This window comes from Equus asinus, chromosome 14 (genome assembly GCF_041296235.1).
Source record: "Equus asinus isolate D_3611 breed Donkey chromosome 14, EquAss-T2T_v2, whole genome shotgun sequence".
NCBI classification, from domain to species: domain Eukaryota; kingdom Metazoa; phylum Chordata; class Mammalia; order Perissodactyla; family Equidae; genus Equus; species Equus asinus.
The window spans coordinates 25,704,404-25,826,444 of NC_091803.1; the positions used below are offsets into that span (position 1 = coordinate 25,704,404).

Sequence of the window (122,041 nt, forward strand, 5' to 3'; positions counted from 1 at the left end):
GTAATGGAGCAGCATTGTAGAGTATGGAGTTGGAGGTGGAGAGCCAACCAGAAATTGAAATCACCTAAAGCCAGGTGGTTAGCATCAAAGGGGAGGGTGAGATTGAAGAGGGATGGATGTAACAAGCTGTGGGGTTTCTGTGACCAGATGAATTGTGAGCAGTAGGAGTCAAGAATGAGAGATTGTCCTGACTGGGGATACATAGATGATAGGGCTGTTATCAAGAAATATCTGGAGTAGTGTTTGCGTTCAAGAGTACAAGAATAGCAGGTCTGCAGGGTGGGCCTGTAATGAGGTTGGTTTTACAAATGTTGAGTTTGAGGTACGTTTGGGACATAAGGGAATTGGAGATTAAGTTTGGGGTGCATTTTAATTAGACTGTAGGCTAAGCTGCTATGATGAAGAAACTCCAAAACAATGATTTAGACAAAAGAGTTTGCTTTTCATCTGACAGTCCTGAGGTAGGTGAGTGGTCCAGGCTTGGGGTTAAGCAATTGTGTTCCACAAGATCCTCTAGGGACCCAGGATCTCACTGTCTTATTGCTCCACCATCCCGCTAGATGGTGGTTCTCATCTACGTGGTTAAAGCTGGCTCACCAGCGCCGCATCCTTGTTTAAGCCCATAGGAAGAGGAAGTAGAGGGCCTGCAAATTGCACTGATCCCATTGGCTAGAACTTAGTGTCCCATATTCTTACCACCTTGTGGGGAAGACTAAAATGCCTCTAGCTGGATGGTTTTGTGTTCGTTTAAACTTGGGGAGTTCTATTACTAAAAGAGAGAAGGGGAGAATGGACACTGGGGGACAAGTATTAGTCTGTCACGGAAGGAAAAGAACAAAAGATTTTGAAGTGAGTGGCTTATAAATAGTTGTCAGAAGTATGGTAGTGGATAGTGTTTATCATTGTCAGCATTATTGACTGCTTACATGCTGGATACTTTACATGCCTTATTTAATCTTACTCTTGTCATATCTTATAGATGGGGAAACTGAGGCACAAAGACATTAAGATTTTCTCAAGATCACATGACTAGGAAGCGAGGGAGGGAGATGCACAACAAGGCAGCCTGACTTCAAGCTTTGTGGGCCACATATGATCTGTCACATACACCTTTTCTTTTTAACAACTTTGAAAAAGGTAAAATCCATTCTTGAGTGATCCTACAGAAATGATCCACAGATCAGATTTGTCCTGATCCCTGCCCTAGATAGAAAGTGATTAGTGTCCCCTGGAATCTTGAGATAACATTACTGACAGAGGCCTAGAATACGTTGGGCATGGTTTTGCCTCAGCTCTAGCCTTTTGGAGGGAGGCAAAAGCAGTGATCTCTCTCACTGTACATCCTTCAGTTTGTGAAAAGCTCAAATGCACAAGTTTTTCTCAAAAAATTTTCCGAAGTGTTTTGAAAAAATAACAGTAGCTATTGTAAACAAAGCAAAAAACCTCAGATTCACAGTTTTCAAAAGAAATTTCAAAGTGCAAGTTTGGGCACATCTTAGATGAAATGTAGCAGTTTTTGTAAAACCAAACTCGGATGCATAAATTTTTAAAAGTGTCTTCCCAACCAAATTTAAGCAAATTTAGATGAAAAATGATAGTGTTCTGAAAACAAAACTGAAAGTCACTTCCCAACATGAGTTTGAGCATATCTAGCTAACCCCCAAAATTATTGTACAGATGAGCTTAGATTCCAGAGTTCACAAAATTAACTACTCAACGTGAGTTAATTGTAGAAATCTAGGTGAAACAGTAGTCTCTTAGGAAAACAAGATCAGACTCAAGACTTATCAAAACTAACTTCCTGGCAGGAGGATGGTAAACAATTTTTGTTACAAAGAAACTCCAAAAGATCATCTCAAAAATATGTTCAAGCAGGGGCTGGCCCTGTGGCTGAGTGGTTACGTTTGCGTGTGCTCCGCTTCAGTGGCCCAGGGTTTTCGAGGTTCAGATCATGGGTGTGGACCTGGCACCACTCATTGGGCTTTGCTGAGGTGGTATCCCACATAGACAACTAGAATATACAGCTAGGTCCTGGAGGGCTTGGGAAGAAGAAGAAGAAGAAAAAGATTGGCTACGGATGTTCGCTCAGGTGTCAATCTAAAAATTATATGTATGTTCAAGCAAATCTGAATGAAATATGAAGCAGTTTTTGTGAAAGTTAAGCTCAGATTCATAATGTTTCAAAACTAACTTCCTTACCATGAATTTGAGCAAATATGGGTGCGCCCGCTGTTTTTGTGAAAGCAAACTCCCAATTCATAAATTCTCAAATGTAACGTCTCAGCATTAGTTTGAGCAAATTTAAATGGGAAAAAAACCCACACTAGTTTTGGCTCTTGTGAAATCATGTGAAAGCACAGATTCATGAGTTCTCAGAAGTTGCTGCCTAGCTTCTGATGCTGGTCAAGATTTAAGCTCACTACAGCCTATCTCCCACTGATTACAAATTACGAAAAGAGTTACCTGAAGACTGAAAAAGGGTTAGGGAGAGGAGTCAAAGAAGAGCAATCCATACAGGGGTGAGTTTCCTGGTGTTTTTCCTTTTTCATGGCTTTTGACTCAGGTCAGGCTGCAAAAAACCCAAAAGAAGCCTTTTTTTTTTTTGAGGAAGATTAGCCCTGAGCTAACTACTGCCAATCCTCTTCTTTTTGCTGAGGAAGACTGGCCCTGAGCTAACATCCGTGCCCATCTTCCTCTACTTTATATGTGGGATGCCTACCACAGCATGGCTTGCCAAGCGGTGCCATATCCACATCCAGGATCCAAACCGGTGAACCCCAGGCTGCCAAAGTGGAACGTGCGAACTTAACCGCTGTGCCACCAGGCTGGCCCTCAAAAGAAGCGTTTTTAGCTCTGGCCAAAGCACCAGGAAAAGGGAGCCTGTAAGCTGCAGGACATAAAAGGAAATCCCACTTCTTCCCACCTGCAGCCCCCTGGCTTTGCCCCAAGGGGAAGTGAAAGTTGCATGGCTGCATCAGTTTGCCTCTGGCAGCTAAAAAACTCTTCTTGGCAGATGAACCAGGAAAAGGGGACACTATGAGGAAGGGGAATCACCTTTTCTTTTGGCTTCCTGTTTTTGCTCAAGGCTAGCCCTGTCATAGAGCTCTAACTGTACTGGTGGCACAGGCAGCTGAAACTTCTAAAGAAACCTGTCTTTCTGACCAGAGGTGAAATTGCCTGCTGACACAAAAATATTCATGAGGGGATTTTTAATCTAGAGGCAGCAAGGAAGCCCCTTAAGGAAGTCTCACCCACTAAGCACTGTCTACACAGGTGCACAAAAGCTCTCCAGGCTGGCACAAGCGCCCATAGTGCCCCCACAACTTCCAGCAGACATGGTAGGATCAAAAACTGCTCCTGGGGCCAGCCCAGTGGCGCAGCGGTTAAGTGCACATGTTCCACTTTGGCGGCCCGGGGTTCACAGGTTTGGGTCCCAGGTGCAGACATGGCACCGATTGGCAAGCATGCTGTGGCAGCATCCCACATATAAAGTAGAGGAAGATGGGCATGGATGTTAGCTCAGGGCCAGTCTTCCTCAGCAAAAAGAGGAGGATTGGCAGCAGATGTTAGCTCAGAGCTAATCTTCCTCAAACAAAAACAAAAAAAACTCTGCTACTGCCTCCCCCTAGCAGTAGCAGGTGGAATCTGCAACCTAATATTACCACAAATGTGTACAAAAGGTTAGTTCATCAAACACCATGAGAAACTACAGCAACAGTTCAGACCAGAAGGAAAATGACAATTCTCCAGAAACCAACCCTGAAGGCACAGAAATGTACAATCTAAATGACAGAGAATTAAAAATAGCTGTCATGAAGTAACTCAATGAGTTACAAGAAAACTCAGTTCAATGAGCTCAGGAATAAAATTAATGAGAAGAAGGACGACTTCACCAGAGAAATTGAAACTATAAAAAAAAAAAAACAAGCAGAAGTTCTGGATCTGAAGAACACAATGAAATAAAAAATAATCTAGAATCCTTAAAAAATAGCACTGATGTTATGGAGGAAAGAATTAGTGAGTTAGAGGGTAGAAACTGGAGGAGGAGAGAGAGCTAAGATTTTTTAAAAATGAAGGAATTCTTCGAGAAATATCCAACAATTAGAAAAAGCAACATAAGGATCATAGGTGTTCTAGAGGGAGAAGAGTGGGAGAAAGCAGCAGAGAGCTTGTTCAAAGAAATAATAGCTGAGAATTCCCAAACCTGGGGAAGGAATGGGATTTACAAATATATGAAACTAATACAATGCCTAATTACATCAATGCTAAAAGACCTTCTCCGAGGCATATAATTGTAAAACTGGCAAAAGTCAATGACAAAGAAAAAATATTAAGGGCAGCAAGGCAGAAGAAAATTAACCTACAGAGGAACCCCTATCGGGCTTTCAGCAGATTTCTTGGCAGAAACCTTACAGGATAGGAAAGAATGAAACAATATATTCAAAATACTGAAAGACAAAATTTTTCAGCCAAGGATACTCTATCCAGCAAAACTTTCCTTCAGGTATGATGGAGAAATAAAAGATTTCCCAGATAAACAAAGCTGAGGGAGTTCATCACTGCTAGACATCCCCTACAAGAAGTGATTAAAGATGCCCTCACACTGGAGACAAGAAGCAAAGATCTACAAAGCTTTGAGCAAGGAGGTAAATAGAGAAAATCAGAAAACTGCAGCTTTCTATCAGAAGAGGGAAGCAAATACTCAATTACAACTAAAAGATAAAGGGAAGGAAAGTATCAAAAGTAACTATAAACACTTCAACTTGTGACAAACTCACAACACAAAACAATAATTTGTGACAACTCAGAAGGGGAAGAGGAAATGGATGGAACCTGCTTAGGCTAATGGAGATAAGAGGCTATGAGAAAATGGACTATTTCATCTATGAGATCTTTTATATGAACCTCATGGTAACCACTAAACAAAAAATCAGAGCAGAGCCACAATTCATAAAAAAAAGAGAAAACCTCCACAGAAAACCATCAAAGTGAAATGGCAGTCGCAAATACAAAGGAAGAGAAACAATAGAAACATAAAACAACTGGAAAACGAGACAAAATGACAGTATTAAGCCCTCATATATCAATACTCACTCTAAATGTAAATGGATTGAATTTTCCAACCAAAAGACACAGAGTAGCTGGATGGATTAAAAAAAAGACCCAACAATATACTGCCTCCAGAAAACACATCTCAGTTCTAAAGACAAACATAGGCTCTGAGTGAAGGGATGGAAGACGATGCTCCATGCTAATGGCCAACAAAAGAAAGCAGGTGTTGTCCTACTTAGACAAGGCAGACAAAGTTAAAAAAAGACAATGAGAGACAAAGAGGGGCAGTATATAATGATAAAAGGGGCATTCCACCAAGAGAACATAACACATGAATGTATATCACAGGAGCACTAAAGTACATAAAGCAACTATTAACAGACCTAAAGGGAGAAATTAACAGCAACACAATAATAGTAGGGGACCTCAACACCCCACTTAGATCAATGGACAGATCATCCAGACAGAAAGTCAACAAGGAAATAGTGGATTTAAACAAAACACTTGATCAGATGGACTTAATAGATATATAGAGAACATTCCATTGCAAAACAGCAGAATACACATTCTTCTCAAGTGCACATGGGTCATTCTCAAAGATAGACCATGTGTTGGGAACCAAGGCAAGTCTCAATAAATTTAAGAAGATTGAAATCATCTCAAAGCATCTTTTCTGACCACAACACATGAAACTAGAAATCAACTATGAAAAAAAAAACTGAGAAAGTCAGAAATATGTGGAGACTAAACAACGTGCTACTGAACAAGCATTGGATCAATGAAGAAATCCAAAGAGAAATTTAAAAATACCTGAAGACAAATGATAATGGAAATACAACATAGCAACTCTTGTGGGATGCAGCAAAAGCAGTTATAAGAGGGAAATTCATAGCAATACAGGCCTACCTCAACAAACAAGAAAAATCTCAAGTAAGTAACCTTAAATTGCACCTAACAGACTAGAAAAAGAAGAAAAAACAAAGCCCAAAGTCAGCAGAAGGAGGGAAATGATAAAAATTAGAGCAGAAATAAATGAAATAGAGACTTAAAAAACAATAGAAAGGATTAATAAAACCAAGAGCTGGTTCTTTGAGAAGATAAACAAATTGACAAACCTTTAGCCAGACTTACCAGGAAAAAAGAGAGAAGGCTCAAATAAAATTAGAAATGAAAGGAGAAATTACAACAGATACTGCAAAAATGCAAAGGATTATATGAGAATACTATGAAAAACCATATACCCACGAACTGGATAACCTAGAAAAAATGAAAAAATTCTTAGACTCATACGACCTCCCACAACTGAAGCAAGAAGAAATAGAGAATCTGAATAGACCAATCACAAGTAAAGAGATTGAAACAGTAATCAAAAACCTCTCAAAAGGGGCTGGCCCAGTGGCAGAGTGCTTAAGTTCACGTGCTCTGCTTCAGCAGCCCAGGGTTCACCAGTTTGGATCCTGGGTGCAGACCCATGCACTGCTTATTAAGCCATGCTGTAGTGGGTGTCCCGCATATGAAGTAGAGGAAGATGGGCATGGATGTTAGCTTAGGGCAAATTTCCCTCAGCAAAAAGAGGAGGACTGGTGGTGGCTAAGGATTGGCTCAGGGCTAATCTTCCTGGAAAAAAAAAAAAAAAAAACCTCCCCAAAACCCAAAAGTCCAGAACCAGATGGCTTCTCTGGAGAATTCTACCAAACATTGAGAGAAGAATTAATACCTATCCTTCTCAAACTATTCCAAAAAATTGGAGAAGACAGGATGCTTCCTAACTCATTCTATGAGGCCAACATTACCCCGATACCAAAACCAGACAAGGACAACGCAAAGAAGGAAAGCTATAGGCCAATATTGCTGATGAACATAGATGCAAAAATCCTCAACAAAATACTGGCAAACTGAATACAGCAATACATTAAAAGGATCATACACCATGATCAAGTGGGATTTATTCCAGGGATGCAGGCATGGTTCAACATCCACAAATCAATCAATGTGATGCACCACATTAACAAAATGAGGAATAAGAATCGCGTGATCATCTCAATAGATGCAGAGAAAGCATCTAACAAGATCCAACATCCACTTAAGATAAAAACTCTTGGTAAAATGGATATAGAAGGAAAGTACCTCAACATAGTAAAGCCTATATATGACAAACCCACAGCCAACATCATACACAACAGTGAAAAACTGAAAGCCATCCCTGTGAGAACAGGAACAAGACAAGGGTGCTCACTCTTGCCACTCCTATTCAACATAGTACTGGATGTTTTGGCCAGAGCAATTAGTCAAGAAAAAGAAATAAAAGGAATCCAAATTGGAAAAGAAGAAGTGAAACTCTCACTGTTTGCAAACGTCATGATTCTATAGATAGAAAACCCTAGAGAGTCCATCAGAAAACTATTAGAAATAAGAAGTACAGCAAAGTTGCAGGGTACAAAATGAACTTAGAAAAATCAGTTGCATTTCTATATACTACCAATGAACTAGCAGAAAAAGAAGTCAAGAATATAATCCCATTTATAATCACAACAAAAAGGATAAAATATCTAGGAAAATACTTAACCAAAGATGTGAAAGACCTATACACTGAAAACTATAAGACATTATTGAAAGAAATTGAAGACAAAGAAATGAAAAGATATTCCATGTTCACGACTTGGAAGAATAAACATAGTTAAAATATCCATACTACCTAAAGCAATCTACAGAGTCAATGCAATACCAGTCAGATTCCCAATGACATTATTCATGGAAATAGAACAAAGAATCCTAAAATTTACAAAAGACCTCAAGTAGCCAAAGCAAACCTGAGAAAAAAGAACAAAGCTGGAGGTATCACAATCTCTGACTTCAAAATATACTACAAAGCCATAGTAATCAAAGCAGCATGGTCCTGGCAGAACACACAGATCAATGGAACAGAATTGAAAGCCCAGAAATAAAACCATACATACAGTTAAAGATTAAAATACAGTTAATCTTTGACAAAAGAGCCAAGAACATACAATGGAGAAAGGAAAGTCTCTTCAATAAATGGTGTTGGGAAAACTGGACGACTACATGCAAAAGAGTGAAAGTAGACCATTATCTTGCACCATACACAAAAATTAACTCAAAGTGGATTAAAGACCTGAATATAAGACCTGAAATCTTAAAACTCCTAGAAGAAAATATAGGCAGAGGCTGGCCCAGCGGCATAGTGGTTGGGTTCGCGTGCCCTGCTTTGGTGGCCTGAGGTTCACATGTTCAGATCTTGGACACAGACCTACACACTGCTCAACAAGCCATGCTGTGGCAGTGTCCCACATACAAAATGGAGGAAGATTGGCAAAGATGTTAGCTCAGTGACAATCTTCCTCAAGCAAAAAGAGGAAGATTGGCAACAGATGTTAGCTCAGGGCCAATCTTCCTCACCAAAAAGAAAGCGAAAAAGAAAATAATATAGGCAGTACACTCTTTGACATCAGTCTTAGCAACATCTTTTTGAATACCATGTCAACTCAGGCAAAGGAAACAAAAGAAAAATTAACAAATGGGAATACATCGGATTAAAAAGCTTCTGCAAGGCAAAGGAAACCACGAAAAGACAACCCACTAACTGGGAGAAAATATTTGCAAATTATATCCAACAAGGGGTTAATTTCCAAAATATATGAAGAACTCCTACAACTCAACAACAAAGAAACAAACACCCTGATCAAAAAATGGGCAGAGGATATGAACAGACATTTTTCCAAAGAAGCTATACAGGTGGCCAACAGGCAGGTGAAAAGAGGTTCAACATCACTAATTATAGGGAAATCAAAATCAAAACTACAATGAGATATCACCTTACACTGGTCAGAATGGCTATAATTATGAAGACCAAAAGCAAGAAATGTTAGAGAGGATGTGGAGAAAAGGGAACCCTCATGCACTGCTGGTAGGAATGCAAATTGGTTTGACCACTCATGAAAAAAGTATAGAGATTTCTCAAAATATTAAAAATAGAAATACCCCATCATCCAGCTATCCCACTAAGGGGTATTTATCCAAAGAACTTGAAATCAATGATCCAAAGAGATTTATGCACCCTTATGTTCACTGAAGCATTATTTGCAATAGCCAAGACTTGGAAGCAACCCAAGTGCCCTTCTACGGAAGAATGGATAAAGAAGATGTGGTATATATGTACAATGGAATACTACTCAACAGCAAAAAGACAAAATAGTCCCATTTGCAACAATATGGATGGTCCTTGAGGCTATGATGTTAAGCGAAATAAGCCAGACAGAGAAAGACAAATACTGCCTGCTGTCACTCATATGTGGAAGATAAACAAATACATGGATAAAGAGAACAGATTAGTGGCTACCAGAAGAGAAGGGGACTGGGGTGGGCAAATGGGATAAAGGGGCACATATGTATGGTGACGGACAAAATTAGACTACTGGTAGTGACCATGATGAAGTCTACTCAGAAATTGATAATAATAGTGTACACCTGAGGGCTGGCGCCATGGCCGAGTGGTTGAGTTTGCACGCTCCACTTCGACAGCCCAGGGTTTTGCCAGTTTGGATCCTGGGCGTGGACATGGTGCCGCTTGTCAGGCCACGCTGAGGCAGCGTCCCACATGCCACAACTAGAAGGACCCACAACTAAAAATACACAACTATGTAACAGAGGGCTTTGGGGAGAAAAAAAAATAAAATCTTTAAAAAAAATAATGTACACCTGAAATTACACAATGTTATAAACCATTGTGATCCCAATAAAATTATTGAAAAAAAAGATACTCGACATTATAGTCACTAGGCAAATGCAAATAAAAACCATAAGATACCACTTCACACTCATTAGGATGGCTACTGTTAAATAGAAAGTGAATGTGACGATGTGGAGAAATTTGAACACTTGAACATTGCTAGTAGGAATGTAAACTGGTGCAGCTGCTGTGGAAGATAATTTGGTGGTTCCTCCAAAAGCTAAACAGAATTACTATATGACCCAGCAGTTCCACTCCTAGGTATATACCCAAAAAAATTGAAAACAGAGGCTCAAATTGATAACTGTACACCAGTGTTCATTGCAGCATTATTCACAATAGCCAAAAGATGGAGACAACCCAAGTATCCATCAACAGAAATGGATAAACAAAATGTGGTATATACATGAAATGGAATATTAGTCAGTCTTAAAAAAGGAATAGATTCTGATACGTGCTACAACATGGATGAACCTTGAAAACATTATACTAAGTGAAATAAGCCAGACACAAAGGACAAGTATTGTATGATTCCACTTATATGAGATATCTAGACTGGGCAAATTCATAGAGGCAGAAAGTAGAATAGATGTTACCAGGGGCTGGTGCGGGGGAAATGGGGAGTTATTGATAATGGTTACAGAGTTTATGTTTTGGGTGATGAAAGAAAAAGTTTTGGAAATTGTGGTAATGGTTATACAACATTGTGAGTGAACTTAATGCCACTGAATGTGTACTTAAAAATGGTTAAAAATTACCACTATGCACCTATTAAAATGACCAAAATCCAGAACACTGACAGCACCAAATGCTGACAAGGATGTAGAGCAAAGGAAATCTTATTCATTGCTGATGGGAATGCAAAATGTTACAGCCACTTTGGGAGACAGTTTGGCAGTTTCTTACCATACTATCCAGCAATACTCTTACCATATTGTCCAGCAGTCATGCTCCTTGATATTTACCTAAAGGAGTTGAAAACTGTGGTATACACAAAAACCTGCACAAGACTGTTTAAAGAAGCTTTATTCACAATTGCCAAAACTTAGAAACAACCACAGCATCCTTCAGTAGATGAATGGAAAAATAAAGTGTGGGACATCCACACCATTCAGCACTAAACAGATATGAACTATCGAGCCATGAAAAGACACGGAGGAAACTTAAATGCATTCTTCCTAAGTGAAAGAAGCCAATCTGAAAAGGCTACATATTGTATGGTTTCAACTACTTGACATTCTGTATAAGGCAAAACTCTAAGAGACAGTGAAAAGATCAATGGTTGCCAGGATTTAGGAGGGAAGGAAGGAGGGTTGAATAGGTAGAGTGCAGAGGATTTTTAGGGCAATGAAAGTACCCTGTGTGGTTCTATGATGGTAGATACATGTCATTAAACATTTGTCCAAACACATAGAATCTATAACACCAAGAGTGAACCCTAATGTAAATTATGGACTTTGGGTGATGATGATGCGCCAATGTAGGTTCATCAGTTGTAATAAATGTACCACTCTGGTGGGAGACTTTGATAATGAGGCTGCACATATGTGGGAGCAGGGGCTATAAGGGAATCCTGGTACCTTCTGCACAATTTTGCTGTGAACCTAAAACTGCTCTAAAAGATAAAGTATTTTTTAAAAATAGTAAACTTCATCTTATGTATATTTTACCACAATAAAACAAAAATGAATAAAAGGCCTAAATGTAAACCTTAAAACTATGAAAGTATTAGAAGAAAACATTGGAAGAAATCTTTGTGACTATGACTTAAGTCAAGATTTATTAGATTAATACCAAAAGCATGGTCCATGAAAGAAAAATATAAATTTGATCTCATCAAAATTGAGAACTTCTCTTCTTCAAAAGTCATGTTAAGAGAATGAAAAGACAGGCTACAGAGTGGGAGAAATTTGTAAATCAGATGTCTCATAAAAGGCTTGTATCCAGAATATATAAAGAATTCTCACAACTCAATAAGAAAACAACCCAGTTTAAAATGGGTGAAAGATTTGAACAGACGCTTCACCAAAGAAGGTATATTGATGGCCAATAAGCACATTAGAAGGAGGCTTGACATCACTTGTTATTAAGGAAATGAAAATTAAAACTATGAGATATTATTATCCTAACTATTAGAATGTCTAAAATTAAACAGACGGGCCATACTAACTGTGGGTGAGGATGTGGAGGAACTGGAACTCTTATACACTGTTGGTGGGAATGTAAAATTGCACAACCAATCTGGAAAACAGTTTGGCACTTTCTTAAGAAGTTAAACGTACAGCTACCATATGCACAGAAGTCTTGAGAGGTTTAGAGCATTGAAGACACCCATGTATAATACTCTTCCTGGCTTGTTTGCTTTCCTAGGTCGGTGACAACCCTGTGGATGGGAAGGACAGAGTGGCGTGGGAGACGCAGGGCCAGAAGCTGGTCTTGGTTCCTCTCCCACCGCTTGTGGGCATGTGTGATCTGGGGCCGATTTCTCTCAGCCTCTCTGAGCTTCAGTTTCTTCAGGATCACAGCTACATCACTGGCACACTGTAAGACTGAACAAGATCTGTGGTAGTATGGGTTTGAAAAAAGCTATAAAAAGCTGTTTAAGCATTAAATATATTATGCCACCTTGTCAGGAACATCAGGGGGTTTTAATTACATGCTTGAGGTCACACAGCTAATAAGTATAAAAGAAACATACGATACGAGAGCTTGAAGAGGCTTTCAGGGTGTTGTAGTCAGCTTCCCCCATTTGCCAGATGAGGAGATTAAAATACAGCAAGAGAACATGATTTTCCCAAGGCCTTTTCCTCCCAATCTGACTCCCACCAATGTTCATTCTTTGACTCTTTCCCCTCTAGCGTTGGGAAGAAACTCAGCCCCAAGATGTTACCTTCCTGTTACAAGTTATGGATGCCTCTCCTGGCAGCTCTGCCACAAGTCCTGGGCATGGACTGACATCCCCAGAAAACCAACAGGACAAGCTTTCCTAGCCCAGGTCTTGACACATCTCAGCCTAAGAAACAAATTCTGGAGCCTGAAAATAAGTGGCAGCCCAAACCTTTGCTCCAAGAACCACATGGTGTGTCTAGGTCAGGCAAAGAGAGAGAAAGGTTGTGGCCAGTAAAAAGCTAAGGGTTTGGCTAACAGATGTCAAGCCCCCACTTGGATTCAGGCCAGGCTCTGGGGCTATAGGAAGTATAGAATGTGGTAGGAAGGGGCATGCCATCTAATAGTGTGGCAGACCCACCCATAACTCATACATGCAGCCTGAGTGGTATTGCAAAAAACTTTTTTTCCCTGACTATAAAAGTCACTCTTGCTTATTGTAGGAAATTTGGAAAATACTAGAAAGTGTAAAGACAATAAAATGACCTATAAGTTAAAGTAAACACATGTCCTGCTACCCAGAGGAAATAACCACTGTTAACATTTTGGTATCTTTTTTTCTGGGTTGTATATATATTACCAGATTGGGGGTATCCTCTATATATCACTTTGTATATTGCTTTTTTCCCTCGCTTGACATATTATGAGGTGTTTTTCCAAATTCTAGCTAATCTTCTCGGTTGGGAGATGGAAGAGTATAGGGGGCAGGGCTTAAGTTATCTGGGTTCAAATTCCAGCTCCTTCCCTTACAAGCTGCTGCCCTTGGGGAAATTCCTTGCCTGCTCTAAGCCTCAGCTTCTTCATTTGTAAAAGAGAGAATCATATCTCTTTATTGGGGTTGCTTTGTTATATAAATTAGACAGCATGCCATGCATGAGTCCGGTGCAAGACATAGTGAAGCCTTGCGTTGACAATTATACATCATCACATCTTCAGAAGGATCACTTGCCAAGATGGAGGCCCTCAGGGGAGGGAGGAGATTACATGGCAATCATAACTGGCTGTTCACCTGCACAAACGCATGTAGAGCTCCTTGAGATAATAGGTTCTGGGCCAGAGGATATGGGGTGTAACCCAACGATGACCGGGTTGGTCTGTGCTACCGGGAGCTCCCAGCCTAAGTGAGTAGAGAAGGCAGAGACAGCGTTGCAAGAGTGGAAACCAGCCTGCCTTTGAGGCTTTCTTCCACTAACCTGCCTGGGAGTCGCTTTCCTTCTCAGGACCTTGCTTTCCTCATCTTTCAAATGAAGAGGATAGTTTTCAAAGGATAGAAACATAAACTGTTTCAGTGCCAAATATGTTCCATTGAAATTATCTAGTTTTTTAACTTAAAAAAATTTTGAGGTGAAATAGCATAAAATATCCATTTTAAAGTGAACAATTTAGTGGCAGTTAGTATACTCGCAATGTTATGTAACCACTGCTTCTCTCTCTCTCTCCCTCTCTCTCTCTCTCTCTCTCTCTCTCTCTCTCCCTCTCCCTCTCCCTCCCTCCCTCCCTCCCTCCCTCCCTCCCTCCCTCTCTCTCTCTCTCTCTCTCTCTCTCTAATTTGAAAACATTTCCATCGCTGTGAAGGAAAACCCCTCACCCAGTAAGCAGTTTCTCTGCACTTTCCCCACCCCCAAGCCCTGATAACCACCAATTTGCATTTTGTCTCAATGAATTTATCTATTCTGGATATTTCATATCCTTTTGTGTCTGGCTTCTTTCACTTAGCGTGTTGTGGGGGGGTTCATCCATGTTGTAGCATGTACCAGATCTTCATTCCTTTTTGTGGCTGAATAATATTTCATTGTATGTATATACCCAAATTTGCTTATCCATTCATTTGTTGATAGACATGTGCGCTGTTTCCACCTTATGTTATCTAATTTTATCCATTATCTCTGTTTAAAAATTCATTTTAACAAAAAGGAAAACCAAGGCTAAAAAAGGTCAAGTGACTTGTCTAGGGTTCCCCAGGGAACTAGAAAGGTAGCCAGGGGGACTGTGGCCCAGGACTGGCCTCCCCACTTCATTATCATGTCTTGGCAACATCGGAATTTTTTAAGAACTTGGATGCAAGTGTAGCTGGGTGACAAGAGACAGCTAACCAGAGACAGTTTCCTAGAGAATGTGGCATCTGGGCCAGACCCCCTTTGAAGGAGAGAACTCCTCCTTCCAATTCTGCTGAGCCAGGATGGCTAGGGACCCAGGCCGGCAGGTGGAGTGGATCAGCAGGAGGGGCTTGCTGCACACATGAGTGTGTTTTTTTGAGCAGCCATTGGATCTTGCCAGGGGAATTTCTTACCTGGCTACTGGGATTTCTGCTCTGAGTCACATTCTTTTTAACAGGAAACCTTGTTTACTTGAGACCTGGGGTAACCACCTTGGTGATTAATGTCTCACTTCTCAGTCAGGGAAGAGATGCTCCTTTGTTCTAGTCTGGGGATCACAACTCAATGCCTACAGGGCCAGTCATGAGTAAGTAATGCAAAAGAACAAGATCAATGAGAAAAGGCAATTGAGATTCAACTAAGAGGCAGTAGGGAATGGTGGAGAATGTGACAAACTGGAGAGCTTATGCCCTATATCAGGAGGCAAAACATGGGCCTAGAGTTGCCAGAGCTGATTTTTCAAGAGAAGCAGAAATCTGAATTTTATTGTGAAGTCTCCTGATCTTAGTATGTTAGATTTTTATAAAACACTTTACTGATCAGTACTTTGAAGGACAAACAAAACATTTGCTGGCTAGGTTCAGCCCCATGGCTCTCAGTTTGTGAATTCTGTTCTCATCACACAGTTACCGTCAATTAAGTGTTCAACCAGAATTTATTGAGGCTTTCATGCAGGCCTTTATGGAAGGCACTGAGGAGAGATTCAGTGAATGCAATTCATTTAAGTACTCATTTACTGTGCACCTTCCCTGTGCCAGCCCCTGGATCTGGGGACTATGGACACATATGAACAAGGCCTTACCCTCAAGAGACCAGGGGAAGGAAATGTCACCTCTGTGCTCTGGAGAACAGATCTGAGGTCAGAAGAGATGAGAAAGCGATTGTCAAGAAAGTCTAGATAGTTGGCACAAAGCAAGACTTTGGTCCCCTCTTCAGGACCAGGATTCCCTCAGATCCAACAACCAGGCCCCAGATGCCCCCAAGTTTGAGTATAGAAGAGCATATTTTGCTGCCTTTCAATCGTCCCTCTAACGTTCTTGACCTAGGGCCTGTCTTTATCCTCCGGGCCACCTTTATTTCCCTGGGGCACTATTCCCTCACAAAACACGTTCAAGGCCACTCTTCCTACAGAAGCAGCAAAAGGCCACGATGGCAGCTTCTGCTTCTTTAACCAGCCCCTCACACCCTTCTCAGCTTTCCCCACCAGCAGGGCGTCACATGCTCAACACTCTCTGGAAGCAGAATGTCTCGGGAAGCTTTAAAAAAATACTGATCATCTAACTATATCCTGTTTATAAGAGACATCCTTAGCCTCAAAGACACAAATAGGTTGAAAGTAAAAGGAGAGAAGATATACAGACAGTTCAACAATAATAATTAGAGACCTCCATACCATACTTTCAATAATGTATGCAATAACTAGGCAGAAGATCAACATGGAAATAGGAGACTTGAACAACCCCATAAACCAACGAGACCTTACAGGCATTTATGGAACATGCCACCCAACAGCAGCAGCAGAAGTGTTCTTCTCAAGTACACTTGGAACATTCTCCATGATAGGACATATATTAGGCCATGAAACAACTGTCAAAAATTTTAAGATTCCAATCACACAAAGTACGGTCTCCACCCATAATAGAATTAAATTAGAGATTAAGAACAGAAGGAAATTTGGGAAATTCACAAATATGTGGAAATTAAAGAACATACTCCTAAAAAAATCAATGGGTCAAAAAAGAAATCACGAAGCAAATTACAAATACTTTGAAGTGAATGAAACAAAAATACAACTCCCCAAAACTTAGGGAGATCATTCAAGTCAGTACTTAGAGGGAAATTTATAGCTGTAAACATCTATATTAAAAAAAGAAATAAATCAGTAACTTAAACTTCTACCTCAAGAAACTAGATAGGTCTGGCCCCGTGGCCGAGTTGTTAAGTTCGCGTGCTCCGCTGCAGGCAGCCCAGTGTTTCATTGGTTCGAATCCTGGGCACGGACATGGCACTGCTCATCAAACCACGCTGAGGCAGCGTCCCACATGCCACAACTAGAAGGACCCACAACGAAGAGTATACAGCTATGTACCGGGGGGCTTTGGGGAGAAAAAGGAAAAAATAAAATCTTTAAAAAAAAAAAAAGGAAACTAGATAAAGAAGAGCAGACTAGATCCAAGGCGAGCAGAGGAATAAAATAATAAATAGGAACAGAAATAAATGAAGCAGAGAATAGAAAAACACTGGAGACAATCAATGAAACCGAAAGTTGATTCTTTGAAAAATCCACAAAATTGACAAACCTTCAGATGGATTGACCAAGGAAAAAAGAGGACTTGAATTGTAAAAGAGGAGCAAAACAAGAGGCATCACTACTAATCGGACAGAAATAAAAGGATTATAAGGGAATATTATGAACAGTTGTATGCCAACAAATTAGATAACCTAGTTGAAATGGACAAATTCCTAGAAGAACACAAACTACCAAAAGTAACTCAAGAAGAAATATAAAATCTGAATAGGTCAGTAACAATTAAAGACATTGAATTAGGGGCTGGCCCCGCAGCCAAGTGGTTAAGTTCGTGCACTCTGCTTCAACGGCCCAGGGTTTCACCAGTTTGGTTCCTGGGCATGAACATGGCACTGCTCATCAGGCCATGCTGAGGCGGTGTCCCACATGGCACAACCAGAGGCACTCACAACCAGAAGATACAACTATGTACTGGGGGGCTTTGAGGAGAAGATGAAGGGGAAAAAAAGATAAGCTAGGCAACAGTTGTTAGTTCAGGAGTCAGTCTTTAAAAATAAAATAAAATAAAATAAAATAAAATAAAGACATTGAATTAGTAATGAAAAAATATTCCCACAAAGAAAAGTGTAGGCCCAATGACTTCACTATGAATTCTACCAAACATTTAAGAAAGAATTAACATGAGAGGCTGGCCCAGTGACATAGCAGTTAAGTTCACATGCTCCTCTTCAGCAGCCCAGAGTTTGCCAGTTCAGATCCTGGTCGCAGAACTGCACACTGCTTATCAAGCCATTCTGTGGGGGTGTCCCACATATAAAATAGAAGAAGATGGGCACAGATGTTAGCTCAGGGCTAATCTTCCTTAAAAAAAAAAATCTCCCAGTGAAGAAAAGCTCTGGACCTGATGGCTTCACTGGTGAATTATGCCAAACATTTACAAAAGAACTAATACAAATCCTTCTCAAACTTTTTCAGAAAATTGAAGAGGAAGGAGCACTTCCTAACTCATTCAATAGGGCTAGCATTGCCCTCGTACCAAAGCCAGACAGACTCTACAAGAACAGAAAACTACAGTCCAATATCCTTTATGAACAGTGACACAAAAATGCTCAACAAAATGCTAGTGAATCAAAGTCAGCAGCATATTAAAAGGATTATATGCTATGACCAAGTGGGATTTATTCCTGGAATGCAAGGATGGTTCAACATTTGAAACAGTGTAATACACCACATTAACAGAATGAAGGGAAAAAGTCACATGATCATCTCAAATGATGCAGAGAAAGCATTTGGCAAAATTCAACACCCTTTCATGATAGAAACACTCAACAAACTAGGAATAGAAGGAAACTACCTGAACATAATAAAAGCCATATATGACAAACCCAGAGTGACCAATATAGTCAATGGTTTAAGATGGAAAGCTTTCTTTCTTTCTTTTGAGGAAGATTAGCTCTGAGCTAACATCTGCCACCAATCCTCCTCTTTTTGCTGAGGAAGACTGGCTCTGAGCTAACATCTGTGCCCATCTTCCTCTACTTTATATGTGGGACACCTGCCAAAGCATGGCTTGATAAGCAGTGAAAAGGTCCATGCCTGAGATCTCAACCAGCAAACCCCAGACCTCTAGAGAGGAGTCATGAACTAACTGCTGTGCCACCAGACTGGCACCGAAACCTTTCCTTCTAAGATCAGGGAGAAAGCAAGGCTGCTTATGCCACTTCTATTCAACACAGTATTGGAAGTTATAGCCAGAGCAATTAGTAAAGAAAAAGAAATAAAAGTCTTCCAAACTGGAGAGGAAGAGGTAAAATTAGTTGTTCGCAGATGACATGATCTTATATGCAGAAAACTCTAAAGATCACACACACACACACACACACACACGCACTGTTTGAGCTAATAAACATTTAGAGCCAATAAATGAGTTCAGCAAAGTTCGAGGATACAAAATCAACATGCAAAGATCAGTTGCATTTCTAAACACTGATAATGAACAGTTCAAAAAGGAAATTAAGACAACAATTCCAGGGGGCTGGCCCCGTGGCCGAGCAGTTAAGTTCATGCACTTCGCTGCAGGCAGCCCAGTGTTTTGTTGGTTTGAATCCTGGTCGCGGACATGGCACTGCTCATTGAGCCACGCTGAGGCAGCATCCCACATGCCACAACTAGAAGGACCCACAACTAAGACTATACAACTATGTACCCGGGGGGCTTTGGGGAGAAAAAGGAAAAAATAAAATCTTTAAAAAAACCCACAATTCCATTTATAATAACATTGAAAAGAATAAAATACTTAGAAATAAATTTAGCAAGGAGGTGAAAGATTTATATGCTGAAAAGTACAAAATATAGTTGAAAGACATTAATAAGACATAAATAAATGGAAATACATCTTATGTTTATGGATTGGAAGAGATTGCTAAAATGTCAATACTACCAAAGCAAACTACAGATTCAATGCAATCCCTATCAAAATTCCAACAACTTTTAATTTGCATAAATAGAAAACCCATCCTAAAATTAACGTGGAATCTTAAGAGACCCTGAATAGCCAAAACAAACCTGAAAAAGAACAAAGTTAGAAGGCATGCATTCTCTGACTTCAAAACTTACTATAAAGCTACAGTAATCAAAACAGTGTGATACTGGCATGAAGACACATATATAGACCAATGGGATAGAATAGAGAGCACAGAAATAAACCCTTGCGTATATGGTCAAATGATTTTTGGCAAGTGTTCCAAGACCATTCAATGGAGAAAGGGCAATCTTTTCAATAAATGGTGCTGTTGGAAAACTGGATACCCATATGCAAATAATGAAATGGAACCCTTAGCTTACACCATATGCAAAAATTAACTCAAAGTAATTCAAAGACCTAAACATGAGAGCTAAACCTATAAAACTCTTAGAAGAAAACGTAGGGGAAAATATCCATAACACCAAGTTTGGCAATGATTTCTTGGCTGTGACACCAAAAGCACAGAAAACAAAAGAAAAAGTAGATATACTGGACTGCATTAAATTAAAAACCTTGTGCATTAGGGGCCAGCCTGGTGGCATAGAAGTTATATTCGTGTGCTCCCTTTCAGCAGCCTGGGGTTCGCTGGTTCAGATCTGGGGTGCGGACCCACACACCACTTATCAAGCTATCCTGAGGCAGTGCCCCACATAGAAGAACTAGGAGAATGTACAACTAGGATATATAACTATGACTTGGGCTTCGCAGAGAAACAAAAGAGGAAGATTGGCAACAGATGTTAGCTCAGGGCCAATCTTCCTCGCCAAAAGAAGGAGGAGGAGGAGAAAAATAAGTAAGTAAATAAATAAATAAATAAAAATGAAAACCTTGTGCATCAAAGATCACTATCAAGAGAGAAAAATTTGCAAATCATGTATCTGATAAGGGATTAACATCCAGAATATATAGAGAAGTCCTAAAATTCAAAACAAAATTAACAACCTAGTTCAAAAATGGGCAAAAGACTTGAATAGACATTTCCCCAAAGGAGAAGACAAATGGCTGATAAGCACATGAAAAGATGCTCAACATCACTAATCATTAGGGAAATTCAAATCAAAACCACAATTAGATACCACTTCACACCCATCAGGATAGCTATGATTTAAAAACAAAAAATATAAAAGGAGTGTTGGAGAAGATGTAGAAAAATTGGAACACTCGTGCATTGCTAGTGGGAATGTAAAATGGTACAGCCACTGTGGAAAACAGTATGGCATTTACTCAAAAAATAAAACAGAATTACCATATGATCTAGCAATTTCATTTCTAGGTATATACTCCACGAAATTGAAAGCAAGGTCTCAAAGAGATATTTGTACATGCATATTCAAAGCAGCATTATTCACAATAGGCAAAATGTGGAAAAAACCCATGTATTCATAGATGGATGATTGGATAAACAAAATGTGTTACATACATGCAATGGAATATTAGCCAGATAAAGGAATAAAATTCTGATATATGTTGCAACATGGATGAACCTTGAGGACATTATGCTAAGTGAAATAAGCCAGTCATTAAAAGACAAACGCTGTATGATTCCACTTATATGAGGTACCTAGAGTAGTCAACATCACAGAAACAGAAAATAGGAGGTGGTTGGCAGGGGCTGGAGGGAGGGGAGAATGGAAACTTACTGTCTACTAAGTATACAGAGTTTCAGTTTTACAGGATGAAGAGAATCTGGAGGTGGATGGTGGTAACAGTTGCACAAAAATATGAGTGTATTTAATACCACTGAACTGTACAATTAAAAGTGGTTAAGACGGTTAAAAAAAAGGAGGAGAGAACACTTTCTAACGTATGCCATCAGACAAGTATTACCCTGATGCCAAAACTAGACAAAGATGTCACAAGAAAAGAAAACTACCATTCACTATCCCTGATTGACATAGATGCAAAAATCCTAAAAAAATTAGCAAACAGAATCCAGCAGCACACAAAAAAGATTATATTCCAGTCCAATATGTAAAGAGCTTGGGAGTCATCACTCCCATCCTCACAACAAGAAAAAAAGATGGACAAACTGACAATCAACAACTCTTCTTAGATGCATCAAAGAATGGAGGTCACAGGGTAAACCAACACTCTCAAAATTGGAAAGACAGGCAAATACAGAGAACCACCATTTACCAAGTGCAGAAACACTTGGAACCAGGAACTGGCAGGAAAAATTAAACTGTAATCTGTGAACTGCTAGAAGCTGAGTGTGGATTAATTTGAGAGTTAAAAACTCCTGGAGGCCCAATCTTAGGGGGAGCTCACACACTTTGTGAGTTTTGCCTCCAGGAACCCACCAAGTGCTCATGGTGAAGACTGGAGAGAAATTCCCTCGTGCTTCCAGCACAGTCAGGGGGAAAATAACCATTTTTAAATATGCCCAGAGCATTCTGTTCTCTATCTGCCCTCAAGGGAAATGACTTTATCAGAGCCTAACCTACGTGGGGGAAGGGAAATACCCAACTCCAGGCACCTCTAGGCTTCATGTCTCATCTAAGGGTCGGGGAGAGGAAGCTGAGAAGCACTTTTAAAGATCACAGCCCACAAGCACAGACCCACTAAAATACTGAGACCTAATCACAGGATTATAGACTGCATCTCCTCCCCCCATACCTTACCAACACTTCAAAAGGACCCCTGTATAATAACAGAGGATTACATCTGAAAGAACTGTAAGGCTCAGACTATTTAAGAAAGTGTTTCTAGGGAAACCCAAAGATGAGGAGAGACAAGAACAAGAACACTAAAGGAAATTGAAGCCTCAGACACCTACAGCTACAGCAAGCAGTAAACACAGCATAACTCCTAACCAGATGAACATAAAACCTTACATTAAAGGTCTATTTACTGCAGTTTTATTACACAATGTATCATGTCTGGTTTTCAACATAAGATTACAAGACATGTTAAAAAGCAAGAAAAAACATAGTCTGAAGATACAAAACAAGCAAAGAACTGGGCTCATATATGGCAGATATTTTGGAATTATCAGACCAGGAATTTAAAATAACTGATTAATATGCTAAGGGCTCTAATGGGAAAAGTGGACAACATGCAAGAACAGATGGGTAATGTAAGCACAAAGATTGAAACGCTAAGAAAGAATCTAAAGAAAATACTAGAAACCAAAAATACTTAAAAGAAGAATGCCTTTGATGGCCTCATCAGTAAATTTGATACAATCAAGGAAAGAATCAGTGAGCTTGAAGATATTAGATACTAGAAACTTCCCAAACAAATGTGAACAGAAAAAATAATGGGAAAAAAAAGAGAATAGAATATTCAAGAATTGAGGTACAATCTCAAAAGTTGGAACATACAAATAATGAGAATACCAGAAGGAGAAGAAGGAAAGGAGCAGAAGAAACATTTGATTAATGGCTGAGGATTTTCCAAAATTCATGACAGACACAAACCACAGATCTAGGAAGCTCAGAGAACACAAACTAGGATAAAAACCAAAAATTCTGTACCTAGACATAGCATATTCAAACTGCAGAAAACCAAAGACAAAGACAATCTTGCAAAAAGCCAGAGGAAATAAAACACCTTACATATAGAGGAACAAAGATAAGAATTATGTCAGACTTTTTTTTCACAAACATGCAAGCAAGAAGAGAGTGGAGTAAAACATTTAAAGCACTGAAAGCGAGGGGGAAAAACCTGCAACTCTGTATAGAGTGAAATGATCCTTCAAAAGTGAAGGAGAAACAAAGATTTTCTCAGGCAAACAAAAACTGAGGCAATTTATAACCAGTAGACAGACCTGCTTGCAAGAAATGTTAAAAGAAATTCTTTTTTTTTTTTTTTTTGAGGAAGATTAGCCCTGAGCTAACTACTGCCAATCCTCTTCTTTTTGCTGAGGAAGACTGGCCCTGAGCTAACATCCATGCCCATCTTCCTCTACTTTATATGTGGGACGCCTACCACAGCATGGTTTTTGCCAAGTGGTACCATGTCCGCACCCAGAATCCGAACTGGCGAACCCTGGGCTGCCGAGAAGCGGAACGTGTGAACTTAACCACCGCACCACTGGGTCGGCCCCTAAAAGAAGTTCTTTAAAGAAAAGAAAATTATATAGATCAGAAACTCAGATCTACATAAAAAAAAGGAAGAGTGTTAGAAAAAGAATAAATGAAGGTAAAATAAAACATTTATATTTCTTATTCTTAATTGTTCTAATAGATAACTTTCTCTTCAAAATAATAATAGCAATAATGTACGTATGATAGCTTATGGAGAAGTGAAACAAATGACAGCAATGTTAGGAGGGATGGAAGAGAGAAATTGGGAATATTTTGTTGTAAGATACCTGCCCTATCCATGAAGCTATATGTTTGAAAATGGACCTAGAATAGTTGTAAATGTATACTGCAAACCCTAGGGAAATCCTAATACCAAAACCAGACAAAGACCATACAAGAAAGGAAAACTACAGACCAATAGCTCCACAAACATAGATGCAGATATCCTCATGCAAATATTAACAAATCAGATCCATCAACATTTAAAAAGAATTATACATCACAACCAAGTAGGATTTATTCCAAAGACTCAAGCCTGATTCAACATTTGAAAATCAATTAATATAATCCATTGCATCAATAGGATAAAGAAGAAAAACCATATGATCCTAAAAATAGATAAAGAGAAAGAATTTGACAAGATGCAACACCCATTCATGATAAAGAAAAAAGCTTCTCAGTGAATTAGGGATAGAGGGGAACAAAAACCTATAGCTAACACCACACTTAATGGTGAGAAACTAGATGCTTTCCCCTTAAGACTAGGAATAAGGCAAGGATATCCCTTCTCACCACTAGTATTCAACATAATACTGGAAGTCCTAGCTAGTGCAATAAGACAAGAAAAGGAAATAAAAGGTATACAGATTGGGAAGGAAGAAAGATAATGTCTTTGTTGCAGATGACATGATTGTCTATATAGAAAATCCCAAAGAACCAACCAAAAACTCCTGGATAAAATAATGATGTCCACTCTTACCACTTCCACTCAAATTTCTAGCCAGGGCAATTAGGTGAGTTTAAAAAAGATTGGTGTTAGCCCTTCTGTAAATGTTTGGTAGAATTCACCAGTGAAGCCATCTGGTCCAGGGTTTTCTTTGTTGAGGTTTTTGATTACTGGTTCAATCTCCCTATTAGTTATTGGTCTATTCAGATTTTCTATTTCTTCATGATTCAGTTTTGGTAGATTGTGTGTTTCTAGGAGTTTGTCCATTTCATCCAGCTTATCCAACTCATTGGCATACAATTGTTCATAGCATATACTCTTCTCTATGAAGGGTTTGAAATTAGAATACTGAGCTGTTTGTAACTGGTGCTGTTGCTTCCTCCCTCTTTCCTTTCTCACAATTCTATATCTTTTCTATCTCTTATTCTCTACTTTTCATTTTTCAACTTTTCTCACCTTTCACTCATCTTCAACCTGTCTCTTTTTTCTTCCTTCCTCTTCCTCCCCCTGTTACCCCTCCCTCCTTTCCAGGCTCCCACTTACAGATGTACACAGAGCTCCACTCATGGATGCATGGGGGCTCCTCTGTGCTGCTTACATGTCCCTTCAATATAATCAATGTCATTGGTCTGATTTACTCCAGATACACTGTCATGCCCCAGACAGACACATTTTGGCTCAATTTGGAGGAAGAGGAGGAGGAGGAGGAGAAGAAAGAAGAGAATGGTTCTAAGGAGGCCTTCTCTTCAGGTTCTATTCCCAAGGCAATGCTTCCCTATTGATACCCAGAATGCAGTAAAAGAATGCCATGGCCTACAAAATGAGGAGTAGCACACTGAGACCCTCTTCTGGGTCACTGGTGAGAAGGTTTCCCCCTGCCCCCATAATCCCTCTGGTTTCTCTCACCATTTTACTCTGAGCCCTCTTAACTTGAGTCAAAGACTCTATTTCCTCAACCCACCTTGTCCTCAAGATGAAGTATTTCTTGGGCCTGCCACACAGACTTTTAGGTCCTTCTTTCCATTACCCTCAACTTCCCCTTAGCCCCCCCTCTTCCTGAGTTGCCTGCATCTGAGAGAGAAGATCTCAGACAAATGGATGGAAATGTTTATAATAATACTCCATGTTCCTCCTACCCTTTTCTCATTCCTCTAGCTGCATCCCCCTATCTCCTTGCTCCCAATCTGGATATCTTCAAGGGAGAATACCACTCTTCTCTGCCACTTCAAAGGTTTCTGTGCAGTATGGGGCCTTCAGGCCTGGCGGCCATGGGATGGGAAGAACACCCAGGGGCGATCAATGCTGGATTCCTCAAACAGAACTGGATGGCACCTTTGATCTGGAGCTGCTCTAAGGCCGACCCTACAGTCCTAAGATCAAGGGGCTAACTTTACCTGTCACGTGGTCCACCCAGCCCTGGGGCATCCTCTGCAGCAGATACTGTGGTTGAAGTTCAGAGACAGTGCAAAGCAGTTCACACAGATTGGAGAGGAGGTCAAAGATGATATGGAAAGGTCAGTTAAGAGTGCAGAGAAGGTGCAGCACGTGGAAAGGAGAGATAGGAGATAACCATTGAGAGAAAGTCTGGATGAGACGTTTGCAAGATAGCTCTGTTTTCAATTTCTCATTCTCCACTGGCCTATAAACGTGAGCAGTCAAGATTTTACACCGTAAAAAGTATCCTCTCACCTCTAGCTTCTATCTCCTCTCCTTCCTTTGATTTATCACCAGATTTATGGAGAATAGTCCTCACGTGCTTAGCACTCTTGCTCTCCTCAGCCTTCCACTGCCATCAATTCCAGTCCCTCATGCCTATGGAACTGCTCTCCAAATTGTCACATCAAAATTCAGAGTTGTTAAAACTCCTTCGATTCAACCCACACTTATTGAACACTTACTGTGCACCCGACACTTTACTCAGCAGCGGTTCTCAATTTTGGGGGGTCAAAACATCTTTATACTCCTACACATTATTGAGGACCCCAACAAGCTGTAGGTTATGTGGGTTATAGCTATTGATATTTATCCTACTGGAAATTAAAACCAAGAAATTACTTAAATGTTAATTTATCATTTAAAAATACCAATAACAGACTATGTTAATGTAAATAACATGATTTTATTTTATTTTATTTATTTTTTTAAAGATTGGCACCTGAGCTAACAACTGTTGCCAATCTTTTTTTTCTATCTGCTTTTTTTTTTTCTCCCCAAAGCCCCCCCGTACATAGTTGTATATTTTAGTTGTGCGTCCTTCTAGTTGTGGCATGTCAGACGCTGCCTCAGCGTGGCCTGATGAGTGGTGCCATGTCCGTGCCCAGGATCCGAACCAGCGATACCCTGGGCCGTCGAAGTGGAGCACGCGAACTTAACCACTTGGCCATGGGCCGGCCCCAATAACAGGATTTTAAATGAAAAAATAGCAACTATATTTTCCAAAACAGAAAAACAAATTTAATGAGAAGAGTAGCTTGTCTTACATTTTTGTAAATCTCTTTAATGTGTGGCCCAATAGGAGAAAGCTGGCTTCTCATGTCTGCTTCTGCATTCAGTGTGACTGACAGGTTATTTTGGTTGAAGTAAACAAAAAAAAAATCCAGCCTCACACAGATATGTAGTTGGAAAAAGGAAGAGTACCTTCCAAGTAATTACGCATATACTTCTTTGATACTACATCAAAATTTGACAAAGTGTTGCTTTTTAAAGGTCAGTTAAAAAGGTAGAATGTGAAGTCTTACCAATGAATATATCGTCTTCTGTTATATTAAAATCCATTGATCTATCTTTACCACCAATCTCATTGGAAAAAAATTCTTTAAGTTTTGGAAGGCTGTCAGGATCTTGGTAATGATACAAGTTTTTGAAAATACTAATTTTCACTTAAAAGGTAGAATTTTATCACCGGCAACAAACATTGTCAGGTTTTTTCCTTGGTGTGACATGCTTACTGAGTTCATTTTTGAAAAAATGTCCGCCAGATACCTAACTGGATAATAATAATAATTTGTTCTTCATTCTTATATGTAAAAACAGTGTTCCATTAAAAAAAGTGGCTGGTTCAGCTCACAACTCCATCTCACGAGGGCCTTTCCTTGAGATAAACATTGTAGTTCACTGTGCAGCATAAGTGCTTTATCGCACTTCCCATTTTGACACACAAAATATTAGAAAGATAAGTACTCAAGAGTTGAGGTTTGGGGCCGGCCCCATGGCCAAGTGGTTAAGTTCGCGCGCTCCGCTTTGGCGGCCCAGGGTTTCACCGGTTCGGATCCTGGGCGCAGACGTGGCACCACTCATCAAGCCATGCTGAGGCAGCATCCCACATGCCACAACTAGAAGGACCCACAGCTAAAAATATACACCACTATGTACCTGGGGGCTTTAGGGAGAAAAAGGAAAAATAAAATCTTAAGGAGAAAAAGAAAAAAAGGGTTGAGGTTTAATAAAATTGATCATTTTTACCGCTTCAATAAAGACATTTAAAAGTGAAACTGGCTTTTTCTTTTTGCTCTAAGTACAGGCTGGTGAAGAGTGCAATGACTATTAGTACAGTGTGCCAGTTACCAATTTATTGCCTCTCAGCTCCAAAGCCATTAACTGCTCTGTTTGCTGCTGGATTTGGAACTGGTGAACATTTCTTCTTTGCCAGTAGAGGGTGTTAGAGGGATGGTGCAGAAAGAAGAGGTTTTCTCTTGCTTCCTGGTTGTTTTCTCTGCTGACTGTGGCAGGCAGCACAGCACCGACCACCCAGAAGCATTCAACTTCCAGTTTGCCAGTCTCAGTCTGTGGTTCCTTGCCTGACAGCCTTAGCACACCAGCACCCCAGTGGAAGGGTGTCCTGCCTGTGGATCCCCGGACACCAGCCTCAGCCTGTTGGCTATGGACCTGCTCTGGCCTGGGGCAACCTAGCAAACTTCTCCACTATCCATTGATCTATAGATCAGTCCAACGCGATCCCAAACAAAAGCCCAGCAGACTCTTTTGTAGAAATTGACAAGCTATTTCTAAAATGTATGTAGAAATGCAAATCTAGAATAGTCAAAACAACTCCGAAAAAGAAGAACAAAGTAAGGGCTACCACTATGGTAATTTTAAGTACTGTTATAAAGTGCAGTAATTAAAACAGAGTAGTCTTGTCAAGATAGACAAGCGGATGTGAAACAGAATAGAAAGGCCAGAAATAAACCTACACACCTATGGACAACTGACTTTTGACAAAGGCACTAAAGCGATGCAATGGAGAAAGGGTAACCTTTGCAACAAATGGTGCTAGAATAATTAGACATCCATATTCCCCCACCCCTAGAAAAGCCTTTGATCCATACCTCATACTATATTCAAAAAGTAACCCAAAATGGGTCATAGTGGGCTGGCCTGGTGGCAAAGTGGTTAAGTTCACATGCTCCACTTTGGCAGCCTGGGGTTCGTGGGTTTGGATCCCGGGCATGGACCTACACACTGCTTGTCTAAGCTATGCTGTGGCAGCATCTCACATATAAAATGGAGGAAGATTGGCACAGATGTTAGCTCAGCAACAATCTTCCTCAAGCAAAAAGAGGAAGATTGGCAACAGATGTTAGCTCAGGCTCAATCTTCCTAACAAAAGAAAAAAAAATGGATCATAGAGCTAAAACTATAAAACTTCTGGAAGAAAACACAGGAGAAAATCTTTGTGACTTTACATTAGGCAAAGATCTCTTGGGCTCAACTCCAAAAAGACAATCCAGAAAAGAACAGGTCCATAAATTGGACTTCATCAAAATCAAAAAGGTATGCTCTTCAAAAGGCACTCTTAAGAAAAAGAAAGCATGACCTATTAACTGAGAGAAAATCTTTGCAAAGCATATTTAGAATATTTAGAATGAAGAACTCTCAAAACTCAACAATAAACAGCAAACAACCCAATTAAAATATGGGCAAAAGATTTGAACAGACATGACCAAAGAAGATATACAGATGGAAAATACACACGTGAAAAGATAGTTGAATTGCAAATTAAAACCACAATGGAATACCACTCTCTACCTATCAGAATAACTAAAATTTAAAGATTGACCCTAACGAGTGTTGACAAGAATGTGAAGCAACTGCAACTGTAGGGAGAAACAGTTTGGCAGTTTCTTGAAAAGTTAAACTTACACCAACCATATGATCCAGCTATTCCGATATGAGATATTTATCCAAGAGAAAAGGAAATATATGTCCATACAAAGACTTGTACATGAATGTTCTTAGAAACTTTATTTCCAATAGCCCAAAAAACTGGAAACAACCCAAATGTCCATCAACAAATGAATGGATAAACAAATTGTGATGTCCACATAAAATGCAATACTACTCTACGATAGAAAAGGACGAACTATTAATACTCAACAATGCGGATGAATCTGAAAATAACTGTGCTGAGTGAGAGAAGCCAGACCAAAAAAAGTGCAAAATGCGTGATTCCATTTACATAGAACTCTAGAACATTTATATGTGACTTCTGCCTTGAAAGAAGAATTATAAAACAAATATTGGACTCTAAAAATATATGTACTGAAGTATTTAGGGTGAAGTGTACTGAGTTTATTCAGTTAACTTTAAAATGCATTAAAAAACTACGATTGATTAATATATCAATAGACGGATGGATAGATGGATAACTATGTGATAAGACAAATATAGCAAAATGTTAATGATAGAATTTTATTTATGGGTATTCATATGTTCACCATAAATTTACTTCAACCATTTTGTATTTTGAAATTTTTTACTATAAAATTTTAAGAGAAAATGACTAGGACTAGGGGTTTGAATGGCTTATTTTTGAGATACCCATAGGATCCAAATAGAGGTGTATTGACCTTACCAGATTAAGTACTCATTGTAATATTTCTAACTCAAAGGAAAACAACAGTCAGAAAAAATAGAAAATTTAAAGTAGAATCTCACCACAGCAGAGTTTCTTCACAAAAACGAAAAATGAGGGAGAGACTGCAATGAAAGTCAGTTTCCAAGTAGCTCATTTGCTAGTCAAGCAAGGAAAGCTATTTACTGATGGTGAGTTCATTAAATCATATTTTATTGCAGTAGCCAAAGAAATGTGTTCAGAGAAAATAAACTTGTTTAAGACTATTAGCCATTAAATGAGAACACTTGCTCAAAATGTTGAGGAATTTGGGAGCAACGTCAATAATAATTAAAAAACAAGGGGAATGATTTGAAGTGGTTTTTCTTGGCTCTTGATGATGTAACAGATGTTACCGATACTGTTCGGTTAGTGTTTTTATTTGAGGAATCAATGATTAGTTGGAAGAGACTCAAGAATTAGCCTCTATGAATACTCTGTGTAGGGTAACTACAGGCAAGAATATTTTTAAAGAAATTGAGAAAACACTAATTAAGTGCAAACTGAAGTGGAACCTGCTAAAATATGTCACAACTGATGTTGGTAAAAATATATGTGGAGCAGAAAAAGCTTTAGTTGGACAAATTTATAAAGTTTGTGAAAATGTAAGATATTTATAGCCTATAATTATTAATTGTATTATTCATCAACAGATACTTTGTGGAAATTATTTGAGTGTATCTATGATACTGAACCAGCACGGTCAATCGTGAACTTCATTTGCTCTTGTGGACTTAACCATCAAGAATTTTTGTTAGAAATAGAAGGTGAATATCCTGACTTACCCTACTACATAGCAATTTGATGCCTTATCGGTGCTAAAGTTTTATTGCGTGTTTTTTTTTAACTCGGGGCTTAGATTGAAATTTTTCTGGATAAGAAAAACCACACTCAGCCACTACTATCAAACACTGAATGGCTTTGGTAACTTGCCATCGTTGCAGACTTGACAAAGTTTATTAATGAATTCAACCTAAAATTACAAAGCAAAATAACACTTATAAACATAACATGCTGCTGTCAAGTAATTTTGTGCGATTGAGGCAATTCTGCCTGACCTTCAGTTGGAAGTGATCAATCTGCAATGTGGTGTCCCACAACACCGAAAATATTTACTATTTGGCCCTTTAACAGAATGTTTGCCAACTCCTGCTCTAGAAAATGCAACAATCTACTAGTGACAGAAAGCAGATCAATGGTTGCATGGAGAGGGGGGCTTGGAGAGGGGCAGGTGGTCTAAGGGTCACAGGGAAACATTTGGGGTGATGGATATGTTCACTATTGTGATTGTGGTGAGGGTTTCATGGGTTGTATATACAATTTTGCCCTTTAAGTATGTTCAATTTATTTTATTTTAATTATACCTCAATTAAGTTAGTTTAAAAAATGAATTCTGTGAGTCGATGAATTACAATAACAGTTAAATTCACAGTCTCACAAGTTTCTTATGTGTAATTCTGAGCACTTACTGGGAAAGAATGGGATCCTGAAACTTGGAAAATAGGGATGTCTTATTGAACCATGATGAAACTGAAACTCTCAAATACCCAAATTTTCTGAGCCTCCCTTGCCAGTAGAAGTATCTTGCCTTCCAGTGTCCAAAGAGACTAATTTTCCTTGCTTGAAAACACTGTGATAACCTCACCTGGGACAGATCCCTTGGAAGGGGATGTCCATCCTCCTTAAAACCACCACAACTACTGTTACCATTAGATCCATCACCAGGGTCAAATCTCAGTGAGCTCCAGAGAATTTAGGTGCACACTATAACCCTGGAGGAAATAACTTATACAGCAAAAGAATTGTAAGACTTTGCTAATATATATCAGCAAAAACCTGGAGAATATGTATGGAAGGGGATCCTAAGGGTGTTAGACAAAGTACAGCAAAATATAGCACTAGGTTGAGTCAAATTCATTGATATGGGTGCACTTGCTAGAGAGCCTGGATTTGGTATGTTGGCTCATGCACCTGGGGTGGCTCTACCACTTTACTTGGGAGGTTGACTGAAACTTGAACTCAGCAGTGGCCTACCTTTAATGAAGCTGAGATGCCAGAACTTCCCTGTCGTGATGTGGAGTAGGGAATCCAAAGGCTGAGGGTGATAGGAACAACAGAGTAGATTTTTCACATGCAATCAACACACTCGTCCCCTAGCTACATTCCACAAGAAGGCCTAGAAGGCACTTCCTTCATTGAGGCACTGAGAAATACATTAGCGAGGAAATCACCTGCACTACTGAAAAGCTGTGTTCTGGCTCTGGGCTTGTTTAAGCCAGGTATTACCAGGGAGGACCTTTAAGATGGGTTCCCTGAATTCAAGGGAAGGGAAGATCTTTCTCCTTGGAATAAGTGGGAAAGTCTCAAGGGAAAAGAGTTTGCTCCAGAGGTTTCAGGAAACTGACTCCCTTTTCTTCCTTCTCCCACGGTCAGGAGACAGCAGCAGCAGCAGGGTTCAAAGTAATGAGGAACCAGAGGAATATCACCCTGGCTATTTTGATGAACATCACTACCCTGGCTGTGCGACTTTCTACATCTAAAGAAGCGTAGAGATATCTAGGGTGGAGAAGGAGCAAGGTGCGTGAGGAGCCCAGAGTGAGAAAAGAAATGAAAGATGGGGGCATGGTGACATGGCCTGTGAAGGGCAGGACAGCTTGAGAAGGGCAGGAACCTTGCTGCCTTCTAGGGCAATGTGGGAATCCTGGGATTTGGGACATGGAGAGGAGGAAATTCGGCAATTGTTTCTTTTGAAGGAGAAACTTCTCTACTCCAGCAGCCTTGTATATTCCCAGTCTCCAAGATCTGAAGAGCAGCAGATGAAGAGAACAGGGAAGAGGTGTCACAGAAAACTGGGTTCCCATCCTTGAGGTGGACTTGGAAGCATAGTCCCTGTTATCACGTGGGCTGGAGCTTCCACGAGTAGGGACACTGGACCCCACTGTTCTCTGGGTTGCTGGAAGATGGGGGAGAGATGAAAACAAGGTGTGCAAATGCTGAGATGCAAAGCCCAGGAAGGTGCGAAGGGATTGGGCACCAGATACTAACAGAGAGGAAGGTAAATTTTGAAGAATGAAGAGGTCCCTGGAAGGAACAAGTTTGAATTTGTGGGCAAAAATGAGATTGATCTTTGAGGCTATGTTCAGGAGGATAAAGATAAATGTGGGAGACTAGTCAGGGAAGACATTTATGAGAGCCAGGTCCTAGAAGCATAAAGTGAAGAAATGTTTGATGAATAGATGCCAGAAGAAGGTGAGGAACTTCTGGGAAACCTAAGGAAGTAGAGAAACTCAGTGAATTGAGTGGAAAAAGGTGGGTAGGGCATCTGTTATTGTGTCATCTCCTGCTGCCTCCCTTACTTTCTCCCTGAAGGATACAGTTATGGAGACCTATGCCTGGATGTCCATTGGGAGAGAAATGAGAAAGCCAGAGCCTTCTTTCAGAAAGGAGATGGAAGATATGCTCAGAGGGGCCGGCCTGGTGGTGTACTGGTTAGGTTCACGTGCTCCACTTCAGTAGGCCCCGGTTTGCCCATTTGGATCATGGTGCCAGACATATGGACTGCTTATGAAGCTATGCCATGGTAGGTGTCCCACATAGAAAGTAGAGGAAGATGGGCACAGATGTTTGCTCAGAGCCAGTCTTCCTCAGCAAAAAGAGGAGCATTGGCAGCAGATGTTAGCTCAGGATTAATCTTCCTCAAAAAAAAAAGAAAGATATGCTCAGGCGCTGGCCCCGTGGCCGAGTGGTTAAGTTCTTGCACTCTGCTGAAGGCGGCCCAGTGCTTCATTGGTTCAAATCCTGGGTGCGGACATGGCACTGCTCATCAAACCACGCTGAGGCAGCGTCCCATGTGCCACAACTAGAAGGACCCACAACGAAGAATATACAACTATGTACCGGGGGGCTTTGGGGAGAAAAAGGAAAAAAATTAAATCTTGAAAAATAAATAAACTTAAAAAAAAAAAAGATATGCTCAGAAAGGGAGCTCCTTCACTAAACTGATTGCAAAGGCATTGCTAGGGTGTGCCCATCTTCTTCTGATAAAGGCTAAAGCAGCTCTACGTACCATATTTGGATGGCAGAGACGTTTATCAGCAGTAGAAAGGACCATAGCATGGGCTGCATTGGAAAGACCTTGGTTGCAGGGTTACACTCTAATTGGTGAAGAAGAACAGCAGATCTTGGGGTTCATCCAATTCAGCGGCTGCACACTGGTGGCTTGCAGACACGCACTGTTTAGCACACAAAATATTTCCAAGAAAAAGAAAAATTGGGAGATTTCAACTTAAATTTTAAGTCAGTCCAGACTTCTGGCTTCTTTTTTAAGAAACATCAAAATCTCTGGCAACTCTGGGACACATCCCCACCTGGGAGAAGCTGGTTGGAGCTGAGAGGCAGATGTCCCGTTTAGACAAGGCACACGCTGTCCAGTTTGCCTCGGTGCCTGCTTGCTTTGCTCTTTTTTATTACCTGTCTGTCTCATGCATGCATTTGAGTTTAGGACCCCTCCTCTAATCCAGCTTCTCCTTTTATAGATCAAGACTGGGGTCCCAGAGGTAGCGCTAGTAAGAGACAAAGGCAGAGCTAGAGTTCTTGTCTCCTAGGACATACCCTGTGGTCTTTCTGCTACCAGGTGTTGCCTCTTCTTGGGAAATGCTCAGGCCCTTTATGAAGAAAAATTGTCCCTGTAGGATGTGCCAGGAAGGAGTAATTGAATTGGCCTTCATCATAGTGAATGTCTCATCTTGCTGCCCTAGCCACTCTCTCAACGTGTCTTAAGTGAGGAATACGGTCTCATCATTTTGTATGAATGGGGTCCTCATATCATTTAAGCTTCAGACTGGGATGACTTCTCAGAGACACTGGATAAAATGCAGTGAGCCTAGGGGTACTGAGAGCTAAAAGCTGCTCACCTAATTTATCAATGAGTTTGTGGGTGTTCAGTATATATCATTAGGTGGTATATTCTTACTCCTTTCCCTAATTTTAGGGGTGTCTAATATTTTTAACTTATTTATATGTAAATTCCTTATTTTGAAAACAATTTCAAACTTAGAAAAGTTAAAAGGCTACTACAAAGAACTTCAGTATAACATTTACCCAGATTCACCAATTGTTAACATTTTGCTCCATTGGCTTCATTATTTTCTTTCTGTGTGTATATACAGAATATATATACAGGGGCTGGCCCAGTGGCACAGCGGTTAAGTTCGCATGTTCCACTTCTGCAGCCTGGGGTTCATCCGTTCCGATCCTGGGTGCGGACATGTGACACGGCTTGGCAAGCCACGCTGTGCCAGGCATCCCACATATAAAAAAAAGTAGAGGAAGATGGGCACGGATGTTAGCTCAGGGCCAGCCTTCCTCAGCAAAAAGAGAGGAGGATTGGTAGTAGAGGTTAGCTCAGGGCTAATCTTCCTCAAAAAAAAAAAATAATTAAAAAGAATATATATATAATTTGAACTATTTAAGAGTATGTTGCACATATCATGTTCCTTTGCCCCATAATATCTCAGTGTATATTTACTAAGAATATACTCTTACATATGTACAGTAGAGATATCACATTCAGGAAACTTATCAAGAATGCATGACTTTATAGTTTATATTCCAAATTCATCAATTTCCCCCATAATGTCTTTTACAGAAGTTTTTCTGGATCTAGCCCAGGATCAAGAATTTCATTTAGTTACTAGTCAGTTTAGCCTCCTTTAATCCAGAACAGTTCCTCAACCTTTGACTTTCATGCCATGGACATTTTTGAAGAATACAGACCAGTTATGTTTCTTCTGTTTATGTGTGTATGCATGAATGTTTATACTATTAGCAGGATGCGAATAGGCTCCATGCATTCTCCTTTTATGCAGACGGTTATATCCTATTACTATCCTTACTTATCTTGATGCTTAAATTGTGCCAGATTTGGCTTCTTCAAGCTGGCTCCTGTGTCTCTTTGATGCCCTTATAATTTCTTTTTAGTACTTTTATTTTCTGGCACAAGAAAATGTTCCAAGCTCATCTGGTACCTTCCTTGCTCCTGCCCAGGCTAGAATCAGCCCTTTCTTCAAGGAACCTGGGGTCCTTTTCATGGAATGATATCTAGAAGGCAAGATCTGGGAATTAAGGATGTGTAAATTTATCTATCTATCTCTCCATATATTTTATACTGATATTTCCCATTCCGATCCAATCTTACGCAGTTTTTGCTCACTTCTCACATTCCACATTTGCTTCTCTCTGCTTCCCCAGTGACAACACTGGCCCCAACAATATCTATATATTTACTCATGTGCTCAATCCTACAATACACCCAAAATCATTTCAGAATTGCCACGCCTTTACCATAATAGCAAACCTGCTAAGAAGAATTCAAGATTTGTTTGCAGTTGTTTTTGCTTTAGATGGAGGGTGCTTGAAAGTTACTTAAATTAGTTTTATTTTCTCCCCTTCAGTAGGTTATCTTTATTCATCTAAAACAGAGTTGGGTTCATTTACGTGTGTATTCAGATTTTAGGAACCCCCATCTCTGTAGATTTAATTTCTTGAATATGTTGACCACTGATATGACTTGCAAAGGTATACCTGAGGAAGTGTCTCCCTGCTCCTGGCAGAGCTCTGTGCCTCCTTCTACAAGACTATCATCCAACAGCCAAGGAAACTTCATTTCCCTACCCCTCATAGGTAACCAATTTTTTTACTTTTTGGTTTATCTTTCTTGTGTTTTTCTTTGCAAAAATTCGCAGACACATTTATTTTATTTTATTTTGCTGAGGAAGATTCGCTCTGAGCTAACATCCACTGCCAATCTTCCTCTTTTTGTGTGTAAGCCGCTGCCACAGCACGGCCACTGACAGAGGAGTGGTGTAGGTCCGCACGTGGGAACTGAACCTGGGCTGTGGAAGTAGAGCATGCCAAAATTAACGACTAGTCTACCAGGGCTGGCCCCTGTGTTTTCTTATTTTTCCTTCTTCCTTGCACAAAAGGTAGCATAGTTTATACTCTTGAACTTTGCTTTCTTCACTTAACACTATATCCTGGAAATCATTCCGTATCAAATCACAGTGACATAATTTCTAAATTGCATATGATGACACAACATTCCAGGGCCAGCCCCCATGGCCTAGTGGTTAAATTTGGCATGCTCCACTTTGGCAGCCCAGGTTTGGTTCCTGGGCATGGACCTACACCACTCGTCTATGGCCATGCTGTGGTGGCAGCTCACATGCAAAAAGAGGAATATTGGTGGTGGATGTTAGCTCAGGGCTAATCTTCCTCAAAAATAAATAAATAAATAAATAAATAAATAGAATGAGACTGTAGGTGAAAAAACAGCACGTGTAAAGGAAGCGTTGAACAAGGGCAAGGGATGTTGTGGAAATAGGAGTTTAACAGGGCTAAAACTCAGAATTTGCGTGTGGGAACAGGATGTGGGGTGGGGGAGATGGAGTGCCCATAATGAGGCTGGAGAGGTGGCATGGCACCTGGTGGTGCAGGTAATGCTAAGCAAAAGCTGGACTATGTTATTTAGGCATCCAGGAGACATGGTGTTTAAAATACCACTTGGATCCTTCACTACACAAGTATTTAACTGACTGTCTGCATTGTGCTAAGTACTGCAGAAGGAGCAGTAAGATCCCAACCCTTAGGGAGCTGACACTAGCAGGAAGACAGAATTAAGGGAGTTCTTAGAATAAAGTGGAGTACTGTGCTGGTTAAGCACGCAGGAAGGAAACCTAACACACTTGAAGCTAGGAATGAGGCAGGGGTGAAGGAATACTTCCAAAAGAGTATGGCAGACTTTTAGCCAGCTGTGTGTGTGTGTTTGGGGGAGAGGGGTAGGGAAGAATTCCAATGCTAATGGCTGGAGTCAAGAGAGATTGAGATATTGAAAGTTTCACTGGAATTAAGACTACAGATCCACCACTGCTCCACTCTATTTTCCAAGTTGCAAAGAGTAATCCTTTAAAAATGCAAATCTGATCTCTTCATTTATCTGTAAAAGGCTCCCCAATGCTTTGAGGATAATGTCCAAGTCTCTTTAAAATCTGTTCCCAGGTTACTCACCTCTCTAGTCTCTTTTTTTTAACCTCCTCTCTCTTTAAATGTATGCTCCAGCCATGCCAAAATTTTCTTAGCTTGTCACATGTTATTCTCCCTGCCTAGAAATACATCAACCCATGCTGGATTAGGTGTCACTCCTATGTGCTCTCATAGTGCCCTGTGCTTCACCTAATCGAATTTTCTGAATCTACCACTAGCTTGAACTCCGTAAGGGCAGGAAGTGGTTTAATTATAGTTGGATCCAAAGCATCTAGCCTAATGTCCTAATGCCCACCTAATTTTGAATGAATGAAGGCTGGCTTTATTGCAGAGTTGGGTGGAGGATTTTGTACTACTAGGAGCTTTGGCCTTCAGTTATTCTGTTACTACAGTTTAAGGGTTCATCCTACGGCACGGAGAAATCATTTAGGTGTAAAACCATTTAACTTTAAAATAATTTAGGATTAGACATAGATTTATCTGAAAAGATCAGCACGCTCAAACTGATTAATCTCCATCAGTCTTTTATTTTATTCAAAGCAGACAACGTCAACAGTAGGGCCACAGGAAACATACCACCAGGTTGGGAGGCGCGAACACTAGTCTAATCCCGGGATTTTTTTGCATTTAGACTCCGCCCACGGGCTCCCAAATGGCGGAAGAAATGCACGATACGGCCGGACATCTCACACTACTGCGGAGGTATCCCGATGCTACGCCGGCGGCGTAGGCGGGGCGACCGGTTCTTCCTTCCTCTCTGCGTCTTCGGCTCCTCCCCTAGCGCTTCACACGCTCATTGTGAGGCGACCGCGGCCGTCAGCCTCTAGAGCTATTTGAGACTTAGGGACCGTAAATTCTCGGCGCGCGTGAACGCCCGCGCTGCTCCTTCCCCACTGCAAAGACTAGGGGCGCGAGATTCACCTTTCTTTTTTTCTCCCCTCCCGCCCGGTGCTAACCGCCCCGGTGCGCGCGGACATCTCCCGCCGCCGCTCCCTCCTCCCCGCCCCTCCCCCTTCGGAGCTCCCGCCCGCGCGTTCCTCCCCCTCCCCTCTCCCCGGCGACGCGCACGCGCGCCAGGCAGGCTCGCGCCCTCTCGCTTTCCTCCGGCCCGCGAGACCCCCTCCCCTTCCGCCTCGCGGCGCTTCTTCACGCCGCGGTCTTCTCTATCCACCCCCGACACCCCGGGGCTCCCCCCGCCCGCCAACGGCGGGTCGCCGGCTTCCCAATCCCCCTCGCTTCCCGCGCTCCCCGGCGGGGGCCTAGCCCCGGCCTCCTCCCTCCCACCCTTCCCCCTAATTCCCCTTCCGGACGCTGCCATCATGTTGAAGCCTCAGCCGCCACAACAGACCTCCCAGCCCCAGCAGCCGCCCCCCACGCAACAGGCCGTGGCCCGCCGGCCTCCCGGAGGCACCAGCCCACCCAACGGCGGCCTCCCAGGGCCCCTGGCCTCCACCTCGGCTCCCCCAGGGCCTCCCGCGGCTGCTTCCCCCTGCCTGGGGCCTGCAGCCATTGCCGGGAGCGGGCTCCGCCGGGCAGCCGAGAGCATCTTGGCGCCGCCGCCACCGCCGCCGCAGCAGCAGCATCAGGAGAGGCCAGGGGCAGCGGCCATCGGCAGCGCCAGGTGAGGAAGGATGGGTTTCCGGGCGCTGGAGCCGAGGCTGCAGGGCGGCGGCGGCGGCTCGGTTCCGGCCCGGCGGCCGGGAGCTTAGTACACTGCGCGAGGCGGGCCCCTAGCCTGGCTCCCTTTGAGGGGCGCCAAGGGGAGTGGGGGAACTTCCCGTGAAGCTAGGGGTGGGCCCCCTCAGGTCCTAACAGGTCGGAGGGAACGGGGCCCGGGGCGGCCACCCGGGCACTTAAGGGCCGTGCTCAGTTCTCAGAGCCTAGTTAGGACTCGGGCCCAGGCCTTAAGGGGAGGCGGGGCGCATCCCGTCAGCGCCCTTGGAGCGAGGAGTTGGGGGGGCAAAGAGGTGATCGGGGTCCTGGCTCCATTACCGCGAAGGGTCTCGCGGTCTCCCGCTTCAGCCAATGGGGAGTCAGCTGCTGGAAGGGGTCTCCGGCCGTAGCCAATGGAGGGGGGCGCGCGGGCCACAGTTTGGCCAATGGGGAGGGAGGGACTTGGGAGCGGGTTGCTACCTCCCCCTTCCCAGTCTGACCAGTAGGAAGGGAGCGGGCTGGGCGGGGGGACGGAAGGAGGGACAACTGGAAGGACTGCGGGTCGGTAACCTCCAGCGCGCGCGCGCTCTTCCCGTACGTGCGCGCGGATGCTCTCTTATGAGCCGGGCTTTCGCGAGCCCCGGGAAAATATAGAAGGGCTGGAAGTGTGCATGGAAGGGTTTGCCTAGTGGTCGCGGAGGCGTGGTGGACACCCAGCTCAGTTTGTTCTGTGTGTGGGTTAATGGAATTGAGAGCGGTGGTATACGCAGGCGCATTGGGTTCTGATCGCGGGAGGGGAGGTTTTCAAGAGGCCCGTGGGCTTTAGTGCGCAGGCGCAGACCGGGCGAGGCCTCCCAGTGGATGGCTTTTGCGGCTGCGCTGTCCCCCAGCCCAGCCAACGGCCCCCTCGTCGCCCTCCTCAACCGCCGGTTACATCAGCCAGCGAGGAGTAGGGTTTCCGGGCGATCGATGACCCCTCCCAGAGTGGGTAGCAGACTGAATGAGTAAAGAAGTTGAGAGGGTGGGTTCTAGAGGGAGGGCTCTCCTCCCAGGGTTTGGGGCATAGGGCTACTGAAAATGATTGTCTTTTCTCTGTGAGAGGTTTGTGTGTCTGAGCTAGGTAGTTCCGACTCTGCACTCCCTGAGCTTTTCCACCTTTACATCTGGGCTGATTTATTGGTTACCGAATACTGTAGTATTGGTCTGTTGGAAGCATGTAGCCCTGGTCCCTTGGAGAAAGTGAGAAGATTGTGTTGAATTGGTTCTTAAAGCAATTGACAACCGTTGTTGATTGAGGTCTGTGTTACTCGGATTTGGAGGAAATGTGTTTACTAGCTTTTAATGCCTACACGTTTCTTCCTCTGTAAGGTGAGAGTTTGAAAATCTTGTTGGTTAATTGGTTTTTGGTCTAAACCAGCATCTTTACATGGTATCATATGAAAGGAATTGAACATATTTAAATTACTAGTTTCTTGTTTCTCTTATAGGGGACAAAGCACAGGAAAGGGACCCCCACAGTCACCGGTGAGTGCTTTTTTCCTCTTCTGAGGTACAGAGACCTGAAAGTGTGTATGTGGGAATATAGGACAGAGTAGGTGCAGAAATAGGCACAGGTGCTCAGAAGGGAAGGGGGCCCAGCACATCCAAGGTGGGTGTGAGTGGAGTGTGGGTATCTAGAAGGAGGTGAGATGTTGCCTGACTGTTCCTTTATTTCTCTCTCCTGTGTTACTGACAGGTGTTTGAGGGTGTCTACAACAATTCCAGAATGCTGCATTTCCTTACAGCTGTTGTGGTAAGTGGGTACCTAACCCCTAGGTTGTTTAAGGAATGTAATGCATCAGTTTGCTGAAGACGCTCTGATTTTCCCCACTCTCCCAGGGCTCCACCTGTGATGTAAAGGTGAAGAATGGTGCCACCTATGAAGGTATCTTCAAGACTTTGAGCTCAAAGGTCAGTGTATTCAAGTTAGCTTATTTTGGGAGTTGCATGGAAGGAGGAGGAGGAGAATGAAATAGGCTCATTGAAGATGTGAATTGAGTGGTGTTGGAGAACACTGTGGCTGTTACTCGTTTCTTTAGGCCTGTGCTGGAGTGGTGCTGCAAGCAGTAAAAGACATGAAATTTGAGGGCTGGGTACTTTAAAGTTAGAATGCTTAAATTTAAAAATGTACAATTTTGAACTTGAGACTTTTGCTAAGTCCTGTGACTGATGTTGAGAAGACAGTGTACATGAGAATGTGATGTTGGGAAAAGTTTAGAAAGGGTAAGAGAAAAATAGCCTTTTTTTGCCTCCAAATTTCTTGATACTGACCCTTGGGTGTTGGGAAATGGGACTTTTATAGTTTGAACTAGCAGTAGACGCTGTGCACCGGAAAGCATCTGAGCCAGTAGGTGGCCCTCGTCGGGAAGACATTGTGGACACCATGGTGTTTAAGCCAAGTGATGTCATGCTTGTCCACTTCCGAAATGTTGACTTCAATTATGCTACTAAAGGTACTGTGCCAGGCTGTTATGTCAGACCCACTCTGAGTAGAGGGCAGAGAGCAGTTACATGAGGACTTAAGTTTTGTTTTTTGGTTTTGCCCCTTTACCGTCTTAGTTTTTCCTAAGGAAGTTGGCTGGATTTTTCTTCTTGAGAATATGTCTTGATGTCTGAGATACAGTGGGATGAATTCCAGCCTATGTTGTGGTTCTTCATATTTTTCTTGATTTGTTTTCAACAACTCCTTGCTCCTTTTGAACTCATAAGATGAAGCTTTTTATGCTGTACTCACCCACGCCACCCCCTCAACCCTGACACACATAAACTTTTCTTTGCTCCTGATCTACGTGTAGGGGGTGAGGGATGTCGGAAATAAGGCTGTGAGATATCACCTGACTTGTTATCTTCAACTCTGCCCCCACAGACAAGTTCACTGATTCAGCCATTGCCATGAACTCGAAGGTGAATGGGGAGCACAAAGAGAAGGTGCTTCAGCGCTGGGAGGGGGGTGACAGCAACAGCGATGACTACGACCTCGAGTCTGACATGGTACAGTCTCCTTCCCTGAGAACCTGAGAGCTGGGCAGCTTTGCTGCCGGAGTGTGGGTTGTTCTCATTCTTAGAACCAAGAGTTCTAAGGGGGCGGTGGTGGGTGAGTGTTGGATCTTGTACTGTTACCTATTGGTGGTAGTCAGATTCCAGATGGAAAGGTACAGAAAATAACAAAACAAAAATATATATTCTCTGCACACCATCTGTGATTGACAACTATTAACATTTGCTTCAAGTTGATTTTTGTTTGTTTGTTTGTTTTTTCAATTTAACAAAATTAGAGACAAGTTTGAGTACCATGTAGGCCCATTTCCTGTCCCCAAAACAGCTACTTTGAATCACTTAAAATTTCTTCATGAGTGAATGCATTATTATTTTGGTATGTTTGATTTGCCTAAGAATTTACTTTTCTGAGTTTTTGTTTGTGAATTTTTGCATTTTCGTACATAGATCTAGTTTTTACTCCTTTTAAGTATTGTGTACTGTTCTATTTATATACATACACGTGCATACACATCAGGTTGTATTTATCCCTTTACTAGGTGGTGTTTTGTTGCTATTGTTTAGCTATTAAAAATAGTGCCTTATTGAATTTTTAGAAAGCATATCCCCATGCACATATGCCAGAATTTCTCTGGGATGCAAATCTGGAAATGAACTTGTTTGGTCTTAAGACTTTGGTTTTAGTAGTTATTGCCAATTTGTGCTGCAGTCAGTAGTATTATTTGATATTCCTACCAGGCATGTTCTATTTTTCCACTCTTGGTTTGGTCAGATTTTTAAGTGTTTCAACTTGATGGAGGAGAATGATAATTGGTCATCGTTTTCCTTGCTGGGTTTTCTTTCTTTCTTTCTTTTTTTTCAAAGATGGGCCCAGAGTTAACATTCGTTGCCAGTCTTTTTTCTTTTTCTCCTCCCCAAAGCCTGCCAGTACGTAGTTGTGTGCTCTGGTTGTAAAGATCCTTCTAGTTCTGTTGTGTGGGATGCCAGCTCAGCATGGCTTGATAAGCAGTGCCATGTCTGTGCCCAGGATCCGAACTGGCGAAACCCTGGGCCACCGAAGCAGAGTGCACAAACTCAACCACTTGGCCATGGGGCCAGCCCCTCCTTGCTGGGTTTTAAAATAGTCTCCCTCTTCTGTTCCTAGTCCAATGGATGGGATCCCAATGAAATGTTCAAGTTCAATGAGGAAAACTATGGTGTAAAGACTACCTATGACAGCAGTCTCTCTTCTTATACGTGAGTGTCTTGGTACTTCTCAGTTGGTACAGTTTGGGGCATGGGGTCACCAAAAGAAGGCAGATGTCTAGGTGGAACATAGCGTTTGTTCATGCTTTTCTGGGGATACAGCTTGCCCTCTCCTTACTCCTGACTGTCTTGTGAACTGTTCTCTCAAAGGTTTTCTCTTAATCTTGATTCCAGGCCATCTCGGGTAGAATTAGCTGCTTTCTTGTCATTCTGTCCATAGTTTTTCTCTAGAACTTAAAACATACTTACATACGTGTCCAAGTGTTCTCATATTCAGAGATGCTTTTCTGCTCTGCCTGGGATTCAGTGGATGCCCATTAAATATATGCTGAGTTGTTGAAGGGGTTAAAAACTCGCATGCCTGCGCTGGTGATAGAACTGATAGAAATATTTTTCCTTTTTCCCCCTTGGACTGGGATGGTGGTGGTTCTCTCAGGGTGCCCTTAGAGAAGGACAACTCAGAAGAGTTTCGTCAGCGGGAGCTACGAGCGGCCCAGTTGGCTCGAGAGATTGAATCGAGCCCTCAGTACCGCCTGCGGATTGCCATGGAGAACGATGATGGGCGCACTGAAGAGGAGAAGCACAGTGCGGTCCAGCGGCAGGGTTCAGGACGAGAGAGCCCCAGCTTGGCATCTAGGTAATTGCTGGGAGCAGCCTCTGTCTGATTGGGGCTCACCCTGTGGGCCTGGAATTCAGCCAAGAGCTTTGTACGCTCTTGTTTAAGCCTCACAGCCATGTAAGATGTAGATTAAAACATACTTAGTCCCAGTTTTTAGGTTTAGAAGATTAAAGGCCAGAGCAGGTAACTAATTTACCTGAGGTAACAAGGGTAAAGCTTAGGGATTTAGAAGAAAAATTTTCAGAGTTTTGATATCTTTATTATTTTTTCCTCTGCATATGCATCCATATATATATATATACATATATAGCTTATTTTTCCCTTTATGAAAATGAAATCAAACTGTACTTGATGATCTGTATCTTGTAAAAGCTGCAACTTGAATTACAATGTGATACGACCCTTCTCAGAGGTCAGGAGTGGTAGAATTGTGAAGCATCAGCTAGGCATGGTGTGTGTGTTGGGACGGTAAGTGGACTTTGGAAGGAAGGGTGTCATCTTGCCAAAATGTGTGGGTTTTGTGGCTTCTTAACCTTATTTGACCCCTCTCCCCCTAGGGAGGGAAAGTATATCCCTCTACCCCAGAGAGTTCGGGAAGGTCCCCGGGGAGGCGTTCGATGCAGTAGTTCCCGGGGCGGCCGACCTGGCCTTAGCTCTTTGCCGCCTCGTGGCCCTCACCATCTTGACAATAGCAGCCCTGGCCCAGGTTCTGAGACACGTGGTATCAATGGAGGTGAGTGAGTTATGAAACAGACTTGAGAGGGTGGGAAAGGGGACGGTAAGGAGAAGAGAAGGATAATTGAAAGGGTTTAGGTGGGTTGGAAGAATTATGCATTGGTGATAATGTAATAGCAGGTACTCTGCCTTTTTTTCTCTATCTTTAAAAAAAAATAGGCCCTTCCCGCATGTCCCCTAAGGCACAGCGGCCTCTGAGAGGTGCCAAGACTCTGTCTTCACCCAGCAGTAGGCCTTCTGCAGAAGCTTCTGTTCCATCTCCTCCTGCAGGTAAAATTTCAGCAGTGTTATATGAAGAAATGGATAGAAATGTGTAGAGGGATGTAAATATGTCAGTTGTTGGAATGCTGCAGTGGGAGAGGGTTTCAAGATATGAAAGATGTTTTGGGGGGTTTGGATTTATGCTTTTGAGGAAAGAATGTTTCATGTTCTTTCATGCAGAAATCCCAACGTCGTAATCCATGGATTGTGTCTGACTGGCAGGTGTCTTTAAATTAATTGCCAACATTTTAAAATAGGAGATATCCTAGAAAATTACCAGTTTATTTTGAAATACAGAAAGTTCTGCCAACACTGAACATGTCTTGCTGCATAGCTCTAGTTGGCTGGAAGTGAATTGTGACTGCCCCTTTAAGCATTCCAGTCTTTCATGGTGGCCATGAGGCCATTTTACCTGCTTAGGTTACTTGCCTTGCCCTTTTAGGCACTTAGGTTTGTGACTGTGTGTGTAAAGAAGTAGATGAATTTTCTTGGTGTTTCTAGTAAGTTGCGTATGCCCTTTGCTTATTGACCAGCAGTAATCATTGTACAGCTCTCTCTCTTTTTCCAGTGAGCCGAATGTACCCACCACGCTCTCCCAAGTCGGCTGCCCCTGCCCCAATCTCAGCTTCCTGTCCTGAGCCTCCCATTGGCTCAGCAGTAGCAACTTCTTCAGCTTCCATCCCTGTGACATCATCAGTTGATCCTGGAGTAGGCTCAATTTCCCCCGCTTCCCCAAAGATCTCACTGGCCCCCACAGATGGTAAGAGCCAGATGGTTGAGGGCTGTGGACAATGCGAAGTGTAGTTCTGGACAGAGGGACCTGTAGGTGTCTCTCTCTTCTTGTTCAGTAAAAGAACTTCCAACCAAGGAACCTGGGAGAACTCTGGAGTCCCAGGAGCTGTCCCGGATAGCTGGGAAAGGTGAGGATTGTTTTTTCCTGGTGAGGTCTGATGCCTCTTTGATTAGGAGAGCATTTCAGTAGGAAAGTTGTTGAAATGCACAAATAGACAATATGTATCAGCTCTTTGATCCTAATTTTTCTTAGAGGATTCCCAAGAGTTTGTCTTTTTTCCTTGGTTTCTTTGTCCTTTGGGCTACTGGCACTCTGTAGCTACCTTCAAGAAAAGAAATGTGTGTTTTCTTCTTTTTTCACTGTTTCTCATAGTCCCTGGCCTTCAGAGTGAACAGAAACGCTTTCAACTGGAGGAACTGAGAAAGTTTGGGGCCCAGTTTAAGGTGAGAGAAGTGTGGGAACGAGCTAGGACAAAGTGGGATGTTGGGGGCCTTATAGGAGAGGCACAGGACTAGGGGGGATAGAAGAGATAAGAGCAAGCAAGGATGAAAGCAGCAGGGCCCAGGGTCTGGACTGGACAATACCGTGTGTGTGCTTCTCTCTTTCCAGCTTCAGCCTAGTAGCTCCCCTGAGACCAGCCTGGATCCTTTTCCTCCCCGGATCTTAAAGGAGGAGGCCAAAGGGAAGGAGAAGGAGGTTGACGGTCTACTGAATTCAGAGCCCATAGGGTCCCCAGTCTCCAAGACAGAGTCTGCATTGGATAAAGAGGACAAAGCACCCCTGCCGCCAGCAGGAGGCACTGAGGGGGCAGAGCAACCCCCGCCGCCTTGCCCAAGCCAAACTGGCAGCCCCCCAGTGGGCCTCATCAAGGGAGATGACAAGGATGAGGGCCCTGTTGCTGAGTGAGTGAGGTGGGGAGCTGGGTTCGGTGTCAGGGGAGATAAGGGGCAAGCCATGAAGATTTATTTATTTTTCTCTCTTAGACAAGTCAAGAAGTCAACCTTGAACCCCAATGCCAAGGAGTTCAATCCCACAAAGCCTCTGCTGTCTGTGGTGAGATGGGATGGGAGAATGTGGACTTTGGTTTCCTTGAGGGAGACTTGGGAGCGGGTTAATAGAGCACAGGACGGGGGAGCATCTAACTCTCAGGCAGTGAGAGGAGACACTGTGTAAGTGTGTAGGGATAGCAGCAGCTGGACTGGTTTGGGGAAAAGAGACAAGTCTCAGGCTTGGGTGGCAAGGGATCCTGTGATGTGTCTGACAAGCAGTTACGAGTTCCTTCCTGGGACTTAGTATTTGGCTCAGAGAGTATGTGAGCGGGGTAGTTATGAGCATAGGTTTCATTTCACTGACTTGGCTTGAACCCCTGTACTTATAAGCTTGGTGATTTTGGATAAGCCATTTAAGCTCTCTGCCTCAGTTTCCTCACCTGTAATTTGAGAATGCCCATCTCAGAGGGTTTAATGTGAGGCTTAACCAAGATAAAGCATAGAATGTTTCATTTCATATGCATTTCATGAATGCTGTTGCTGTTTAGTAGGTGTGGGAGCGGGGATACAAAAATCATAAAATATTTTATACCTGTCCTCCTTTGTCTCTTACAGAATAAATCCACCAGTACCCCAACTTCTCCAGGGCCCCGGACTCATTCAACTCCCTCCATCCCGGTGCTGACAGCAGGCCAGAGTGGGCTCTACAGCCCCCAGTACATTTCCTACATACCTCCGATCCATATGGGACCAGCTGTTCAGGTAAGAGAGGAGACTGAATGGGCCCAGGGTAAGAGGTTTGGTTGGGCTCGCCAAGGGGCCAAGTCAGGCCTGTTCTAGGCATTTATAAACAGGTCATTCAGCCTCAACCGTGTTCTTGTCCCTAGGCACCTCAGATGTATCCATATCCTGTATCCAACTCAGTGCCTGGACAGCAGGGCAAGTACCGGGGAGCAAAAGGTGAGCAGGGTTGGGAGGCTCAGTCACTAGGGCTGCCCAGCTACTTCTGGCAGATAGAGCTTGAGCTCGGTGCTATTTTTCCCCACCCCCAGGCTCCCTGCCCCCACAGCGCTCGGACCAACACCAGCCAGCTTCAGCCCCTCCAATGATGCAGGCCGCTGCCGCTGCTGGCCCACCTCTGGTGGCTGCCACACCTTACTCTTCCTACATCCCATACAACCCACAGCAGTTCCCAGGCCAGCCCGCCATGATGCAGCCCATGGCCCACTATCCTTCACAGGTGACTGAGGCACAGGAGGGAAGTCGGGGTACTGAGCCCCTGCTAGGGACCCCATCTTTTCCACCTCCTAGACTCGAGCTGGGTGAGAGAGGCAGGCAGTGTCCTGGGCTGGTGTCAGTCCTGGCTCTGCTAGGGCTGTAGCAAGGCACTGAACACCTGAGCCTTAGTGTTTTTTTTTCTCTCTCTGTGAAGTGTAGATTGTTTAAAACAGCATGTACTTGGTAGGATTATTGTGAATGTTAAACAAGGTAAGTATGACAAGGCCAGAGTAGTGCTGTGCCAAGGTTATTGGGCAGCAGGGAATGCCTCTCAAGTCCTCTGCTATGTCAACTGCTCCTCTCCTTGCTCCTCCAGCCGGTGTTTGCCCCCATGCTTCAAGGCAGCCCACGCATGCTGACGTCAGGGAGTCATCCCCAGGCCATTGTGTCGTCCTCCACCCCTCAGTACCCTTCTGCAGAGCAGCCCACTCCCCAAGCCCTTTATGGTGAGTTCTCTTCAGGCCTCCCCTTCAGGCTGTGCTCCTCAGTCCCCTTTGGTGTGCTCAGCGTTGATTCTCCCTCTTTCCTGCTGTAGCCACTGTTCACCAGTCCTATCCACACCATGCCACGCAGCTCCATGCCCACCAGCCGCAGCCGGCCACCACACCTACTGGGAGCCAGCCGCAGTCCCAGCATGCGGCCCCCAGTCCCGTCCAGGTGCCTGCTATGTGGGATCCGAGTGGTTGGGGCAGGAACGGGTTGCTGGAAGAGAGGGATAGAGCTAGGGGTCATTTCCTAGTGGGGAGGATCAGGGGTCAGTCAGCAGGCGGTAGGCCTGGGTACTGGAGAAGTGGGTGGTACTCACCCTTCCCCTCCCCCTAACAGCACCAGGCGGGGCAGGCCCCACACCTGGGCAGTGGACAGCCACAGCAGAATCTGTACCACCCAGGGGCCCTGACAGGCACACCGCCTTCTCTGCCACCGGGGCCTTCTGCCCAGTCCCCTCAGAGCAGCTTCCCCCAACCAGCCGCTGTGTATGCCATCCATCCCCACCAGCAGCTGCCCCACGGCTTCACCAACATGGCCCATGTTACCCAGGTAAGAACCCAAGGGACCTACTTCCTCTTTCCTGAATTCCTGGTGCCACCCTTACTTAGTGTTCCTGATGTTAGGATACTCAGAGCCCTTGTGAGGCTTCTGTGATGCTCCCAGCTGCTTTCTGTTCTCTGCAGGCCCATGTCCAAACTGGAATCACAGCAGCCCCGCCCCCTCACCCTGGGGCTCCCCACCCGCCCCAGGTGATGCTGCTGCACCCACCCCAGAGCCATGGGGGCCCCCCCCAAGGCGCGGTGCCCCAGAGTGGGGTGCCTGCACTCTCAGCTTCCACACCCTCACCCTACCCCTACATCGGACACCCCCAAGGTGAGCAGCCTGGCCAGGCGCCTGGATTTCCAGGAGGAGCCGATGACAGGATTCGTGAGTTCTCGTTAGCTGGGGGAATTTGGCATGGAAGAGCTGATGGGCTGCAGGTGGGGCAGGATGCACGGGTTCTGGGTGGGGAGTGAGGGGTCTTGGAGGCAGGGCTGTCCCACAGGGCGCCCGCCGACCTGCACCTGTCTGTGAAGTATGTAGGGTGGGCAGAAGCCACAGTCGCCGCCGCCAGGGGCTTGCTCCTGGCTCTGTCCTTTGCTTCCCTCCGTCCTCGCTCAGTTGTGATCCAGCAGCCCCCCTCCCCACTGCCTCCCCAGCTCTCAGTGACCCCGACTGTCTCCTGACTTAGCCGAGGTAAGGTCAGCGCAGCAGACAGGGCCAGGCTGGGGTGTGGGGGGCTGAGCTGGGCACACGAGTAAGGGCTCTGGCTCACTGGGAAACAGCGATTGATCTGTGCTCTGACAGCCCCATGAGACACCTTGAGGAAGCCGCTCCACTCAGACACTCCCCCACACCCCACGCTGGATGGCATTGGAGGAAGGGACAGCTGCTTGGGTTCTAATGCTCCTGCTCTCTTCTCTTTCCCCTCCAACCAGTTCAATCTCATCCCTCCCAGCAGCTCCCCTTCCACCCCCCGGGGAACTGAAGATTGTCCTGGCCGCGACCTGAGACCTCCATGAGTGGAGGGAAGAGTGATCTATGTCTCTTCCCCCAGCAGCTCGGACCAGTCCCAGCCCCCCACCGCCCCTTTTCCCCAGGGGAGCTGGGGAATTCCTGCCAAGCACCTTGAATGGGAGGGGCCTCAAAGTGGGCAGGGCCAGGGTCCAGTGGGGGTGGGGGGATTCCTGTCTGGCCCTGCCCATCCACACCCTATCTTGCCCTCCCATCCTCATCTATTCCCCACTGGAGACAGAAGATCTTTTATTTTCTATTATTTATAACCTCAGACTTGGGCCCCCTGTTCTTTCTTCCCCATTAACTTGAGTGACCTGCCTGAGAGACAGACAGATGCCCCACAAGGATGGTTGGACAAGGACTTTTACTTTTTATTACATAAAAATATTTAAAAAAAAAATTAAAAAAATAAAATTTTAAACTAACTTAACCTGCCTGTAATTTCTTCTTTGGAGAATAGAGTAAGATCTTAGCTGGCAGTCTTGTGTGGTTCCCAAGATGGGGCAGGGTGGCAGCACGGTCCACAGGTGCTGCCCTTCTGGCTCTGACTGCTGCACCGGTCACCCAACCTCCCAGGCACTGTTTTCTCACCTCAAAATTGGCCTCATCTTGAGGTGTGATATTAAGTGTTTCCCCCCCCTGCTTTTTCTCCCCAAATCTCCCCCGTACATAGTTGGATATATATTTTTTCAGTTGTGCCTCCTAGTTGTGGCATGTGGGACGCTGCCTCCGCACGGCTTGATGAGTGGTGCCATGTCCACGTCAAGGATCTGAACCAGTGAAACCCTGGGCCGCCGAAGTGGAGCACGAGAACTTAACCACTGGGCCATGGGGGTGGCCCCTAAGTTTTCATTTCTAATATAAGCGCTTCATGAGTGATCTCTACCTCTATACTGAAAATTGCTTTAGTGTTCTTGGCTACTGAAGGTAAAGGCCTGAATGGTGCACAGCTGAAACGTGCTGGGTGAGAGCTATGAAGAGGAAGCTACTAGTGGGAGAAGACGGGAGAGGGCTGGGTTGAGGAGCCAGGTTAAGGGAGCAGGAATTAAACGGGATTATGGACAGGACAAAAGAGCCAAGCATGGGATGCAGAAATAACAGACTTCCGAGGAGGGTTCCCCCCCACCACCATGGCAGCAGTTTGGAATTCTTATTCTGTGACCTGGCCTTGGTTTCCTTACCTATAAAATGGAGATAATTTCACCCTTACAGGACTGTGAGGATGCGACTGGTGTTCCATGGTAGGCACAGGTTTTTCAGATCAAAGCCACAGAAAATTGGCTGAGACCAGGGCAGGAACCGTGAAGGTTAGATGTTGGGGAAGAATTCCTAGGGTGTGAATCTGAGACCTGGTAATTGGTAGGCCTGGGCTAGGGGAGGAAGGGGAGAAGGTACATAAAGAGGTGAGCAAAGGGATTATCTACAGCAGCTAATTGACAGCTAAAAAGGGGTGAGTTTGGGATTCCAAGTGAAAGAGCTCTCTTGGGGGACGTCAATTGGGGTTGGGGGGCAGTGATGGAAGAGGCAGGTGCAGGGAAACTTTCAACTAGGCTCAGGATGTTTCAAGTGGAAATGGAGAGACAGGTCCTTAATACGGTGAGAGATATAATTGCAGGTGTTACTTCTGATGCTTTCTGGAAGGACTGCAGAAATCTCAAAGTTGGAAGGGAGCTTAGCCTTCATGCAGTCAGGCATCTCCCCGTGAAACCTTTCAGCCTCACCTTGGACACTGGAGGGTAAAACAAATCTGTTGTTGGACGACACTTTTCTGTGAAGTTCTTCCTTACGTCCTTCCCTCGAGCCTACTGTTTGCCTCTGCTCTGCAGTCACAGGTCAGATTCTGAATTTCTCAAAACAGCTCTCAGGTTGGGCTCAAGAGCATCCTGTCTCTGGGCTGCTCGTCAGTGGGTTGTCTGTCCTGAGTATACTCCTCTGTCAGGATCCAAGAGTGAAAGCAGTATCCATTAATCCTTGCCAAACATTACCTTTTTTGTTTGGGGTCAGCATCCTGGCCAGTCATTTCAAGTCTTTAAAAATCTACTCAGCATTTCACTCCCTGCATATTTAAAAGACAGCCCTTTTCTTAATTTTAAATCCCAGTAAATGCTGAAAATGAGACCTTCAGTCTGTAACTTCTCACTCCTGTATATGGAAGTGGTGATTACCCATTAAGCACACAGATTATCTATTTATTAAGTACTTCTTATGTGCTAGTTCAGAAGAAAGATACAGTCCACATTATCAGCTTAAACAAGGGTACATAGACATTAACAGCCTAGTAAGAGAGAGGAAATGAGGTGGGTTTGGCATCTGAGCTGAGCCCATGCTGACTCCAAGTGATAACCAAATCCTTTCCCACTAATGCCCAGTAGGATGTCCAGCAATATCCTACTGTAGCATTTTGCTAGGCAATTATACAAAGCTCACTAAACTGGCTTTCTCCTTTGGCTTCTCTGCCTTTCTCAAGTGTCACAGCAGCGCTGACAGCTTTATGAAGACAGGAGCTTTTCCAGCCTATAAGACAGAGATGAACTCTCAGGATATCTCACAAGCTCTTCTGTCCTGGGCTTCAGCTCCACTTTTTATACTCCTCAGTCCTCTCCACCTTACACAAAGGACACCAGACACACCCACTAGTTTACTATTCACAGAACAGTTTATTGACCTACCTCACCTGGCAGGCCATGTGGCCCCTTCTGACCAGGGAAAGTGTCAGTCTAGCTGCACTATGCTGGGTTGCAGCCTGTGCCCTGGGAAGGGGGGGCACCAGAAGGAGAGAACACTGACCAGTGCAGCCCTGAACACAAGAGAGCCTGAGCAGAGGTCCAGACTCAACTCCACTTGATGTTCTTGTCCTCCTCAGTCATGGTTGGCGTGTCAGTGACAAGACCGGTACCGATGGTCCGGTTGCCATCTCGCAGGGTGAAACGCTGGCCTTTTTCTAAGATCATTGGCTGCCGCAAGATTAGGCTGAGCTTTAGATCCTCCCCAGGCATGGCAAGCTCCTGGAGGGAGCAGAGACAGGGAACACACATGGCCTTCAGGGTGCCTTCACTCCAACAGTTTGCTGACTATCAAGGAGGTTAAAACTTAGGGGAAAATGCAACAGGGCGATTCTTTCTGGGGATAGCCTCATCCCAGCTGTGAGGCAGACGCAAACAGCATATGCAAAGGCGGAAAAGGACCGGTGATCAGTGATAAGGTACATTCTTGAGAAAAAATATTGAGGAAATAGAGAGTTATGCAGGTTTCTTAGTCACAGGACTTCTCTGAGCCCTTGTATATAGTCAAACTGCCAACAGGAACCACCTTCATTTTCTGGGAAATCTTTCTGTGGGTAAATGCTAGTATAGCTAAGTCTTTAACCTGCTTCAGCCCAAGGGATACTGGAGGACTCACCCCCTAAATCCACTGGTCCACACCCTTCCATCACTAGCTTCATCTACATCATTAGCCAGCCTCTCTCCAGCCTGACCAAGGGAAAGCCACCCGCACTGTCACATCTGGGGAACCGTAAGTGAGGCAGAGCTAAAATCATAAGTGCCCCTTCTACTCTGTCACCTTTCCTGTACCCACCGTACCTTCCCTGGAGGCAAAATGACACGACAGGCCATGTCCCAAGTCAGGGAGAACATGACGGGCATGAAGTGGGATACAAAGGGCTTGTGACGGCCACCTTCCTCCTTGCTGAGGATGTAAACCTGAAAAAGAGCAATGAGGGTAGAGCTGGGCTTGGCTGGAAGCACTGCCTCTCTGCAGGGGACAGTTTGCCTCAGCCCTGCCCACCATCACCTGGAGCCCTCACCTGTGCCTCCACTTTCTGGTGAGGTTGGATGGTACCTGGCTTGGCCATGACCAGGCCTCGCCTCAAGTCCTCCCGCTTCAAGCCTCGGACCAGGGCCCCAAGGTTGTCACCTGCCTCTGCCCTCTCTAGGCTCTTATGGAACATCTCAATGCCTAGGAGGAAGAGACAAGAGAGGAAGATCTGGGGTAGAAAGAAGACCCAAGGGATCTGCAAGGGGAGAGGTGATCCTGGAGCCAGCCCCTGGGTGCCAAGGCTTCTTTCCTATACCTGTCACCACAGTGCGAATGTTCTTGCTGTGTCCCAGGAACTCACACTCGTCTCCCTTTTTCAAAATGCCACGCTCTAGTGTACCTGTCACCACTGTGCCCCGGCCTGGGAGAAAACAGGACAGGACATCAGGGACCCTGGCTAAGGCTATTGCTAGGGGGAGAGAATGCCAATGAGCACGGTCCTCACCAGGGATAGAGTAAACTGACTCTACAGGCAGCAAGAAAGGCTTCTCCAGGTCCCTGGTAGGCACTGGGATGTAGGTGTCCACAGCGTCCAGCAGCTTCTGCACAGACTTCACGCCTAGCTCAGGGTCACGTTGCTATGGGTGGAGATGACAGGACTCTGAAATTTCCATTCTGCTCCCCTTACTTACCAAGAGCCACTCCCCAGACTCAGAGCTGAGCTCTGGATGCCCATCCAACCCCATCCTCTGCCAGCAGCAGCCCTCGCCTGACCCCATCTTCACCTCGAGGGCACAGAGGGCAGAGCCTACGATGACAGGGGTCTCCTCCCCTTTGTAGCCAAACTCAGTGAGTAGTTCCCGGATCTCCAGCTCAACTAGCTCCACCATCTCAGAGTCCTGGACAGCATCTGCCTTATTCACATACACCACAACGTGTTCTACTCCAATCTATAGATGGGAAAGAGACAGAGATGCTGCCTTGAGCGGCCCAACTCCCCACTCTTCTTCTCTCCATCCCGACCCAGGCTCTGAGTACCTGCTTGGCCAGCAGTAAGTGCTCTCTGGTCTGGGGCATGGGGCCATCATTGGCTGCCACCACCAGGATGCAGCCGTCGAGGGGAGCGGTGCCTGTGATCATATTCTGGTAGAGGGAGCAGAAGAAAAGCCTAGTTCAACAACCACCTCAGCTCCACATCCATCTAGCCAAGCACAACAGTTAGGAACCACTTTTCTCAGCTACCATGTTACCATTCACTATGACCGGCAACGCCCACAAATCCATGAGCCCAAACTCATACATCTTTAATTGATTATCTTAATCTCCTCCCCACAAGTCTAACATTTTTCCTGACAGAAGGCAGCTCCTGGCCATGTCCCCAGCAACTCTCTCACCTTAACGTAATCTGCGTGACCCGGACAGTCTGTGTGGGCATAGTGGCGGGCAGCAGTGCTGTACTCCACATGTGCCGCATTGATTGTGATACCACGGGCTCGCTCCTCCGGGGCATTGTCAATCTCCTCATATTTCTTAAACTTGGCTCCACCTCCCTCAGCTAAAACTAACGGAGGGAAGAGAAAACACCTTTCAGCTAAAGTTCCAGAGATAGAGGCAGGGCTCGAGCTACACCCCTGGGCCCTTCTCACCTAAACAAAGGACAATTGGGAGAATAAAGCTCCCTCAACTCCTCCAGCAGAGGTAACTTCGGGTCGGAAAGAAACGTTAAAGGGCCTCAAGGTCAAGCCGTGCGACTTCCCTAGGGTAAAGCCTCTGCACAGTGCACAAGGCACTGGCGAGGGCTAGGAGGAGGCTATTCCGGGTCCCCAATTTATGCATTACAAAGTTCTTCAAGTTTAGTGGAAATCTGTCTCCCGCATCTTCCAACCCACCGCCCGCCCGAGTTCTGGCTCCTGTGGCCACACGAAGCACCTCCAGCAGCCACTCTGCTGGCCCCATCTCCCTGGCTCCAGACCCCGCCAGCAAAGCAGATGCTGCTGGACGCCCCAACCCCAACCCCGCTTACTTTTAGTGATGGCAGCGGTCAGTGTGGTCTTGCCGTGGTCCACATGGCCGATGGTACCCACGTTCACATGGGGCTTGTCGCGCACATAGGTCTTCTTGGCCTCCACGGCCAGGCCGCGACACAAGTGGGACAGTGCTGGGACCTTCAGCGGCCGCAATAGACCCTGCAGTAGCGGGGTTGGGCCGGCGCCGAGACCTGCCGGGGCAGAGGCTTGGAGTCAGGACGCGGGTCCAAGCCCGGCCACTCTCGCAGACCCCCACGTGTCCCCAGGCTGCTATCGCCCTCCTCGCCCCCTCACCGCTGAAGAGAGGCGCGCGCAGCAGGGTGGCGGCCGCCATGGTGGTCGTACTCGCACCCCAAGCAGCCGGGGCTGGCGCGTGCAACAAGGAAAGGGCACTTGAGACCGGAGGCCACTTCCGGCGGAAGTGAGGGCTGGGAGGGAAAGTGTGGGCCCCTCTAGCCACCAGTTTTCATGGTCATCTCCGCCGACTTCCGGGCACAGGACAGAGACGTCATGGAAGGTGCTGGTATCTCGCGGGCGGGGAAGGATGGACAAGCTGTCTATAACGCACTTGGACCTGGCGGGCCGAGGCAGGCGACGCAGTTCTCTCTGGCGGCGCTGGAGGACGACGTGGGGCGTCCCATAATGCACCACGCCCCGAAGGCTCATGGGCGTTGTAGTTCCCAGGGCGGCGGGCTAGGTTTGCACTTAGCGTGGGAGCTAGGTGCGCTTTGCCGAGCCCGGAGGGACGGTACCGGCCTCGGGGAGGCAGAGACGGCGGCCCTGGCTCGGACAGCTCAGGAACGCCCTGGTCCCTAATTCCCTAGAGTCCACCCCACTGCGCAGGTTTGGCGAGAGATCTGGAGGCTTTTGTGCCGCAGCTGGAGGTTGGACCAGGCACTGTGGCCAGGCGGAGGAAGACGATCTTAGGCGCGCTTCGAGGGTGGGGCTCACGTGTGACACATCTCTTACCTGAGTGTTTGTTTTCTTATCTGTAAGATGAAAATAGTATCTACTTCATAGGGAGATCTCGATGCCTGGCTCTGAGAGGAAATAGGCTGGACAGGAGGTAGGAATGGTGTCCTGAGACCCACAGTCCTTGACCCTCAAATACCCGCCCTCTTGGCTCACAGCCTGCGGGGACAGACAAACCTTTGCCATCCACCCCTGTAGCCCCTCAGCAGCTCAGGAAGTAATTCCCTTGATCATCGACCCACCTACCCACCAGATTTACAGATGACACTGAGGGCGAGGGACCAGCCTCGAATGCCTGTAAGGGCAGCCTGAGTTTTTCTTGTGCCTTCTGTGTCCCTAGCACCGAACACAGGGCGGGCCACGCGGTTAGTGCTCTGTAAATATCTAACTGAATGAATGAGTGCAAGCAAAATGAATGACCTTTAACTTTAACATCCATCGTCTCATCTCCCTGGGATGATGGTAGCAGCTGCTTGACTCTGATTAGTGTTTCCGAAACTCATCAGATCCTAATACTCAAATTGGTGTTTGTTTCAAATAGATTTCCTAATTCCTCCCTTGGAGATTATGATTCAGTAGGGTCTGGGCAGAGACAGGAAAACTATATTTATAACACACACACACCTTTTTTAAGCTCAGAGGAGTTTGAGAAATTCAGAACTAGAGCTTTTTATGGATCAGGCATTGCAAATGCTTCATGTTCATTCGCATTCAATGCTCCCAATGTTATCCTGTGTGGTAGAAGCCATTATTTCCCCCATTGTACAGGCGAGAAAAGTGAGCATCAAGGTGATTAAGGAACCCAACACAGCTAAACTCCAAAAAAGTGTGCCCTTAACCACTGCACTGTGCTATAATTTGTCATTTTACTGCTCAGATAAAATGAGGAACTTGCTAAGACTTCTGTCCTCCCGGCCGTCTAGTCCATCACCTCTGCTTAGGAAGGGTTAGTATAGTATAAAAGGAAAGGATTTCCTTTGTCCCTACTCTGTACCTCAGTCACTCCACTCCTGGGAATTTATCCTGAGACACTATTGGCCACTACCAGCATGTGAGATTTTTGGGGGTGGTACTTGAACTAATGCTTTCTGTTTTAGTGGTGCTGGTTTTGTTTTTTTGTGTGTGTGTGAAGAAGATTGGCCCTGAGCTAACATCTCCTATCCATCTTCCTCTTTTTGCTTGAGGAAGATTGTCACTGAGCTAACATGTGTGCCAATCTTCCTCTATTTTATGTGGGATGCTGGCACAGCACAGCTTGAGGAGCGGTGTGTAGATCCACGCCTGGGATCCAAACCGGCAAACTCCAGGCCGCTGAAGCGGAACACACAAACTTAACCACTACGCCACCAGACCAGCCCCAGTGCTGTATTTATTTTAATGTGTATTAGTTTGAAAAAAAAGACTAGCATAGTAAATACTGTGTTTAAAAATTAATCAGTTTAAAAAAATGGCATTTGGTAGATGATATTATGGGTGGTATGAATATATGGCAAATTTAGAGGACATGAATGAGTGAAATTTGAGAAACACAGTGCTCAGAAAAGAGTCCAAAGGGAGAGAATTTTTTGTAGAGCTGTTGACTTCAGCATCCTCTGTAAAAGTCAGGAGTCTTGATTGACAGGTAACAGAATTTACGTTGGCTGGTCTAAGCAGAAGAGGGATTTGTGTAAGGGTGCTAGGCAGCTTACAGAATTGTGGGGCGGGCTGGAGAAATAGCTCCCAAGCCATAAAACTGATCTGACCTGTTAAGAAAACTGCTGCTACTGCCACTGCCACCAAACACTAAATGCCAGGACTTAGTCTTGTCTGCAGCAAATACTGCTTGTGGCACTGAAGCCACTTTTGCATCAAGGAAATGACCTTCTCTCTCCCCTGGCCCCCAAAGCCAGGCAAATTCAAAGTCTCACATGGATGTGTCTGATTGGAGAAGCCTGGATCATCATATGTCAGTGTCCTTGTATCAGAGAAGGCTGAGAGATGTATTCTAACTGTGATGTTGGGGAGCAGGACTGATGGCAGGAAGTTTGCCCAGATGTCCAGCCATGCCTAAGACCAATATCACAGTGAAAGAGTGGAATGAACACAAGTGTCCAGTATGTGGATATGGTAGCATGAATTTTGGCTTAGCCACTAAATATTAACTGAGTGGGCACAGAGTTGCAGAGACAAGGGGAGCCAACCACCTGTGAAAATGCTTGGGAGCAGTGTTAAATGAAGAAGGAAGGCTGGCTACCATAGAAAAATAGCATGCGTACAAGGTGGGAGTGGGGAGTGGGACAAAGGAAGTCAAAAACAATCATGGCTTTAAGAGGTTGTGAATTTGCTTCAAGAAAGAGAGATTTTTGTCTCTTTCAAACATTTATGTGATTACAGTGAAAGAAAAATTCTCTGTGCAGAATCTTGAAGTCTTAAAAAAGATGCTCTTAAAATCAAACTGCTGGGGCCAGCCCTGTGGCTGAGTGGTTAAGCTCACGCGCTCCACTTTGGCGGCCCAGGGTTTCACCAGTTCAGATCTTGGGCGCGGACCTAGCACTGCTCATCAGGCCATGCTAAGGTGGCGTCCCAAATAGCAGAACCAGAAGGACCTACAATTAGAATATACAACTGTGTACTCGGGGCTTTGGGGAGCAGAAGAAGAAGAAGAAAAAGAAGAAGATTGGCAACAGATGTTAGCTCAGGTGCCAATCTTAAAAAAAAAAAAAAGCTGTTAAAAATCAAACTGCCTTTTGGGTCACCGGCCCACCCCCCCCCACCCCCACCCCCCCGCCCTCCCAGCAGTCCGTTCATTCTGTTGTGTGACAGACACTTTGAGCTCCTGCTGAACAGCCATTTTTCCATCTTCCTGCAGGCAAGGCCCTGATTTTGTTCAGGGTGGCCCTTTCCCCAGTTCTGGGAATAAGTCCTGACAGGCCTAGTACACTTCTGGTGGTCCTATTCTCCCTGCCAGAGGGCTTGTTTAGGGTTGGGTGTGTGACTCCTTTGGGGCCAATGATTGGCAGCAGATCTGCTTGTGGGTGGGTTGGGGCCTTCCAGGAAAGGGTCTCTCACTCTTAAGGAGACGCCGAAGAGATGGACCTCATTCTGACTTTGGATGTTGCTGGGTCTGGATGGGAAGCCTGGAACTACTGTACACACCTTGCTCCCAGTCGATGATGAAGCCGAAATTCAGAAGAGGGCAAAGCAAAGAGGATTTTAGAAGGCTGGACTCCTTGTAGTGTGTGACGATGGGGATCCTTATTGTTTAAGCTGGACTGTGTCAGAGTTGTCTCTTATTTGCAGCCAGATACATCCAAACAGATTCTGTCTTACAGCCCTTGGTACCCTGAGACATATTTCTTGGCTGCACTTGTCTGAGACAGTGACCTGAGTAGGGTCAGGACTGGGCTTCCTTTATCTCTATCCTCTGTGCCTGCCCACAGCAGGCCTCTGTGAATGTTTGCCCTTGAACTATTAATGAGTGTTCCAGACAGAAGGGTGCCACCACTGTGGTGCCACCGACCTAACATATCAAAACAGGACTCTCTGTTTTCTCCCACACTCTCCTTATATGTCTGAATAAGCAGCACCACTTTTCTCCTTTCCCCTCACCCCTACATCTAACCCATTATCCAGTCCTGCTGGTTCTCTCTCCCAAATCTGTCTCAAATGTGACCACTTCTCTCTGTCTTCACTGTCGACACTGTGGTTCCATCTGGGATCATCTCTCATCTGGGTTCCCTCACAAACCTGTCCAGTGAGTCTCCCAGCTTCTGTTCTTATTCTCAATACCTGTCAAATCCATTCTCCACACAGCAGCCAGATCCATCTTTAAAATGTGGATCAGAGGGAGCCAGCCCCATGGCCAAGTGGTTCAAGTTCCACGTGCTCCACTTCAGCGGCACAGGGTTCACGGGTTCGGATCCCAGGCCTGGACCTACTCCACTCATCAGCCATGCTGTAGAGGCGTCCCACATACAAAATAGAGAAAGATTGGCACAGATGTTAGCTCAGGGCTAATCTTCCTTACCAAAAAAAAAAAGTGGATCAGAAATTAATCCTCCCTCAATGACTCCTTGGTATAGTTAGAATGAAATCCAAACTCTTACTTTAAATGGCTGAATTGTATGGCAGGTGAGTTATCTTTAAATAAAGCTGTTATTAAAAAAAATAATCCAGACTCCTTGCTGTGGCCCACAAGGTGCATCACCTGCCCCTGCCCGCCTCTTTGGCCCCATCTAGTATGATGTTCCTCTCACTGCCTCCCAGCCACACTGGCCATCCTGTTCTGCAAACATCCCATGATTGTTTCTACCTCAGGGTCTTTGCAGATGTTCTTCCCTCTCCCTGGAACACTCTTCCCTGTAGCTTTCCCCATGGCTTCCTTCTCACCCAGGTCCTACCTCAAGTGTCAACCTCTTCTATCTAAAGTAGCCCCAGGGCCAGCCTGGTGGCACAGCGGTTAAGTTTGCACGTTCCGCTTCTTGGCGGCCCGGGGATCGCTGGTTCGGATCCCGGGTGCAGACATGGCACCGCTTGGCAAATGCCATGCTGTGGTAGGCGTCCCACATATAAAATAGAGGAAGATGGGCATGGATGTTAGCTCAGGGCCAGTCTTCCTCAGCAAAAAGAGGAGGATTGACAGTAGTTAGCTCAGGGCTAATCTTCCTCAAAAAATAAATAAATAAATAAATAAAAATAAAGTAGCCCCAAGTCACCCTCTTACCAATGGTCCTCTTTGACTTTCTTCATAGCACCTAAGCATCCAAAATTATTTTCTTAGTTTGCTTGCTTGTTGTTGTTGTTGTTTTTTCTGTCTCACCAGTTCATAACAGTAAGAACTTATTTTTTACCCTAAGAACAGTGCCTAACACTTAGGTGAAGAACTATTTGTTGAAGGAATTATGTGTCGAATCATTTCAGCTGAGCATTTGTGTTGGGCTTAAGTTCCTGGTGTTTTCTATGGGAAACAAATTTTATATTCGCATTCATTTTAAAAATAAAGGTCAATCACTGTAACTTTTGGGGCCTGTGCTTTATTATCTATAAAATGGGGATGGAGGGACGAGGTTAAACTTTATGATCTCTTAAGATTTGTGGTAGCTCTAACTTCTAAAAGGAGGGTGGGGTCTGGCGTAATTGAAATGAGTCCTGGGCTGTCTAGCAACTTAGTAGCAAATTGGCAACTAGGACCCAGAGCTTTGTCCTCGGTGCCACTCAACAGACTTATTGGAAGCTCAGGGGCATCCATCGCTCTTTTGTCCACCAAGCAGCCTGGCAATGCCTCCTCAGAAATCTCTCTGGACATTCTCCTTGGTACTAACCCCACTGCACTGCCCTGGCCCGGTGGCGTCAGCCCTCTCCAGGACCCTTGCACCCGTCTCCTCTGCTTCCAGTCCTCCCCCACACTCCCCTCATACGGGCCCTGGATGCCCCTCCAAACACAGAACTCCGATCACACTCATGTCCCTCAGCTGTGACTGGAGACACTCCAATTGGAAACACTTTGTGAATGTCACACAAAGCTACTAAGTAAAAGGTACTTGAGAGGTGGCCTAAGTGGGTTGGCCATGCATGGCTTCCTAGAGGAGGCCATACTTTGAAGCCTGAAACGGAAGGGAGGAAGACCTACAGGAGCGAGGGAAGTGGTGTGTGTAGGCTCAGAGGCAGAGCCTCAGTGAAGCCGGAGGACTTCAGGCTGTCAGAATGTCCTGAGTGAGCAGAGTATGATGTGGAGGGGTAGGAGGTCGCAGCCAAAGTACCAAGGCTGAACTTGATATTCCAGAAAAGAAGACAAAATAGGAGAAATCCCCATCTCTTGAGGTGGAGGAGGGCCAAGATGACCTCCAGAATCCCACAAGCAACCACTTCCCCTCCGGTCAGAGACCCGGGTTTTCCTTTAAGGAGCCACCCTCTGCTGTGCTCAGCCCATGGAGGTTGGTCGGCGCTGGGCCCATTCCAATCTCAGAGGAGGGGTCTGTGATCCGGTGTTTAACAATCAGCATAATCTATCCCTCTTGGTCACAAGTGTTGGTTCAGGGTTAGTATTCTGTTTCAACCCCAGCTGGTGTACTGAAGTTTGGTTCTGACATTAACTACCCAGAATTAACAGACCCCACAAATTATGACCTCACTCCTCCCAAAGCCTTCCCCCACTCCAGATGCCAGCTGCAAATGGGGTCCCCCAGCCATCAGCACTTGTTTTGTCTGGTTTCTTTTGCTGAGGGCGATTCACCCTGAGCTAACATCTGTTGCCAATCTTCCTCTATTTTGTATGTGGGTGGCTGCCACAGCATGGCCACCAATGAGTGGTGTGGGTCCAAACCCAGGCCACCAAAGCAGAGCACACCGAACTTAACCACTAGGCCACGGGGCCAACCCAAACTCTTTTCTTTCTTTCTTTCTTTTTTTTTTTTTTGAGGAAAATTAGCCCTGAGCTAACATCTGCCACCAATCCTCCTCTTTTTGCTGAGGAAGACTGGCCCTGAGCTCGTATCTGTGCCCATCTTCCTCTACTATTTATGTGGGATGCCTGCCACAGCATGGCTTGACAAGCAGTGCGTAGGTCCACACCAGGATTCGAACCGGAGAACTCTGGGCCGCCCAAGTGGAACATGTAAACTTAACAGCCACCAGGCTGACACCATCTGCATTTCTGACCAACAGTCCCCCAGCTATCTGCACTTCTGACCCTCCTCAGGTTTGATAATTTGCTAGAACAACTCATGGAATGTAGGAAAGTGCGATACTTATGATTATAGTTTTTTGGGTTTATTATTTTTTTTAAAAGATTGGCCCTGAGCTAACATCAGTTGCCAGTCCTTTTTTCTTCTTCTTCTTCTCCCCAAAACCCCCCAGTACATAGTTGTATATTCTAGTTGTAGGTCCTTCTGGTTGTGCCATGTGGGACACCGCCTCAGCATGGCTCAATGAGCAGTGCCACATCTGTACTCAGGATCTGAACCAGCGAAACCCGGGGCTGCCAAAGCAGAGCACACGAACTTAACCACTCGGCCATGGGGCCGACCCCCTGATTACAGTTTTATAATAGAGGATACAAGTCAGGAACAGCTAAATGAAAAGAGATACAGGGTGAGGTCGGGGAGGGTCCACATGCAGACCGCCCCTGCCCTCTCCCCATGGAGTCAGGGCATGTCACCCTCCTGCCACACCAATGTATTCACCAACCAGGAAGCCCCACTGAGCTTCAGTTTCCAGTGTTTTTACTGGAGTTTCATTACTTAGGCACAATGGTTAAATGATTGCCATGTGACTGAACTCAATCTCTAGGCCTCCTTCCCTGCCTGGACGATGAGCTCGTTCAAAATACCAACCCTCTAATCACAAGGTTGGTCTTTCTGGTGACCAGCTTCCCACCCTGAAGCCATCTAGGGGCTTGCCATTAGTCACATTATTGACAAAAACTCAGGTGTGATCTAAGAGGCTCATGAATAACAGACACTTCTGTCACTTGGGAAAGTCCAAGTATTTTAAAAGTTCTGTGCCTGGACAGGAACCTGGGACAAAGACCAAATTCTCCATTATACAACAGATAGTAGTTGGGTGCCCCAAGCTGAGCTGAGACTCAACCCTGTTGCATTTGCTGGAGCTATTGGGAAAGCTATGATCTTTTTCCGCTACTATTGTTAAGCTGATAGAATGTACGTTTGGAGCTGCTCATGGCCATCTTGCTACCTATGAGGGGATAACCTGCCTGAGAATGAAGACAGTCCAGAGGAAGGCAGAGCTAAGAGACTGAGATCAAGTTCAAATGGACATTGTGCTTCTGGCTCCAGCCATGCCTGAAACCATTCTACCTCTGATTTTTCAATCCTGTGAACCAATAAACTCCCCTTTTCATGTTTAAACTACCTTAACTTGGGGGTAGGAGTTCTGTTACTTGTAGCTGAAAGAATCCTGAGTATTGCATCCCCCGTTCCTGAGGAAGAAGTGTTTCTCCCTTTCATATTAACATAGTAATACCTCGGATCCCATCTTTCGCACCTTCTCCAAATCTCACTCCTTCAATTACCATCCTTTCCACTGGTTCCCTTCCCCTTAGACTTCCGACATAATCAAGTCTCCCTCAGGATATAAACAAGCAAACCTGTCAACCCTCTCAAACTACAACCCTCCATATCTCTGTCCTTCCCTTTTTGGCCAAACCATGTAGGACAGCTCTCCCCTTTCCTCCTCCCACTTCTTCACCTGCCATTCATTCCTCAGTCCACTACCATTTGGCTTCTGCTTCCACCACTTCCCTAAAGTTACTCCCACCAAAGTCACTAAGCAATCTTAGTCATCAGTGTTTTCTATAGGAGACAATGGCAGTGCCATGGATCCCTTTTTATCATTTTTGTGTGATTTGTTTGCCCAACCCACCCCACACACATACACTCTATACTGCCACACCCCCTGGTCTTTGGTGTGTGGTTTCTCTTCCAACAGTTAGAACTTCTGGGTTTTCTTGGTATGTGGGGGGAATGCCCTCAGGCTAGTGGATGCTTTGCCTCCATGAAGTGCCTGGGAATTGACCTCTCCCAGGGGTAGCCCTTAGTCCACAGCTGAGGGATGTTGGTATGTGAATGCCCAGCTCCCTTGTTTCCAGACAAATCTGAAGCATAACTGACATCCAGAGCTCCCCTGCAGGATCAAGCTAAACTACTCTCTGCCTGAGATCACATTTGCTTGGTTTCCTCTCCTTCCCTTTCCCGCTTCTCCTACTCCCTTACTGGTTCCTCCTGGTAGCACTTTTTAAATAAATCACTTGCACACAAATCCTCATCACAGCGTCTGCTTCTAGGAAACCTAAGACATCATCTCAGCAGTTTCTGCTCCTCTCTCTGCCTACTTGTTAAAAGAGGTTTGTTCTCCAGAATTAGGTCCTGAGGCCTCTTCTCTCTACATCTATTACCTGGACAATCTCATTCATATCCATGGCTTCAACCACTACTCATGTCTGATCACCACTAAACTACTTTGTGCAGCTCAGACTGTAGCTCCATCTCTGCTGGACAGCTCCACATATTTGTCCATGGCCACCTCCTGCATTAATACCATGGTCATTAGCCATGTGTGGCTACAGTATTTTAATTTTAATTCATTAAAATTAAAACCAGTTCTTAGTCACACTTGCCACATCTCAAATGCTCAATGGCCACACGTGGCTAGTGGCTACCACATTGGACAGTGCCAATATAGAACATTTCAGTCATTGCAGAAAGTCTTACTGGACAGCTCAGACACAACCTTTCTAAACCTAACTCATCATCACCAGGGCCTTGCCTTTCTGTATGCCTCAACTGTGTCTCTCTCAACAATGGGCCAACTACAGAGAAAGGGTGTTGTAAGGGTATAGGGGGGAGGGAGGTGACCACAGAACTAGAGTCCTTTCCATTGCCATCTTCCTCTGAACTGGGAAGATTAATGGACAAAGATGGTGATGAAGACCTTAACAAAGGCCATCTGTGAGCCGATGTTAGTTTGGTTAGAGCCGGGGTAGAGCTGGGGGACTAAAGCTGGCTAGGCCAGAACTTGCCCTTCTCCAGTGACTTTTTCCAACTCCATTGCCTCAGCCTTGAACAAACATTCTTGTGTGAGTCAGGGCATTTATCCATCTCCAATCTCTTCAGTCACTTGCCTTTGTGTTCCAGGATGAGCACTTGATCCAAGCTAATTAGCTGAAGTCAGTTCTGGAAATTTTATTGCAAATCTCAGAAAAGAGGCATGCTCCTTCTTATTAGAGTTGCTAAGCCATTAGGACTTCAGTTTGGAGCTACGGAGAGCCATTTTGCCGCTAAAAGAGGAGAGCCCGCCCTAGAGTGAAACCAAATGCATGGGGAAGGCAGAGCTAGAGAAGGTGAACCACAGGTTCCTGCTATCTTTTGGCCCTTTTATTCATCTGTTCCTGAAAGAGCTTGATCCACTCTGGGCTTTTCAATTGCTCGAGCCAATAGATTCGCTTATTGCTTGGGGCAGTTGGAGCTGGGTCAGTGAGAGACCCGATTGATAGAGGATCTCATCGTTCTCACGATTTCAACTGCCCTCTCTACCTTAATGATTCTCAATTTCTGTATCTGCCCTTGATGTCTCTCCTGATCTCCCGACTGTATGTCCACGTGCCTCCTGACGTCTCACAAGCACGTCCAAAACTGACCTTATTATTTCTGTCCCCATCTTTATTTCCCGTCTCTAAGATGGGCCCTGGTAGAACCTCCAGTCCTTTTCCTCAGAGAAGCCAAGGTCTAAGTTCAGGCCCCGCCTCCTCGCGGGGCCTCACCAAGGTCACCCGCGTCTTCCCTCGCCCAGCTCCTTGCGGGCGGTGTCCGCCCAGCAGCCGGGCCAGGCGCTCTAGGCTGCAGCGGGTCCTTCAAAGAACCTTCCCATCTCGCTGGTTCCCAGCACCCGGTGGCTACTCTAGCCTTCAATAGGGCCTCAGGACTCTATCCCCTAAGGTGGTTTCTCTATGATTGACTTCTCTCCTTTGTCCGGAATTTCCTCCGGTTGGACACTCTGGTGGGATCCAGCCCCTCCTTACGGCTGCTTCTGTGGTTCCTTTTAGGTGCAACTGGGGCAGTCACTGAGCCCTCCGAGACTCACACCCTCTTAGCTCTTGAAGGGTTGCCCGGAGTGGGAGGATGGCGGAAGTGAGTGTGAAGGTGTCCTTCCCTGTCGCGGCTCTTCTCTATGGTTTCTTCCTTCGGTGACGGGAAAAGGGGTCCCGGCGCCTGCGCAGAACTAAGCTGGGAGCTAGTCGCGGAGGTGGGGGTGGGGGGCAGGGAGCGGGAGCTGCCGCCGCCGCCGAAGCTAACCGCGGGGACCGAGATGCAGGTGGGACCGGAACCGGAACCCCCCTCTTCAAGTCCCTCTTCCCTCTCCGCGCCCCGGCCCCGGCGCCTGAGAGGAGCCCCGGGTGGGGACGGGGTTTGGCGGGGTGGGGGGGTGGGGTGCGGAGCGCCATAGGCAGGAGGGACGCCGGGCCCGGGGAGTGCAGCAGACAGGGCTGGCCCCGGGGAATGGGCTGGTAGAGCGTGTCCAGAGAGGAGAGTAGGGTCGGAGTGAATTGACCACCGGGCCCAGAGGGTCCGAGCCGAGAGCGGAGCCTGCACCCTCCACCACCCGCCCTTCGGGAAATAGCAGAACTGAGCCAAGAGGCAGGTGCATCGGGAAAATGTGTCTGAGTCCTGCTTGGCAGAAGAGAAACTGAGTCACCAGCTCGGGAGCCGCAGGGTCAGCAGGCCTGAAAGGGGCTGGGTCTGCCTGTGGTGCAGAGAGTTGGGTGGGCCTGTGTGAGCTGAGGTGGCCTCTGCCTGGAGATTGGTCTCTGCTGTGTCTGCACCTCTTGGCTCGGTTTCCCTGTGCTCCATGACTCTTGTGTCTCCTGGCTTCTTCTCGTTGGTTTGGAATTGTCCTTATGGTTGGAGCTATCTAAGTGTGTAGGGCCTAGGCCAAGGAGGAAGGGGGTCGCTGACTGTGGGTAGGAGTCTGAGATTTGGGGAGACTTTCCTGAGCTGCCCTTGCCCCAGTCCTGGTGCCAATCATCTTCCATATAATATGGGAGAGGAGCGTTAACAAAAGAGCCATGGATTGTAAATCCCAGCTCTGCCAGTCGCTAGTTGTAAGACCTTGGGAAGGCTCTTCGCTTCTCTAATTTTTCTTTTAGAAATTGGAACCCGTAAAGATGGTCATAATGGCAGTCATTTATTGTGTGCTTACTTTGTGTCAAGCACTGACATGTTCCATTTAATGTTCCCAACAATTCTAGAGGATAGGGATCATTAGCTCTGTTTTATAGATACAAAAACTGAAGCTCAGAGAGGACATATAATTTGTTCAAGATCACACAGCTAATAGGTGGCAGAGCAGGGATTTCATCCCAAGTCTGATTCCAGAACCCATCACCTTAAGCACCAGGCTAACAAGCCTTTAGGGCGCACTCCCCAGTGAGAGAAGAGGAAGGTGGAAAATCTTAGGGTCCCAGCTCCCTGTTATGTTTTATTTACTTTGTGGCTAGCGAAGACTTGCCCTGACCCAACCTACGGTCATTCCTCGCCTGGTGCTGTTGTCTCTGGGCTCCAGATTGAAGGGGCACCAAAGAAGTGGGCTGGGGCCTTTCCAAGCTTCCTTCACACGGTGCTTGGGTGCTGGGCCCTGGGGTCAGCTTTCAAGACAATTGCTGTTTCAATCTGTGATCCATCCATCCTCCGTATGAACAACCTCCCTCAGAGCTGGACCTCAGGATGCACAAGGCAGGGTCTCTAAGCTCTGCAGGCCTAGCTCTTCTGAGAGCTAGGGCAGTGAAGGGCTGTGACAGGCTGGCCCGGCCAGTTACTGGGGACAAGGACTATGCAGTGGGAAAAACAGTAGACTTGGAGTTCTGAAACTTTTCTGAGCTTCAGTTTCCCCATCTATTACAGAGGTTATTAAAATCTCTCACAGGGAAAGGTAAGAACAGAACGTGGGAAGCATGTAATGTTGAAGGATCTGCTTTAGAGAAGGGAGGTGATGTGAGAAAGATTCGTTTTTAGAGGAAGGTGCTCCACAGCCGGCTGTCGCTTCTGGAACCAAAGCCAGGGAAAGCGGCTTGGGAAGGCAGCAGGATAGGTGCAGGCTAGACTTTGGAGAGCTGGTCGTCTGGGGCTCGTGGGGTGCAAGGATCTGGGAAGGGGAAGGGAGGCAGTTTGATGTGCTTCCCCATTGCGTTCTGAGGAGTCTAGACCAGAACAGGGAGTCTGGCTCGGGGTGGGGCTCTGCCCCCAGTCCCACCTCAGCAGTGACTCGGTGTATGTGCCTCTCTTCCTTCTGCAGCTGCTGCCGCTCACCCCGTGTCTTCTGGCTGCTTCCCTCTTTGCTGCCCCTCCCCACAGGCTCCCCCTCTCCACCTCTTGGGGACCATCATGAATGGTGCCCCTCCTCCAGAGGATGGGGCCTCCCCCTCTCCTCCTCCCTTGCCACCACCCCCTCCCCCAAGTTGGCGGGAGTTCTGCGAGTCCCATGCCCGGGCTGCTGCCCTGGATTTTGCCCGCCGTTTTCGCCTCTACCTGGCCTCCCACCCCCAATATGCAGGGCCCGGGGCTGAGGCTGCCTTCTCCCGCCGTTTTGCTGAGCTCTTCCTGCAGCACTTTGAAGCTGAGGTGGCCCGGGCCTCCGGCTCCCTCTCGCCACCCGTCCTGGCTCCTCTGAGTCCTAGTGTGGAGATCCCGCCACATGACCTGTCCCTTGAGAGCTGCAGGGTGGGCGGGCCCCTGTCTGTGCTGGGCCCTTTTCGATCATCTGAGGACCTGGCCGGCCCCCTCCCTTCCTCAGTCTCTTCCTCTTCTACGACCTCCTCGAAGCCGAAGCTAAAGAAACGCTTCTCCCTCCGCTCAGTGGGTCGCTCCGTCCGTGGTTCAGTCCGTGGGATCCTGCAGTGGCGGGGGACTGTTGACCCTCCCTCCCCAGCTGGGCCCCTAGAGACCTCATCAGGCCCCCCAGTCCTAGGTGGAAACAGCAACTCCAACTCCTCTGGTGGGGCTGGGACCATTGGCAGGGGACTGGTTAGTGATGCAACATCCCCTGGGGACAGATGGACTCACCGTTTTGAGAGGCTAAGACTCAGTCGGGGAGGGGGAGCCTTGAAGGATGGAGCAGGGATGGTACAGAGGGAAGAGCTGCTGAGTTTCATGGGGGCTGAAGAGGCAGCCCCTGACCCAGCTGGAGTGGGCCGGGGAGGAGGGGCAGCTGGGCCTACGTCAGGGGGAGGAGGGCAACCTCAGTGGCAGAAGTGTCGCTTACTGCTTCGAAGTGAAGGAGAAGGAGGAGGAGGAAGTCGTCTGGAGTTCTTTGTACCACCCAAGGTGAGGCCCAGAAGAGGGTGGGTGACTGGGAGCAAGTGATTGAGCAGCCAGAGTGGTAACTCCGCCCACATACATAGCTTTGCTTACTTTGGTTTTTAAAGCCAGCTCCTGACTCTGGGTCAGGAGCTGTGGTCAGGACTGAAAAAGTAGTGTTGGTACCTTTTGTCCAACTCCCTTAGGATGTAGAAGGAAAGATGAATCTCTGGAGGGAAGGGAAAGATGGTCTCTGCACACCCAAAATCTGGATCTTGTTGTCTCTCCTGACCTAGGCATCTCGGCCTCGACTCAGCATTCCCTGCTCTACTATCACAGATGTGCGGACTACCACAGCCCTGGAGATGCCTGACCGGGAGAACACATTTGTGGTTAAGGTAGGAGCCCTGAGCTCCCCTTCCCCCTTGGAGCGCTTGTGTTGAGGAGAAAGCTCCTTGCACATTTAAGCAAGGGACGCTGGTGGAAGGAGGTGTGTGTGTGTCAGGTGCTTTGTGAGCATGTCCCTGGGGCTGCGGCTTTTCTGGGAGGAGGGGACAGAGGGAGGCTGTTTTTCTTCTCCTTAGGGGTGGATTAAGGCCTCAGGACCTGGAAGTGGCCTGTGGGCCTCCTCTTGTCCCCTAGGTGGAAGGCCCCTCGGAGTATATCCTGGAGACAGCTGATGCTCTACACGTGAAGGCTTGGGTGTCTGACATCCAAGAATGTCTGAGCCCGGGGTGAGGAGCCTGACTTCTGTCACTGAGGGGACCCAGGCGTGGGGATGGGGAGCAGCCTTGTGCCTCTCACTTTCCTCCCAGCACCATTTTCCCTGTGTCTGCAGACCCTGCCCTGCTACCAGTCCCCACCCCATGACCCTCCCTCTGGCCCCTGGGACCTCATTCCTTACAAGGGAGAACATAGACAGCTTGGAGCTGCCCTGCCTGAATCACTCAGAGAGTCTGCCCAGCCAGGATCTGCTGCTGGGACCCAGTGAGAGCAACGACCGCCTGTCGCAGGGTAAGGGTGGAGCCTTAGAGAGCTATGAACCTCAGAACCTGCCACGCAAGACCCCCTGCTGTCAGGCCCAGGCCTTCTCTGCAGACTCTACTGTGCTCCCCATTCCTGCTCCTCAGCTGCCCACCCCCGCCCACTGAATGTTTATCTTTTGTCCCTGAACATGCCAGGCCACAGTTTGCCATTTAGAACCATCACCATCACCATCCCACACAAGCCCCAGGAAAACTCCTGTCCAACCTTCTGTGCCGAGCCTTGTCACCTTTTACAGAAGCTGAGTGCCAGCCAGCACTCTGGCTGGAGATAATGGTTCTCTTCTCCAAGCATCCAGAACACTTTGTACACATCTTTGGGTTGTTCTTACCCTGCATCTCTGTGCATATGTCAATGGTACCAAATTTTCCTTTGACTCTCTGTACTTCTTAGCCTGACTGAACACACACACACACACACCCTTCCCCCGACATAAACACACCAAGACATGTCTACCTGGCCCCAGCTCACCTTTCTAGACTCCACTACACCCTTTCCTCCTCACCTTCCATTCTGAGTTTCAGTTTCACAGTACCTAGCACAAAGGCTATATTCAGAGAGTAAACAAGTGAATTATAGAATCTTAGAGCTAGAGTGGACTTTACAAGTCATCAGTTCCAATCCCCTCGTTTCTCAGGCAACTAAGACAAGGGAGGGGAAGTGGCTTTTCTGAAGTCACCTGAGAGTCATGGACAAAGATAGGGGCTATGCCAGTCTGATACCTGAGCCACTGCTCTCTGCACTATATACCTATATGCCCATGTACAACATTCCTATAGGCTCCGGCCTGCCACTCAGCAGACATTCAGGAATGCCCTGGTACATAGCAGACCCTGTGCTAGCCTCTGGAGCAGGATGGGGGCACCCAGAGATGCCTGAGATGAGCTCCTTGCCCTCCATGGACTCACAGTCAGCTGAGTTGACAAGATGGCACTCCATCTAAAAAGCAGGACCAAAATGGAGAGCCTGTGCTCAGTGTCCTCTGAGCGGCACAAGCCAGTAGCACCTTGGGAGCTCAGAGGAGGAAGAGAATCGGAGAAGGTGGAATAGACAGGGAATACCACACAGAGAAAGTGAGAGAAAAGCACACGGCTTGGAGGAAGCAAATGGCGAGAGCAGAGACCACACATGGAGAGAGCCCAGGAGATTTGGGAAAATTGGGTGGGATAATTGAGCTAAAGTGGAGGATGCATGAATACAGGTGAACTTGAAGATCAAGCTGGTTAGGTTGGAGGGATTAGTAGAAAGAGGATCTGATGCCTCTGAGAGTTGGGGGCTTTGTCCTATAGGCCAAAAAAGAACCCCTTTTTAATGTAAAAATATTGAGTGCTTATCCCCCACCTCCGCACCAATGGCTGTAATTTCAGCACTTGATTCAGAAAAGATATAGGCACGTGTGGATTGTAGGATCTCCTTGCAGTAACTCTGCAGTGCCTCAGCAGTGCATGAAGCATAAGTTAGGAGCCATTGGTAAAAACCATCAGGGGTCACTGACTAAAGAAGGATCCAGCATTTCAGGCAGCTGACTCTGCCAGTGCACACAGGGTAGAATGGCTGGTGGGGAAGTGAACCCATGCAGACCAATCCTGCCAGAGAGTAGCTTCTCAAATTCTCAACTTTGCCCTCCGTTTTTTTCCAGGGGCATATGGGGGCCTCTCAGACCGCCCCTCGGCATCTATCTCCCCCAGTTCTGCCTCCATTAACGCCTCCCATTTTGACTCAATGGAACTGCTTCCCCCAGAGTTGCCCCCCCGCATCCCTATTGAAGAGGGACCCCCAGCAGGGACAGTTCATCCCCTCTCGGCCCCCTACCCGCCCCTGGACACTCCGGAAACAGCCACAGGTACCAGGGGTGTGAGTGTATGTCTGCCTCCAGGCCCACTTCCCCACCTTCTTGAAGCTCTTGTCTTGGGATCCTGAGGGATCTGACCCAGCGGGAGGGAAGTGACACGTGAGGGGAAAGCAAGTCTTTTCTTCTCCCAGGATGGGGGAGGCTTCCCTGACACCCCGGTTTCCCTCCCTCTCTCCTTCCTGAAGGGTCATTCCTGTTCCAGGGGGAGTCAGAGGGACGTGAGGGGGACCAGCCCCTCTCAGGGTATCCTTGGTTCCACGGGATGCTCTCTCGACTCAAGGCCGCCCAGCTAGTGCTGGCTGGAGGCCCCGGCTCCCATGGTGTTTTCCTGGTACGTCAGAGTGAGACAAGGCGGGGCGAGTATGTCCTCACTTTCAACTTCCAGGGCAAGGCCAAGGTGAGTGACTGAGTAAAAGGCTGTATCTTACGCAGCGAGCTTGCGGGTGGAGTCGGGGAACATTGCCGTCCAAGGGAGACGGCTTCTGTAATCGGCAGGGGCGTGGCCTCCCACTTCACCCTGCTCCTCCTGCCCTCAGCACCTGCGTTTGTCGCTGAATGAGGAGGGTCAGTGCCGGGTCCAGCACCTGTGGTTCCAGTCCATTTTTGATATGCTCGAGCATTTCCGGGTGCACCCCATCCCTCTGGAGTCTGGAGGCTCCAGTGACGTTGTCCTTGTCAGCTATGTCGTGTCCTCCCAGCAACAGCAGGGTGAGCAGAGCAGGTCTGCAGGGGAGGAGGTGCCCGTGCACCCAAGAAGTGAGGAGGTGTGTGTGCCAGAAAGACGGGGCGGGGGGCTATGAGGAGGAGAGGCTTGGTTAGGGAGAGTGGAGTAGAGAAGGTTCCTGTGTGTTGGGGTTTCGAAGGGAAGGAAGTACACTGAGAAGCTGTAGGAAGGCAGAGGGCTCCTTGCTGGAGTCGGGGAGGAAGTTGAGAGTTGGGTTGGTGCATTCCCATTCCATCAGACTCCTCTGTTCCATCATTTGTCTGTCTCCTAGATCCATCTTCCCCGGCCTTGTCTTTGCCCTTCGTCACAACCTTGCTTTGTGCCTGCCCTTCTTGGGGATGCTCAATCTGATCCCCTTCCCCCCTCCCTTGATGTCTGATTCCCCTGTCTGATCTCTCCCTTTTCCCCACCCCAACGTCCCATCTGTCCCCACGTTGCCCCTCCCCCCCAGGCCGGGAGCAGGCCGGGAGCCATGCAGGGGTGTGCGAGGGAGATCGATGCTACCCCGATGCCTCCTCCACCCTCATGCCCTTCGGAGCGAGTGACTGTGTGTAAGTGTGGTCCTCCTCTCACCACCGCCCATGATCCATCTTCCATGGATGGGGGGTTGCTCAGGAGATGGGATGTGGGGGAGATAGCACACGGCTCCTTGGGGGATGAGTGAAGGGGAGGCCGCTGCAAGAGCTTGCCTCTCTCCACAATCAGTCTGTCTTCTTACCGTTCCTATCCAGAACCGAACACCTCCCATGACCCACCCCAGCCCCCTGAACCCCCTTCATGGACAGATCCCACACATCCTGGGGCAGAAGAGGCGCCGGGGGCGCCAGAAGTGGCGGCAGCAACAGCCACAGCAGCCAAAGAGAGGCAAGAGAAAGAGAAAGCGGGCACTGGAGGGGTCCAGGAAGAGCTGGTCCCCGTGGTTGAGCTGGTCCCCGTGGTTGAATTGGAAGAGGCCATAGCACCAGGAAACGAGGCCCAGGGAGGCGCTGGATCTGGTGGGGACCCTGGGGCAACCCCGATGGTGCAGCTCCAGCATTTACCACTAGGGGGCGATGGAGAAGAAGGGGGCCATCCCAGAGCCATTAATAACCAGTACTCCTTCGTGTGAGACACCCACCCTGCTTTTTCTCCACTCTTCTGGCTCCCTAGCCCTCAGTTCCTGAGACTGGGGCTGGGCTGGGACATAGAGAAGCGGTAGGAATCCCCTCCCCACATGCTTCCTGACCCTTGACGGCCAAGGGCATGTATGTTGGTACAAGAAGAGGTTCAAGAGCCCTATTAACTCCCCAGTTGATACACTACAGGTGCCCCATCCCCTGGGCAGGGGATTCGGGCTCCATTACCTCCCCAAGGGGCTCTTATGGTCAGCCCCACCCCTGGGGGCCATTTCCCCCATTAACCACCCCCTAACCCAAGAAAGGGTGAGGGGGAAGGGCTGTCAGTTATATTAAGGTGGTTGTTGTTGTTGTTTTAAACAAAATGGAGAAGCATAAATAAATAAAAGGGTTTATCTCAGTTCCATCATGATGGCTGTGGCCAGTGTTTGCAGTGGGGGCTGGGAGGTGGGGGTCAGGAAGGCAGCCCACTCAGCGTTGTGAACTCCAGACCGGAGGGGCCGGAGGGCTGGGTCAGATTGAGTCCCTGTGCAGTCGGCCCGTCGTTCCGCTGTGGGTTGTCCTGTTGGTCGAGCGGTAAGTGCAGAGCCAAACAGTGCTTCTTGGGGTTTCCAGCGAAGTTCTCTTAATGGGACAGGATTATTAACAGCAGGATTGATGTTCTCCAAGGGCCTTTCCTGCTTTGAATTCTTCAGTTAAGCCTTCCTATCCTGGGGGAAAGCAGGCAGAGAAAGATCATGGGAGTGGGCCGGGGGCATGGTGGCTGTGTTAGGAGAGATTTAATGTGGCAGCCACAGAGTGGCTGCAGAGGGGCCCAAGGGCAGGCTGACTGCCCTCCTTCCCAGAGCCAAGCTGGGAAGCTGGAGCATGGATGACCAAAAGCACTGTCTTCCAGTCGTGGCTTTGCCTCTCACTTGCTGTGAGGCCCGGTCAAGGTGTAGCCCCTCCAGGCCTCAGTATCCTCATCTGTAAAATGGGAAGTTTCATCTAGGTTGGAGCTGCTGACATGATTTGCTTGACCTGGATAATGTTCCCATTGGAGTTCACGTAAAAGTTCAGATTATTGGCTTCTCATGAAAATCAGAAGACAGCCTCACAGAGTCCACCTTCTACATCTGCTCCATTCCCACCAGCCCCCTTCACTCACATGGTGTGCCTGGCTCTATGGGCATCTGAGTGCAGCATCTTCCCTTCCTCCCACACTCCCCTCCTTAGACCCAGGCTCTGCTCTCTGAACTGAACTGCGGCTCTGCCCTGCTCCAATGGAGGGCACCCCTGGGCTTCCTTTCTGGGGGTGGTGGGTGCCAACAAGGAGGAGCCAGGTTCTGAAGACTCTCACGTATTTTCCTTGGCCCTCTCCCCTCCCTACCTCCATCCAGCTCTGCCTCTTACCATTCTGCCTCTCACTTTCCCTCCCAGGCAGCATGGAGCCTACATGCCCCTCAGCCTCTCCCCCCACCTCCAGGAGGCCCTACCCATGCTTATGACCTTGCTATTCTGGGCCTTGTGTCCTGTTGGGAGATGGACAGGAGACAGCTGGGCTCATAGGCCACCCACGCTGGGGGCTAGCTGGGGGAAGCCTTCTGGCTCTCCTGGTTTTGTCTAATCCCTGGGGCTCCCCCAAACCTTGGCTTCAGGAGACTGGGAATAGAATCGGCTTTGCAAAAATGGGATGGTTTGGGGATCTGGGTGCTGTGTTCTCAAAGTGAGATGGTGAGTGAAGGCTGTGGTGCTCTGGGGTAAGCAGGACCTGATCCTCTCCTAATCTAGCAGCAACTGTTGCTGTGAGGCTCCCCCCGCCCCCAAACCCTGCCAGCCTTCAGGGACTTGCCTTCAGAAGATGAGTGGGGGAGGGGTAGGAGGATTCCCTCAGCCCCCAAGATTTGTGTCTCTTGGCTTAAGGAGCCTAAGAGACTACTCCCCTCTAAGCCTTTCCTTATGAATTGTTAAACTGAAGTTTGGAGCTGGTCAGAGATTGGCCAGGCTCTATCTCTATGTCCTTCAGAGCTAGGCCTCTACTGTTCTCAGCATCAGCCATCAGGCAGAAGAGGAAGAATGTCTTCCAGCTCTGGGCTTGGAGACCCCCAGTGGGGGAGTCCAGGAGAGCGCCTTATGTGCAGCCTTCCTCCATCCCAGTTCACACCCCCAGCCTCCCTGATGCTGATCCTTTTGCAGTTCTTGGCTGGTGGCTTTCCCTCTCTGGCTTCAGTTTCCCCCTCTCAGAAGTTGAGGGAGGTAGAAATGAATAACCTTAAAGGGCCCCGTTGGCAGTGACATCCTGTAAATCCTGCCTCCTTTCCTGGCTTCTTGCTCTCAACTCTCTTGAAGTTGCGATCTCTCCAGTCTTCTCCCCGTTCTCCATGTTTGGGCATTCCTGCTCCTTTAAGACAGTGCCCCTGTCACTCCTCCAGGTGGTGGTAGGGAGAAGCCAGCCAGCGCCAAAAAGCTTGGCAGATGCTAAGCCTGACTCTGGCCTAAGAAGGTGGGTGCTGGGCCAGGTGGAGGTGCCTGTCAGTGTGACCCCCGACACTCATACCCCATTGTCTAAGCCCCCCCAATCCCAGGTCACAGCAGGATTTTGCTTCAGGGGAGGGGTTTGTTAGAACCATGAAAAGGGGAAGGGAAGGAGCGCGGTGTCCTCAACTCACCCTGGCAGCTGCCCCTCCCCCCAAGTCCAGGCATAGGAAGGGATGAGTATGGGGGGATAAATCCTTAAGTTCCATCTACCCCTGCTGTCCTACTCCCCAAAAGTAGGGCTTCCTTTCCTTTGTCCCGCTGTCTCCTATGCCATTGTCTGCTTAGGAACTTGAGCGCCGGAGAGGAAGACAGCCTTGAGAACCCTTTTAGTGGTCCATGTTTCTCATTGTTCATCTCAGGAAACTGAGGCCTGGAGGGAGGAAGGACTTGAGACCAGGGTCATGACGCTCCTTCTTCCCCTCGCTGACCTTTCACCATTATGCTTACTGAACCTCTCTCTTCTCTCTGCCCTCCTTTCCTCTGGCCTCACCCCACGCTACCCTCCGTCTGCTCCTCCAGCAGCTGCCCTGGTAGTAATCAAGAGACGCCCCCGTCCTGGAGTAGGGGTGGGGGTGGGGGGCTCAGACAGCTGCTTCTCTGAGGAAGCTGACACCAAGGCCAGCCGCTCAGCAACAACTTGTGGTTTTGCACCCAGCCCTGGGCCCCTGCTGCCCTGGCTGCTGCATGCCTGCTCTCTGCTGTCCCCTTTTCCCACTGCTCAGACTTCCCTCTGACCCTGGCACCCCCGTCTCTGCTCTCCCAGCTCTCTTCTGTCCTCATTTCCCCTAGACCTGACCCATGCATCTGCCTGCTCCCCATTCCTCTGGTCTGGAGCCTTGGTCATACCCAGCTCACCCAGGCCTCTTTCCTGGATGCCCCCTCCCTCATGCCTCTTCTGGTGGGATGCGCCCAGCACCTGAGCACATGGCTCTGATCCTCTCTCCCCTTGAGGACAGATTCTTCACAGCCAGGGTGGAGTGCGGACCATACACTGGGGTCTGCCTTGAGTTAAAGAGAGCACAATGTGGGATGAGGTGACCCTCATTTCATGTCTTGGGGTGACCTCTGCCCCGATCCTGAAACATTTATCCCTCCCCCTCTGCCATCAGCACATTCTGTAGCTTCTTGGGTTACCCTGCTGCTGGGGTATCCCATTTTCTTGATGGGGGGGATTCTTTGTCAGGGATGGGGGGCCCTGAAGGCTATGTTCCCAGAGGCCAAGTTAGAGCGATGGGGAGGGGGGAAGTTTAGGGGAGAGACAGACAGTCCTGGCTTTGCTCACCAGGGCCTGGACACTAAATCCCTTGTTGTTGGCTTTAGCAACCCCTCCCTAGGGTAGGGTTACCATCTTCTGCCCTATCCCTTTGACCCTCTCCCCTCTTGACTTCCCCTTGTCCCTCTAGAGGCACTTCCTCTGGTCCCCAAAGGATGTTCTCCTCTCTTCAATCCCCTGAAGTTTGGAGGATCTCTGCTGCCCTTTCAACAAAATAGGCGAGGAAGAAGAAGACTGTGACAGTAGAAACAGGTTCAGGGTGGATGAGACGGGAAGAGAGGTGCGAGGAAAGCAAAAGGCGAAGGCCTGAGAGGTGGAGCGGGCTTATGGGAAGAACTAGGGCGTGAGTTTGGGATAGGAAATCCAGTGCAACTGAGGAAGTCAAAGCAATTGGGGTCAGTAGCAGAAGACAGAGAGTGAAGTCTCTCCCTGCCCCCCCTGCCCCGGGGCTGGGGCCACCTTAGCTTCCCTCATGAGTGACATCTCAGGCTGCAGCCCCACTGTTCCCCCTCTGTCAGCAGAAATATCTCTCTCTTCTGATCCCTCCTGCTGAAGTCTCAGCCAGCCAATCCCTGATCTGGAGGAGGGGGGAGCCTGCCCCCCCACTCTCTCATAAGGACCAGCTGGGGGTTGGGGGGGTGGCCGGCTGCTGCAAGTGGGACTGGGTTAGAGCTTTGTGGAGGGAAGAAGAACCTGGGGGGGGGGGCAGGAGAGAAAAAAGAAGAAACCCAGACAAACAGGCAGGTGGACTCACTGAGGAAGGCTCCCCACGCGTGAGAACCCTCCAGAAGGAACACACCGCCCCCTGGCCCCCAGGAAGGGAGCATAATGGAGGCTGCACACTCCAAGACCACAGAAGAATGTTTGGCCTATTTTGGGGTGAGCGAGACTGCTGGCCTCACCCCGGAACAAGTTAAGCGGCATCTGGAGAAATACGGCCCCAATGGTAAGTGTCCCTTGGAGAAGAGACTGCTAACAACTTCTTGTGCCCCCTACAATACACACACACACACACACACACACACACACAAATACGGCCTTAATGATAAGTGTCCCTTGGAGAAGAGACTGGTAACAACTTCTTGTGCCCCCTGCAACACAAACACACACACTGGAGCCTCACCCTTAAGGGTATCTTAGGGAGGAGCTGGGCCATGGTCCAATGACTGCAGGGGGGAAGAGGATCCTGAGAAAACGGTCCCTGAGCCCCAGAGTTTTAGGAGGTTTTATGGGATGACCTTGGTGAACCTCAGATGGCCTTTTGGTGGCCTGATTCTCTTACCTTAGCCACAAAGTCCTTGATGCGGGGGGCATTAGACTGAACCTCAAATGAATATGTCCTTTTCTTCTTTTTCCCTGGGTAGAGCTCCCTGCTGAGGAAGGTAAGTTGTTGGAATCCCTGAGCTCTGGTAAATGACCCTCCCTCTGCTCTGGGCCCCACTCCTTTCTCTCTGCCTTCATCCTACCCACTCCTGGGCAGATATCCCTCCCCAAAGGTTAGAGTCTGGCTGGAGGCAGAAGTTTCCAGGCACATTCTCCTTGAAGCATCCAGCCCTTGAACCACTGCCCACCACATTGAGGAGCCTGGTGGCTCCCTCAGTCCTTCTCTCAGTACCAAGTGGCCTTGCCCATCACCCCAGAACCTTCCTGCTCCAGGCTGTAATTCAGGGCACTCTCAGTCCCTGGACCCCAGCCTGCACCTGGAGTCCCAGCGCTTCATCCATCCATCCATCCACCAGACCTTAACCCTGGGAGTGGGGCTGCCTCCTCTTGCCTCTTTCCCCAGGGAAGTCCCTGTGGGAGTTGGTGGTAGAGCAGTTTGAAGACCTCCTGGTGCGGATCCTTCTCCTGGCTGCCTGCATTTCCTTTGTGAGTGTGGTAGGACATCTGGGGGCTGGCTGGGTGTGTGGGTTGCAGGAGATCTGGACGGCCTGTTGGCAGAATGCTCCGAATTAACCTGTTGCCCTCAGCATCCTATTCTAACAGACCAGAACTGAGGGAGGTGGGAAGGCGCTGATTTGCATCTTCCTGTGTCCTCCCCCACACCCTGCAGGCAGGTTTTATTTTAAGCTTTAAGGGTGTTCTCAGCCAAAACACTGAAGCTAAGCCACCCCTGCAGCTTCAAGAGCTTCGAGGGCTCAGGTTACCCCCAGAGCCGGCTCCCCAGCCCAGAGACTCCCTGGCCACCACTACTCCCAGCATGCCCCGGGGCGCACCACGCCCTGCTCCACCAATCCCTGAGCATCCTGACGCCCATGCCCCGCCCTCCTGACACTGATTGGTTGAGGCAAATACTCCCTCCTAGAGGCGGGAAAGAGCTCCTGGTGCGAGGATGGCTCCAAATGCCCCCGAAAGCCCAAACCCCTCATCTGTCTCCCAGCTTCGCCACCCTCCCTCCAATCAGGACTGGAACTCCTGGGTCCCCATCCTCGCGCTCCTGGCCTGACCTTCGCCTTCCCCCGCCCCTCACAGCCTCAGCCCTGCCTGCCCACTCTCCAGGCCCTGCCGTCTCTCGGCCCCAGAGCTTCCCTCAGCACCCACCATCCCAGCAGTCCATCCTTAGGGAGTTTCTTCCTTAACATCTTAGTCCTGCCGGAAGACGAGACTCTAGAGGCAAAAGAAGTCTCCTCATCTCCTGGTCTCCTTAATGGAGGCCTTGTAGGCCCCTGAGTCCTAGCTGGCAGGGCCTCCCTCCTCCCTTCTCAGATTTGCTCCTTGACATTTGCCTGTGGCTGTTGCCTGGCAGTGGCAACAGCTGGGGTGGGGTGTGTACAGGAGGCCCCGTAACACTATCCCCACCTCCTGCTCCCTCATGAAATCAGAGCTTCCCTGCCTTGGGCTATGGGGGAGGGCTGTGGGTGGGCCAGTCGCCTGCAAGGACCACAGGGTTTTTCCTATGGAGTTTTGGCTCCCATGGGATGGATGTAGCTTTGGGGGTAGTTGGCTCGAGTGTCCCCTGAGGTTTGTTTACAAGCCAGCAACTCAGTCAGGGGAACCTAAAAGCATTCCCAGTTAATCCCTGAGGTGTGCATGTCTGTGCCCGCCTGTGCCCGCTGAATAAGAGCAGCGGCAGTGCCTATGTGAGTATGCGCCTTGGAGCATGGAGAACCTCACACCCACATGGGGCTGCAGCACTCGCATGGTGCCCTGCCCTGTTTGTCCACACATTCTCACCTCCATCTCCTCTCTTTACCCATTTGAGGGGCTTTCTTACCTGTTATTCTCCCTTCCCCTGCTCTCCAGGTGCTGGCCTGGTTCGAGGAAGGTGAAGAGACCGTCACTGCCTTTGTTGAACCCTTTGTCATCCTCTTGATCCTCATTGCCAACGCCATTGTGGGGGTTTGGCAGGTTAGCTTTGACCCCGCCTCACTCCTTCATGTCCTGACACTGACCGTGAAGCCGGCCTCCCTCCCTGTCTTCTCCTCCTCCATGACTTGCCCTGGGCTAGACTTGTTCTCTGGTCCTATTGCCCAGTTGGGAAATGGGACAGAGTGTTAGAAAGAGGTGGGAGACTGGTGTTCCCACTGTCACTTGCTGACCATATAACCCTGGGCAATTTCCTTCATTTCTCTGAGCCTCAGTTTCCTTATCTGTAAAATGGGGCTAATGATCCTATCCCTCAGAGATGTGGGGAAATTTAACAAGATGGTGAGTGTGGAAGCGCCCAGCCTTGGCCTGCCATACGGTAGAATTTCAATAAATGCTAGTTTGATTTCCTTCTTTCTCTTCCCTTCCCACCCTCTATTTTTCCTGTCCCCTGCTTTCTGATTTCCTTTGATTCTTCTTTCCTCTCTTCCCCAAACCCTTTACCCACTTTCAGCCATAGGGGACAGTTTCCTCAACACAAACACACCTACCCTCGTGTGGGGTTTGTCTGCTTCCCTATGTCAGGAGCCTGGGCTGTATAACATGCCTCCTCCCCTGTGATGCCTGGAAGGTTTCCCCTGAGACTCTTGCCGCTGCTCCTCCATCTCCACACCCCCTAATCCTCCCCCACCAGTCCCCTCCCATTCCACAACTTCCTTCCTCTGATGACCCTCCTCTCATCCACCCTGTCCCCCAGGAGCGTAATGCAGAGAACGCCATTGAGGCTCTGAAGGAATATGAACCCGAAATGGGAAAGGTCTACCGGGCTGACCGCAAGTCAGTGCAAAGGATCAAGGCTCGGGACATTGTCCCTGGGGACATTGTGGAAGTGGCTGGTGAGTGATGGAAATGAGTGGTCCAGGATGGAAGGCCTTGGGTTCGAGGCCAAGGAGATGTGTATATTGGGAGTCGGGGCTGGCCAGCCCCTGGTCCTGGTGTCCAAGATGTAGCCAGGACGGCAGAGTCTTTGCCTCTCCTTCCCAGACTCCTCAGGAGGTCACCCCAGGGCATTGTGGCCACAGCACCCCCTCCCTGCCAGAGTCTCAGCAGGAACAGCCAGTCCTGTCCCTGAAGCTGCAGGCAGACCCCCTGCTCCCCTCCTCTCGCCCAGCACTTGCAAGCAACAGGTGGAACCCAGTCTCTGCCAATGGCTCTGTCTCCACCCCCCTCCTGAGCCTGGCTTCCCTCTCCTTCCACCCACCCCCAAGCTTGGTCAGCTTTAAATCTTGACCTCTCAGTGTCCTTGAGGCCTCTCAAAGGGGAAGGAGCGAGGGTAGAAGGGAAAAGGGGGGCCGAAGGCTCAAGCCCCCGCCCATGTAAGGGAAACTCAGGCGCCAGCAGAGAGCACGGGACCTGGGAGCAGAAGAGCTCAAGGAGCGCCCCGCCTCTGGGCTGAGGGACACTTAATGCCTGACGGCAGGGTGGGGGCCGGGGGCTAAGATTACTGGGATTCTGCCCCCTTCAGCGGTTTTTATATTTGCCCTGTGCAGGCCTTCCCCCGTCTCCAGGCCCCTGGCATCGGGGAATATATCTTTCTAGGCCTGCTTGCCTCCACCAGACACTCAAGTCACCATCATGGGAAGCTTGGGGAGAGAGAGGGAAGGCAGGCAGAAGACCCTGGTGGGCCCTCACAGGGCCATCTTGCCACAGTGAGGGTTTGGAATCAGCGCCATGAATCTCTATAAATATCCCTTCAGCTTGGGTGACAAGGGTGTCCCGCCCAACTCTGTCGCCAACCTGCTCCCTCTGTCAGCTTCCTCTGGCACAGGAGGAGGGACCTTAGAAACAGAGGAAGGAAAGTGATCAAACCCTGTCCCCGGTACTATCCATGGGAGCAGGCAGGATTAAGCAGAGGCCCTGGGAGGTGATTAACCTCCTCAAAGGTTTCTGAGTCTGGTGGGGCATCTGCCTCGTCAGCCTCCCCCCAGCATGGTCTCTGTTCTGACCCACTCTTTCTGTGCTTCTCCCTTGGCCTCCCCCCTCTTTCTCAGCTCTCTGGGCTGTGTCGCTGCCCTTGCCCCCCCCACTCCTTGTTTCTTGCAGCCCTCCCCTTCTCTCCTGCACAACTCCCCAGCTCACTCACCAGGGCTCCTGGCCTTCCTTCAAATGCTCAGACAGGGCCTGGCAGGTTTCTGATGTGCAGACCTGCGCCCTTTGCCTGAGCCGCTCCTCCCTCTCCAGCGTCCTCACCCTTGTATCTCCCTCTCCATCACTCTCTCCTGCTTCGCGCTCCACCTTTTGTCTTGGGTGACAATGACTTTTTCACTTCCCCTAGTTTCTCCTGTGTCTTCCTGCCTCCCCAGCTGTTCACCTTCATTCTCTTCCCCCGACACACTTCTCTCCGACTCACCCTATTTTCCTTAGTTCTGTTCTTGCCTTGCCCTCCTCACCTTTCTCCCTCTTATTTCCCTCTCTGTTTTGCTGTCATCCATTCTCAGTTGTATTTTCTCCTTATACAACTAGATTGTTCCTGATTTCCCCGTCAGTCACTCAGCACACGTTTACTGAGCATATGTTATGTCCAGGCGGGATGCCAGACCCTCCCTCACAGGGCTTCCAGCCCAGAGGGAGAAAAGCATGCAACCAGGGGGACAACTGGAAGGAATGTTAAGAAGGAGATGCTTGTTGGGGCTGCAGGGCAACATGCCGGGACCCAACTCAAGCCCAGGGGGGCACCCAGCCTAGGTGACCCCTCCAAGACCTGAAGGATAAGGGGAAGTAGTCAAAGACTGGGGGTTTTCTTAGGAAGGAAGGAAGCCCCCTTCTCAGCTGACTTCACTCTTCTCTACTCTCTCCACAGTGGGAGACAAAGTCCCTGCAGATATCCGCATCCTCTCCATCAAATCTACCACCCTGCGGGTTGACCAGTCCATCCTGACAGGTCTGGTGGCCTGGGTGGGAAGACGCACCAAGGGGGTGTGGGATGAGGATTTGGTGAGGGAGGGGCTGGGTGCACAGGGATGAAATTCCAGGTGGATAAAAGAGAACACTCAGCAATAGGGCCCCCTCCTGGTTCCATAGCGGCAGCCGTGTCAGCGCTGCTCAGCTTTGTTCATTCTGTTGCAAGCCTGGCACAGGGGTCATGGGAGAGGGCAAGACATTTGAACCCATTCTCCAGATGGTTCTTGACCCATCCCTTCCACACAGACATATGAACATACTCACCCAGAGAACTATGCTGTCTCCTGAAAAGTCCCCAAGTGAGGAACCATAGATCCTAGGACAAGATGGAAGGTTCGCATGTACTTGAAACCATGGCTGCTTCTGTTTCTCCTCTGGGAGAGAGAGGGTGAAGAGCCAGTGAGCATTCCCCATGGTCCAAGGAAGCAAGGCTAGGCTGGCCCAGGATGATTGCCTGAGCCCCCGCCATGTGGGTGAGGGAGGTAAGGTCCCAAGGGTGTGGGCCTCTCCCTCCCAGGAATGTGCTCCACAGTTGACAGTGCATTTTCACATACATCAACTTATCTGACTTTCACCAAGACCCTGTTCTGAAGAGTACGTATTATTGTTCCCATTTTATAGAGGAGCAAACAGAGGTTAAGTGACCCAGAGTCATGCAGCTTTTAAGTAGTCAAGCAAAGTCTTTTTACTTTAAATGAATGGATTTCCCATTTGCCTCCAGTGGCTTCTTCCAGAGTCTGGGATTGTTGCTTGGTCCTTACCTGGCCCTGTCCTGCCAAGCAGGGAGGGAGTTAGGGATGGGAAGTGTGGGAGAAGGACATGATGTCATCTGAAAACCCCTTGGCCCCTTCTCCACAGGCGAGTCTGTATCCGTCATCAAGCACACAGAACCTGTTCCTGACCCCCGAGCTGTCAACCAGGACAAGAAGAACATGCTTTTCTCGGTGAGCCATCCAGGGCCAGCTGTCATGCGCTCAAGCCAGAGGCCCTTTTCTGGGAGAGGCATGGCGATTGAGAAGAGATGAGGCCCACAGTAGGGAAATGCAGCATGATGGTTACCTCTTGCCTGATTACTTGACTTCTTCACCTTCCCAGGGCACCAACATTGCAGCCGGCAAGGCCTTAGGCATTGTGGCCACCACTGGGGTGAACACTGAGATTGGGAAGATCCGCGACCAGATGGCCGCCACAGAACAAGACAAAACCCCGCTGCAGCAGAAGCTGGATGAGTTCGGGGAGCAGCTCTCCAAGGTCATCTCCCTCATCTGTGTGGCTGTCTGGCTCATCAACATTGGCCACTTCAATGACCCAGTCCACGGGGGCTCCTGGTTGCGTGGCGCCATCTACTACTTCAAGATTGCTGTGGCCCTGGCTGTGGCTGCAATCCCAGAAGGTATTGTAGCCTCTCTTTCTCCTCCTACTTGCCAATCTCAACTGCAAAGACCCTTTTTCCAAATAAGGTAACATTTACAGATTCCGGGCATTCAGACTGCTTGTCTTTGGGGTTATTATTCAGCCTGTCGCACTAGCTTTCCCTCCCCCCTCCATTATTCTTCCTTCGTTCTCTCTCCTGCCTCCCACAGGCCTTCCTGCAGTCATCACCACCTGCCTGGCCTTGGGTACCCGCCGGATGGCAAAGAAAAATGCGATCGTGAGGAGCTTGCCCTCTGTAGAGACGCTGGGCTGCACCTCTGTCATCTGTTCCGACAAGACAGGCACCCTCACCACCAACCAGATGTCTGTCTGCAAGGTCAGGGAGTGTGGGGAACATCCCACTCAGAAGACTGCCTCTGGGGTGAAACGAGCCTCCAAAGACGGGGCTACCTATTCCTCACTGGCAGCTTCTCATTTTGGCCTAGGAAATGCTCAGAGGGCAGATCGACTGCCATCCTGTCAGCCATGAAGGGATCAGAGAGGCCCCTCCACCCTGGCCAGATAGCTCCCTCTAGCCACTGTCCGTGTGCCAGATGCTGACTGCCATGTGTTACCTCTAATCCTTCACAACAGCCCCGTCACGCGAAGGTCTCGTTAACCCCATTTTTCAGAAGAAGAAACTGAGGCTCTGGGAGATTCAGTGCGCAGTTAGCAGGTAGCAGAGTTGAGTTTCAAACCCACGTCTTTCTGGCCCCAGAGCTCCTGCCTGCGCACCAGACCACGCTCCAGCGTGGTCATCCATGACAGGCTTGGGCACCCAGCCACACTAATCTTGAACAGCATTTCCTAATCTGGGGCTCTTCATCTTTTCTGTGCCTCAGACTCTTTGGCAGTCTGGGCCTATTCTCAGTATAGTATTTTCTTTTTTCAGTATAGTATTTTAAACATATAAGATTAAATACATAGAATTCTGTTTTAAAAATATATCAGATTACAGAGGAAACCAATGATTAAAATACAGTTATCAAATATTTTAAAAACAAATTTGTGATTTGGTAGCACATATGCTTCTTTACTAATGTATTAAATAGCAAATTCTAGTGGTCAGTCTGAGAACCACTGCAATGTTGAATCAGTGATGAGGGCAGATGCTATTTTGAGGGCTCTGTGACAATGTGATGTGATAGGAAAGTATCTGTGGTTATATTGGTGGCAGAGTCACAGGTTTTGCAAATACTTGTGTGGTCCATTCATAATTGGAAGGAAATACTAAATGTCAGTTAGAGAGAAAATAAAAGATGTGATTTTTTTTTTTTTTTTTTTTTTTTTTTTTGCCATCAAGTTCACAGACCCCTTGGGAGGGCAGTTGTCCATGGACCCCAGGCAAAGAACCCCTGCCCTAAACAGAGTTCTGTGGAATAGCATGTCCACGAAATGTAAATTGCTGTTATGAGAAGCAAGGGCTGTGCGGTCAGATGAGGGTGAGAAAGGCTATACCCTTAGCCCCTTGGGTAGACCCACGTGTCTGTTGGCATTTGAAAGGCTCGAAGAAGCCTGATCGAAAAGAGGTTGGATTCTGCTTTGTTTAACCCAGAGTTTCCCAAACGTACTTGACCACAGAATCATTTTGTCTTGGGACACGTCTTAAGGCCAGTCCTGTCCGCACTTGCTCTGCTTCAGGGTGGGCTGCCCTCCTCTGGGCACTGCCTTCTCTACATCCCTCCAAAGCACAAGCTTCAAGGCCAGGCTGCAGGCTTGTGCAACTGGCTCCTGTCGTGTTTCACGAAAATGAATTAATTGCCCACATTTGAAAGTCAAGAGATTTCATAGGAAAATAACCTGACTTTCTAGCTCTTCCTGGAAAACTGGCAAAACTGGAAGATCTGGCCACGAGCAGCTGGAGCTGTAGATGGGCCATGTGCTAACAGGTGGACTGGTAGCTGCGTCCCCAGCACACCTTGTTGTGCACGTCTTATTTTATTAACTGATCTAAAGGAGCCTTGAGTGTGACCTGCAGTCACTTTTGTCTTAAGGCCACTAACACAGAACTTGGAGAATGATTGCAAGGGAGTAGGGGAGAGGGGAAGATGCAGGGAGGACAAAGGAAAGGCTTGGTGGGGGTTGGGGGGGCGGTGGTAGGAAGTTCGGTTAGTCAGTGCACATGGCTGGGCAGAGGGAGCTTAGGAGCACGGGCCTCCCCTCGGTGCAGATTGCCTTCAGGGATGGGGAGAGTTAGACCTCTGTGTGCACGCCCTTTTCCCCTGCAGATGTTTATCGTCGACAAGGTGGATGGGGACCTCTGCATTCTGAACGAGTTTTCTATCACTGGCTCCACTTATGCTCCGGAAGGGGAGATGTAAGTCTCCTTCGAGTCTTCTCCCCAGCTCCTCCTGCACCCCCCTCACCCTACATTTTCCCTAGCACCCTCCTCCCTAGTTTTGTCTTCCTTTCTCTCTCCTCTTCCTTCCCTGACCTTGTTCTCTCTCCCACTTGATCTCCAAGTTGATTGCCGTCTCCCTGGCCTGTCCCTCACTGTTTTCCCCACGCTCTCTCTGCATCTCACTCCCTGTTCTTCTCTACCTGTCTGTTTCCCTTCCTTCCTCCTCTACCCCACTGCCAGCTTGAAGAATGATAAGCCAGTCCGGGCAGGGCAGTATGATGGGCTAGTGGAGGTGGCCACCATTTGTGCCCTCTGCAATGACTCCTCCTTGGACTTCAATGAGGTAACCTCTTCACTCCTGAGGCAGCCCCTCCTTCCCCTTCCCACTGGCTCAGAGTCTAAGCCTCCTCAGCAGGCCATAAGGAAGGGGTCATGGGAAGAAAGTGCCTTGTCCCAAGTCCTTTCCTGGGTGTACGGGGAAGAGAGTGGCTCGCTCCCTTCCCATTCTAGGTGGAAGGTGGGTCTGATAGGGCAACAAGGGGCCAGGAGCCCAGGGCACCTACTTCTTCCTCCTCTGCCCTCTCAGGCCAAAGGTGTCTATGAGAAGGTAGGTGAGGCCACTGAGACGGCACTCACCACCCTGGTGGAGAAGATGAATGTATTCAACACTGATGTGAGAAACCTCTCGAAGGTGGAGAGAGCCAATGCCTGCAACTCGGTGAGTCTGGGTGCCCCCTCCCCAGGATCACACAGACCAGGACCCAAGGAACCTCAGGAGGCAGAGGCCCCCAAGTTGGGCTGGGCAGGGCCTCCCGCCCCATGCTGGGACCCCAACCAGCACAAGCAGACGGCCTCTCCAGAGCTTTGTTGGCCGGGTTGACTTTGGCTGGGACCTACTGTCCCTGGATTTATACCAAAGCTTATACTAGGCTCTTTCTATTGCCTAGCTACAACATCCCTAATGAATTTAAGATCACTTCTTCCTGTTGTGTCGCTAGGTGAACGGGACAGAGCTGGACAGAGAAACCACAAGTGACCTATCCCGAGGCAGCCCCGATTTCGACTATTATCCCTTTGTCTCTAGAAGCATACTTGTTTTTATCAGATCTGAAGACCTGATTTAGGATTTGGGAAATATAACTAATGTGTATTCCTCTGCTTCCCCTTGTCCAGATGAACAAGCCCAGTCTGTTACTCTCTCTCTAAGCTCTGGTCTCTGTTGAATTCCTCTGGGGTGTTATGTTCCCCACATTCTTTTTTTTGTATAGCCAAGATGCTCATTGCTGCTTTATTTAATATAACAAAAATAAGGAAAACAATCTAAATATGTATCAATAGAGGATTCATTTAAAAAACTTACAAATGATAAGCATCAACTTATTTTTCATTTGTTGTTATTTCTGTTTAGTTTTATTTTATTTTGTGGAGAAATATCCATAATGCATTTGGTGAAAAAAGGCTCTCCTTCATTTTTATGGCATATTACTGCATGCCAGGCACTGGGTCTGCACTGTCCAACAAACACGTATCTCTAGAAGCACATATGGTATTTAAATTTAAATTAATTAAAATTAAATAAGAGTGAAAACTCAGTCCCTCAGTGGCACTGGCCACATTTCCCCTGCTCAGCAGCCGTTGCTCAATTGTGCCATATTGGACAGTTCAGATTACGGAACATTCCCATCAGCACTGGAAGGTCTGGATGGTGCTGTACTATGCGGTCCTGTTTCTGCTGTGCTTAAACTGGACACTGTAAGACAGTGGCAGCACTAGCCTTGGAATTCTCTCCGTTTGTGCTGTAGGTTCCAGACTTACCTTTCACCTTAGGGTCTGCTCTGACCTCTAGATCCTTTTTAACTATGTTTTAAGGGCTCTGGGACTCTTCACTTCTAGCACAGTACTGTCGCTCTTTTCCCACCAATCTCACGTCTGGCCTCTCCCTCCCTGTCTCCTCTCTCCCAGGTCATCCGCCAGCTAATGAAGAAGGAATTCACCCTGGAGTTCTCCCGAGACAGAAAGTCCATGTCTGTCTATTGCTCCCCCGCCAAATCCCGGGCTGCTGTGGGCAACAAGATGTTTGTCAAGGTCAGAAATCGGAATGTGCCTCAGTCCACCTCTTCTTCCAAATGCTGAAGCCCTCTCCTATCCCTGCCCCCTCACTGTGCCCTGGAAGGAAGATGGTAGTCTCTGAATGCTATTCTGCTCTCCTAGGGTGCCCCTGAGGGGGTCCTCGACCGTTGTAACTATGTGCGAGTTGGCACCACCCGGGTGCCCATGGCAGGGCCCGTGAAGGAAAGGATCTTGTCGGTGATCAAGGAGTGGGGCACTGGCCGGGACACCCTGCGCTGCTTGGCCCTGGCCACCCGGGACACCCCCCCAAAGCGAGAGGATATGATTCTGGATGACTCTGCCAGGTTCATGGAGTACGAGGTGAGCAGATGGAGCCTTGAATTGTCCCAGAGTCTTTCGCCTCACCCCTCTCCCACCCTTGTCATTGCCTACTTCGTCACGGGTCCCAGAAGCACAGGACGTTAGAGTTTGAGAGAACCTTAGGAATCCTCTAGTTCGATTCGGGGACCTGTCTGCGACAGGGTGAGGTGCTTGCACCAGAACAGATGTCAACCAGGTCACTAAGCATACTCAGCTGACATACTTCCATAGTGACATCTTCTTGATGCAAGAAGCAGGGCATGACCTTCACGTGGATGTCAGCTCCTATTCTTGTAGAGGTCTGACTCTGTCCGCTCCCTTCATTTGACAGAGGGGACACTGTGGCCCAGCAGGTAACATGAATTTGCCCAAAGTTGTAGACCAAGTGAATGACCCTGCTTAAAGCAGAAACCAGTGCTCTAACTTCCAGCTCGCGTTCTTTCTATGAAAGGCCGATGGGCCTTGCACTGCCAAGCCTGCAGTATACGTGTGAACAAGGGATATGTCCTCCCCCTGAGCTGACAAGGCCCCACTGAGGTCTGAACACCAGGCCCAGGGTCAGCTCTCCCTCCGGCCCGCTGACCCTTCTCCCCATCTCCCCTAGAGCTTCCTCCCTGGCTTATTTTCCAAGTCCCTCCTTGACCCTGTCATCTCTGCTCTGTCTCCCCAGACGGACCTGACTTTCATTGGCGTGGTGGGCATGTTGGACCCGCCCCGCAAGGAAGTCACAGGCTCTATCCAGCTGTGCCGCGATGCGGGAATCCGAGTGATCATGATCACTGGGGACAACAAGGGCACAGCCATTGCCATCTGCCGACGAATCGGCATCTTTGGGGAGAATGAGGAGGTGGCTGACAGGGCCTACACGGGCCGGGAGTTCGACGACCTGCCCCTGGCCGAGCAGCGGGAGGCCTGCCGCCGTGCTTGCTGCTTTGCCCGTGTGGAGCCTTCCCATAAGTCCAAGATCGTGGAGTATCTGCAGTCCTTTGACGAGATCACGGCTATGGTGAGGAGACCAAGGGGGCTGCCCAGGCTGGGGTCCGTGTGGAGTCTGGCATGGGGTGGTCTGCTTAAAGTCCACTGAGATGATCATCTTGGGGAGCTGGGTGCCCAGGGAGGCGGGGAGCTGAGTGGGGGCCCTGGGGAGATGCACAGAAGGGAGGGATTCAGGCCTCATGGAAGAGTCTGAAGGAGGGGTGTGTGGAAGGGGCCAGGTTCCACCTTGTCTTTCTTCTCTCAGACCGGTGATGGCGTCAACGATGCCCCTGCCCTGAAGAAGGCAGAAATCGGCATTGCCATGGGATCTGGCACTGCTGTGGCCAAGACTGCCTCCGAGATGGTGCTGGCCGACGACAACTTCTCCACCATCGTGGCTGCCGTGGAGGAAGGCCGAGCCATCTACAACAACATGAAGCAGTTCATCCGCTACCTCATTTCCTCCAATGTGGGTGAGGTGGTCTGGTAAGCAGCCAGGGTGGGCATTCAGGAGGAACTCAGGGCTGGGTGGGGGATGACCACAGATCTGGGAGGCAGGACAGACATGTGACCACCTCCTTCTGGCAGCATCTTCCTGACAGCAGCCTTGGGGCTGCCTGAGGCCCTGATCCCCGTGCAGCTGCTGTGGGTGAACTTGGTAACTGATGGGCTCCCGGCCACAGCCCTGGGCTTCAACCCACCGGACCTGGACATCATGGACCGGCCCCCCCGGAGCCCCAAGGAGCCCCTCATCAGTGGCTGGCTCTTCTTCCGCTACATGGCAATTGGGGGTGAGCAGGATGGGACCCATGATCTTTCCCAACCCTTGGGATTGACCTTCTCTCTGGGACAGCGGCTCCCCCAGTGCAGCCACGCTGCTGGGCCCTCTTCCTCACCCAGCTCTTCATGGCCACGAGGCCCTCTTAACACTTCCCATCTCCCCAGCCCTGACCCCGACTCCCATCTTCTCTCTACCACAGGCTACGTGGGTGCAGCCACTGTGGGAGCAGCTGCCTGGTGGTTCTTATTTGCTGAAGATGGGCCTCATGTCACCTATAGCCAGCTGGTAGGGGAGGATGGAGGAGGGAAGAGAAGTGGGAAGCAGGAGGGTGGCATGGGGGCTTCTGTGGCATCTCAGTTCCCTTCCCCGCCTCCTGCAGACTCACTTCATGAAGTGCAATGAACACAACGCCGACTTTGAGGGTGTGGATTGTGAGGTCTTTGAGGCCCCGGAGCCAATGACCATGGCCTTGTCTGTGCTGGTTACCATCGAGATGTGCAATGCTCTCAACAGGTGGGGCCTGCCTACCCTCCCCCTGCTGCCTTCTGGAGGCTGCTGCCTTTGTTCTCTGCCCCTGCTCTCTCTCCTCATCACTTCTTTCTTCTTGTGTCTCCTACCCTGGGCTCCACCTGGCGTCCCCCTTGCAGCCTGTCTGAGAACCAGTCCCTCGTGCGGATGCCACCCTGGGTGAACATCTGGCTGGTGGGCTCCATCTGCCTCTCCATGTCCCTCCATTTCCTCATCCTCTACGTCGACCCTCTGCCGGTGAGCCTTCTTCCAGGCAGGGGCCGCCTGTTCCCCATTCCACAGGGAGCCTATGTAGGGGTCTGTGACCACTACAACTACAACTACAACTAGAGGCACTGACAAAGGGAGGGAGGTGGGGTCAGGTTAGGGCAGTGCCGGGTCTTCTGGCTCCTGCCCACCCGTCCTGAGAGGGGCACATGTGCTTCTCACTGCCTCTGCCCGCCTCCTCCCAGATGATCTTCAAGCTCCAGGCCCTGGACCTCACCCATTGGCTCATGGTCCTCAAGATCTCATTTCCAGTCATTTTGCTCGATGAAGTCCTCAAGTTCGTTGCTCGGAACTATCTGGAGGGTAAGATGCTCCCTGCCTCTGAGCCCCGTCAGCCCTTGAGCCGAGCCGTGAGCACGGCCCTCCCTCTGCGCTGTGAAGGCGCCTGCCCCCCTCCTTTTCAGGTGGGTGTCCTTCCTGCCCACAGGCCCTTCCTCCTTGCCCCAGGCCTCCATGCCCAATGCAGATACATTGTCCTCGGTGCCCCTACCACCTCCTCAGCCCTCTTGGCCCTCTACGCCCACCTCTCTCCCTCCTTCGATAACGGCTGTCTCTCTGTCCTCTCTGGCCATAGGATAACCTGTTCCCCCTCCTCCATCTCTTTGAAACCGTGTCACAGGTATCGCCCCCTCTTCTTGCCCTTGTCCCAGCTGCTGTGCCCCCTGCCCGCCCTCTTTTCCCCCTTGGGTGGCACCCAAGGTCACTTGCGCTCGCAGCTCCACCCGGAGCCACTGCTGCCGCCGCCACTGCCACGCTTCTAAGTTGGGGTGGGCTGCCGCCCTTACTCCGGGGGTCAGCACTGCCCCTGCCCCTGGGCACCACTGTGTCTGCTGGGCTGCGCTGCGTTGCGCTGGCTGGGCGCTGAGCTGTCTGACGCTGGGGCTGCAGTGGTTGGGGAGTGGGGTCTAGGGACACAGGTAAGTATGGGGGGGGGCCTCCAGGTGAGTGTGCCAGGGGATGGAGGACAGGGAGCCTGGGAGGGACTTTTCCTCTCCCCTCCTGCCCCCGCCACCTGCTTCATCCCTCCCCTCTCTCCTTGCAGATCCAGAAGATGAAAGAAGGAAGTAACCAGTCCTTCTGCCCCTTCTTCCCCACCCTCATAGCGACGCATCTTCAGCCAGAGCTGTGGCACAGACCCCCCACGTACCTTGACTCTTCCCGACATTTTCTGTTTATAAACACAGTGTCCCCTTCACTTCTCCTCCCCCCTCAGCAACCCACCTCCTCCCTTCAAACCTTGTAAAACCTCCCCTTCCCCAACCCCGTGGGGCTTGCAGGGACAAGGCGACCGATGAGCTGAGCTGCTTATTTATTGAAAATAAATGACAGAAAAGTCTGGCCTTGCCTCCGTGCACATCTTGGGGACAAGCATCTTAGTGTCATGCGGTTCAGAAAGCAGCTGCCTGTCCCAAGGTGTGCGTGTGGAGGCACCCACTGACAGACACAGACAGAGGCTCCCAGCCACCACTCACAGCTCGGCTGTGCCTCGTGGAAGCGAATGGGCTTCTCCTGACAGGCATGGCTGTTAGTCCGGAGGGGACGGGGTCAGGAGCGTTGGGACTCAGGAGGCAGCATGGCAGCCAGAAAGCTGCAGAGCTGAGCCTGCACCTTTGGTTCCAAAAGGGGTTTGGGACCCTCACCCAGGTGTCATCCTTGGAAGCAGAAGGCCCAGCCACCCCTGGGAGGAGGCGCTGGAGGGATAGGGCAGAGGTGGCCCTGTCACCTCCACCCCAGGCTTAGAGAGGGTGAAGACTCCATTCTGAGACCCCCCAAGCTCAAGCCTCACAGTTCGGGAGTGGAGAAAGGCAGTCTCCCCAGGGCAGGTGGTTCTGCCCTCAGGTGTCCTGGATGTCCCTGACGTCCCTGAGAGGTGCCTCATCCATGATGCTACGCACTTGCTCCAGACTCTCTGCCTGGCGGATCTGTTCCAGGCGCACCTGTGGGGTCCAGCGAGGGGAGCAGAGGGCCCTCAGTGGGGAAATGCAGCCCCTGCCCCATCTCCAAGTCCCCAAAGGGCAAGGGCCCAGGACCAGTGTACCCAGGGGCCCCACCTCCCCCAATGCACAGTGAAACTGGGTTCATGGAAAGAAATGCATCCTGAGAGCAGCCTGAGGAAGTGTGGGCAGGGGCAGGGGGGGCTGATGTAACGAGCATGCTGCACGTTTGTGGGCCAGGCCCTGTGCCAGGGTTTTCTTGTGGCCCGCAGAGATGGACACACAAGATCTTCAACTTTTGCTGAGCAATAGCTCAGAGGAAAGGATCATGCCAGCCCCAGAAAGAGGAAGAGGACTCCCGTAGTTGGAGGACCGTCCTTACAAGAGCTAGGACAAGTCACCTGGAGTCATGCCAGCCTGGTGGGGAGGGGACATGCAGTACCTGCAGGGCCTGGGACAGTCGTACAAAATCCCTCTGCACCTGTTCGCTGGTCTCCAGCTCAGCCTGCAGCCGTAGCACCTTTGCCCTCTGTTCTGAGAGGAGGTCTGTGAGCTGGGCCTGTGGGACAGGATGTAGAGCTGAGGCCTTGGGCCAGATGGGAGGGTATGCGGCCAGAGAAACGGGATGTCTGGACAGGGTAGCCCCTTCCACATCATCCCTGACTCTGACCTCTTCTGTGCGGCCTGAGCCTGGTGGCTGCCTCAGAGCTTCCTGCCACCTGGCCTGAGGGAGACAAAGGCCAGCAGGGGCCAGATTGGGTCTTCTCCACACTGCCGCCCCTTCCCTTCATCCCAGCCTGGCCCGAGTTCTGCCTCACCTTGCTCTTTTCCTGCTGGATCCGCTCCACCTCCGTCCTCAGGCTGCACAGGGAGGCTGGGAAGTCAGGTAGGGGCAAGCCATCAGGCCCACACCCTCTCTCCTTCCCCACCTGCCCTGGCCAGGCTCCAGCCCATACTCACCCTCTAAGACCTCTGTGTGGAAAGCAAAGAAAGAGAGGTCAAGGCTCGTTCGCGCACTGGTGCCCAGGTGGTGCCCTGTGGGGAGGTCAGCCTCCCTGGGAGGGGTGGGGTGGCTTGTCTCCTCTTCGCTCACCTGTCTCCTCCCGCTGCACCCTCAGCTGCCCCTCCAGGCTGGCCCTTGCCGCCGTCTCCTCCTCCAGTGCCTCCCGCAACGTCACGATTTCAATCCGTAGACGCTCGGCCTCGTGTTCCTGGGCTTGCTGGTGGGCCCGTGCCTCCTGCCGCGTGCGGCACACCAGCTGCTGCAGCTCCTGGAACGGATGCAAATCACCTGCTGGGTGTGGGGCAAGAGGAGTAGAGGCCACAGGGGCCACCTGCTGGATGGAGATTGTGGGGAGGGGAAAGGAAGGGAGGAAGAAGGAAACTTTAAAAGGAAACAGGGGCCGGCCCAGTGGCACAGTGGTTAAGTGCACACACTCCGCTTTGGCGGCCTGAGGGTCGCTGGTTCAAATCCCAGGTGAAGACATGGCACCGCTTGTCAAGCCATGCTGTGGCAGGCGTCCCACATACAAAGTAGAGAAAGATAGAGCTGTTAGCTCAGGGCCAGTCCTCCTCAGCACAAAGAGGAGGATTGGCAGCAGATGTTAGCTCAGGGCTAATCTTCCTCAAAAGAAAAAAAAAAACAATCATGGGGAGAGTGGACAAAGACACTGGGACAGCAGTGAACGCTCGGTAGGAGCCACACCCCTAGGGTGGAGGGCCCTCAGGAACAGTGGAGAGTGAAGGTGCCAGGAGATACCTAAAGCAAGATACCCTTTTGTAAAGCTCAAAAACACCCAAGGTTAGCACTCCCTTGTCTAGAAAGATATGTATATGTAATAAAAACGATCCCCCAAAAGAACAAGGGAATGATAAACTTCAGGACAGCAGAAACAGAGCCAAGGAATACAGGGGGTGCACATAAGGAGAAATTAGCTGTAGTTCTCATGGTGGGCAATGGTTCCGGGTGATCTTCCTATTTTTAATAAATTCAATCAACCAAGACCACGCACAGATCAACGATGACAGCTTGTTATGAATCAAAGATTATGATGAATTCAGTTTTGTGGCTCTCCTGTCACTTATGAATAACAAATAAAATCAATGCTTCCTTTCACGTCAAGCATTCTGTCAACTCATTTTCAGGCCAATGTTGAGAAGGCAGTATGCTCCCATTCTCAGATGAGGAAACTGAGCCTGAGAGAAGTCAAGTTGAGTTGGCTGAGGTGACACAGCTAATACACAGCAGCCTGGGTCAGCCCCTGAGTCCAGTGGTCCCAGGTCAATGCTTTGCTGCGTGCAGAAAGGAAGGACCGACAGGGTGGTGCCCAGGCTCAGTGCCCACACTCCCCTTACCGGCACGGAGCTAGGCAGCGATGCCTCCTGGCCCTCATCCTGCTCCAGGCCCCGGCGGGCTGAAGACGGCAGCTGCTCAGCCCGGAGCCCTTGGTTTTCCTCAGTCAGCCGCTTCACCTCGCGGCTCAGGCACTTGTGGGAGGCAGCCAGCTCTGCCTGGGGACGGACAATTAGTACAAGGCAATAAGGGGGACAGAGTTTCTCCAGTCCCCTGTGAGGCCAAACCCTGAACCCTCCTCCGGACACCGCTGACGGCCAGAAAGCCCGTGCCCTCCTTCTCTACTGAGAAAGGAAGAAACACCCTTTGTGAAGCGTCTTTGGCTCCCAAGCACACCCTCCTTGATGACTTGGGGGTCACACAGTGGCAGCCACAGGCCATGTCAAACGTTTCGTTAAACCTCAAATTAGGGGCTGGCCCAGTGGCCGAGTGGTTAAGTTCGCATGCTCCGCTGCAGGCAGCCCAGTGTTTCATTGGTTCGAATCCTGGGTGCAGACATGGCACTGCTCATCGAGCCACGCTGAGGCCGTGTCCCACATGCCACAACTAGAGGGACCCACAATGAAGAATATACAACTATGTACTGGGGGGCTTTGGGGAGAAAAAGGAAAAAAAAAAAACCTTAAATTTGCTGCTAACTTTAAAAATTGGGAGACTACCGTACACACAAACACGCAGATTTCTGGTTTCTCTTAACAAGTCAGAAACCCTGGCAGCACCAAGCCCACATTCCCACGAAGCTGTAGTTCGGGGAGCTGAGGAGCAGCTCAGCTCCTTTGCACACACTCTTGCTTTGCCACACTGCTCCTTCCAGGCTCACACCTGGCTCAGTTCAATCATTTACATCTTCCATCTGGCCTTGGGAAGTATCTGATTTTGCAATCCCTGCTTTTAATCCTCATGACTCTGCAAGCTAGGTCTCATTATCTCACTTTTAAGGTGGGAAGGCTGAGGCTCGGAGCTGTGGGATCAGCTCAAGTTCACAGAGTGAGTACATGGTGGGCTCTGTCTGAATGCAGAGCCTCTGCTCTGGCCACAGTGCCAGGTGCCCTGGAAACCCTTTTATCCACCTGGCACCAACTCCAGGGTGAAGCCTGAGCGACTTGGGGGCAGGACAGGTGCCTCAGCCCTCCATATGCCCCCCTCAACCAATTCCTGTCACACTCCTGGTTCCTCACCATCTGCAGCTGAACCCGTTCCTGGGCCTGGCTCATGGTCCCCTGCAGGGTCCGCAGCAGCTGCTCTGAGTTCTGGACCTGGGCCAGGAGCACTTGCATCTGTGTGTGGAAGGGCAAGGGTGAAATTGGGGTCCAGGAGGAGACAGGGGGCCAGAGGCCCTGCTGGGGCTGGAGCAGAGGCTGGACCCACCTGTTTGGCGCAGTCCTCGTTGCTCCGTCTCAGACCCTCTTGCAGCTCGTCCCTCTCACGGCTGATAGTCTCCAGGTCCTTCTGCAGCTGCCGCCCCTGCCACAGACCCTGGCCTCAGGCTCAACCTCCAAGGGGAGGCCTTCCCTCCTCACCATGCCCCTTGTGCCTTGCCTTTTGCATCTCAGTGGGTGGCACCATCATCCAGGCAGTTGCTCAAGCCAAAAGCCCAGGAACTGAGGCTGACTCTTCTCTTTCCTCCACTCCCCACAACCAATCCATCGGCAGGCCCTGCCCGTTCTGCCTCCAAAGTGGATTCCAGATCCATCTTTGCTGCCGTCTCCCAGGCCCAGTCACTACCTTCTGCTAAACTGTCCAGCACCTCCCAACTAGCTGCCCCGCTTCTCCTGTTGTCCCCTCCCCCCATTACAGTCCTTTCCTACAGAGACCCAAGTGATCTTTTAAAAGCCTAAAGCAGAGCAGGCCTCTCCTTGGCTTCAACCCTGCAGAGGCTTCCCACTGCTCCTTGTCTAAAATGCAAATGCCACAGCAGCCCGAGGGCTGACCTCCTATGGACTCTGCCTTCTTTTCTGATCTCATCTCTGTCCTCCTCCTCTGTGGTCTTCCTGTTTCTCAGATACTATAGTCTGTCCATCCTCAGGGCCTTTGAACTTGCAGTTGCTCTGGCCCTGATCTTCGAAGAGCACCGCTTTGTCACTATCCGGGTCTCGGTCTCCTGTACTCCCAGTCTCTACCCTCTGACCCTACTCAGTCTTCTCTGGGCGCCCCACCCAGGGACACTGTCTTCCTCACGTGCCCATGTGCATGGCTGGGTCTGGCTCCCTCACTCGGAGGAAGCTCCCAGAGGGTGGGAGTTCTGTCTTCCCCGTGGCACCCCCAGCCCTAGCTCAGAGCCTGGACACAGCAGTGCTCAGTGAGTATCTGGTGCAGGGAGAGACGGCTGCGTGCAGGCAGGCCACTTACCCACACACTCACCTCCATTTGCAGCTGCTCCCACTGGTTGTCTGGGACAAGCTGGTAACCAGGGGGGGGCAAGTAGATGCCTTCGGGTACTAGGGTGCCCGTGGACACCAGGGAGGCTGTCTCTTCCTGCTCGGGGCTCAGGCCCTGGCGGCTACGGGGCAGGGAGGTGCTGCTGCTGCTGGCCCCGCCGCCAAGGGAGAAGGAGGAGATGGAGGCGCTGTCATCACAGTTGTGGGCGAAGGCCTCAGCCGCTGCACCCCCGTCTCCACTCAGCTCCTCGAGAGGCTCCAGTGGGGGAGATGGGTCCCGGGACAGGGGCAGCAACTCCGCGGAGCCGTGCAGGGAAGGGGGATGCCGGGGCCGTCTCTAGGGAAAGGGGGCAGGGAAGAGGCTGGGGGGTCAGGGTCCTGTGGCACCCTGTCTTCCCTCAGTGGCCCCTGGCCGGCCCCTCACCTGGATCTCTTGAATCAGCTCCTCTGCCCTCAGCAGTTTCGCCTTCAGCTCCTCGATCTCCTGCTCCATGGGCAGCACAATCTCCCGCAGCTTCTCCGAGTCCTCATGGGCCTGGAGGAAGGGGGGTTGGGCAGTGACAGTCCCCCACCCTGATTGCAGGACCCCTCATGTCTGTTCAGAGCTCTCTCTCCAAGCACATCAACTCTCTAATCCTCCCAAGAAGGCACTGTCCACCCCCATTTTAGAGATAAGAACACAGAGGCTCAGAGAGCTTGCAGGACTTGCCCCAGGACACATGGTAGGTAAAGGGGCCAAGGTCACAACTATCTCCCTGTTGCCCACTTGCTCACGATACTTCTTCCCCAGCATCCATTTCTTCTTTTATCATAGAACCTCATGTTTTTAGGTGGACACATGACCTAAATTCTAGACTACTATCTCTTTCTTGGCTTTCCTGTAACTAAGCATGATCACATGACTAAGTTCCAGCTAATGAGATGTAAGCAGATGTGCCACGTCCAACTTCCAAGATAGCTCCTTAAAGGGAGAGGGTGTGCTTTTCTTTACTGTTCCTCCTTCACCTGCTGGCTGGAATGTGGACATGATGGCTGGCACTCAAGCAGTCATTTTGGACCATGAGACAGTAAGCTACGTATGGCAAAACAGCAACACGTGAGGAGCCTGGGTTCCTAATGACTATTGAGCTACCACATCAGTCCTGGAAATGTCTACCTCTGGAATTTTAGAAAAATAAACTTCTGTCTTACCTAAGCCACTGATGACTTGGGTTTTCAAACCTCATCCTAACTGATATGACCTCCCACACTCCCATCACCATATTGCTGGCCATTTCCTTTTGGTCTCTTCAGGTTTGGGAATTTGCTGAACTTGCGTAGCCAACAGCCTATGGACATCTCTACCATACAGCCAAATCTGAACCAGTTCATGACACCATTTCTCTCACAAACACTAGGTCAGGGAGAACGGCCCTGCTATCCACCCAGCTGTCCAGGGCAGAAATCTGCCAGTCACCCATCCTCTTCCAATTCAGGCCATTTCTACCTCTTGAATCACTCAAAAACTTGTCTCAAACAAGTTCCATTTAACTCTCCAATTGTCCTATGTGAACAGTTACAACAGGCAGGGTAAGGCGGCCCAAACAGAACACCTTTGAAGCCTGCAGATGCTGGGCCAGGACTGGCACTGCTCGCCGCCAGGCCTGCTGCCCCTTCTGCCAGACCAGGTGCCTCTAATTTAGCTGAGCCCCCTCCTTCACCACCCTGTGTAGGTGTTCCCTAAGGAACACTCTGAACGCAAGCAGCAGCCTCTGCTGGGAAGCCGTGGGTCAGCAGCTTTCCTTTCTCGGGCTTCCGTTTTGATCTTTGTCTTTCCAACCAGGCGATCTCCTCCATCTCTCTGAACCTCAGTTTCCTCACGCATAAAATGAGGTAAGTATCTACCTCACCGGGCTGCTGTGAGGATCAAACGAGGGAACGATGTGAACTCACTTTGAAAGATGAACTTTGGGAATATGTCCTTTCCACTATCATTAATAACAACAATAAGAAAGGTGATATACTATAGAGATTAAGAACAAGAATTTTAGAACCAGACTGCCTAGATTTTTAAATCCCATATCTGCTCCTTTTTATGTGCATAACCCGGGAAGGACGGAACTTCTCTGAGCCTCACCTTACTCATCTGTTAAGTGGATATAATGGACTTCCCTATCAGGAGAAAGACTGGGGAGACTAGGTCTGTCAGGCGGTCAGCACAGCGCCTAGTGCATGAGAGGTATCCTTAAGTGTTAGCTCCCCTCCCCCTACATGACTTTCCCCAATTTTGGAGGTAAACAAACCTGGCCCCCTGACTAGTAAGTGGCAAGCCAGGACCCTGCTGAGTATGGAGTGGTATGTGCTATACCATATTTATTACTGGGTACCCTGCTCCCAGTGATCTGGGAAGGGACACCAACAATCCCTCTGCCCCCCGGTCACCTTTGGCTGCCTCAACATCTTTCCAAATCCCGGAGGGGTGGGGGTGGGGCAGGTAGGCCATCCCAACCCCAACCTTTTCCATCTGCTTCTCTAAGGAGTCCAGGGGGTGAGCCCGGGACAGCAGCTGCTTGAGGCGGCCCAGCTCCCGCTCCTTCTCCTCGCAATCCTGCTGCTGCTGCTGCTGCTCCTGCTTCAGAGAAGCGATCTGCGCTTCATAGCTGCTGATGGAGTCTGGTGGGGCAGGAAGGGCAGAGAAGAGTCAGTGCCCCGGCCCTACGTGTGGGCAAGTAGAGGGCTCTCCATCACGGACGCTCTCTACAAGGCAATTTACCATAGCAGTTAAGACAGGGGGCTTTGTGGAGAGACGGCCCTGGGCAACCAGTTAGCCTCTCTGCATCAGTGTCTTCAGCCACAAAATGGGGACATTTATGATTACCCCAGTGGGCGGTTACAGGATCAAATGAGATGACACCTGGAAGGTTTTCAGCCCTCTTCCTGGTACATAATAAATGTAGAAAATATGGTATCTATTCCTATTAATATGTACCAATAACAATCAATATCTAATAATAGTGATAAATATTTACTCTCGACCACACTCTGAGCTGGGCTCTGGAAATAGAGAAATTAATCAAACACACACCCTGACACCAGGAGCCCACAGTCCAGTGGGGAAGGCTGCTGTGGAAATAGTTATGAGGCAGTGCGAAAAGAGCTGTGAGAGGACCATTCCTGGGCTTGCAGATCCCAGAGGAAGGAGCCCCTCGCTGCCTGCCTGGCCAGGAGAGGACAGCAGCAGGTGGTGAAGGAGGGAACAGACACATGAGGCCACAGGACCAGTGTGAGCCGAGGCTCAGGGGTGGGAAAGTGGATGGTATGTCTGAGGCACGGTGGGCATGTTGAAAGAGCTGGAGTGAAGGTGCATGAGGAGAGATGCTGGAAAGGGTGGAGAGGGTGGCAGGAGATGGCTCCTAAGGCCTTGAATGTCACACCAAGGAGTTTGGAATTTATCCTACAGGTCAGTGGGAGGTGGAGATGATGTTGGGTGGAACGCAGTCATTTTTTATTTGCTTAATTATTTATTTTAATGTGTACTAACACTAGAAGTAAAGGTTCTGCTGCCAGACTTCCTGGGTTCAAATCTTCTGCTGTTTTCTTGCTGTATGAGCTCAGCAAATCATCTAACCTCTTTGGGCCTTAGAGCTGCCTCTGTAAAATGGAGATGGACCATAGTTCCTCCTTCACAGAGATTGTTATGAAGACTAAATACTCATAAAGCATTTAGCTCAGTGCCTGGCATATAGTAAGTGCTCAATAAATGTTAATTATTATTACTATTTAGGACACAGTTTCTCTTACAGGGACAGGAATTTCCTTTAAGTAAATGTATACAAGTTTTTAAAAAGTGGGTCTACTTAAAGAACAAATATTAAGTAGATAATAGGGTAAGTCGTCCGAGGAGACAACCGCACTGCACAGGTTGTACGCAGATGTCTGAAATGTGAGAAATCCAGAGCCAAACGCAGCGGTTAGAAAGGGAAATGACATGGTGAAATGGGGTTTTAGGAAGTTTACTCTGGAAGCCAATGTCAAGACCAGACTGTAGAAAGAGACCTGTGAGAAGGCTGGCGCAACCATCCAGGGGAGTGGCAGCAGAGGAGTGGAATGGGACTGGAAGCTCTTTTGGAGACTATGGCCTGACTAGAGGAGAAGGGAAAGGAAAATTCCAGAAAGGAGCTGGAGGATCTCGGGCAAACGGAGCTGGTGCATAGACCAAGAGAGGATATGAGGGAGGGAGGGAAGTCGGTGCATGTGGGGGCGGGGTGCCCATTAAGGGGTGCCTGGGGAAGGAAGGAAACCAGAGGATTAGACCGGTTCAGGGAACTGAGAAGTTGCTCATCTTCAGGGTTGATCAGTCATCAGTGAGGGACAAGAAAAGAAACGGGGCAAAAGAACAGGGAGAAGCTCCGAGCTAAACTTAGCTAGAACTGACAGAGCTGTTGCTAGCACAGGCAGCGCCTCTATGCAAATTAGAAAAGGGCGCCCCTTCCTCTGGGCCCACAGGCCGGCCCGGTGCTAGGCAGCCCTGCTAACCTACTCCATAGCTTATCTGTGCTCCCGACCCCTTTCTCGTCATGCACTCCTCCTTATGGGGCTGCTGGGGGATCTGGGAGCAGTCCCCACCTCACCTTTCAGGATGGCCTGCAGCGAGGCCACCTCTTCTTGGCAGTGCCGCTGCACTGCAGCCACAGCCTCGGCCTTCGTGCTCTCGCTCACCTCCGCCACAGCCTTCATGGTCTCCATTTCTGCCAGGGCGCCTGCCAGTTCAGCCCGAAGCCGGCCGAGCTCCCCGGACTCAGCCTCAACCTTTGCCCCATCCTGGGGCTGGGGACCCAGAGCTGCGGAGGACAGGGATCAGCCTCTCTTCCCATCACTCCCGGATCCCCAAAACCTCAGGCCACCAAATCCGCAGGTCCTACAATCTAGTACGGCAGCCACGGTCCCCACCATCCATCCCAACCTGCACCTAGCCCCGCCCCGCTCACCTGGCCCCACCCCTTCCCGCCTGTCACTTAGCTCTGCGGAGTGTCGCCTATAGCCCCGCCTCTTTCCGGCCCCCCTTCCTTCCAATGGCCCCGCCCCTTACCCCCGGGTCCCGCTGCTTCCCGCGCTGGGTCCCGCCTCTCACCTGCCACTGGCCCAACCCCTTGAATCTCCCGACCACGCCCCCTCCGCCAGTACCCCCCCCGGCCCCGCCCCCTCTTTCCCGGAGGCGTGGCCCCGCCCCTCTCTCCAGCCTCCCCTTCCCCTCCCCCCTCCCCGCATCCGCCGGCTGCTGAGCTCGGCCCCGCCTCCGGCTTCACCGCCCCTAGCGTGCATGGACGCACCCTCACGTACCGGCCCCCGGCCGCCATCCCTGGCCGTCCTCGCCCGCGGCCGTGGGCGCAGCTGCCGCCATCGCCTCTGCGCAAACGGCGGGTTCCCGCACTCCTTGGTGACGGCCCTCACCGCTTCCGGGGCCTCTCGGCTGTTTCCGGATCCGCTCGGCTGTTTCCGGATCAGCCCCGGGCTCCAGGCCGAAGCCAGAGTTGAGGAGGATTGCCGAGCCTCAGCCGAAGATTTCCGAGTGCACTCCGGGCCGCAGCTCCAGGCCCCGCCCCTCTCTGCCTTCTTTCCTGGGCAGCGCTTTGTGAAGAAATTCTTTCATCAAAGGCCTTCTGGTGTCTCCGTGTGACCTCAGAAGCTCTACTCAAATTACACCTCCTCCGGGACGCCCGCCGGCCTCAGCCTAAGGAGGGCGAAGCTCTCGCGTTCTCTCCCGAGCCCCGGAGCCGGTCCCTTGATCGGTGCCTGGCCGCCCTTCCGCCGGAGCCTGGTTCACATTACAGCGAACTGTGGCCTCCGCCCTCCTGAAGCGTCCCCCCGCCGCAGGGCTGGGTTGGCTGCACTTGTCTGGGCGCCTGAGTCTCCGCGTAGTTAATTGTAGAAATCGGAAACTTCCACGTCCCCACTGCCACTTTGACGTTCCACCAGTCACTGCTCCCTGCTCGTCGCTCCCCCACTCCCAGCGCCTCTCAAATCCCTCTTACCTCGGCCACTGCCCTAGGTCAAACTCTCATTAGCTGTGGCCTCTCCCTCCAAGAGCCGACCTGACATCCCCCCGTGGCCGGCGACAGGCCGCTCAAACTTAAGCCCAGAGCCTTGACTCCTCTTCTCCCAAACCCGTCTCTCCCTCTCTGAAGTCCACTCCAGGAGCCTGGAGGTCCTTGACTCTTCGTGTCCTCCTGCAAGTCCTGTAAGCTCTGCCTCCAGAGGACTGCATATTCCAGAACGTGTCCGTTTTGGTTCATCTCCAGCGCTAACACCCAGCCCGGGTCTCCATCTTCTCTCCTGAACTTCCACAGTGCTTCCTCACTGTTGCCCCTGTGTCGCCTTTTGGCCCCTTCAGTTAATTCTCAAAGCAACTAGAGTGATCTTCGTAAAACACAGATCGTGTCTCATAGCTGCTTAGAATCTTCTGGTTCAATCCAATTTGAAAATGGGCGAAGGACACGAATGGGCATTTCACTGATGTCACAGATGGCAAATATGTGCACGAAAAGATGTTCAACATCATTAGCCATTAGGGAAATGCAAATTCAAACCATCAGGAGGTAGCACTACACATCTACCAGGATGGTCAAAATGAAAAAAGAGTGATAATACCAATTGCTGGTGAGAATATGGAGAAATTGTGTTTCTCATACATTCCAGATGGGAATGTAAGATAGTCTAGCCACTCTGGAAAAGAGTATGACAGTCTCTAACAAAACTAAACATGATCTTACTTGAACCGACCAAGCTTTTCCCCACCTCAGGTCTCGGCTCAGAAGTCACCTCCTCAGCACGGCCTTCCTTGACTGCCGTGTCTAAATTAGCCACCTCTGTCACCTGTCTGCCATTAAGCATATCAGAGACTTCTTACCATCTGAAGCTGTTCATTGGCTAACTCGCTTAGTACTTGTCCCCCTTAACCCTTCTGTGGCCCCAAAACTTGAATCAAAGCTCTCTAAGATTAGGAACCTTGTCTTGCTTGTCTCTTGCTGTTCGCCCAGCTCCTAGCCCAGTGCCTGATAAATAAACATAGTAGTAAATAAACATCTGGTGAATGAATGAACAAACACTTTCCTTACTTCTCTCTCTGGCCTCCCTCCAATTGCCTGTCCACACTGTAGCCAGGGGGAGTTTTAGAAAATGCAAATCAGGCCAGGTCAACTCCTGGCTTAGGGATCCCCAGTAGCTTACTGCCCTCAGTAGCTAGTTTCCTGTCCTCACACTCTCTGTGTATGTGGCAGGGTCTTGGGAAGGGATGACTGTAAATAAGGCTCCAGTCAACTATCAGGCTTAGATTTTATCCTGAGGCCCTGGGAGATGCTGAAGGCTGTTGAGCACATGACTAATACTGAGGAAGCTCTCTCTGTGTAGCGCGCAGGTGGGAAGCAAAAGAGAGAGAAGACAGTCCACAAAAGAAACTGCTGAGATGGTTCTTTTTTTTTTTTTTTTGAGGAAGATTAGTCCTGAGCTAACTACTGCCAATCCTCCTTGTTTTGCTGAGGAAGACTGGCCCTGAGCCAACATCCATGCCCATCTTCCTCTACTTTAAACGTGGGACACCTGCCACAGCATGGCTTTTGCCAAACGGTGCTATGTCTGCACCTGGGATCCAAACCGGTGAACCCCGGGCTGCCGAGAAGCAGAATGTGCGAACTTAACCACTGCGCCACCGGGCCAGCCCCTGAGATGGTTCTGGTTGGGAAGGGAAGAGACCAAAAAGAGGAGAAAGTTGATTCTGGAAATATTTAGGGTAGAAAATGGGCTAGCCTTGGTGACTGAGGGCACAGGGGGAAGAGAAAAGAAAGTTTTCTTTCATTCTTCCTAACTTCCTTCTTTTATACAACAAATAGTTATTAAGCACCTGCTAGATGCCATTGAACAAGACAGTAAAGATCCCTGCTGTCGCAGAGGGAACATTCTGGGGCAGGAGGCAGATGAGAAGACTAACAAATAAAGGAGCATGCTTTTGGATTGGGCAAATGCTGAGAAGGAAATAAAACAGGGGTGTGAGATCAAAAGTACCCCGGGGTGGGGGGGGGGGTAAGGGGGTGGGGTCAGGGAAGGCCACTCTGAGAAAGTAACACTTGAACTGAGACCTGAGTAAAGAAAAGGAGCCAGTGGAGCGAAGAGCTGGGAAACGTAGATAGGGGTGGCCTCACTCAGGCCTTTGGAGGCCATGTTTTAGCGTGTTTATTTTAAGTAGATGAAAAGCCACTGAAATGTTCTAAGCAGGGGACTGACACGCTCTAAGCAAGAGGAGTCTGCGCGTGAGGCAGCTGGGAAGCCAATGACCGGGTTAGAGAGATTTCATGGAATGAAAGGCAAATGGGGTCTTGCCATCTCACCCTCTCCAATCCCCGATGCCCCACTCATCCCCCCTCCCAGCCAACCCAACCCAACCAAAGGGAAGTGGGGGCCCTGCCAGCTGGAGGGTCCCCTGGGGTTTGCCTGAGGCAAACAGGAAGCCACAGCCCACTGAGCCGGGCCTGGGAACCAGCAACTAAGAAAGCGGGTCTTCTGGGTCCCTGGACCCTTTTCCTGAGTGACTGCAGCAGTGAAAGACATAGAGCTACACATACAGAGAGACAGGAAGGGAGAGAGATGGGGAGGAGAAGAACAGATTTAAGAATCTGGACTCCTGGGGTCTAGTGCTCAATGTACCACCAGCTTACTGTGTGATCTCAGGCAACACCCTGCCCTTTGGAGGCCTCAATTTCCCCATCTCCAAATGAGTACCTTCCATAACTGAAGCAGGACTTCCTGGGGAAGAACTGGGAGAAAAACAGGCATTATCATCAGTTGTTTCTCAGGGCCGCTGCAAAGGAGCTGCAGTTTCAGTCTGGCTTGAGCTCTTAGCCATTAATTGATGCTGTCTCTCATTAACAGAGGCCTACTGTGTGCTAGTGGCTGGGCTAAAAATGCCATATGTATATTGTCCTGTTTTTGTTTTTTTTTGGGGGGGGGGAAGATTAGCCCTGAGCTAACTGCTGCCAATCCTCCTCTTTTTGCTGAGGAAGACTGGCCCTGAGCTAACATCCGTGCCCATCTTCCTCTACTTTGTATGTGGGATGCCTACAACAGCATGGCATGCCAAGTGGTGGCATGTCCGCACCCGGGATCCAAACCGGTGAACTCCGGGCCGCCAAAGTGGAACATGCAGACTTACCCACTGTGCCACCGGGCTGGCCCCTTGTCCTGTTGGATCCTTGCAAACAATATTCTGATAGTACTATTATTATCCCCAGTTTACAGAGAGAAAAACTTAGAGAGATGAAGAAATTTAGTCAAGAGGCAGAGGTTGAGGATTGAACGTCAGGTCTGCTAGGTCCCAAAGTATGTGTGAGGGGCTGGTTGTATGGAGGTGGGAGGAGCCCGAGAAATGTTGGTTGAATGAATGAATGGTGTGTGGGGGTGTGTGTGTGTGTGTGTGTGTGTGTGAAGGGAAGTGGATTTAGAGCCTGGGGTTGAAGAAGAGAGAAGGAGGAGAAGGCGGAGCCCCTAAGACTGGATCCACTCATTCAGCAAATATTATTTATTGAGGGCCTGACGTGCCAAGCGCCTTTCCAGGGCACTGTGCATACAGTGGTGAACAGGACAAAGTCTCTGTGGCAAGGGGCTCAAGTTCTAGTTGGGGGAACAGAAAGTGACCCAACAGACGCACAAATAAGATCACTTCACATGGTGGCAAGTGCTGGGATGAAAATAAACCAGTGTAGCAGGGAAGAGATGAGTTTTGCAGGTCTGGAGGGGTGCACGGCGAAGGGAGCCTGAGATGTGACCACCCCTTCCTCCCCCAGGGGACTGCCTGCCCGCCCCCGCAGACACCCATGGTTCAGTGCCCACCAGGCCCCCACCTGCCCCAGCATCCCCCGCGGCGAAGCTGGGTGCCACGGGGAGTCTGGCCACCATGCCACCTCCTCTCCTCCTCTTCTTCCTCCTCTTCCTTACCCCCACGGGAGGCAGATCCCAGGAAGCACTGCTGGTGGAGACTAAAGGTATGTCCAAAGGGCATGGATGGAACGAGTCGGGGCCAGAAACCTGGGTCCTGCCTGGGTGCCCTTGGCCAAGTAACTTACCCTCGCGGAGCCTCCATTTTCTTATTTGTAAAATTTGTAAAATTCAGGGAGGGGTTGGAAGGACTCTGAGGGCTCATCCACTCCCGGCTGGTGGGGTCGTCGGGTTTGTAACCCAGTGTGAGGAGGGAAGCGGGCTCGGGACTCCTCCTGCTCTCCTTCTCTCTCCACAGAGGGAGACAATGCTGTGCTGCCGTGCTTCAGTCCCTCAGATGGTCCCCCTCAGAAGCTGGCCCGGTATAAGGAGGCAGAAGCTTTCTTACAGCTGAGCCGAAAGTTACGAGACCTGAGCATTCAGAAACGGCCCTTGGGCATCATGCTGCTCGTCTTCAACGTCTCTAACCAGATGGGGGGCTTCTACCTGTGCCAGCCGGGGCCCCCTTCTGAGCAGGGCTGGCAGCCTGGCTGGACAGTCAGCGTGGAAGGCAGTGGTGAGGTCCAGGCTGGGGTAGGGAGGGCTGGATGAGAAGAGGGAGGCCTCCCATGGATGGAGGAGTTCCAGCAGCTAAAATGGATCTGGAGGGAGGGGCTAGAGGGCCTGAGGGACAAGCAGAGAGCCAGTTTTAGGTGGCTCCTAAAAACTCCTGTGGCTTTGTGACTTCAACACTGAGATGCTCTGTCTCTCTCCGTCTTTCACTCTCTGGTCTCTGTCTGAGTTACTGTTTCTTTGTCTCTCTCTGGGTCTTTTTCTTCGCTTGTCTCTGCCTTTCTGGGTCTCTGTATCTCTCTGCCTCTCCTGGATGTTGCCGTATTTGGTTCTGGGTCTTTTCCCAGGGAAGCTGTTCAGGTGGAATGCTTCAGACCTAGATAACCCAGGCTGTGGCCTGGGCAAAAGTTCCTCAGAAGGCCCCAAGACCTCTTCTGGTCACCCTGCAAGCTCCCAGCTGTATGAGTGGGCCAAAGACCAGCCTCATATCCGGGAGACAGCCCTTGAATGTGCCCCAAATCGGAGCAGTCTGAACCAGAACCACAGCCAAGGTAAGGTGCTGGGGACATGCCAGGAAGTAGGGGATCCAGGGATGGGGGATAGTGATTAGGAACTGGAGAGTTTGTGGAGGAGGACACTCCAAGGACTATGCTTTCTTAGCTTTGGCTCTCCCTGCCCTAGACCTCACTGTGGCCCCTGGCTCCACACTCTGGCTGCCCTGCGGGGTGCTCCCTGATTCCATGGTCACAGGCCCCGTCTCCTGGATCCACATGCATCCCGAGAAGACTGCCTCAGTGCTGCGCCTAAACATGACGAAGGATACCCAAGTCAGAGAGATGTGGGTATCGGGCACCCTCAGGGGAGGGGCTGTTCTGTTGCTGCCCCAGGCCACGGCTCAAGATGCTGGCACCTATCATTGTTACCATGGCAACACGACCAGGGAGGTGCACCTGAAGGTCACTGCTCGGTCAGGTAGAGTCTCTCCGAGTTGTGGGGCATCTGTGTGGGGCTACTAGGAAGAACTAGAAGCCAGTCAACCTTGGCCCCCCAACCTGAGGGCTACTACCAGCCCCATCCTGAACCCTAACCTCTGAAGACCAACTTCACCTCCTTCCTCCCTCGCTTCCAAGACAAGGTCTTGGTCTTCCCCTACCACTGGTTGCTCCTTCCCGTCAGCTTTGGAAGAGTCTTCCTTCCTCCCTGACTGCTCACTGTTGGAGCCCTGAGCCCTCTTCTTCTCCCTGTCTACGCTCTTTCATCCTTGTCTACACACTTTTCTTGTTTGACTTCCTTAACTCTCATAAAGTGGCTCCTTAGGCCACTATGCTTTGGTGACTCGATTCTAGGCTCCATAACCCCCACACTCAGCCATCTCCTGGAATTGCCATTTGATGTCCCACGGACACAACAGGCTCAACATATACAAAATCAAACTCAACATCTTCCCCATGCATAGTCTTCTGGGTGGCCCTGTGTCAGCGAAGGACATTATCACCTGCCCAAGTGCCCAAGCCAAGAACCTGGGTATCCTTCCTTTTTTTCTCACTCATCCATCAAATTGGTCAAAATGTTCTGCCCATTCTGTCTCCCTTAACACAATTCTACCGTGCTACCCTAACCGCAATTCTCAAACTCAGCATCAACTTTCACTCCAAACTTGACCTCAGCGCATTGCTGTATCCCACTTCTAACCTTGTGAACTCGATTCTGCCCTTCACTTTGGCCATGGCTGTCCTTAAACTGCAGCAGGAGACTGATCATCACGCTTCCCTTAATCCTAACATTGCCTCTGACTATAGTCATGGTTTGTTTGTGGTTTGCTCAACAGATACTGCCCCAGGCTCCATGTCAGGCTCTGTGACACAATCCCTGACCTCGGAGGGAGGGAGAAGAGCCCTCCTTGTAGCTTGGGACTTTGAAGATCTGTGTGTTGCCCCTGTCCCCCAGACTTAGGGCCCTTTGAGGTCTTGATGCTGGGAAGCAAGATGCCAGCCTGAGGTCCTCGTCTCATAGCTCCTTCCCCCTAGCTGTGTGGCATTGGCTGATGGAGACTGGTGGCTGGAAAGTCCCTGCTGCAACTTTAGTTTATCTGATCTTCTGCCTGAGTTCCCTCGTGGGCTTTCTTCATCTTCGAAGAGGTCAGTCATGTCTCCCAGCTGGTCTGTCCAATCTTCCTCAGGAAAGCCTGCACTGGCCAGTCTGACAACCATCTTTCTCTCCTCTCATATCTCCCCCACAGACCTCAGAATCCTGCTCCTCCCACTCCTCCTCAAAGCCCCCTCCAAACTTCCTGGGCCCCTTAGAATTTGAACTCCTATCTCCTCCATTGACCCAAATGACCTCCTCAGCACCCCCTAAATCTTCACCCTGCCAAGCAGGCTCTCCTCTGATTACTCCTCTTAACTCCTACCAGCCCTGATCCTGAGGAGGAAAAGAAAGCGAATGACTGATCCCACTAGAAGGTAATGATGCCGAGTGCTATCTCCCACCCCCTCAGTCTCCCACTCCTGCACTTTCACGTTCTGCTTCACTGTTCCTCGCCCAGGGTCTTTTATCCATCGCTGCGGTTATTGCCCAACCTTCAAAGCCCAGCTCCAAAGCTACCCACTCTGTAAAGACCTCCTTGGCGTGATCCCAGACCCCTCTGTAGGCTGCCCCAGCACAGAGGAGCTAATTACAAGTGACTCTATTTTAACCTCTGAGGGCCTGGCCTGAATCTTTAGTGTGTCTCCCAGTCCCCTCCAGGCCTGGCCTCACAGGGCAACTCCCCTTCCTCCGCCAGGTTCTTTAAAGTGACGCCTCCCCCGGGAACCGGCGCCCAGAACCAGTATGGGAATGTGCTCTCCCTTTCCACGTCCTCCTCTGGCACGGGTAGGAGGCACCACCAGGTCTCTAACTCAGAGCTAGAGCCTCACCCATTTTCCCCATCCCTCCAATCCCCTGAGCCCCAAGCCTTCCCGACCTCGGAGCTCCGCCCTCAGAAAAAAGAGCCCGCCCCCGGGTGCAGCGTCCCGCCCTGGCTTGAGCCCCGCCCCCAGAGCCAAGTCCCACCCCCAGGGCTCGGGACTTAAAGTCCAGTTCCGAGAGCAGAACCATCCTCGAGACTTGAGGCCACGCCCCCTAGATTTAGATCCCGCTCCCGGGGCTTAAATGCCGGACGTCGAGACCCAGAGTTCTTCCGCAGATCCTGAAGCATCTTCTCCCCTTGCCGCGCCTCGCAGACCCTTAGCCCTAACCGCCCCCATCTCTACTCACCTGCCTCCCTACAACGCTCCTCTCGCCAGGACGCGCCCTGCGATGGGCTTCAGGCCTGGGGGCCACCGTCCCGCCCTACGGAAGCCCGCGCAGCCACGTTCAGGAGGCCAGAGCCGCCGGGTCCCGGAGCCCGCCCGGAGCGGGTGATTAGCGGCGGCGGGGGCGGGGAGCGTATCGTTGCTCACATCGGGGTTTTGGAGCCGTCTGTAGTGAACTGGGGCTTGGAAGAGGGGGCCGTGACTCGATTTCCCACCCCCATCCCCAAACCCCAGGCCCAGAAGAAGAGGAAGGGGAGGCCTACGAGGAGCCAGACAGTGAGGAGGACTCCGAGTTCTATGAGAACGACTCCAACCTTGGGCAGGACCAACTCTCGCAGGGTAAGACTGCCCTTCCCCAGGGCTCCCCCAGCTTCTCAGCGGTAGGCTGTGGGCCCTCACTGGACCCTGCCTCCTCCACCAGATGGCAGCGGCTATGAGAACCCTGAGGAGGGGGCCTTGGGTGCTGAGGATGAAGACTCCTTCTCCAACGGTAATTTGGGATCCTTGTGGGGCCTCAGAGACTAGGGAGGATCCCCAGGTCTGTGGAGCCCCTACAGGGCAGAAGTGGTCCCTGGAGTTCTCTTTTTTCTGCAGCAGCTGAGTCTTATGAGAATGAGGATGAAGAGGTGGCCCAGCCAGTCACCAGGACAACAGGTGTGTGAGAAGAGGGTCACATTCCTCCTGGGGTGGAGGGGGCCGGGTGGTGGTGGGTGTGACCCGGAGGCCAGGAGGAATAGTGACTTCCCTCTTCCTTTTCCAGACTTCCTGAGTCCCCATGGGTCAGCCTGGGACCCCAGCAGGGAGGCAACCTCCCTTGGTGAGAAATGCTTGGGACCTGCCTGCCTTGCCCAGATTGGGTTGACCTGGCCTCAGCTCTGACCAGGCCCCCCCTTGACCTTGACTCTGACCCCAAATCCAAACCCAATCCTGACCTTAGATTTGACTCCTAACTCTAACCTCAACACCAGCCCCAACCGCAGTCCTGGCTCCCGTATTTACCCCGTCCCTAACGGTGAACGTCAATCCGGTTCCAGCCTGGACTTGGATCTCCATCTCACTCCAGCCCCAGTACAGACCTCAGCTCTCTCTGCAGCATCCTCATGATCCTGCCTTTGACTCCTTCCAATTCTGTTCTTGACCCTTTCTCTGAACATGACCGTAATCTAACCCACACCTGATCGAATCCTACAACTACAAGGGCCCTGAACCTGATGGCGACCCTAATCACTCCTTCCTAGTACAACATGGGTCAAGCCTTCCACCTTCTTCTGCCCCTCAGACTTCCTCTATATCTTAGGCAGCACTTCCCTTCCCCAAGTCCCCAGCATAGCTCCCAGGCCTCCAACTCTCCATCCCCTGTCCAAGCAGGGTCCCAGTCGTATGAGGATATGAGAGGGATCCTGTATGCAGCCCCCCAGCTCCGCTCCTTTCGGGCCCAGCCTGGTCCCAATCATGAGGAAGGTGGGTGCTACTACGGCTGTCCCATGTTGTCCTCTGAGGCTCACCCCCTTCCAGCCTCTTCCAGCTCTGTCTGTATCTTACTCCTTCCTGGTCCTAACCAGATGCAGACTCTTATGAGAACATGGATAATCCCGATGGGCCAGAGCCAGCATGGGATGGAGGGGGCCACGTGGGGACCTGGAGCACCAGGTGATTCCCTTCAGGTGAGCTGAGAACTTCCCTCTAAGAAAGGGGGAGGAGGGAGATGAGCAGGGGTGGAAGTCCGGTGCTGGATCTCAGGGCAGCTGAAGGGAAAGGGTTCCCACAGCCTAGCTCCTGTATCCCTCCCCATCACAGTTTTTTCTACCTAGCCTGGGCCTCTTCAGGCCCCTGAGATCTACACCTGACTCTGAAATCTGGGATCCCAAACGGATGGTGTCAACGTCTGGAACGATGTGTGTATCTCTGTGTGCGTGTACATGAGCGAAACTTCAGCCCCATCTATGGTCCCAAATAAACTCAATGAGCTCTTCCAGTTCCGTGATATAGTGCCCTTGTGTGGGAGGGGAAGGGAAGGTGAGGATGGGTGTTCTCCCATCCCCTCTTGAATCCAGCAGAGGCTTAGGGAGAGCTACATTTCCAGGTAAAACAGGGCCTTTTCCCTCCTGTGGGTTGGCCTACCATTCCCACCTTCCACTTATTCAGTCATTGTCCATTCAGCAGTTGTGTGCTGGGTGCCCAGTGAAGAGGAAGCAATCCAAGAATCACCACTGACAATTATTGAGCTCCTACTGTGTTCTAACGTCAATTAACCCTTAATCCTTACGCTAACCTCACAAGGTTATTGAGCACTGATGTGCCAGGATTGTATCAAAGTATTTTGTATATATGTATGTTTATGTGTATTAGCTTATGGAATCTTCACAGACAACCCTATTTCACAGATGAGGACTAAGGCAGAGAAGCTAAATAACTTGCTCAGGCTTGCCTACTTAATAAGTGCTGGGTCAGGACTTAAACTCTGGCAGTCGAATTCCAGAGCCTATACTCAATCTTGGCTCTCCCCTCCTGCGTGCAGTTTTGTAGGTGGGAAACTAGTGTCAGAGAGGCCAAGTAACATGTCTGACATCACACAGCCAGCACTTCACAGAGCTGGATGTGAGTCCAGAAATCTGGCTGCAGTTCTACTCCTGTGCCTACTGCCTGATAGACTGCCTGCTTCTGATATAAACCATCAACACAACGACTTTCAGAGCTCAAAGTCAGCGTGCCCTGCGGCCATTCTGTAGCAGGCTCCACCACACCCAAATTCTCGTCTCAGGCAAAGGTGGAATAGTCACTCACTGATGTCCCCAGTGTCTTCTCCCTGGTCGCCCTGCCACCATTCCCCCCAGCCCCAGTGGTCTTCTGAAACCCAGAGAAGTTTCAGTGCTCTTTGTAAGACTGACTTCTTTATCACCGAACCTTCAAAACTTGCTTTATGTGTATTAACATTATTAAGATGAACAAACAAACTAAACTAAAAAGGAAAAGAAAAAGAAAACCTTCTTATGTCCCTGGCATTGTTCTGAGTGCTTTACAGGCATAATCTTGTTTGATCTTTACAACAATCCTATGAGGAAGATACGCTAAAATCACCACCTTACAACTGAGAAGACTGAGGCACAGAGACATTAAATACTTCAATTGCTAACTGACCTTAGGCAACTTACGTAAGCTCGGCGACCCTCAGTTTCCCCAGTTATAGCATTAGGGAGGAGGCATGGTGTGGTTACGAACGTCTGTACACTGGGGTGAATTCTCCCATGGTGGTGTCACCATGGAAGGTTTCTTTGTGTTTCTAGGAGTCCCATGAGTTCACAGGGCCCCAGTGACACCCTCTGGGGCCAGAATGCTTTGGCTTCTGCCACAGTCTTACAGGCTCCACAGGCTTTTGACCATTTTGTTCATGAGTTCCTCAGAGCAGGTTTTTGCACCAGAGTTTTGGTCTGAATCCAAGCCCATACTTTGGTGACCTTTCTGATCTGATTTCCTGTGATTACTTTTTCTACCTACTGCCTATTGGGTGACTTGCTTCCATGCTGCATCCCAGGGTCTGGGGATGGATTTTTTTTCTCCATCTTCTGTGCCCAGAAGAGACAGCCCTTTGTCAGCTCCCAACTTTGTGCAGAGCACTGTTTCAACTCTGCTGTTCCTGAGGCCTCAGCCTTGACCTCTGTCCTCATGTCGGTGTTACAACTCCAATCCTAGAGATCCCAGCATCACCATGGACTGCCTGACTTCAGCCCCCTCTCACCGTTGTGGCTTTGATTTCCTTCTTTATTTCCAGCACCAGGAAGATTCCGTCTTGCTTTTGAGCTCAGGTATCTATTTGAAAAAAAAAAAAAGAGGGGCTGACCCAGTGGCGTAGTGGTTTAGTTTGCACGCTCTGCTTCGGTGGTCGAGGGTTTGTGGGTTCTAGTCCTGGGTGCAGACATGTACACCGCTCATCAAGCCCTGCTGTGATGGCCTGCCGTAAACAAGATGGAAGAGGACTGACAGATGTTAGCTCAAGGTCACTCTTCCTCAGACACACGCACACACAAGCAATGCTTCCTGTTATATTTTGTGTAGTGTATGTTTGGAGTGTGGGAGGTAGGATATGAACCTCCAGCATTTCCAGGCTTCCGTCTTGGATTCAGTCCCTGTGGCAAAAAAGAAAAGAAAGTGAAAATAAAATAAAAATAAAATTCCCAGATCTAGCTCAGCATTTACAGCCCCACCTTACCCTTCAGCTAAAATAAGCTCTCCATATTACCATAATCCAGCCATTCTCTATTATCTTTCACCCAGCCTGTTTCATTCATTTAGGTTTCCTGCCTGTGCCTGAAGCATTTGAGCATGTGACTCCTGGTGAAAGCATCCTGTCTTCTTGAGGGTGAATCCATGTCTGGGTCTTCTCTGTGCTCCTGGTACCCAGCCAGGGAATGGCAAAGATCAGGAAGTGAGTGGGGAAGGAGTGAGTGAGTGAAGGACTGGAGAAAGTCCTGAGATTCGGGGTGCAGAGGATGGAGCCACTCCTGCCACCCAGGGAAGTCTCCAGGGAAGTTGGGGAACAGAGATATGCTAACTCCGGCCCAGTGCTCTGGAATCAGACTATCTGAGTTTGAATCCCAGCTCCACCCCTTTCTAGCTGTGTAACTCAAGCTATCTGTCCTGTAGTTTGCTGGTCTGTAAAATAGGGATAATAACTATAGCTATCTTAATGAGTTTTAAATGACATGTAAAGCACATGACAGTGGCCTAGTAAGCACTCAAATATTAGCCATTATTATTATTTGTCATTTATTAAGGGCCTACTGTGTACCAGGAGCCAGAGGGCACCAAGACCATTTGGATTGGGGCTTCCTCCTGGGCAGAGAGACCTGCCCAGGAGGAAGCCGCACTCCAAAGCTTCTCTACTTCCTCCCCCATGACTCGGTTTTTTGGCAGGGGCTGGACTTAATAGCTCTTGAGCAAAGTTTAGGAAGGAGGAGGCTTAAGGGACGTTTCAGGCCCCAGGCCCACCCTCTGCTTCTCTAGTTAGCAGTGGACTCCCAGGTGGGGCCCAAGGCTGGCAGAAGGGCTTTTGGTGCAATCTCTATGCTTCCACCCTGACTACAAAGAGTGGCTGAAGGTTTCCTGGGGCTGGAAGGTCCTTGGAGTCTCCTCTGTCAGAGCCTAGAAGCCTTTGTTTCCTGGGAAACAGCCTTATCTGCTGGGGTTGTGCGCCTTCAGTCTTGGCCTGGGCTGAGTCTGTGTGGAGGATTTGAGGTGTGGGCTGACTGATATGGTGTGTATGTGTTACCAAACCAGGTTCATTTTTCCCACCGCACAATTCTACCAGTCACCGAGATGATGAGTTTGCAAAGAGAAAGGATTTAATCACAAGGCAGTCAAGTGAGGAGGCGGGAGAATCAATCTCGGATCCACCCTTCCGAAAATGGGGACTCAGGGATATTTATGGGGTAGGGAACAAGGTGGTCTGAAGTGTGGGAATAGATGATTGGAGGTGGGGAGAAGTGAGGTAATTGACGATTTGCACAAGCATAGTCAAGCTTCATGCCTCTTCACAGGATGCACGTTCACAAAATGGCAGCATTACCATGATCTGAGGGTGGAGTTTTTAGCTCCTTGACGTCAAAAAGGTCACTTGTTGAGCATTTGTGCAGGCCTAGTTGATGGGTTGATGGTCTCTACTGGCCTGAACTGGACAAGGGGTCTCAGTCCCTGAAAAACCACCCTTAATTAGTCTGTTGATAAGATGGGATTAGTTGAACCAGTCCTGGAGGGCCCGTGGTTATATTTGTAGTGGGATGTGGGTGATGGTCATGATGCTGTACTGGGTGAATGTCTGAAGTCCGAGTTATGTGAACATTATGTGAGTGAGAGGCAGGTGTATGTATGTATTGGGTGTATGCTGTGTGGGTATCGTGTGAAGTGTGGTCTGGGCTGTATGGTGTGAGGTGTCAGGGGTCATACAGTTGGAAGTGATATTGGAGGTGTGAAGTGTTGAAGGAGTGTATCTGCTGTTGGGGTGCATTTCATGCAGGAATTGTGGGTAGGCTAGATGTGTGGAGGATATGTAGCCTCTGAGGTGTGTGATGTTGTTGGTGGGTGTTTCGGGGAAATATAGCGAACAAACAAAATCTCCCAACTCAGAAAACCTCCCCTCAGAGGTAGAAGAGACAGAAAACAGTTTTATTATTATTTTTCTTTTTTTTTAAAGATTGGCACCTGAGCTAACAACTGTTGCCAATCTTCCTTTTTTTTTTTCCTTTTTCTCCCCAAAGCCCCCAAGTACATAGTTGTATATTTTAGTTGAGGGTCCTTCTAGTTGTGACATGTGGGATGCCACCTCAGCATGGCCTG

The 122,041-nt window shown here is 49.0% G+C and overlaps 6 protein-coding genes and 2 long non-coding RNA genes across 35 annotated transcripts; 4 read left to right on the forward strand and 4 right to left on the reverse strand.

The window, feature by feature from the left end:
* Window positions 1-39,304: 39,304 nt before the first annotated feature.
* ATXN2L (ataxin 2 like) lies at window positions 39,305-51,602 on the forward strand. 12 transcript variants are annotated; one of them, XM_044747647.2, is made up of 23 exons: window positions 39,305-40,138; window positions 41,658-41,694; window positions 41,906-41,962; window positions 42,049-42,120; window positions 42,512-42,662; window positions 43,076-43,200; window positions 44,351-44,442; window positions 44,888-45,088; window positions 45,628-45,803; window positions 45,965-46,075; window positions 46,617-46,826; window positions 46,915-46,986; window positions 47,232-47,302; window positions 47,469-47,761; window positions 47,843-47,912; window positions 48,464-48,610; window positions 48,736-48,808; window positions 48,901-49,088; window positions 49,443-49,572; window positions 49,662-49,783; window positions 49,952-50,164; window positions 50,299-50,488; window positions 51,094-51,602. In XM_044747647.2, the coding sequence occupies exons 1-23, from the start codon at window positions 39,837-39,839 to the stop codon at window positions 51,141-51,143; spliced, it is 3,153 nt and encodes a 1,050-aa protein (XP_044603582.1). In that variant the 5' UTR covers window positions 39,305-39,836; the 3' UTR covers window positions 51,144-51,602. The 12 variants fall into 12 exon arrangements, 9 of the variants coding, with proteins under 9 accessions (XP_044603582.1, XP_044603585.1, XP_044603578.1 ...); XM_044747650.2 differs by having other exon boundaries at window positions 46,635-46,826; XM_044747643.2 differs by having other exon boundaries at window positions 39,575-40,138; window positions 46,635-46,826; window positions 50,299-50,542; window positions 51,117-51,602.
* Window positions 51,603-53,806: 2,204 nt separating this feature from the next.
* TUFM (Tu translation elongation factor, mitochondrial) lies at window positions 53,807-57,599 on the reverse strand. Its single transcript, XM_014838036.3, has 10 exons — window positions 57,250-57,599; window positions 56,952-57,146; window positions 56,323-56,489; window positions 55,967-56,071; window positions 55,714-55,878; window positions 55,434-55,566; window positions 55,245-55,349; window positions 54,978-55,129; window positions 54,754-54,873; window positions 53,807-54,177 (listed from the first exon to the last, which is right to left on the reverse strand). The coding sequence occupies exons 1-10, from the start codon at window positions 57,287-57,289 to the stop codon at window positions 54,004-54,006; spliced, it is 1,356 nt and encodes a 451-aa protein (XP_014693522.1). The 5' UTR covers window positions 57,290-57,599; the 3' UTR covers window positions 53,807-54,003.
* A 10,613-nt stretch (window positions 57,600-68,212) lies between these two features.
* On the forward strand, window positions 68,213-76,850 carry SH2B1 (SH2B adaptor protein 1). 9 transcript variants are annotated; one of them, XM_070484627.1, is made up of 11 exons: window positions 68,213-68,357; window positions 68,465-68,549; window positions 70,711-71,738; window positions 72,008-72,109; window positions 72,354-72,445; window positions 72,550-72,725; window positions 74,395-74,598; window positions 74,793-75,004; window positions 75,144-75,315; window positions 75,783-75,882; window positions 76,063-76,850. In XM_070484627.1, the coding sequence occupies exons 3-11, from the start codon at window positions 70,800-70,802 to the stop codon at window positions 76,079-76,081; spliced, it is 2,016 nt and encodes a 671-aa protein (XP_070340728.1). In that variant the 5' UTR covers window positions 68,213-68,357; window positions 68,465-68,549; window positions 70,711-70,799; the 3' UTR covers window positions 76,082-76,850. The 9 variants fall into 9 exon arrangements, with proteins under 9 accessions (XP_070340728.1, XP_044603518.1, XP_070340729.1 ...); XM_044747583.2 differs by lacking the exon at window positions 75,783-75,882; XM_070484628.1 differs by lacking the exon at window positions 68,213-68,357 and having other exon boundaries at window positions 68,371-68,549.
* LOC139040188 (uncharacterized) lies at window positions 76,826-81,689 on the reverse strand. Its single transcript, XR_011494206.1, has 2 exons — window positions 81,519-81,689; window positions 76,826-77,156 (listed from the first exon to the last, which is right to left on the reverse strand). It is a non-coding gene; the product is annotated as an uncharacterized lncRNA (long non-coding RNA).
* Window positions 78,863-96,576, forward strand: ATP2A1 (ATPase sarcoplasmic/endoplasmic reticulum Ca2+ transporting 1). Its single transcript, XM_044747580.2, has 24 exons — window positions 78,863-78,928; window positions 80,367-81,182; window positions 81,601-81,618; window positions 82,023-82,105; window positions 83,480-83,584; window positions 84,300-84,438; window positions 86,403-86,483; window positions 87,362-87,447; window positions 87,599-87,896; window positions 88,087-88,253; window positions 90,145-90,233; window positions 90,498-90,600; window positions 90,844-90,975; window positions 92,220-92,342; window positions 92,469-92,687; window positions 93,358-93,693; window positions 93,928-94,148; window positions 94,251-94,453; window positions 94,643-94,728; window positions 94,823-94,956; window positions 95,091-95,208; window positions 95,424-95,541; window positions 95,813-95,857; window positions 96,281-96,576. The coding sequence occupies exons 2-23, from the start codon at window positions 81,065-81,067 to the stop codon at window positions 95,815-95,817; spliced, it is 2,982 nt and encodes a 993-aa protein (XP_044603515.1). The 5' UTR covers window positions 78,863-78,928; window positions 80,367-81,064; the 3' UTR covers window positions 95,818-95,857; window positions 96,281-96,576.
* On the reverse strand, window positions 96,531-107,429 carry RABEP2 (rabaptin, RAB GTPase binding effector protein 2). 2 transcript variants are annotated; one of them, XM_044747593.2, is made up of 13 exons: window positions 107,223-107,429; window positions 106,514-106,723; window positions 104,398-104,555; window positions 102,328-102,438; window positions 101,887-102,240; window positions 100,894-100,989; window positions 100,704-100,802; window positions 99,528-99,683; window positions 98,266-98,443; window positions 98,133-98,144; window positions 97,991-98,046; window positions 97,615-97,731; window positions 96,531-97,175 (listed from the first exon to the last, which is right to left on the reverse strand). In XM_044747593.2, the coding sequence occupies exons 1-13, from the start codon at window positions 107,281-107,283 to the stop codon at window positions 97,074-97,076; spliced, it is 1,710 nt and encodes a 569-aa protein (XP_044603528.1). In that variant the 5' UTR covers window positions 107,284-107,429; the 3' UTR covers window positions 96,531-97,073. The 2 variants fall into 2 exon arrangements, with proteins under 2 accessions (XP_044603528.1, XP_070340731.1); XM_070484630.1 differs by lacking the exon at window positions 98,133-98,144.
* Window positions 107,430-108,254: 825 nt separating this feature from the next.
* Window positions 108,255-112,121, reverse strand: LOC139040189 (uncharacterized). Its single transcript, XR_011494207.1, has 3 exons — window positions 111,995-112,121; window positions 110,591-110,689; window positions 108,255-108,392 (listed from the first exon to the last, which is right to left on the reverse strand). It is a non-coding gene; the product is annotated as an uncharacterized lncRNA (long non-coding RNA).
* Window positions 111,647-117,686, forward strand: CD19 (CD19 molecule). Of its 8 annotated transcripts, none has more exons than XM_070484633.1 (15): window positions 111,647-111,913; window positions 112,165-112,422; window positions 112,766-112,969; window positions 113,100-113,390; window positions 114,446-114,556; window positions 114,832-114,880; window positions 115,201-115,289; window positions 115,703-115,816; window positions 115,946-116,050; window positions 116,133-116,201; window positions 116,309-116,365; window positions 116,472-116,528; window positions 117,080-117,172; window positions 117,274-117,375; window positions 117,523-117,686. In XM_070484633.1, the coding sequence occupies exons 1-14, from the start codon at window positions 111,826-111,828 to the stop codon at window positions 117,363-117,365; spliced, it is 1,677 nt and encodes a 558-aa protein (XP_070340734.1). In that variant the 5' UTR covers window positions 111,647-111,825; the 3' UTR covers window positions 117,366-117,375; window positions 117,523-117,686. The 8 variants fall into 8 exon arrangements, 4 of the variants coding, with proteins under 4 accessions (XP_070340734.1, XP_070340733.1, XP_070340732.1 ...); XR_011494204.1 differs by having other exon boundaries at window positions 111,756-111,913; window positions 115,603-115,816; window positions 116,306-116,365; window positions 117,509-117,686; XR_011494202.1 differs by having other exon boundaries at window positions 111,756-111,913; window positions 115,603-115,816; window positions 116,306-116,365.
* Window positions 117,687-122,041: the final 4,355 nt, after the last annotated feature.

Excerpts from the sequence above, each read along its gene's own strand:
- ATXN2L (XM_044747640.2), top strand. The coding sequence starts at position 39,837 with ATGTTGAAGCCTCAGCCGCCACAACAGACCTCCCAGCCCCAGCAGCCG. Across the intron at positions 42,663-43,075 it reads CTTCAATTATGCTACTAAAG|ACAAGTTCACTGATTCAGCC; the intron begins GTACTGTGCCAG and ends CTGCCCCCACAG. Across the intron at positions 48,809-48,900 it reads CAAGTACCGGGGAGCAAAAG|GCTCCCTGCCCCCACAGCGC; the intron begins GTGAGCAGGGTT and ends CCCCACCCCCAG.
- TUFM (XM_014838036.3), bottom strand. The coding sequence starts at position 57,289 with ATGGCGGCCGCCACCCTGCTGCGCGCGCCTCTCTTCAGCG. Across the intron at positions 56,072-56,322 it reads GTCACGCAGATTACGTTAAG|AATATGATCACAGGCACCGC; the intron begins GTGAGAGAGTTG and ends TCCCTCTACCAG. Across the intron at positions 54,874-54,977 it reads ACCAGAAAGTGGAGGCACAG|GTTTACATCCTCAGCAAGGA; the intron begins GTGAGGGCTCCA and ends GCTCTTTTTCAG.
- SH2B1 (XM_044747583.2), top strand. The coding sequence starts at position 70,800 with ATGAATGGTGCCCCTCCTCCAGAGGATGGGGCCTCCCCCTCTCCTCCT. Across the intron at positions 72,726-74,394 it reads CAACGACCGCCTGTCGCAGG|GGGCATATGGGGGCCTCTCA; the intron begins GTAAGGGTGGAG and ends GTTTTTTTCCAG. Across the intron at positions 75,316-76,062 it reads GTCCTCCCAGCAACAGCAGG|AACCGAACACCTCCCATGAC; the intron begins GTGAGCAGAGCA and ends GTTCCTATCCAG.
- ATP2A1 (XM_044747580.2), top strand. The coding sequence starts at position 81,065 with ATGGAGGCTGCACACTCCAAGACCACAGAAGAATGTTTGGCCTATTTT. Across the intron at positions 87,448-87,598 it reads AGAAGAACATGCTTTTCTCG|GGCACCAACATTGCAGCCGG; the intron begins GTGAGCCATCCA and ends TCACCTTCCCAG. Across the intron at positions 92,343-92,468 it reads GCAACAAGATGTTTGTCAAG|GGTGCCCCTGAGGGGGTCCT; the intron begins GTCAGAAATCGG and ends CTGCTCTCCTAG.
- RABEP2 (XM_044747593.2), bottom strand. The coding sequence starts at position 107,283 with ATGGCGGCAGCTGCGCCCACGGCCGCGGGCGAGGACGGCCAGGGATGG. Across the intron at positions 104,556-106,513 it reads GCTGCAGGCCATCCTGAAAG|ACTCCATCAGCAGCTATGAA; the intron begins GTGAGGTGGGGA and ends CTGCCCCACCAG. Across the intron at positions 100,803-100,893 it reads ACGAGGACTGCGCCAAACAG|ATGCAAGTGCTCCTGGCCCA; the intron begins GTGGGTCCAGCC and ends TTCCACACACAG.
- CD19 (XM_070484632.1), top strand. The coding sequence starts at position 111,826 with ATGCCACCTCCTCTCCTCCTCTTCTTCCTCCTCTTCCTTACCCCCACG. Across the intron at positions 111,914-112,164 it reads ACTGCTGGTGGAGACTAAAG|AGGGAGACAATGCTGTGCTG; the intron begins GTATGTCCAAAG and ends CTCTCTCCACAG. Across the intron at positions 114,881-115,200 it reads ATGACTGATCCCACTAGAAG|GTTCTTTAAAGTGACGCCTC; the intron begins GTAATGATGCCG and ends TTCCTCCGCCAG.